The 144,179-nt window shown below is 34.1% G+C and overlaps 5 protein-coding genes across 11 annotated transcripts; 2 read left to right on the forward strand and 3 right to left on the reverse strand.

Annotated features, from left to right (window-relative positions):
• Window positions 1–13,549: 13,549 nt before the first annotated feature.
• On the forward strand, window positions 13,550–15,686 carry LOC132276068 (protein DETOXIFICATION 48-like). Its single transcript, XM_059777321.1, has 2 exons — window positions 13,550–13,873; window positions 14,049–15,686. Exons 1-2 carry the CDS (start codon window positions 13,742–13,744, stop codon window positions 15,561–15,563), a joined length of 1,647 nt encoding a protein of 548 aa, XP_059633304.1. The 5' UTR covers window positions 13,550–13,741; the 3' UTR covers window positions 15,564–15,686.
• Window positions 15,687–20,603: 4,917 nt separating this feature from the next.
• On the reverse strand, window positions 20,604–38,932 carry LOC132276069 (lariat debranching enzyme). 3 transcript variants are annotated; one of them, XM_059777324.1, is made up of 11 exons: window positions 38,756–38,932; window positions 38,059–38,181; window positions 37,344–37,501; window positions 32,977–33,098; window positions 32,606–32,799; window positions 28,060–28,236; window positions 27,832–27,950; window positions 27,612–27,751; window positions 23,378–23,500; window positions 21,870–21,983; window positions 20,604–21,017 (listed from the first exon to the last, which is right to left on the reverse strand). In XM_059777324.1, the coding sequence occupies exons 2-10, from the start codon at window positions 38,179–38,181 to the stop codon at window positions 21,898–21,900; spliced, it is 1,242 nt and encodes a 413-aa protein (XP_059633307.1). In that variant the 5' UTR covers window positions 38,756–38,932; the 3' UTR covers window positions 20,604–21,017; window positions 21,870–21,897. The 3 variants fall into 3 exon arrangements, with proteins under 3 accessions (XP_059633307.1, XP_059633305.1, XP_059633306.1); XM_059777322.1 differs by having other exon boundaries at window positions 28,060–28,242; window positions 38,756–38,927; XM_059777323.1 differs by having other exon boundaries at window positions 23,378–23,497; window positions 28,060–28,242; window positions 38,756–38,924.
• A 10,489-nt stretch (window positions 38,933–49,421) lies between these two features.
• Window positions 49,422–53,808, forward strand: LOC132278569 (probable beta-1,4-xylosyltransferase IRX9H). 3 transcript variants are annotated; one of them, XM_059780387.1, is made up of 5 exons: window positions 49,424–49,760; window positions 49,849–50,769; window positions 52,401–52,650; window positions 52,773–52,985; window positions 53,291–53,808. In XM_059780387.1, exons 2-4 carry the CDS (start codon window positions 49,973–49,975, stop codon window positions 52,941–52,943), a joined length of 1,218 nt encoding a protein of 405 aa, XP_059636370.1. In that variant the 5' UTR covers window positions 49,424–49,760; window positions 49,849–49,972; the 3' UTR covers window positions 52,944–52,985; window positions 53,291–53,808. The 3 variants fall into 3 exon arrangements, with proteins under 3 accessions (XP_059636372.1, XP_059636370.1, XP_059636371.1); XM_059780388.1 differs by having other exon boundaries at window positions 49,898–50,769; XM_059780389.1 differs by having other exon boundaries at window positions 49,422–50,769; window positions 52,773–52,965.
• Window positions 53,809–54,717: 909 nt separating this feature from the next.
• LOC132276874 (uncharacterized) lies at window positions 54,718–99,493 on the reverse strand. 3 transcript variants are annotated; one of them, XM_059778509.1, is made up of 27 exons: window positions 99,070–99,492; window positions 97,641–97,800; window positions 96,858–96,950; window positions 96,289–96,388; window positions 95,958–96,129; window positions 81,995–82,169; window positions 80,948–81,076; window positions 80,211–80,810; window positions 79,389–80,033; window positions 74,226–74,294; window positions 72,606–72,719; window positions 72,289–72,528; window positions 70,229–70,276; window positions 69,892–70,038; window positions 66,838–66,999; window positions 66,672–66,734; window positions 65,549–65,659; window positions 65,350–65,433; window positions 65,215–65,262; window positions 59,742–59,816; window positions 59,087–59,182; window positions 58,518–58,598; window positions 58,359–58,430; window positions 57,174–57,218; window positions 56,924–57,007; window positions 56,726–56,829; window positions 54,718–55,328 (listed from the first exon to the last, which is right to left on the reverse strand). In XM_059778509.1, exons 1-27 carry the CDS (start codon window positions 99,273–99,275, stop codon window positions 55,211–55,213), a joined length of 4,041 nt encoding a protein of 1,346 aa, XP_059634492.1. In that variant the 5' UTR covers window positions 99,276–99,492; the 3' UTR covers window positions 54,718–55,210. The 3 variants fall into 3 exon arrangements, with proteins under 3 accessions (XP_059634492.1, XP_059634491.1, XP_059634493.1); XM_059778508.1 differs by having other exon boundaries at window positions 95,958–96,132; XM_059778510.1 differs by lacking the exon at window positions 54,718–55,328 and adding an exon at window positions 55,716–55,976 and having other exon boundaries at window positions 95,958–96,132; window positions 99,070–99,493.
• Window positions 99,494–121,194: 21,701 nt separating this feature from the next.
• Window positions 121,195–128,903, reverse strand: LOC132278531 (phosphoenolpyruvate carboxykinase (ATP) 1-like). The gene is made up of 13 exons (XM_059780340.1): window positions 128,757–128,903; window positions 128,337–128,623; window positions 127,373–127,563; window positions 126,091–126,244; window positions 125,807–125,891; window positions 123,731–123,831; window positions 123,195–123,493; window positions 122,888–123,061; window positions 122,719–122,784; window positions 122,235–122,413; window positions 121,975–122,144; window positions 121,723–121,891; window positions 121,195–121,611 (listed from the first exon to the last, which is right to left on the reverse strand). The coding sequence occupies exons 2-13, from the start codon at window positions 128,606–128,608 to the stop codon at window positions 121,468–121,470; spliced, it is 2,004 nt and encodes a 667-aa protein (XP_059636323.1). The 5' UTR covers window positions 128,609–128,623; window positions 128,757–128,903; the 3' UTR covers window positions 121,195–121,467.
• Between the last annotated feature and the right edge of the window lie 15,276 nt (window positions 128,904–144,179).

Genomic DNA, 144,179 nt, shown 5'->3' on the forward strand with positions numbered 1-144,179 from the left:
GTGGGCTACAGTCATTTTGTATATATATATATAACTTAATGTAATTATATGTTTATGCAGTTAAGCATTGGCATGGTTGTTAGAACGGCAGAGTACTGGATGAAACAGAGATGGTTGTGTGAGTTTTGACTTGAGTAGGTAAGGAGCTTGGTTGCTCCAGGGTTTTTGGGTGCCTGCTCTTATCGAACGAATAGCGTGGGCTTCTAGCTCGTGGATTGAGTTATTTGGCATGTAATCATTTTGATTTTCTTAATGCATTTTGTACGGTGCTTAGATCACGACTTTAGAACGGGTTCATATTTTATGGCATAGTGTCCGTAGAGTGTGTGAGTTTCATGCATCGGTGGATGGGTTCCTGTGACCGTGGAGGTCGGGTGTATGAGTGAGGGTTTCGAGGGAGAAATGTATGACCTTAGGAGGTTAGGGTTTGTGACTTAGGTTACGGTTTGGTGCGGAGGGTCTTTTCGAACCAGACGTGGTAGGTGTGACAGAAGTTGTTTGAATCACGAATGTAGTCTATGGGACGTAGATGTGTATCTTCTGGTACAGTCTAAGGAGGCGTGTTGGTTCTGACTGTCGTGGGTACTTGTTAGTTTTGTAGGTCTGGGGTGATATAGGACCGGTTGCAGGGTGTGGAGCATTTTATATCTTGTAAGAGTCTGTTTTAGAGACTGGGTTGTCAATGAGTGATTCTCATTTTAGATAGTTGTAGGAGCATGTTACGGGTAATTAACTCTCAGTGAGTTGATTACATGGTTCGATAGATGAGTGGGATTATAAGTTGTCACGGTTATCGAGAGAGTCTCGAGGTAGTGTATAGTGGTTAGTTTTAGCTGTGTAGTGCAGGATTGCATAATAAGGTAGGTAGTATAGGGTCATTGGAGTGCTTGGTTGTTTACGGCTAAAGTGATTGATGGTAGGTGTTGTGTTATCAAATGGATTGTATTCTAGGACTTGGAAGATATGGACTGGAGTTGAATTTTATGTTGCATCTGGGGTATAAGGAGATAGTACTTGTTGTTTGAGGATTTGAAGAGATAGACTAATGATTGGAGTGATTGGGACTAGGTTGATCTCGTAGGTCTAATAGGTAACCCTATTTGACTTTTGTCGGGGCCAAGGGTGTTCTGAGGAACGGGAATAATGAGAAGTAATGATGTTGAACTTGGAGTGTGAAGTTTTCTTGTTTAAGCACGTAGGTTGTCATAGGGAGAGTGGTCTAAGTAGTCGACTAGGCATTAATGATTGATTGCATCGTTGATGATTTTAAGGAGACAATTGAGTGTTAAGCATCCTGATTTTGTGCTCATTTGTTTTGAGGATTTGTCGGCATGGCGTTGCCTTACGAAAGTTCTTTTCTAAGTGGTGAATAGTGGTCGTTGTGAGAGTATAGAGAGTATTGGTTATTTTCTTGTTATGATGATATTGTCTTAAGGAGATTTGAGGGAGAATTGCTTAGTAGTGGCCTGATCGTCCGGTGGGATGATAGGTTTGAACTGTTATTTCGAATGAGTGGCAGTAGATGCGTTATGGTATGATGTTTAGTGTTAAGGAGCAGAACGATTTAAGGTATAATCCGAATATGACTTAGGGAGTAAGGATTGTTTGTTGTGTATTGTCAAGAAGATGATGAGATTGTGCCCCAGTTGAGGCGATGGTGGACGTTTTAGTCTTTAGAACCAGCAAGGACGATGTTGCCAGATAGGCACCTTTTTTCTTTTGACGAATCAGTGAGTTGTTGTGACTGAGGTCACGAGTCTTGTGTGCACGGTGTTTGAGGGAGTGTTGCCTTGAAGGGTAAAAGTGGAATGGGTAGTAAAAGTGTTATTTTATAGTATAGAGATTGTCATTTAGGGGTGACAGTTTTCAGATGAAACGGGATGTGGTGTCTAATGGGTAGAGATTGTTTCTATTGTTGGTGTGTCATGAGCATTGGTGCTTTTATCTGATTGGTTTTGGTTAGCATGGGTATCACGATGTAGAGTTTACGAGGTTTCGGTGTTTATAGTGTATGACGGTCCGTTTGTGGCGAGGTCACCTAGATTTGAAGTCATGGTCCTGTATGTGTTTCTGGTTGGTTCTTCTCTTTGTGTGTAAGGAGTTCTTTTCATCTCAGGTGAGATTGGGTGTCCACAGTTGGACGATCGATGAGTAGCGTATGACAGGTTATCGTGTGCATTCAGGTGCGAGTCGTTAATCTTTTGTCAGTCTAGTACTGGCAAGGGCGTCGTTTGTCATGAGTCTTGTTCTCCATTTAGAAGTTGTGCACATTCGTGGGTGGACGAACCTGTGTGTGGTTGAAAGGGTCGACTTACTTCCACGAAAGGAGGTGAAGTCTTTGGTTTCTATAGTGCTTGTTCTGAGAATGGTTTTGACTGATGGAATGCGAGGCACGGGTTGCCGAATAGGGGTTGTGTTTCCGATGTTTGGTACTAGCGGTGATGGCTAGGAAATGTGTCGTGAATCGCAGCTCGAGGATAATTAGGTGATGTGATGTGACTCATATATTTGGATGTTTTTAGAGGTGATTGATTCTAACAGTGTCTTGAGGACTGGTGTTGGTATTGTTTGAATGTTTTGCAACTAGAGCGTGATTATGGGATTCCGTTGAAGAAATGTAGGAACATTTGACTTTGGTTTTGAGGTTTCAGACATAAGATGGTCGTATTGTGCATTTTGAAGAAATCAGAATTGAATTGAATGATGTTATGATGTTGACTACCTGTTGTAGGTAATATAAGGTGACTGGAAAGTTTTTAGGTTGATTGATGATTGTGGTATTGGCGACGTGTTACTTTTAGCTTGTTATGATTAACGTATAATTGGGGATTTTTAGAGTAGGTATATGACTGTATATTTGTTGAGGTTATGTGAAACAATGGGTGGATAATGAGTGGATCTCTTGGTTGTTTTGTGGACTGTGTAGAGATGTGTTTGAGGTTCAGACCTGAAGACAAAAATGACGTCTGTGTTGAGATCGGATTGATGATGAGAATGGCCTAGCCAACCATTTCTCCTGAGTCAGTCTATCTTTAGCACGATGTCGGGTCAAAGGTCCATGGTTGTTTTAGTTTGTCAGGAATAGTGAGAATACAATATTGCGCGATGTGTCGGTGTGACAGGGTGGATTCAGATGGTTTGTCTCGGGTGATGAGGTGTGCTAGGTAGGACCAAGCGTCCGATAAAAAGGTTTGTGGTATAATAATTGATTATTAAGAATCTCATTTTAAGGATTTGTGCCCAGGATACAGGATAGTATGTTTTATTGTTCTGGTGACTCATGTTTATACAGTTGTTGGGAGAATTATTGTTGGGTCATCTTGAGGTTGTTAAGTGTAATAATTACTGAATGCTATGGTTGGTGGTCGCTTGTACCGATATATGATGGTGTAGCTGTGTGTTAGAATGCAAGTATTGGTTTGACAGAGATGTGTGGATTTGAGTTTGAGCTTGATTGTATGATGGATTGGGTTCCTTGTCTGGGATTTTGTGTGTCCTTTAAAGGATGAGTTGAAATAAGATGTTGTCATGTTTAGGAGTCTTGTAACCATTATTCTTTCGAGCTCCGAAGTCTTGTGTAGCAGAGTATAGTAGACCGATGTCTGTTTTGAGTCGGGTATAGCGTAGGGCGTACCAAATGGTCTAATGTTATGATGTTGTGAGTGATGAGTACCCTCGTAGGGTAGTGAGCATGGGGTTTTTCTGATGTCAGTGTGTGATTGCCTGTTGACATCAGGTGTCAGAGACAACAAGGTTGTTGAGTTTTGGGCTCTGTGGTTTGGTAAGGTGTTCTCGGGAAAGGGTGTGGTTGTGGGCCTCTTTCTTTAAGGAAGGTAGATTTCGAAGATGAAATCTTTTAAGGATGGTAGATTGTAATGTTTGTATTTGTAACGATCCGGTCATTTGCCTTCCTATCCTTTTTCCTAAAATTTTACGGATAATTTTTTTCATTTAGTTTCCTTTTCCGAGTTCTGTTTCTTGTCACTTAGTGTCGTTTCGAGTGCTTGGAATTGGTTTCTGAACTCTTTCGTGCAGATTGACAACTTCCTTTGAGGACCGAGTCATTTCCGCATTTTTCATTTTTTTGACACTATTCATCTTTTGTCTTTTTCTCGGTTATCACTTTGTTGGCATAACCTCGCTTTTCGTGTTCGGTTTTGCTTCCACTTTTGTATGCACTCATGATATATGATTTCTTAGAGACGTGTGTTTTTACTTTCTTATAAATGTATGCCATTGTGCACTTTCTTCCTTAGGGGTGTGGATGCACACTTTCCTTGGAATTTTCCTTTCTTTTGGGGTCACTAGTGTAATTATCGAAAGTAATTATTTTTCATCTTAAGGACCATTTTGCAATTTAATTTGGAAGATATTTTCAAAAAGGATTTTTTTGCAATTTCCGAAAAAGTGTGACAAGTGTCACACTCTCATTGGTCCACTTGTTGACATTTGTGTGGGGACACTTTTGATGCCTTGAATGATGACACGTGGAGGGTGGAGATTCATCAACTTGTTGACCTAGGGTTGGTGCACTTGTTGGCTTGGATGGTTGACAAATGAAGGCTTGAGATTAAGCCTAGGAAGAAGCCATTGATTTGTGCCAAGTGTATGCTCCAAATTTAGTCTTGCAATTCCTTTTGGGCCACTTTGGGATTATGGTTTTTAAGGACTTTTGTGCAATTGACCAAACTAGTATGTGTTGACCATGATGTAAGACCACATAGTGAGTGGAGGATTTCTAATTCCTCCACTTACATTCTATCACACATTATTTCTTCATCTCCCTTTCTTGTAAAGAAAACCCTAGCCTCCATGGATGAAGCTTAGAGCCTTAAGCTTTGACCTTGATTTTTGAGGGCCTTCTACTCACCTTAGACCATGAAGTTTGGAACACTTTTTGTTCCTCTCACTCTCCTCTTCATAACCCTAGAAAGGTTTGCCATTTTGTGTTGATTTGCTTTAGATTCTAGAGAGACGCTTCTCTAGTGAGGTAGGGAATGTTATAGGTTTATATTTTGTTGTCTTACATGCTTTTGATGCTTATACATGTTGAATGCATGTCTTTTATTAATTTGAAAAATTAATGATTATTGTAACTTGCATATAACTCACTTTTGACTTGGTATATGGCATGACCTTCACTTGATCTTTATTATATATTTATTTAGAACCATTTAAATGAGTTTTCAAATCTACAGAATTAATGAATTTAATTTTATTTAAATTCTAGTTAATTGTACTTTGCTTGTTTTCCATTTTTGATTTGATATATGGTATGGCCATGACTTAATCCTTGATATATATTAATTTGAGATCATTTGAACAAATTTTGAAATCTAGAGATTTAATTAATTTAAATTAATTAAATTCCATATGATTATATTTTGCTCCCTTTGTGAAATTAATGTGATATTTGCAATCACCATAGAATGGACATTCACATATATAAATTTGAAATTTTGGACAACTTTGATTTCTAGAGAAATTGATTAATTAGGTTAATTAATTTCCACTTAGTGTTCTAATGATAGGGACGTCTTTTTTTATGGGGCTTTTGCGTATTTAGCATGTATCATAACTTGTTACAACTTGGCTCTATTAATGTAGTTAATGAACTTGCACCCTTATCTTGGAATGGTTTGATTACTCATGCATTGCTTAGTAAGTAGTTGAATCATAAATCTTATACTTGTGGTATATCTATTTCAATGAATTTCATGTGCTATATATCTTGTTTCTAGTCTATATAGATGCAAACTATGAATTCTTGACATTTTCACATGCCATGCCAGTTGATGAACTTAGGGCATGACTTGTGTGTTACAAAATCTTGGTTGTGCATAAAACGTGGTTAATGCATTTCTTGTATGTGATACAATCTTGGTTACACAACTTGTTGATTTTGGGGCTTGGGATATCAATCAAGAATATGGGAAGGTACCCTTGGGTTGAAAGCCCTAAAGTGATCCCAAGAACGGGGGAAGGTACCTTTGGGTTGAAAGCCCTAAAGTGATCCCAAGAACGGGGGAAGGTACCCTTGGGTTGAAAGCCCTAAAGTGATCCCAAGACTAGGGGAAGGTACCCTTAGGTTGGTAACCCTAAAGTGATCCCAAGAGTACGGTTTTAATCCGAGCGATATCCAAGTTTCCGCATTGTTTGATTTCACTCTTTAAATTTCAAATCGTTATTCCTTGAAGATTTAAACTTGTCGTGTATGTGAAATGCTCCAAACTTGTTTACTTGCATAGATATTATGCCTCGTCTTTGATTTCGTGTATTACTTCATGTCATGCTAATTGGTATGTTCCAATCATGTAAATTGCATGGATAATGTGATCCTTATATTCCCTTGTTTTCTTATCGTGTTGTATGGATTGTCCCTAACCTCGTTCAATTGCATAGATATTATGCCTTGTCCTTGACTTCATGTATAATTTCTTTTTGTGTTTCATGGAATGTCCCATCCTTATTTAATCGCATAGATCATATGTCTCGTCCTTGATTTCAAGTATACTTCACGTCGTGTTAATTGGAATATCCCAATCTTGTTTAATTGCATAGATATTATGCCTTATTCTTGATTTCATCAATAACTATTTTCGTGGTATGTGAATTGTTCCAACTTTGTCAAATTGTGTAGATATTATGCATTATCCTTGATATCATGTATTCTTCTTGTCGTGTTCATGGAATGTCCCATCCTTGTTAATTGCATAGATATTATGCCTTGTTCTTGAATTCGTGTTTAACTTGCATAGACATTATGCCTTGTTCTTGAATCTGTGTTTAATTTGCATAGACATTATATCTTGTTCTTGAATCCTTGTATAACTCTTATCGTGTTAATCAGAATGTACTAATCTTGTTAATTGCATAGATATTGTGTCATATTCTTGATTTCGCGTATTATCCCTATCGCGTTAATTGGTATGTTCCAATCCTGTAAATTGCATTGCTTTATATGATCCATGTATTCTAGTATCTTCTTGTCGTGTTCTGTGGATTATCCCAATCTTAATTCATTTCATATATGTATGTATATCACGATTCTTGTTGATTTATGCTCTAGGGTAGCTTAGGATGCTCCCTGAGTCTCACTTTAACATAAATGTTAAGTGGCATGAGCCCTTTAACATGTTTCACCTTAAGGTAATAAATTGTAAAACGCTAGGTCGATGCATGCTCATTTCCTATGAGTAGCTTTATGTTGCTCACCCCAAAGTTACTGGGGCATATTTCAGGTACGAAGACTTGGATCGTGATGCTTATCGTTCCTTGGGTGACTCGTTGCCTTCAAGTTTCCATTTCATGCAAATGTTAGCATGAAACATCATTTTGTAGACTTATATGTCAAACTTGTATTATTTGACTCCATATATGTAATGTGTACATAAGTACACCCTTCGTATTGTATTTGACATGTATGAGATGAGGCCGGAGGCCAATGACATATAATTTGTATCCCATGTAATTTTCGACTTCATGAAATTTTATGAAAATATTGAAAAATGCCAAGTTATTGTTTTGCCATGGTTGCATCGGGTGTGGAAATTCCGTTTTCCTTCTTTCATAGGGTCTCATTAATCATGTATGATGTGTGGCCAAGGGTCAAATGGTCATTTAGAGTCATTTGATAATTTTGGTTTTCAAAATTTCCGTTTCTAGTTCATTTTCGCCTTTTTGGCCGTTAGGGGGTCGGATTTTGACTTGGCCATTTCCGGGAGCCGCGGACCATTCCCGCGCGCTCAAAATCATGATTTACATTTGCGTGAATGATCGTTTCCATGAAAAACCCTTTTGTTTGTGTTTTGAACCTCCTATGGACTCATTTCACCTTTTTGTTGAAAAACTCGGCCCAAGGGCATTTTGGGGATTTCCTTTGGGAAAAATATTCCGTTCATGACTCCATTACATAGAAAATGTGATTTTAGGGGGAGTTTCTTCACAACATTTTTCCGAAAAATGTCATCTTGATCTCGAGAACCATGTCGCAAACTCATTTTTCTACTAAAACACTGTTTCTGCTGCATTTTTAGCATTCTGTTCAAGTTGAACCGGTTCAAGAATAGTTGAACCAGTTCAAGGGTCATTTTTGGTTCAGTATGGGCATTCTATCCATGTTGAACCGGTTCAAGAAATGTTGAACCGGTTCAAGTCTTCCAGAGATTTTAGCTTTGGCCTTCCAACTTCAAACTGATGTAACTTCTTCGTTTCAACTCGAAATTGGTCTGTTCTTGAGTCTAAACTGACCGCATCGAAGTAAGATTTCCAATGGTACCAATTTCAACTTCAGATTCTTTTCCTATCTCAAGATATCCTCTTTTTAGTGAGAGGGTATCGGATTTGGTTCGAACCGGGATAGGGTTCTTTTGAGATTTCTCTTCCTTTGGCCTTGGGACTTCATGTGAAGTTACCATAGGTTGTTTTTGAATGTTTTTGATCTCATTTGACTTGTTGGAAGTCAAATTCCTTCCACTTAAGGTAAAATGACCATTTTACCCTTGGTCCTTCCTTCGGTAGGGTTTTCATACCCTTGTCTTTGTTTTGCTTCCGCACTTTGTTCCTTCGGATTCCGTGACCTCATAGAAGGTTATCAAAGGGTCTTAGAGATGTGTTATGCCTTGGGAGATCACTGTCTTGTTTCTTACTTCTGCATCTGGATCCGTTAATAGGTCAATATTCGGTTCATCACTGCAGTACCGAGTTGAATCAAAACCCGAGTTGTTACAGTTTTTTTTTTTTACATATATATAATTGTAGTGTAGAAAAAGAAAAAGGAAAATTTTATTTTAAAAGGTGGTAGGACCCACTACTAGCATATATGTGTCGCTTAGAGACACATTTGGTCTCGTTCTTCCTCTCTCTCCCGTAGCTCACTCTCACCCCTCTCATTCTCCATTTTTTTTCTTTTTCTTTTTACAAGATTTCAATCCTAGATTTCTCCCTCAATTTTTGGAGTTTTTAAGTGTCGTTTGCAGCAAATTAGAGATCATGGCGAGATCTTTGATTTGATCGAAATAAAGGTGGTTTTGGTGCACCCTAAGAATTTCAAATTCTAGGGTTTGGATTTGGCAAATTGGGGTTTTTTGCAATTCTTGAGGTAGGGGTTTCTAATCCACAATTTTCTTTGACTTTTGTGAGTTTTCTTATAAAAGTTGTTAAGTTGTTTACTAAATTATGAGTATTATTTGTGGTTATGGACATTCTATTTATAATGAGCATGACAAGGTCTATATTGTCTTGAAAATGATAGAAATTACTTGTATTGGTTATTGATTTTAATTATATGCACTTGAATGTTTGAACGTCTAGTACTATGTTGTCAAAATTGTTAAATGAGAGTTTCTTAATTTAATTTTCCCAAAAGTATGTAAATGAGATATAGATGAATTGTATGGAATTGTGTAATAGCATGCTTATGTGAAATGGATTATGCTTTGTATGTTTGGTATGCTAAAACAATGTTACAGGGAAGCATGAATTACTTATTTTAGAGATTTAATTTGCAAAACATGTGTGAAATTCTATGATTGAATTCATGATTAGGAGCATGAAACATTTATACATCCATTGGGAAAGGAAAAATGCGATTTTGAAAGCAAATAAAATGATTTTGGAAAATTGTTTTTGAAAAGTGTTGCGAAAACCTGGACGCCTAGGACGCGCTTAGTGGTCCGTGGTATTAGTGTGATCTAGAGGGAGTTAGAGAGAGACTTTAGTGTGGTTGAGCTACCCATACGACGCCATGGAGGTGCCATGTGGTCGGGGAAGACTAGCCAACCCCTCCCTAGTGACGCCTTAGAAGTGCCTGGAGTTAGATTACACTAACGGTTTGGAAGTTGAAACGAAAATGTTTCGGAAACGGGGAGCGACATAAGCATGGCATTACACTTCATTGGCATACATGGTGTATTTGTGACTTGGTTGACATTTGTGTTTAAATTGGATGTTGTGGTTATGGTTTACATCCCCGGTATAGTATGATCCCGTTCTCTTATTTTCTATTCTATACGTAGATTCACAGAGTCATAAGAGGTGTGTCTTAGACACTTCCTACTGAGCTTATGTTCACCCCTTTATTATTAACATTTTTCAGGACATGGAAGAGAAGTGGCGGACGACGCTCCTCTACAGGGTTCGATGGATTAGTAGCCCGTTTTTGGCATACTTTGTAGCTATGATCTCATTTTATTACTATTATTTATTTCTTTATTTATTTATATTTATTATTATTATTATTATTATTATTATTATCTTATAAATCCTGGGATGACACATATATTATTTATTGACATAGGAAAGGATCGTAGTGCCCTTAGTTGATCTCATGTTAGGGTAAGGATCGGTTAGCGATTCAAACCCTCGGGTTCAAATCGTTACAGTATTGGTAAAAAAAATATAAAAACTCTCTTTTCCTTCCTTCCAACTGAAAAAAAAAAAAAAAAAAAAAAAAAAAAGGGTCACCCATTTATCATTTTTACTATCTATTCTATTCAACTAAACAAAAAATGGGGAGATACCTTCCCTTCCTTTATTAATGCCTAGTTACATTTCTCTCTTTCATCCATTTTTTCATCTTTCCAACCAAACGAAGCATAAGAGCTGAAATCAAATAGACCTTAAACAAGATTTTAGTTTATGAGTTTTCAATATATTTATTTATTTATTATTATTTGTTTCCTCAACCCTACTCTAAAGTATTGTTTTAGGTTACTTCTCAATTGATACTACTTTGTTGTATAGTGCATTAATGTGTTTTTATGTGATAATTTTTTTTAATTTTTTCATGTTAAAGTCTTTTATTGTTCATTAATTTAGTAACAAATTGTCAATAAGATTTAAAATTCATGTGTAAATCATTATTGTAATAAATCATTTTTAAAAATAATTTGGGAAAAGTATACAATACCCTTGGGGTGTATTTGGAACCTTGAAATTGGAGAAAATTTTGTTTTTTTAGCTGTTTTTTTCAAATTTCACAAATTTCTGTTCTAATACTCCAATTCTATGGAACCGAATACACCCTTGAAGTATTATATAGTCTCTCATGTTCAGGATTGTGAACTTATAAAGTACTATTACATAGTTCAGTACTACATTTTTTCGGTCAATAACAGCCCAACACACAAATAAATGTGCTAATTTTATTTAACTTTTTACTTATATGTTGGATTGTGATTGATCGAGACCTTTTTATTCCGGGCCATGTGGTAATTTTTCATAATTTAAAGAGAAACATAAAAGTAAGTTGCCAAAGGAGTGATCAAAGGAGATTGTTACATGATCCAATGAATGTGTAAGTGGAGAAAAGCTTAATTGCGTCTATCTATGAGTGACAGGACACAAATAACGAAAGTATTAAAAGTTCAGATCTTTCTCGTCTAAGTGGGTGTTGGGACAGAGAACACTTCTCTCATAATTGAACTTTTAGCTTTCAAATTACAACCTGTACCGCTGGGTTCTGTCCCATTCCACCCATTATTGGGACGAGTTAGGTCTTAATCAGGATAAGGACAAATTTTGGGAGGAGAGTCCCATCTTCACTGGTTAAAACTTAAAAGCATATATCATTGATAAGTACTCATTTTCTTTTTCCATATATTTAAAAAAAAAAAAAAATTAACAAATTTATGGTACATTGTTAAACTATTTGTACATACTTTTTATGTTGTTTTTAGGATTATGTTTAGAAATTTCTAAAAATGTGCACGGCAGGGCACCCCAAACCCGGAATAAGGTGAGATGAGTTTGAAAAGTTTTTTCTTCAATACATGGTTTTTGTGAGAAAGGGACACCCTTGTCTTTACTATCCCTAAAGCCACCATCATTGTGCCTAAGACTGGAATTCAACTCCTAGCAACAATAACTTTTGTTTGGTTGGGGAAGGAGACGAGAAGCCTACAAAGTGAAGCCATGTGCGAGGAAACCCCATACTACTTGAGGGAGAATGCAACAAATCATCATTTTTGCTTTTATTTTTTTTTTATTCAGATAACATATGTCCGGACATTTGTCCTGATTAATTCACTGTGTAAAGTCTTCCTATACGAATCGAATCGATTTTGAATGATGTTCGTGGACGTAACTACTAAAGAATTATTATCGATACCTGATATCGAATGAGATATTAGGGTTCAAGTCTTTTCTAACTTAATCAATTATTTAAAGTTATAGAAATGAAATCGACCGAAAAATATAAAATTTCAATGTGTCAAATCTTGTAATATTTTAAATAAAAAAAATTATATATATATATACAAAAAAAAATACAAAACTTCAATGTGTCAAATCTTGTGATCTTTTAACCAACAATCCCATTACGTTGGTGCATTTAGTTATGGAGGGAAAAGGGATTAACCTAACAAAAACCCACACCAGAGGCCCACCAAAAACCGACCATATAATATTTGATTAGACTGTTATTAATGGGGTTTATGTACTCTAAACAAATCTCATTATGGACAACAAATATTCTTAGCCATCACTTTTTCCACTTAAATTTAAAACACTGTACCAGAAGTTGGTTCTCTTGCAATATTTTTACCATGACGCACCATACCCAATTTTTCTTTCTTAACCCCTTCATTCTGACCAAATAAGTTAGATCATTTTCATATATATATATATATAGATACACACACATGTGTGTGTGTGAGAGAGAGAGAGAGGGGTGGGGGGGCCAAAAACAGATGGGGCCTAAAACAGATTTTTACACGAAGCTTGTCACCTCTCAAATTTGGCAACTGGGTAAGGGGATGTTTGGCTAAATTCAAATCGGTTGCAGACAACAGAAGTCATGCTCCTACTGAGGATCATCACATGGGCGTTGTGAGAAGAATAGATCATGCATGGTTGCCCTAGAACTTGCCAACATTTCCATGGCCACAGTTAATGCCTTTGTCAAAGATTCATATATATATATATATATATATATATATATATATATTATATGCCAATATGCCCCCGTCATTTCACTTAGGGAATTATATTTCGAAATTGCTTGTCAATCCCATTCCACTTGCCAATCCAAACATCACTTTCTTTATTCTTCTTCTTCCCCTGTAGCAAAAAAATTAAAACCTAAAAGCAATGGTTTAAAACATTATCCTCTTTACTGTGACACACTTAAGCAAAAAGGTCCATTAAATTAGAGCAAACCCACCATTAGCAACATGCCATTAAGGACATACACACCATTATCAACTATACCAAGATTATGGACGGTTAAAAAAAATACATATACCCGCCAACCAATTTTACATAACTCCACCCGTGTAACGATGATACTTAATAACGTAGTGTTGTATTGTACCAGACGACTATAATATTCTTTAGCATTGCAGGACGTTTAGATACATGCACCCGAATATACGTACATCAATCTTGTCATGTGTTTAAATAAGGTTTATCAAATATAATATACACACATATATATGTATACTGTGTGTGATTATTATTATTATTTTGTAAACTAGCAGCCGCTTTTGGATACATTCTCAATTGATAAATTGATTGACACGTTTATAGTAGGTCCCTATCCCTTTCCCTTGTGTATGTGTGTATATATATCCACCAGCATATCTATCCAACCCCCCAAGTAACCCCATTCGAATTAAGAGCTCTCAAAGAAAGGAAAAGAAAAAAAAACAGAGAAAAGAAAGAAAAAAAACCAAACATACAAACAGGGAGTTCATTTTTGTTAGTATTATTGCGGTTTCTTAGTTCTGTAACAAAGACAGCTATGTGTAACCCCAAACCATCCTCTCCATCCTCATTTGTCCCTACTAAGAAAACCCATTTCTTAAACCCCAAACACACAGTGGATCTTCTTCACAATGATGACGAACTCCACAGATGGCCAACTCCTTCGGAGGTAACATTCCAAACCATTTTCATAACCACATGAACAACAATACTTGTCATTTACTAATATAATATATACACACACACACACACACACACACATATGTATGTATATAGTCATGAAATGTATGATATTTTTCAACAAACACTCATGTCCTTGCATGTTCTTGCTTTTGCATTTTTAGGCCATGGAAGAGATCAAAGCCATAGGGAGGATCTCGGGTCCAACAGCTATCACAGGTCTACTACTGTATTCGAGAGCCATGATCTCCATGCTTTTTCTAGGGTATCTCGGCGAGCTTGAGCTTGCCGGAGGTTCTCTCTCCATCGGCTTCGCCAACATCACCGGCTACTCTGTCATCTCCGGCCTGGCCATGGGCATGGAGCCCATTTGTGGACAAGCTTACGGAGCGAAACAATGGAAGCTTCTTGGCCTAACTCTACAAAGGACAGTGCTTCTACTCCTCTCCACTTCAATCCCCATCTCATTCATGTGGCTCAACATGAAGACAATCCTCTTGTGGTGTGGCCAAGACCAAGAAATCTCATCTATGGCGCATACTTTCATCGTTTTCGCCATCCCGGACCTCTTCTTTCTCTCCCTACTCCACCCTCTTCGCATCTATCTCAGGACACAGAGCATCACATTACCGTTAACCTACTGTTCAGCAATCTCGGTTCTCCTTCACATACCACTCAATTTCCTCCTGGTGGTCTATTTCAAGATGGGTATTGCAGGGGTGGCCATAGCCATGGTTTGGACTAATCTCAATCTCTTCCTTTTGCTCTGCTCGTTCGTCTACTTCTCCGGCGTGTATAAGGACTCGTGGGTTGCTCCGAGCACGGACTGCCTCCGGGGGTGGTCGTCGCTGCTCGCCCTGGCCGTGCCGACGTGCATCTCGGTCTGCCTAGAGTGGTGGTGGTATGAGTTCATGATAATGCTGTGCGGACTACTAGTCAATCCCAGGGCAACCATTGCTTCAATGGGGATTCTCATCCAGACCACCTCACTAGTCTATGTCTTCCCATCCTCCCTCAGCCTCGGCGTGTCGACCAGAGTGGGCAACGAGCTGGGCGCCAACCGCCCCGCGAAGGCCCGCATTTCGATGATCGTGTCGCTCGCCTGCGCCGTGGCGTTGGGCCTGGCCGCCATGCTGTTCACCACCCTGATGAGGCACAGGTGGGGGAGGTTTTTCACCACGGATGCCGAGATCCTGGAGCTCACCGCGGTGGCATTGCCGATAGCCGGACTGTGCGAGCTCGGGAACTGCCCGCAGACCACCGGGTGCGGGGTGCTGAGAGGCAGCGCGAGGCCTACAATCGGAGCAAACATCAATTTGGGGTCGTTCTACTTGGTGGGCATGCCGGTGGCGTTCGTGATGGGGTTCGTGGCGAAAATGGGGTTTGCAGGGCTTTGGGTAGGCTTGCTTGCAGCACAGGCCTCGTGTGCCTTGCTCATGCTCTATGTCCTCTTCACAACAGATTGGATGGCTCAAGTGGAGAGAGGAAGAGAGCTTACACAGTCCTCTTCCACTACAACAACAACAACTACAACAATTTCATTACCCATATCATCAAAATCAGAGCCTACTAAGAAAATGGCAAATCTAGAAGAGATTTTGAGCGGTAATGATGATGAGTTAGTGAAGTTTGAAACAGATCCTCTCATATCAAAAACACACACATTGTGCAGTAATTAGAAGAAGAGAGTACTACCCCCCATTTTTTTCCACTAACTCTTAGATGAGTTGGTGTGAAAATTGTTCACTACTAGAGTTTCACCATCATTTATATCACTGTAGAAAACAGCTTTTCTTTTTTAACTTTTCCTTTGTTTTCTGTTACTTCTTTTCTTTTTGAGAAGTCTAACAACATAATTGACTGTAGAATAGAATAAAATGGAAATACAACATATTCTACTACTTCTCCATGCTGGTCATTGAGAGAGATAGAGAGATGATAAAGTGTGTCAAATAGAGGAGAGAGAGAGAGAGAGAGAGAGGAAGGGGAAGCATCTGCCTCTTTCTTTGTTGTTCCCTTTCCATACCAGGCTATTGACTGCCTAAAAAGGAAAATTAGCATAATGCTTTTACCAGCTTTCCCAAATACACCCACCATTCACACATTACTTTTTCATTTCTTTTGCTTCATCAATGTGAATTCTAAATTCTCCCACTCTTCTTTTTCAAGAGCAGTCAGATAAATGTTTAGACTTTTTCTAGGAAAAAGTAGCGTTAAAAAAATAAATAAATAAACATGATGAAAGTTAGATCCAACATATCATAATTCTTTTTTCATTGGGATTCACACCCTTTTATTATTTAAAATGTAAATCTTTGTTGTAGGTATTGTGAGTTGAGTTTGTGTCTCAATGGTGGTCTGCACCTTCAATCTAGGGTCTGAAAGTTGGGCTAAACAACCATGCAAAGCTGCAAATATTTTCCTATGCATTCACACGTAAACACTCACACACTAGGATAAAATTATTACTTTGAAAAGGGTAACTCTACGACAAAGGTGCCAAGGGTAAATCTACGATAGTGGGAGTTCGCAGTGGGAGCACACTCGTTATTAAAAAGGAGCTAATATGATTTGAAAAACAAAAAACAATTTAGGAAAAAAAAAATTGATAAAAACAATGTCATGTTGTGAATGTACAAGCAAATCTTTTAACAAGAAAACAAATTTGTACCCCAGAGAGAGAAAAAACAAGAGAGAGAGAGAGAGGGGGGTATTAATTTGTGAAAAGCAAATCAGTAACAAAGACAATGGTGATAATTAGTAGTAGTAGTAGAGGAAGTATCAGTTGAAAGAGGGGTTGGAAGGGTATGGGGGGCCCCTGTTTCAAACTGAAGAAACAAAATCCAGCTATTATTACCTCTGTCTACTTCTCACATGACAAAAATAGGAGCAGTACTGCCTCTGCACACCAGTTCCCAGTCCCCCCACCCCCCACCTCACCATCTCTGCCCTTCAACTGGCTCTACTCAAACTAGCACAAACTAACACAAACCCTACCCTCATGATTCATGAACAAAATTGACATTAAAACAGAAAATGAAAAGAATATATATATATCTCTCTCTCTCTCTCTCTCACACACACACACACACACAAACAAACAGATGAACCATCTCATTTTGAGGGGGATACACCTAAGGCCATCATATGTTCTTTAAAATTATTATTATTATTTTTTCTTTTTCTTAATTTTAATTTTCTGCTAGTGCTTTAAACCACCCTTTCATCTCACCACTCCCTTATCTCTCTTTTACCCCCAATTTATTATCTCTCTCCCATCACCATCTAGCTATCCTAGTATTACACCCCAAAACCCCCTTCTCACTTGTGGCAACAAATTATTTCTGAAACTTGTGGTATTGTAAGACTTTCACATCAACAATTCAATTTCATATTATTACATCTAACTACAATCATATAATATGGTCACTAGGATATATATATTATCCTCTCTATTTACCCAAGTCCCACTACATAGTCCTGCAAAATGATAACATTATTTTTCCAACCATCATCATCATCATCAAACGAAACAATAAATGGAATACAATAATACAGTACACATAGAACAGCTACATGATAGAGGCGGGACAATTGAAATCTTAAACACACTTAGAATACTTTCTTGTCCTCCAATCATTAAATAAGGTGGACCTCGTTCTAGACCCATACCACCCAACAGTTGACAAACGCCGTGTGGAACACGAAACATTTAGCAGCAGCATTCTTCCCCCAAAAGTTTGGGTGAGATGAAATTCAAACAAGTTCAAATTAAAGGGTGGAAAGAATTTCAAGCAATGCCTACTACTAGTGGTAAAATGGTTTTTTTTAATTTTTTTTTTTTTTTTTTTCTGGTCTGTGTATCTTTTTCAAGATAAGACACTAAAAATCACCCTCCACTCAACCAAATCGAAAGTTAAAAACAGAAAAGTTGTGTACTACTAGCCAAAAGACTTTTCACAAAATCACTCTCAGATTGCAAATCACAAACTAAGAAGATTAACGCAGATTTTTTTATTCTCCTAAGTGGCATATAACACATTGGGAGTACTATATAGTACAAAGAGGCAGATGGACATTTAAGTGATGATGAACTTTTTAAACAAATGTGACATACTTGTCCTCCCCACATTGGAAGTGATGTCCCTCAATTTGGATAAATGGGGTACCCCCTGAAGCTCCCGTGCAAAAAGACAAACTCACTCCTTCCAAAATTACAGTGTACTCTTTCTCCATCAAAGACCTGCATCCTAAACGGTAACTTTGTCCCACCATAAAGAATATAAAGGGTAGTTTTGTTTTACAGCAAAACCCCCAAGCTTTGTAGGGTACCCTAATAATAATATTATCTGGATATCAAGTTCCACAGGCTCCAACAGGCAAAGTTCAAATTTATGTGCATCAATTTTACCCATTATTATTTAAATAATTATTAAATTTGGGGGTAAATCTGTACCCACATATCAAATTCATTCTAGTCTCTATTGTGTGTGTACATGTATATTCCACCAACATGGAATGTATTTTACCCCCATACAAATGCTCTCCTTTGTGAAAAACCACACTGAAAAAATTGTATTGTTTTCTGAAGGAATATGCTCAATCTTGTTGCTGTTATGGGATATATCTATTGTAACCATCACTTTCTAGCACATCATTGTAAACTCGGAATCGAATAATTTCAGGCCACGTGTTCCATTGGAGCCGGTAGATTAAGCGACAACGCGTCTCTTATCACTAAACTCAGTATTCCACCAATAGCATCATTCAATGTGCCAAAAAAGGGGAAAATATATATATATATATATAGAAATAGAAATAGAAATAGAAATACAACACACTAAACTAACATTAAAGTGAACCATTGGTGGGTGGAAGTGGTAGGGTTGGTTCACCACAAAAATTCAACAAAAAGTGAGGAATACTAAAAAAATAGTAATAGAAAAAGCTTAGCCCAATTCTATATCAAGTGTTGATGTAATATTTTAAGGCTTTAGTTAGAGACCATACCTAAAAACTAGCAATGACTTTTGTGCCAATATCCTATTAATGTCTTAAAAGACACCACCACCACCTCCTCTTCATGAAAGAAGAAACAAGTGCCCTTTATCCTTCTCTTAACCTAAACAAACAAAATGTAAACAACAGAGCAAAATACACTCTTTAGTGAGTCGATGAAAGTGCTTTACTAAAACAAAGTGTTTTGCGACCTCCTCTTCTAGGCAAAGAAAACATGTGTCAAACCCAACAACACACGCTTTATTATTTCACCCCCCATTTGCCGAAAGGCATGATTTACTAGACTAAAAGCCTAAAATAATGGACGACTTGGAGGTTCCCTCTCGTGGCCCAGCAATGGTGCTGCTGCTGCTGCTACCACCTTGCAAAATCTAAAAGTGCCTCAATCTACAGCCTAGACCTATTGCATTGCACGTTCAAATGCGTCTCCCTAGCCATTGCCTTGTTGATACACCTCCTCGTTGGGGTCACGATAATACGATCGGACGGACTAGACGGGGGGGAGAGTCACATCACTCTTTTGGGATTAAAAGTTGAAAAGAGTTTGTGATATGAATACGGCTTTTACTCTACCACCAACCATCAGAGTGAAGCATGCGTGCTGGCCTAGTCTAGCAGAGAGAGAGAGGAACAAATTTGATTGAAATGGATCACTTGGGCATTCAAAGATGCCAATCGTGTGGCATTAAGCTACACACAAGACTGCAAGTGCCGTATGGCGTCTCAAAGGGTCTTGATTTTATCATATTCAGCAAATGCGGACCCTCCTCCTACAGGGCACACAAACACTAAGAGACAAGTTCAGTGACTTTTTGAGTGTCACCTAATGGAGCATGGGCACCACTTGCAGGGGACATTGGTTGGCATTTGTAGAGTAGGAAGAGCGAGCTATAGGGCAATTGAAGTTTGACAATTCTTGGGTAGTTCTTGTCTCTATAGAAGCTGAGTAGTGTGTGTGTGTGTGTGTGTGTTTTTTTTCTCCTATTCACTTTTGTTTATATTGAAAACCGACCTCCAATTCGGAATGTCTCAAAAACACCCATTGTTGGCCCACTTTGTGTTTTTCTAACTCATCCAATACAATATTATATATAGCTACTACGCACAAAAGTCAATCTACAAAGCTACGATAAGAACTGGTCATCGAGAGAAGATGAGCCACGCCTTTAGCCACTACTACAAGAGTGAAAGCTGAGAGAGAAACGTCTCTTGGTGTATATGGAAAGGAATGAACAAAGGATCTTTATGGAAAACACGTGGAGTATTGGCTTAAAAAAGGGGTTAAGTATAATTGGTTCACATAACTTTGCTTCAAAGTGAAAGCAAATCAATTGAAAGAATTAGCCAAGTGGTTTGACAAATTCTTTGTTTTTACTCACACTAGTGTTTGACCCAATCCCTCTTTGTTTAGTGGTTTGACCACAACATAATCACCTGGTTTTCAACAGACTTACTTGGAAAAGGCAAAAACAGGAGTCCAAGAAGCCATGAACACCATGGGATTTGATTAGAGGAAAAGAATAAACTTGCTTGGGTCAAATTTCTTCTTTCGGTGGGATATTGCAAAGGTCCAACTCCCCCGACCTATATGGAAATTTTGATCACAAGGATGATGAGTCGGTTTAATAACTCCAACTTGTATCTTAGAAGCCAAGACTACCAATACCCACACTTAACGTGTAGCGTCCGCAACAACAATAGAGTTCCAACTGCAAATGATTGATGTGAATAATTAAAACCACATTTCAATTAAGAAGAAAAAAATGTGACTTCTAAGACCCATGCAATCCAACAACAACTACAGGAAGCAACAATATCATAAAGGGAGTGGGGGAAGCAATCCAATACATATATATATATATATATATATATATGTGTGTGTGTGACCATATCTAATATATGCAACAACTACAAATACAATAATTTTTAGTTGGGGTCAGAGTTGAGATTCCTGCATTGGCCAATTTGTGCTACCAAAATATATGAACGACATCGTGCACGCATGCACTTTGAAGGAAATCAAGGTAAGGTAATTCTTGATGATAGCTCATCTTTCAAGGGCGTGGCCAAACAATTGAAGACCATACCTTGCTTCCTTGGCGTGACAAGCCATCCTGTAATAAAATAGATGCTATTATGATCACAAAATTTAAGATGTAGACTTATTTGAATTCAACGAAAACCTCATATAAAATGACTCCTTAAAGTTATTATAGAATGACTCCTTAAGACAATTACAATTCAGAACAATGATTAAATAATTACATCTCAAACATTTTTTTTTTTTTTTTTTTTTTTTTTTTTGGGAATGTATATAACCGTCTACTTCAATTAATTCAAGGAAATATTCTTAAAAAACTTCCTTGAAACAATTATGGTTCAGAACAATTGATCAAACATGAACATGAAACATTTTTTTCTCAGAGAAGGGCAGGCCAACAGCATAAGAAAATCCACAATTGTATAGAGAGATGATTTTCAATTTTTCCCCAATTGTTTGGAAGGAAAAAAATAAATAAATAAAAGTGTAGGAATTTAAAGAATTCTCTTCTCCCATTTTAAACACAGTAATAATGCTTAAATTATAATAGGTAATTATCTTTTCATTTATGGTACCGTGGATAGGTAATTAAACTTTATAAGCTAGGTGGAAAATTTCAGTATGTAATAAAATCATGCCTGCACCTTAATTTAAAAAATTATATTCTCCTCTCCCATTTTCTCTTCTATAAGACTCAAATTATAGAAGGTAATTATCTTCTTCTTTTTTTTATATGGTACTATGAAAAGTTGATTCAACCACATAAGCAAGGACGAAAATACCGAGTCTCCAATAGAAGAATGCCCACACCTCAATTAATTATTAGTCAACATTCTGTCTGAATTATGATCACAAAGGATTCAATTTGAATCCAACACATCATAGAAAATTTAATAAAGATATGGACAGTGACAAAAACTATTACCCAAACACAAACTTCACTGAATTCCTTTCTAGGTTTCTGCATCAACTCTTGCAAGTTCTTCTATTTCATCCACATCATCATTGGGACTGTCATCACTGTTATAGTCAACAAAACCTACACTCGCACAATAACAATGGGGGCATCAAAAAATTAAAAGAAAGAGAAAGGAAACTATCAGCAAAAGTTCTCCATTAAATATTAAACGGACAAGAAGCTTGCTTACATACCATAATTATACATAGACTTATTGTAAATGTCTGTATGAAAGTAAATATAATATGTTGTTTAACACGGTAAAAGTTATCTATACAAGTCTCAGTGCCTGAACTATAACAACAATATATAAAAACACGAACATTCATCCAGTCAATTATATTCACAAGCATATAAGCAAGTGTGATGTTGTGGCCCGAATTTTGTTTTGAACCAGGTCATGCGACCCGGTTGACTAGAAAATGAAAAAAAAAAAAAAATTGATACTTTTTTTGCTTGCGGGTTGTGGCCCTCTCTTGTATCGTATATAAGGGCATTAAGGGTTTAGAGTGGAATAATGTGAGAACACTGAAAATCGTAGAAAAGAGAGCGAGGAGCGAGAGCTAGGGTTTGGGGACTGAAGCTTATAATCTCCTAATGTGAATTTTTTTGTCGGATCTTCATCGTGGACGTAGGCACAACTTGTGTCGAACCACGTAAATCTCCGTGTCCTGTGTGGTACTTGTTTTTGTTGTGTTTAATGATTGTTTCTTGGTTCGCTGTGTTTGTCGTAACACAAAGGCTACAGGAAAGTAGGTTTAGGGCCTGGCTACAATTATGTCTTAAGAAGTCCATGTAATGCAGTACCCTTTTTGGTGTTGGAACATGAGAAACCAGGAAACAGGGGAAATGGAAATCATCCAAACAGCTGCTTCTTAAATTGATATATTGTGCCAGCTGCAAAGTTCAAGTTCAAGAACTCTGGTGCACCTGGATGTCCATGGAGCATTAGAGACATATAGTGAAACCTTATTAAAGCAATGGTTCATGGTATTAAACTACTAATAGTTATATTGAGAGAAGATACTATTTTTAGGTTTTCAGGAAATTTCCAATCTAATAATTTCAAGAAAATCGATAAATTTCTTACTTACACTATGCTCAACATATATATTCCTCTATCCCTAGAGAACAATGAATTTACGGAAAGAGTTTCATCTGAATTGACAAAGAAAGCATGGCATAATACAAACCACAAGTAGTTTCTTATCTGTGGCAACTTCTGTACTGGCCCAACAGAACTCCAGAAGATGACCATTGGACATTTTGCCCATTCACACTCAGGATTGACTCAAGCCAAAGGTTTGTAACTTTATTGAGCTGCTGGACTACTTTGCATTAGGAGGAAAATAAAAGAAAAACACCCAACAGTCTACACTTACACGCAAAAATAACACAGCAGACAAGGACACATAGTCCTAAAGAGGGACTAATCTACTTCAGCATTCATTGACAGATAATGATGAAATAATTACCTCCGGAAATAAAGGAGGCCGAGCTATGAGTTAGCTCCCTTGACTCTAATGCGCTATCAAGAAGATAAGGAAGTTCTAGAAGCTGCAATAAAGCTTCTGTTTGAGGATTCCGATGATGACCTGCTAAGGAAAGGTAATACCAATTATCAACATACACTTTCCACAGCATTTAATTTCTAAATTATCATAGTTAGCACAAATCAAAAAAGAAATGATTACAAAACAAACCCGAACAATCAGAAATTATACAGGTTGTGAACCCAAATCCTAAATGATTCCATATATTTGAAATCACCTAACTTAATTTTACACTTGCAAACTCACCAATTTCTTTAGCAATAGCATTAATAAAATAAGTATATATAATAATAGTACACACACACATTCGGGCATATTTACTGAAAAGGCAACCACAACTATCAGTGGCAGATGATCGACTACACCACTGGCTTATTGCCTGGACTCTCCTAATGAACGCATCAAATGCATAATTATGGTTCAATCATCAGTTGCTGATGAGCCAGCACTTCACAAAATCGCATTTCTCAAGCAACTTATCTAAAGTAAAATAGAGTAAGAAGTCCATTAAAGTAAGAATTTGTGGAGTAGAAATGAAAAAGGTAAAAGGCAGTGCCAAATAGTGCCTTAGGTGACCCCTGACAAGAACCTTTGAACTGCAGTATTGTACATGAGGAACAAATCGTGAAGGTGTGAAATCCTTTAAGCTATTTGGTAAAACAACAAATTTCCAAGCTGCAAAACTTGCAACTTTTTTTTTTTTTTACGAGTGCAAATTTTTTTAACCTTTTAAAATTTAAATACTACGAAGTATAAATTTTTCAGAGCATGACCAGAAGTCCTTGACAAGCTTGGTCTTCAGCAACAACAATAATAAATATAGTTCTTCATACTGAACATCTTGATGTTATGCCTATACCACTGACGCCCCCAAAAAAATCTATGGTTGTTGCCAATTTTTTTTTTTAAAGGGAAAAAAAACCAAAGGAGTTTACCATCACCATCCGGAAAAATACACCCCTTTTGGAAAGAAGTTTAGATATCTATGAGTACATAGATCTTAACTTCATTTCACGTGCATATCATGATATCTTATGCTCATTTAGACAATCCAAAAAGGCATCAACTCATTTCAGTGGTGCTATCTAGAGCAAGACTAAACTAAGGCTAAAAATTCGAATACTCAGCTCATACTTGAGCAAGTTTACTATGTTAACTTTTTCCTAGTTTCTGTCAAACAATGAAAGGTAATTGAATTAAAAAGTGTTTCATAAGTTACGATCCTATGGCCCATGATCAGCATTTCTGAATCTTGAATCACAATCAAGTGACTTGCTGTAATCCACTTGCAAGTTATGATTTTTGCAACTAAAAAAGTTCAATGGAAATCAAGGTTCCCACAATAAACATTATAGGAGGAAACAAACTATTAATATAATAGGAGTCAGCGTGACTTTGTAAAAGATTAATTAACCATGGGCAGATTGCATCGACGGTAAGCATGAAATGTGAACTCAAAATTCAACTGAATCAATTGTATCTTAAATGTGTGTGTTATTTTTATTTTATTTTCCCTGGAACTTCTAATTATTGAATAATCACAAAGTGGTAGCCACCTATTAAAATCCCAAGTAATTAGAAGGAAGGGGATGTAGTTACCGGGGTGAGACATTTTTGAGGATGTGGCAAGAATTGTGGAGAACAATCCTAAATGTAGGGCGGCAAATAAACCGCTCGGGCTTGTTCATTAAGCAAAGGAGCAGAGATCAAACTCGTTTTCTAGGCTCGTTTAGTTAACGAGCCGATCTCGAACAGTGTTAGGCTCAGCTCATGTAGGCTCGTTTAGTGTTGTTAAAGGTACGCCTAAGCTCGAGGCACGGGTCTAGCGCCTGTTGTCATCCCTGCACTGATGTTTACTAGGCGCGCGCCTTGATTGTGTCTCGTCCTATTTGTCAAGCGCGCCTCACTATTTTGTTTTATTTTAAACTGATTATTCTATTTCTTAAACCAAAAAAGGTACTTTTGGCAACTTAATAAACAAATAAGAAAGCCTAAAGTGTATGAGAGAAGGAACTTTTGTTCAAAAGAATAAACAAATAAGAAAGAAAGCCCAAGAGTCAAAGTATCAACCAAAAATAGAAAGAGTGAGACTGTGAGACCAACGGAGAAAGCCCTAGTGGCAGAGACGAACGACGAAGCCATGTCAGTTCTTTCTTCTTCTTCTTCTCTCTCTACTCATTTTTGTTTACTTTTCTCTCTTCGTCTAGTTCTCCTCTCTGTCCTTTTTTTGTTTTGGGTTGGGTTGGGTTGGGTTGGGTTGGGTGTGTGTGTGTGTGTGGGGGGGGGGGGGGGGGGGGGGGGGGGGGGGGATTCTTTTCTACTTCTCTCTCTTCTTATCTATTTCTTTTGTTTCTGTCTTCTTTTTTTCTTTTCTTAACATTTTTTTTTTGTTAAAAGATTTATTTCTTTTTGTTCTCTGTTTTGCCTTTCAAGAAAACAAATTTGTGCTATGTTTTATGGTTCTTGATTATATAGTTGATGGATTTACTTTCTTATATTTGATATTAATTTTTTAAATGTGGTTACGACTTATGAGATATGAATGCTTTTATGGTAGTTTAAAATTTTAATTGTGCGCCTCGCTTCACTCAGGCGCATGCCTCGCCGTGCGCATAGGCTCCAAAGGACCTCTAGCGCCTTAATGCACCTTGAGCTTTTAATAACACTGGGCTCGTTTATGTTCATGAACATAGGCTTATATAGGGCCGTATATATTCATGAACCGTAGGCTTGTTATAGGGTTCGCTTATATTTGTTTCTATTTTTTATTGGAATTCTTTAATCTTTGCAAGTATAAAATAAAATTTCAATGAATTACTAAAGCCAAACATTGTTGGGCTCGGTTCGTGTAGGCTCGTTTATTTTCGTAAACATAGCCTCATATAGGGTTCGTATATGTTCGTGAACCGTAGGCTCATTATAGGATCCGTTTATATTTGTTTCTATTTTTTACTGGAATTCTTTAATCTTTGTGAGTATGAAATAAAATTGCAATGATTTACTAAAGTCGAGATTGAACTCGTTTTCTAGGCTAGTTTGCCGATCCTGAACAATGTTGGGCTCAGCTCGTGTAGGCTTGTATATGTTCGTGAACATAGCCTCATATAGGGCTCCCATATGTTCGTGAACCGTAGGTTCGTTATAGGGTTCGTTTATATTTGTTTCTATTTTTTATTGGAATTATTTAATCTTTGTAAGTATAAAATAAAATAGCAATGATTTACCAAACTAGCTTGGACGGATTTTGAACATAAGTTAAATTTGTTTTCTTAAACGAACCGAGCCGGGCCCGAGCTTTTTAAAACCATAGCTTGAGCTTAGTTTTTTGAGCTCGTCACAATCCCAAGTCAAGCCCGAGCTAAACCTCTAACAAACGAGCCCGAGCAACGTAAAGCTCGACTTGGCTCGATTTGTTTGCAGCCTTACCTAAGAGCATGGGTTTGACTTCCTTTTTCCTTTAATAGAAATGTAATGTTTTACTTTATTTTGCCAACTTTAGTTTCAATTACAACTAACAATTTGTGGAAGTGCAAATATTGTAATGAGCATATTGCGGACCAAATATTATTCACATGAATGGTATGAAGCTAATTCATTTTGCAAACCCATAAACAATCACTTGTTCAAAACTTCAAATGCATAAATTACGACCCTATGTTATCCACACTTATCGGGTGCAGGTGCGTGCAAGTGTCGAACTCACATAATCACATATCTTAAGATACAAAGATATGAGTTCAAAAGTTGGATATGGATACGTGGAGACGTACTACACATTCAAATACATTATATGTTTTATATATTGTAATGTTTAATATTGTTGTTTTATAAGAATATACTCAATTATTACTCAAATTATGTACGATGTGGTAAAAGAAAAGGGGGCTTAATCTATCTCATAGATAGAAACCTCACCTCTACTTTTATATTTGAGTTTTTACTCCTACTTCTACAATCATGCCATGTCAACACGGGTACGTGAAGGGAAATAGGAGAGTCCATATAATAGACGACTGAGTGGCTTAAAGCCAATTTATGTTGCAGCCGTGCAAGGTACCATGTTAAGGTATCCCAGAATTATGGTCTATAATTTAAGACCTCATCACGAAAAATGGAAGTAATAACAAAATGACATAATGCATCTCAAAATCATTACCAGAGGAGAACACTCTAGAAAAAGACTCAGAGGGAACGTGGCATGGAACTGTCTGCACAAATTCAAAAAGTTTAGCCCCTCTTGTTTGTAGTCTATTTCTGACCCACTGACGACATTCTTTCATATCAAGCTGTACATTCCTATAACAAAAGAATAGCGAATTACTAGCTACTTTCTTGCAAACAATGTCCAATCAAGCACATCTTAGTGATAGACATACCTAAAGTTTGCAGGTTTAATGGTTAAAGGCAAGATAGAATTGTACTTCCGCGTGATCGCAAGCCATTCTTCATCATACTGAAACTCATAAGGTCCTGGCTCCGATTCAATTTCAATAACCTAAAAAAGCAGTAGTTCCAATAACTGAACTTTTTAGCTTCAAACAATCATTTAGAAAATAAATAAACAATGAAGTAGTTGAAGACGACAACAAAGGATGCAAGCTTACCTGCAAAAATTTGCGTCCTGGGAGGCACTTATCAAGTGCAAGAAATTTTGTGACTTGGTTTGGCTCTCCATGTTGAACCAGAGCAGCGAATTTGCAATGTAAGTGAGCTGAAAACCAATAAGGAGGTTTCAATTTATCCAGCAATACAGCAGCAGCTTTACTTCCCAGGGTTCTTTCCTGAATCTGAATAAGTATGAGTTTCAAGTGATTTTTCATTGTACAATAAAAGCAAATTTTTGTATCGGAGATGCTTAAAAACAAATTTTTTACAAGAGAGAGAGAGAGCAACGGAAATTTTACAGTACATCAGGGGGAAATAGGAGACATTGAAATAGTAACAAATGCCTAGTTCAGCAAATTGTATCCAAATCACTGTTAACAGTATTTAGATGAACAAAACAACCAAATATTAAACAAGATACTGCCATTTCTCAAAGTTTTATATGTAATGATATAGATAATGATAACCTGTAAATTGCAAGCTGAAAAAGTGGTTAGGGGCCCTTTTTGGTCCTTGTGTAGTATTTCGGGAAGCGCTCCCCTTTTGAGCATCCTCTATAACACTTTTCATTTAAATATATATATATATATATATATATGGAAGCTGAAAATTGTATCTTTTAGGTCGATATGCAAATAATTAAACATGTATTTAACAAGCTTCATTTTAAAATGTTTGGATAATATAGAGGCATTGACTGACAATAAATCTATCACAAGTCTGCTTCACTCATATTAACTCATATTATATTTGTTGTGTTGTCAACATTGAGATGCTTCCAAAAAAAAAAGTCATTATTAATGTTCAAAAGTGTAAACTTTTGTTATTGAAATCAATAAAATAAATAAATAAAATTCTAACCCTTTTCATATAAGTATAAATAAATCTATATCATGATTATAATGCTAAAAGTTATTAAATCAATTTGGCCCAAAAAGACTTGTGATTTTTAGAGAGAAAAGTATCGCATTTTTTTTTTTAAGTAAGAATTCATTAAAGGAACTCAAAAGGGGTGCGCTCCCAAGAGAATACACAAGGCGCCTGAAGATGTAAGAAATTTTATTTTCTATTATGAAAAGATTTTCTCACACCCCAAACAATCTGCCTCTTTTCTCTCTCTAACTTCTATTTATAGAAGTTTACATTTTACCCTAAACTGATGTAGGTTCCATCTAGGTACTGTGCTCCAGAATCGAATAGACAAATGCTCTGATACCAAAAACTGATTTAGGACAAAGAATAGGCTCAAATAGAAGAAAGTAAATAAGAGGTATGGGCTGGAAATTCAGAAACAAAGCTAAGATTCAAGGATTGTTAGTAGAAAAGAAGGATTGGAATTAACAAAGAAAAGCCTATTGGATCACTCCAATAGGACCCTAGCTATCACACCTAGAGAAGGCCTCACGCCCTCAGAATTTGTGAATCACTCACAAAGAAATCTCAAAGGATAATTTTATTCAATCATTCGCTGAGCATTCAGAATTCCATAGTATCCTTTTTATAATAAAAGATGACCCTTGGATTACCCAACAATGGAGGTAATCAAAAGTTGACTCTAACTTAATAAAGTAACAAATAACTTAATTGATGCAATTACCAAAATAATGAAATTTGACCAAACCCCCTAATTATGCAAGACTCCAAGTGGACCCCCCATCGTCTAGCATGCGCCAAATTAAGGTTTGACCCTTAGAACCCTTCCTTGCCACGCCTTTTATATACTTTAAAACTCTACCACACCCTCTCATCTTCTATCGGCGGACGAGGGGGTGGTTGTGCTTCCCTTCTCTCCATCCTGGATCTCGGCTATCTCTCATCGTAGAATTTCGATGATCTGCATTAGTTCATCATGCCTGACTCATTCGTTCTCATCCTGTTGACAGGAGCCTTCCTCTCCGATCATGGTTCCCGACCGAAGTTGTGTCATCGTTTTGGTGCTGAAATCGATGGATCTTTCTCTTCGTTTCCCACAGGCAGTGCCAGATGAAGATGCAAGAAATTTTCTTTTCTATTATGGAAAGATTTTCACACTCCAAACAATTTGCCTCTTTTCTCTCTCTAATTTCTATTTATAGAAGTTTACATTTTACCCTAAACTTTCTTCTTGGTTTCCAAGTTGGGAGCTGATAGGCTGGATCTCTTCTCTCAGACCATGTGGCTTAGAGGCTTCTACTATAGATGTGGCTGGGCCTATGGGCCACTAGACATTTGTATGAAATGAATGGGTTGGGTTGGGCCGGTTCTGGCCCGTTGGAGTTGTTGGACCTTTCACCGCCAAAGAGAGACACAAACGGTTAAGTATTGCATCTTACCATAGTGAAATGTCAACATGGAGAGTATCGCATCTTGACCCATCGATTAACTGTCAAAGATGGCAAGATCACTAGTCTCGCATTGATATATAGGTCTTAGCTATGCTAAATATTTCAAATCAACTATACTGAACAAAGACATTACACATTATGCTAAAAATATGTCAAAATTTAATTTTATTAAAAACTCGGACAAGTTCAGACATAAGTTACACTAGTGTTGCATGCAAAGTGTCCAAAATGCCAATCATTGATGGAGATATCCTACATTCAAGATTTCCCCCTATAAGCTTTATAATAAGGTCCATGGACAGTTCAAAACCTCTCATGACTTGGTGTGGACTTACTTCACATGAGTCTAGAACTCAACACTTGAAGCAATCATTCTAATTCAACCATGCATCCGTCTAAACCACCGAAGTAGGTGGTTCCTGATTAGTAAATTTACTTCAGAGATGCCAATGCTCAAGTAGCACCCGTGCCCTAGTCCATGAGAGCTCAGTTACATCTAAGGAGTGAAAGCCACTGAAGATCCAACACGGCAAGCATCACTACCCAAACAATGAAAAAAATAATAATAAACATTGAGTTGGCTTAAAAATCCATGGTTGTTGTCATACCCCCAACCTTAATCTTGCAAACCTGATCCTTAGTACAGATCCATCCAACTTCTATTTAAGATTCTGGAGTCAATAATATCTTATTCCTACCAGAATCAGTAGGCCAGTGGATGCAATAATCAACTCATGTCCTGAACGAGGCAAGTCAACTAAGTTAACGAGTCAATTATGTGACTCGAAAAAATTATGACTTGCTAACAAAAACTCTCTCAACCACTAAACTTCTAATTTTCCCTCACTAACTTCTAATTTTCTCTTGCACGTCACTCTCTCTCTAAAACAAACACTCTCTAACAACTCTTAAGACTTTCCCACTTGAGATACAATCTTCTATATTTATATACGCACCTTCTATTTCATGTTAATATGACAAAAGAGAAGAAAGAAAAAAAAGAATAAACAAGACCAAAGTCAGATTCTTAATCTTCTCTCAGTTGCTGCTCCTTTGATTCTCTCTCTCTACATGTCCTTGTGTTTCTGTATAGTATTATCCAAAATCAAAGGCAAAACCATCACTCAATTCTCAGTGATGAAATCAACTCCAATTCTCAATGAATTCAAGAACAATTTGAAAATCGGTCAGCGAGTCAAGGCCTTGATAAGAAGCCCCAATTGTTTGTCTAAGCAAAGCAGATCAAAGTGGTGAAGTTCTTTGGACGGATTTTCTGGGTTTCTTGTAAAGGTAAACATGTCAATGGGAATTTTATATATATATATATATAGTTCTTCCTTGGTAATAACAGAATAGTATTGAGACTTTAGAGTTGGTCTCTCTCCAGATTTAACTCTCTCTCTCTCTCTCTCTAGAATGAACCAAAACCAGAAATGGAATCCCTTAAGTTGTGGTTCCTGCATTCGGATTTGCATAGAAGTCACAGATAAAGACCTTCAGCACTCATCTTACTTTCTTCATTACCATATTCACTTCCCTGAGTTACCATTACCGTTCTTTCTCATCCTTTACTGGATAGCCGAAGATACTCTCAGTTTCATTTTAGGTTCCTTACATATTAAATGCATATATATATATATATACACACACACATAATATTTATGAATGTTATGTATATATCTTGTTCTTAATGATTTATTAATTGCAGAAACATACTGATATATCAATGTATTTTTGTGATTGCAAAGAGAGACAGAAAAGAGAAGGAGGGTACTTCCAATAAGAACTTTATTCACAAGTCATCTAGCAACAAGGTTACAATAGTAAATTGATATACTCCGTTAATGGAGTCAAACGGCCATCTCTGACAAGGGATGACAGTGTTATTGTCAAAATTATAGGGGAGGTTCATGTAATTTAGCCTAACTAGAGGGGATGTCAGTTTAAATTTCCCTATTTTTTTTACTAAAAGTAATTCTGCTGAAGGTCTTAGATTAACAACAAAATTTGTTTGATGCAGATAATACTGAAGCCATGTTTATGCAAAAGTAATACAAGTGGTTTTATATGCCAATATTGATCACAATCACATCTATCCACCTTAAACATAGAAAAACATTCATTTTACCAAGGATACATAAAGAAACACTTTTAGGAACCAAAAGAAAATATTTAAGGTTTTCAACACATTAATGCATCATGTTAGCATCCTAGTGGTTACCTCTTTCTCGAAAAATGGTTTTTTCTGAAGAAGGTCTTCCAAGTTCCCATAGTCAGTGATATCAATAGGCCAATCATGTGAAAGAAAAATATCAATCGGTTCATCAACTTGCATGAGCTTGTGAACATCATACTCACGAACATGATATATAGATTTGATATCCCTCTCATTATAAGGCAGCCTCTCATAGTGTCCTGCTCATGAAACACCTACTTTGCTTATTTATCATTGATATTCAGGAGTCGTTGCATCTCATAAATTAATCAACTCAAGAAAGAAATTGCGACCAATAAGAAAATGCAGGACATACACAATATTAAAGAGAACAATGTAACCAATTCAAGTAAAATGGGCACAATAATTTAACCAACCTAAATGATAGTGGTGGCTTTTATAAATTCCAGAGAGACCACCAATTCGGATGTTACCAAACTTGACCACTCCAGCAAAGCCCAAGAAGTATATATTTGGTGCTGCCCATCCTCCATAGTATCTAGAGAAATAGACAAAAGACACTCATAATTTCTATTGGACCATTTTAAGTACAATTTCTGAAACAACTAGCAATATCTGAAAGAAATTTTGAGGTCCAACCACTCAAATTGGTCATCAAGATAAATTATATCACCAAACCATAAATAATATAACATGTCATAGAAATAACACCAAGAAGAAAAAATCAAAAAGATTTATGGGTGAACTAAAATTTCAAGTCGCGTGCATATGGAATTTTACAAAAATACTAATTTATACAGTGCGGTTGATCAAGGTGATTACAATCTAAATGCTGCAAGTACAAGCATATCAAACATTCTAAATCAATACTTAAATACATCAATAATAAAATATAATGGTAAAAATCAATCGGAAGATCAATGAAACTGATTTTTATAGCAAAAGCAAGCCAAAAAGGCATATGAAACCTCTCAATAGATTATTATAACAAAATATATCTGCTCTTATGGACTTGTATAATCTCATGCAAACACATGTATATAAATATATATATACATATATTACTCCGGGGCAAACAACACCTAATGAAGCAACAACTATGCAATCCCACTGATTTTTTTTTTTTTTTTTTCAAGACAACCAAACTTCGTGAATGATGTATCATATCACTAAGTTATTGATAAAAACGATATTTAATATATATATATATATATATATATATATATATATTGGAGTTCCATAATATAGCCTGTGTTTCTTTACACAGCCAGTTGCAAGCCCAGATAAAGGAGGAGGGTTGTGTTCGTCACCAATATGAACATGAATCCTATGAACGCACGAGTAAATGCCAGGGTGTTCCCCTTAAAGGGATGCATTGCATCAGCTTCCGGATGCTTTCGAAAAATGGGCAAGGGGCGCCGCATCAGCGCCCGAGTGAGGTAAAAATTAGGCACGGGTTCCTCGTTTTTCTGGATGAGCATTGACAAAGAAGTTAGCCCAGGATAATAGGCCTAGATAGGGACTTGGAACATAAAAACTTTGAAGGGTAAAGGAATGGAGTTGGTAGACACTATGATTAGAAGGAAAATTAATATTTTATGGCTAGAGAGATTAAATGTGTAGGTGCAAAAGCTAGAGAGATTAAAGGATATAAATTATATTACACCGGAAAGGATAGATACAGAAATGGAGTAGGGATGATTATTGATAAGAATTTAAAAGAAGATGTGATAACCATTATTCGAAAAGAAGGTAGGATAATATTAGTAAAACTCTTATTAGGAGGAAATATATTCAATATAGTTAGCGCTTATGCACCCCAAGTAGAACTAGATGAAAATATTAAAACACAATCCTGGGAACATATGGATGAATTGATGCAAGGGATACCCGAAGAAGAAAAAGTGCATATGCAAGGAGACTTTAATGGTCATGTAGGAAAGTGTGGAAGATATGAGATGGTATGCAGTGGACATGGATTTGGAGAATAGATAATAGTCAAATTGATTACTTTCGGAGAGAGTTTAGCATCACAATATATGCTTATTGTTTTAGATTTATATATAAAAGGACAACCTAAAAGGAGAAAGAGAATCATAAGCCGAAGGACTAGGCAGTGGAATTTAAGAGGGGGGAAAAGAATAATTATTTAAAAATAAGATGTTAAAAGAAGAGCCATAGAACGTAAAAGATGAAACAAACTTTTTTCCCCTTTCAGTTATACCATGTACAAGAGGACTCTTTCTTTTTTAACTCTGACGTGGCTTAGCCAAATCAAATTCGGGGAGTTTTCGCGTATTCTCTTTCGTGTTGTCTATCATTACTCTATAAGGAAAGTTGGTGGTGGAATGAACAAGTCCAAAGGGGGTAATGCTATAAAGTTTGGCAAAAAAACTACAAATAGTGAAACCTTTGAAAAATAAAAATAAATAAATAAAGAAGTTAAGAAAGAAGTAAGTGAAAACATAGAGGATTTGACGATTTTTATTCTAAACAAGGCACAAATTAGGGAGAGAATAATATATATAAACATGCTAAACTAAGGGAGAGGATAACTGTGGATTTTAGTCATATTAAATGCATTAAGAGTGAAGATTCACAGCTTTTAGTAAAAGTTGATAAAATTAAAGAAAGAAGGAAAAGTTATTCCGAGAAGTTGTTAAATGAAAACCATATAGGACGTTTAGTCTTAGAAGAATATAGTGACCTTAGAGATAAACATATTTTTCCACAAGGTCAAGGAGTGGGAGGTTAGAAATGCCTGAAGGAAGATGAGATCAAAGAGGGCTTCAAGACCCAATGGCATTCCTATTGAGGTTTGGAAGTGTCTAGGAGAAGTTGGCTTGTCTTAGTTTTAAAAAATATATATATATTTAATAAGATAATAATAACAGCTAAAAGGATGTTTGTGGCGCCGATGTAGAGGGGGGGGGGAGGGGGGGATGTCTGATGAGTGGTGCCACAGTATCGGGGAATCAATTAGGATTCATGTTGGGAAGATCAAAAATGGAGGCTATTTACTTATTGACGAGACTAATGGAAAGATATAGAAAGAAGAGGGATCTCCATATGGTTTTTCTTGATTTGGAGAACGCTTACGATAGAGTACCTAGCAATCTAATAGATAGAATTTTAAAAAATAAAGGAGTCACAAAGGGATACATTGACACTATAAAAGACATGCATGATAGTTGTGTGACCATAGTTAGAACACTGGGAAACAAGTGAATTCCCAATTACTGCATCCTTACATCAAGGGTCGACATTAAACCCATACCTTTTGCCTTTATTATGGATGAGTTGATAAGATATGGATGATTTTATAAGACACGTCAAACTAAAGAGTTTAAGATAAGTAGAAATAAAACTGAATAAATGGAGTTTAACTTTAGTAAATCTAGAAATACAAATGAGGATGCAGTGAAGACTGAGAAATAAGAGGTACAACAAAAAAAAGTGAGCATTTTCGCCATTTAGGCTCAGTTATTCATAATGAAGGAGAAATTGGAGATGACATAAATCATAAAATCAAAGTGGGATGGGTTAAACGGAGGAGTGCTTCTAGTATATTGTGTTATAGGCGTATCCCCTTACGGTCGAAAGAAATTTCTATGGAACAGCTATTAGACGAGCCATATTTTATGGCACAGAATGTTGAATAGCTAGGAAACGAGGAAGCACGGACACTCCACTTAGCGGTGTCGTAGTAGCGTCGAACACTCGACACATACACGACTAGAAGTGTTTGAAATTTGAATATTTTATTTTCTGGTTGGACACAGCATTGACCCAGCAAGGATACGTTTTGGACACTTCCAATACATGACCGGTTAATTTTGTAATTATTTTTTAAAAAACGAATGAAATTCAGTGCAATTTAAAATATATTATGGACTGACTCAAAAAAATAATATAAAAATTAAAATAAAAAACATTTAATTATAATTATAAACTCCAAAGTAGTGCTTTTATTCATGATTATGTGGATAAAATGAATAAAAATTATTATTTTTAATATATAAAATAATATTCTATTATTATTTTTTGACGTATCCATGTCATATCCGTATTCTGTTTTTTTTAGATTTGTCATATTGCCGTATCCATGTGGACCGTATCGTGTCGAACCCTGTCATGTATCTGTATCTATGCTTCCTAGCTAGGAAACAACATTTGCATAAAGTGAGTGGGAAAAACGCAAATATTAGATAGAAGTGATTACATTCGGGAGATGGATGAAGTAGCACAAGTTGGAGATAAAATGAGAGAAAATCAATCAATATGGTTTGGACATGTGCAAAGAGACCTTTTTAAGTGCACCAGTTAGGAAAAGTGACATAATCCACATAATACTAGGGGAAAAGGAAGACCAAAGTTAGCGTGGGTAGAATTGTAGGGAAGGCTATGATAGCATGTGGATTGAGTGAGACTATGGAATGGAAACATAGGATTCGTGTAGCCAACTCCAAGTAGTTGGGAAAAGGCTTGGTTGTTGTTGTTGTTGTTGTTGTTATAGTTCTATAACATAGCCTCAATTCTCCAACCAGAAGATAGTGAGTTACATGCACAGACACAGAGAAGAGTGACCATGGAAAAAAATTCTAGATATTTCAACAAGCATGCAATAGAAATAAGAAATATTTTGAAAAGTAAATCAAATGTCATCATAACACCACCGTGATGGCCATTCACCTGTCTTTTAGCCTTTTCATGAAGATACTATACCAAAATAATGCACTTTCCAAGTAGAATATTTATGAATTTACAATATCAAGTTACTCACAGTTCCCACAGGTAATTGGATGCTTCATGATTCCCACCAATGAATATAGTTGGAAATGGAGCAACTTTTTCTCCTGAATAGTACTTCCAGAAAGAATTCATGCTTCGGTATTTTCGTGGCACACTCATGCTTTCTAAATCATTCTCATTCCTAACAGCCTGTTTACGAAGGAAACTAACTCAGTTTTAAATAATTTCTACAATCAGAAATAATAAGAAGAAGAAAAAATGCTTTAGTGGCCAAACTAAAGTAAATGCAAGGGGAAAGTTGTCCATGGAAAATTTAATCCCTTAATTTCTCCTTCTAAAAAAAATGAGTTTTGTTTCCTTTGCTTTCCATCAATAATAAACTTTCAAACACACATTGGATGAACAATGTATCCAAACATAGTATAGAAGCGATACTGAACATGAACAAATCAATACTACCATGAGTATCCTCTACCAATGGGCCATTAGCCCAATAGTATAACCTCTCCTCCCTCAAATGGGAGGTGAGGAGTTCGAGTCCCGTAGTGGGCAACTATGAAATGCGTGTTTGAGTACTTACCTAACCAAAAAAGAAAAGAAAAGAAAAAAAGGTGACTATCCTCTAATGATGTTTGAAATGATGAAGAACAAAATAGGAATCAAAATATTTTAAACTAGAAAAAATTCAAGTGTGTTGTAATTAAACAGACACAAAATCAATGACAGCAGTGCATTGATATTTATACCTGAAAGTCACCACAGCAGATGAGAAGGTCAATTTGGGTCTTCTCTACCTCTTGCAAATGTAATACAGTTGCATACACACTGTCAAGGTCACCATGCATGCACCCTTCTACTGCAATCTTCATCTGTATATATACATTAAACTAATTACACAAGGCCCTGACTTTGAATAATTTAAAAAAAGAAAAAAGAAAGAAAAATGATAGATTTATTGGATTAGGGTTCCACCAATTTTTACATAATTTTAAAATGTGTGACCATTTAATCAGTGCACTTGAATTTCAATGGTAATGTAAATATGCTATAATTTAAGTCCATCGATGAAGAAATTCTATTGTGTGGAATCAAACGAAGCTAGGCGGATCCTAATATAAGAAGTATTTTTTCAGTCCACAATAAAAGTGACATGAGCACACAACAAAATTTTTGTGATTAGTTTCAGGATGCCTGCAGCTTTCGTTAAACTCCAAACCCTAAAACAGAACATACCATTCCAAATCAAACTAACCCTACAATTATTCCAACTTTAAACACAATCTTGCTAAAAACGCAAAAGCACAATAAACTGACATTAGGTTAACGAATTATCGACAAGATCGATCATACAAAACTAAAGTTATTAACAAAACTAGATACATAAGCACGTTATCGTACAGATGATAAAGAACTTCAATCAAGAATGAAGAACACTGAACCTACCTCTTTCAATAAATTTTCCTCTGTCGAACTCTGTTAGCGCTTCAGTACTCCGGTAGCAAGAGCCAAACTTTATTTGCCGCCTCTCTCTCTCTCGCCCTCTAAAACTCTCGTTCTCCAATTAAAAAATCCGAGGGAGAGTTTTAAAGAAGCTTGATTACAAAATTAGTAGCGGACCGCTCTCTTTCGCGGGTACGGGGCGGATATGAATTTACGTAAACCCCGTTGTCATCCCTTCTAGTACTTGCACATGTGATTTTGCCCCAATATATATATGTGTGTATATATATATATATATATATTGTATAACTGTGTGTATATATATATTTTTATATGTTTAATCAATTTCAAAAACTTCTCCTCAATCTAAAATTTTAAAATAACAATTTATTTTTAGGGTAAACTAGTAAAAGGCACGTGCGATATACGTGATAAATGTTTTGTAATTTATTGAATTTTTCTTTTCATATATGTTTTAATTATTTTATAGAAATTATTTTATTTTATTTAAATTAATTAATAAAAAAAAATTATATTAAACAATAAATACTGAAATGCTAAAACTCTTTACACGCAGAGGTTATATATGATAGAGTTCTATTTTAAATTTAATTAATAATTTTTTATATTAAAAAAAAATACTGAAATATTAAAACTCTCTACACTTTTATATTTTATTTATATGTATTATTATATTATTATATTTTTATTTATTTATAAAGTTTTATAGAAAATAAAATAGGTAATTTGTGGTAAAGTTTATAAAATAATTTGTCATTTGTGGTAGAGTTTTATATAAATTATTTTATTTTATTTAAATATATCCTTATCTAATTAGATTTCCTTTTATTAAAAAACTCATAATAAATAGATAAATAAAGATTATATATGATAGAGTTTTAAATAAAATAAAATAGTTAATTTGTGGAAGAGTTTAAGTAATTTGTGTTAGTATTTTATATAAATTCTTTTAATATATCCTTATTTAATGTGATAGAGTTTTATTGAAAATAAAATAGGTAATTTGTGGTATAATTTTATATTATTTTTTTAAAATATTTATATATATATATATATATCCTTTTCTAATTATATTTTCTTTTATTAAAAAAACTTTAATTTGTGTTAGAGTTTTATAAAAAGTATTTTATTTTTTATATCAATTAATAAATATTTTTTATATTAATAATTCTTGTCTAATCAGATTTTCTTTAACTAAAAAACTCTTGATACATAGATAAATCGGTAATTTGTGTTAGAGCTTTATATAAACTCTTTTAAAAATTTGTTTTATTTTATTTAAATATATCATTGTCTAATTAGATTTCCTTTTATTAAAAAACTCATAACAAATATATAAATACCAGTTATATGTAATGGAGTTTTAAAGAAAATAAAATAGGTAATTTGCGGTAAAGTTTTATAAATATTATTTTATTTTCTGTAAATAAATTCATAATAAATAGATAAATAAATGTTATAAGTAATACAGTTTTATATAAAATAAAATAAATAATTTGTCCTAGAGTTTTATAAAAATTATTTTATTTTCTTTAAATATATTTTTGTATAATTAGATTTTACTTTATTGAAAAACTCATAATAAATATATAATGTGATATAGTTTTATAGAAAATAAAACCGCTAATTTGTGATAGATTTTATAGAATTCATTTTATTTTCTTTAAATATATTATTGTTTAATTATATTTTATTTTATTAAAAAAAAACACATAATAAATAGATAAATAGGTAATATATGTTAAAGGAAATCTTTTAAAAACTCTTTTTCTATCAATTAATAAATAATTTTTTATATTAATATTTCTTGTCTAATTTGTGGTAGAGCTTTAAAAATTATTTTATTTTTTATATTAATTAATAAATATTTTTTATATTAACAATTTATGTCTAATTTTTCTTTTATTAAAAACTCATAATAAATAAATAAATTGGTAATTTGTGTTAAAGTTTTATATAGAAACTCTTTTTAAATCAATTAATAAATATTTTTTATATTAATAATTCTTATCTAATTAGATTTTCGTTTATTAAAAAACTCATAATAAATAGAATAATAGGTAAATTGTGTTAGAGTTTTATAAAAACTCTTTTAAAACCTCTTTTTTATATCAATTAATAAATATTTTTTTATATTAATAATACTCGTATAATTATATTTCCTTTTAATAAAAAAAGCTCATAATAAATAAGTAATTTGTGTTAAAGTTTTATAGAAACTCTTTAAATATATCTTTATCTAATATGATAGAGTTTAATTGAAAAAAATTAAGTAATTTGTGGTAGAATTTTATAAAAATTATTTTATTTTCTTTAAATATATCCTTGCCTAATTAGATTTATTGTTATTAAAAAATTATAATAATAGGTAATTTGTGGTAGAATTTTAGAAAAATTATTTTATTTTATATATCAATTAATGATTTTTTTTATATTAATAATTATTGTCTAATTATATTTTCTTTTATTTTAACTCAAAATAATAAATAGATAAATACATAATTTGTGTTAGAATTTTATGGAAATTCTTTAAATATATCAATGTCTAATGTGATAGAGTTTTATTGAAAATAAAATGGGTAATTCGTGATAAAGTTTTAAAAAAATTATTTTATTTTATTTAAATATATCCTTGTCTAATTAAATTTCCTTTTATTAAAAAATTCATAATAAAAGATAATTTGTGGCATAGTTTTAGAGAAATTATTTTATTTTCTATATCAATTAATAAATATTTTTTATATTAATAATTTTTTGTCTAATTAGATTTTTTTTATTAACAAATTTATAATAAATAGATAAATAGGTAATTTGTGTTAGAGTTTTATAAAAACTCTTTAAATATACCCTTGTCTAATGAGTTTTATTGAAAATAAAATAGAGAAATTATTTCATTTTTTAAATATATATCCTTGTCTAATTAGATTTCCTTTTATTAAAAAACTCATAAGGTAATTTGTGTTAGTTATTATTTTATTTTACCTATTTAATTTTAATTGATAATTAATTTATGTCAAAGTTAACATATTTAAAATTGAATTATTTTGTTAACATATTGTGAATTTCAAAACTCACTCGCGGGAGCTTCCTAACTTCTTCACCTTCGAAATAATCCCCTACCAATAAAACCTACCCGCTAACTTTGTCTGCAACAAAATAAAGAACCATGCTAGTGGACTTTGTAGAAGCCATTCCATTAAATCCAAATATTCATTTAAATATAAATGAAATTATAGATATGAGTTTCTTCTTAGCCCAACCTGTTGGACCCACTACAGTATTACTTTAAAAAAATGTTATCACCAAAAAAAAAAAAAAAAAAAGGTATGAGGATAATATGTGGTGAATTAATTATTTATGCACCAATTGATTTATTAAATATTTTATTATGCATTAACACTTTTACGAAGTAAATAATAATTAATTTATTAATTTATAAAAAATGAATACAATTCTCTAATGTATTCTTTACATATGAAGCAAATAATAAAAATGGAGTATAGAGAATTTGTGACTTCTTCAAGGCTTAGGTGAGTCTCTGAATTTACCCTTCCTCCTTCCTCAATGCCTCTATTTACAGGCTTCTTGGATTATTAGGATAATAACATATGTCATCTCCTCATAAGGACATAATCATAACTGGGCCGGGCCGGATGAATGTCATTATCTTTTATAATAATAGCAATATAGATATAGATTTTGTGTTACAGTTTTATAGAAACTCTTTTAATAATAGTATAGATTTATTAGGGATATTGTAATTTGAATTTATAAAAACTCTTTTAATAATAGTAGATTTAGACTAAATAGGTAATTTGACTTTTATTAGTTAATTTTTAGAGTTTTATATCCATTAATATATATTTTTATATATTAATACATAAATACTGAAATACTGAAATAATTTGCACATTTAATAATAGTATAGATTAATAAATATTTTTTATATTAATAAATAAATACTGAAATATTGAAACACTTTGCACATTTAATAATAGTGTAAAAATAATTAATGAACAATTTTAGTACAACTAAATGACCACAAAGCAACCCCTTAACTCTAAATCTTTTTATCTGCTTAACGATTTTCCAAAGCTTTTTTTGGGTAAGAACTCTAAAAATTGAAAATGATAATAATAAATGACCACAAATAGTTAGGTTTATTTATCAAAATGAAACCATTATGGCCATTGACAGACTACATTACTTCAAGCATCAATGGCAATAATTATTTCACTTTGACGTATAAGCCTAAATATCAAGTATGAATATCATGACTCAAATAATATAACTAAATAATCACAAATTTTCCCCCACAAAATAAAGTAGATATTACTGAAATTTAAGTGTGGAGGTTTTTAAGTGGTAATTAAAAATAAATATTTTTTAATATCTTTTTGAATTTACTTACAAATGATGTACCTGTCACTTCAAATTTTATTTGCTTATGGCTTTCAGTGAAATTCAAATTATCAAATTGCTTTATTAAACACACTAAATTGAATAAACACTGTATCAAAATTGGGTGCTAAATTGAATCATGAGACCACACCTACCTCTAAAATCAGTTTATCTACCTGATTGGTTGCTTTTTGTATACGTCAAGGGATTTTTTACTTTAAAATTTATTTGCCTACTTTTTTTTCTTGTTTTTTTTCAAGGTTAGAAGTGTTACATGTTAGATTAAGTGGGTGTTTGGGATTGATTCTCTATTACTAAAAAGCACTTTTAATCTAAAAAACTGCAATGTAATGTGTTTGATGAAAAAAAAAAAAACACTCTTATAGTTGGTAGAAGTTAGGTTTAAAAAGCGTGTTTAAGTGAAGTTAGGAATCGTAACTTTAAAAATTGCGTTAAGGTAGAGGTCCGTGTTTTTAGGTAACTAATTTTTTTTAGACAATTTAATCCCTTTATATTTTTTATAAAACAATTGTATCCCTTTTATAAACAAATAGTAAACAAGATGGACTCTGTAACAAACTAAAATCCTTATTTATTTTGGACTCTCCAGCCTTCCAATCTCAATTTATTTTGGGACTTTGAATTATATAATTGTTATATGTTTAATTTTTAATAAATTATGATTTGTAATTTGTTTTAAAAATAACTATAATACATTTATACTATTATCTTAAATAACAAGTAATAAGATTATTAAGTGTGGTTAAAGTGTTTAGTTTTATTTTATGAAATGTTGTCTATATTGCAAAATATTATATTATTAAATTTCATTATTAGATAGCATATGAACAAAGTTGCTTATTTTATTACTGGAAGATCCCAAATCAGATACAAATTAATTATCATACAAATATGTTAACTCATTTATATTTTAGTACTCAATACAAATTCGATATCATAAACAAAATATGTGAAATTTAATAATAAAAAATACAAGTTGATCTTTATAAATTATTGAACTCTGTGAAATTTTATAATATTTAATATTAGGGAATTAATATATGTTTAGTGTATGGGTAATATAGTAAAACTAGTAATAAAAGTACTTTAAGCAACATTATTACCAAACAAATTTAAAAGTGCTTTAAGTATAAAAAGTGTTTTATACAATGTGTCACCAAATGCTTAACTGCGTTTTACTGACAGCACTTTTATACCAGTTCTACTATTAAAAATGTTTTTAACATTCTAAGAGTAATTTCAAACTGGCTCTAATAGATGTAATGGGTCAAAGCCTGACACTTCAAGATTCACAAGAGGCACTAATCCACAGGGCTATCGAGGCGACTGCATTTATTAGTCTACCTTGGTTGGCTGCATTTTTACATGTGTATAGATTCTTTTTTATTTTCTATATATATTTTTATCAATAATTAATCATTTTCATAACTTCTCTGTTTAAAATTTAAAACCATGATGATAATAATAATAATGGAAAATTATTATTACAATTAAATGACAAGTTTCAAATCACCTTCCAACTGTTGACCTAGTTTAAAATCTTTAAATAAAATTTTCCAATCAAATATGTAATGTAATCTTCACTCGCTCAAGAAAAAAAAAAAAAAAAAAAAAAAAAAAAAAAACCTCCAAGTCATTGGAATTGAGTAAGAAACCTTGCCAGGGATGGATTTAGGAATTTGTGTGAGGAGTACTTCTCTTTTAGTCGGTTACTTAACGGTCATATACAGAGTATTTTAAATTAATGATGCATGCAACGCAATAGATTAAAAATGCAACAACTTAACATACATACATATACATTTATATGGAGGATACAATACTTAGGCAACATTATTAAATTGAATTACAACTCTGGCATTATTAGCTATAATAAAGATGCACAACTCATTATGTGGTGAATATGGTAGGTTTGTGTGAGATGGACTCCTCTTTTAGTTCGTTCTTACGGGTCATATACAGAATAAATGCGATCAAATATACATTGAGAGCGATGTCACACTTTTGGGGTCTAGTAGTATTTAGTACATTTTAAATTAACGATGCATGCAACATGTTAGACTAAAAATGCAACAAGTTAACAACGTAACATACATGCTATTCAATTATATGGAGGATACAATGCCTATGCAACATTTATTATTATTTTTCTTTAGAACACGTATATCGGCCCGTAACACTGAGCACATGCACAATTCAAGTCAGGAGTGCGGTTTCAAAACTAGATTTCAAAGACTTACCTCTTAAATCTCTACCAATGCTATACCCCTAAAAGCAATACTTATACAACATTATTAAATCGAATTACAGCTTCGATCCCCACATTTTTAACTATAACAAAGATGCACAACTCATTTTATGTGGTGGATATGGTAGGTTTGAGACAGGCAATTCAACTCATAAATGCCTCCTCTAATTATACCACCAATGTTTTGAAACTTTTAGTAGTCTTTAGTTTCAAATATAAATGATGGACCATGGTTTTGGAATGTCCATTTAAGGTGGCATCATGATTAAACATTTTCTTCAGGTTGGTTAATGAATTCTCCAAGGAAAGTTGTCTAGTTATGATTAAAATGGAGTCAATGTTGCTACAAGTAGCTGAAATTAAATAAAATCATTTTTCCTGATAAATTATGATTTCAGTTAAAGAGTGCAGTGTTTAAAAAATAAAAACAATAAGAGAGAGAGAGAGAAAAGAAGAATAATTTCAAGAAGTAGGAGGAAAAAATAATAATAATAATAATAGTAATAATAAAAGAAAAAAAATGGCATAACTTATAAATGAAAAATAAAAAAATAAAAAAAATAAAGTTTAACTTAGGAAGGGAATTTAACTTTACTAAAGTGGAGTCTCGCTCAGTAAAGAGAGTTCTAGATTCGTAGAGAAGCAGAAGAGTCTTTTTATTTTTTTTAATTTTTTTTTTAAATGAAGGAATTTAAAGACTAAAAGAGAAAAGAACCAAAAAAAACTAAGAGATAATTTTAAAAACTAATAATTTGGGGGCAAAACATAAATAATTTCATATATGTATGTAAAAAATAAAAGCAAATTACATATGTATTATAGTGGTCCGGGCAAGTGCTCCTACATACATTGGCTCTGCCCTGGTTTTGGATTTTAAATTCGATGCTCTCAAATGCAAAGCACCATTGCTCATATTTGAACGATCTTGTTATTAAAAAATCATACCAAAATATCTTAAAATAAAATTATACTAACTAGTCAAATATCACAATTTAGTTTGATAGAAAATAATTATAAAAAATATTATGTAAAAGTTTGATTAAAGCATGTGATTTATTATAAATAAATTTTAATACGAAATTATAACTATATACTGTAATTCTTATATTGTTCTCATTGAGATGGATTAAGTTCTTCTCTTAAAAATTTGATGTAATTAAGGCACAATGGATAATTCAAGAGTTCTATAACAAGGTGCAATCGAGAATTGGAAGCAAACAACTTAACTTTACCATCTATATATATAAAGTAAGCCATTTCATTTACTTGTGATGCATAGATACATATTGTATCAATTGGAATACTGTCCTGCCTTTTTTCTTCTTATTTTTCTTTTTATTTATTATTGTTAATCAAAGTGTGAGGCCTTTTGAGCCTGTTTGGCGTTGCTGTTAGAATAAAAGAAACATTTTTGTCCCTAAGTTGTGAAAAATTTACTGTTGGTAAAAAACATCTTAGGTGTTTGGTGACATATTATAATAAGTACTTTAAATAATTAAATTATTTATAAATTTATTTGGTAATAATATTTTTTAAAACACTTTTATTGTTAATTTTACAATACTATCCTTTAATATAATGTTACTATATTTGATAGTAAAAACTTGAAAAATGATTTTTACATCGATTAGTTGTAGTGAATTGTCAGGCTTTTAATTGGTTATTTATGCAAAAATAAGGGAATGAGATTCTTCATTTCTATTTTGCATAGAGCAAAGTGAGAAAAATAATCTTAATGTTTTAATTTTGGACAAATAACACCCTTCTCGTTTATTTTGGGTATATAACTCCATTAACTCCGTTAAGTTTGAAAAAATGAGTAAAGAATGGCTTATATTGTGTATATAAGTCCGTTAAGTTTGAAAAATGAGCAAAAAATGACTTGAAGTCACTATTAAGATATAAAATTTTGAAAACACTCGTATCTCTTCCTATAATGCTCTTATAAGGGAAAAGTGAGAAAAATACCCGTAATGTTTACATTTTGGGCAAATAACACCCATATAATTTATTTTGAGTATATAATTTCGTTAAGTTTGAAAAAAATTTGGCAAAGAAGGGCTTGATGTCATTTGTTTCGTTAAAAATTTATTCATGTGTATTGCACATGACATTTTTAAGATATAAAATTTAAAAAATACCCTTATCTTTTCCGATATTGTCCTTATATATATATACATACTTGTCACATTTTATTGGTTTTTTTTACCTATTTTTTTATTCAGTTATAGATGACTACTTTAGTCTTTTTAGTATTCAGGTCCTTACTTGTACCAAAATTATATGTTAGTTATTTCACATTTAATTAGTTTTTTTTACTTATTTTTTTATTCAATTATAAAGGGGCACTTTAGTATTTTCAGCATTCAGGTGCTTGTTTGCTTCAAAATTGAATGTTGGGAATTTTTAGAATGTATAGAGGGTTATACACTCTATATGCATAACATAGTGGTGTTTTTCATAGATCAAAACCATTCAGTTAGGTAATTCATTGCAACTCTTCGACGCAATTTCAAAAGTTTCAAATTCTATATTTATTCAAAAGCTCTACTATACTCAATCCGGTAACTATTAAAAACGCTTTTAATAGTTACCAAATACTGTGTGTTCGCCCGTATGGAATTGAAGTTTTGAAATTTGAATTTGTGAAATTTGAAAAAAATTTAGTTGAATGTTCTTAGTTGTTTTTTTTCAAATTTTCACAAATTTTAATTATTTAATTACATACAACCGAACACCCATTAAACAAAATTTTTTTTAAATAAAAACATTTGAAAAGCAATTAACCGGCTCCATAACCCACCATAAAACACATGCAGTGTTTTAATTTCGCGCGGTCCCCTCATCTAATAGATGTACAATCCATTTGTCCAAGTTCGCTCCAAGTCACAATCTGAACCTCCGATCCAGCCCATAAACGATGTATTGACCGAGTTTCGTTAGACCAAACTTTGACTTTGATTGCTGCCTCAAAGAAGAGTTAGGAGTAGGAATTGCATGAAAACAGATTCCTAACCAATAGACATCAATAACTACTGATGTGCATGTGATGTTGTTTTTTTTTTTTTTTAAAAAAAAAAAAAATAAAAACTATTGAAAAATTTCAATTCACAAAGAAAAGTTTGTCAATAAAAAATTAAATAGATAGATCATATTTAGATTAGCATATTCACAATTCAATTACAAATCAAGTTTTTGTAATTAAATTCAAACCCCTATTTAGTGAATTTAATTTTCTAAACTGTAACCAATTTTTGTATAAATAAAATAAAAATTTACACACCAAAATTTAAATTCAAATAAAAGAGAAAGGTTAGAAAGAGGTATGTTATTTTTATTTTTTTTATCTTCTCAAATTAAGATGAGGGGACTTTAACACGGGAACATTTATTTTTTTTATCTTCTCAAACTAAGAGTAAAAGGGACTCGAATACAAATACATATGTTCAAGGAACTTAACGCTCTAGATTATGAGTAATGCCTAGGCATTGTTTGAATTAAATTTTTTTTTTCTCACTTTAGGGGACCAAATAATTTTGTTATAAGAATTGCACTCTACACTTTATAGTTTCTGATGATCAAATTAACTTTTCTTTTTTATTTTCTTTCTCTTTTTGAGTATCACTTTATTTATACTCAACTTTTTAGTTAGAAAAAGGAATTTACTCCAAATAACTTGGGTTAAAAGCTTAAAAAGTAACTAACAGTCTTATGATGTTTCAATTATCAAATGATTACCGTTCAACTCCAACCCCATTATTATCAAGTAATGAAAGCTAATTGTAATAATAGTAGTAATAATCATGGTCTCTTCGACAACTGTAACCCAAGAAAACACCAAGAAGCGTACCTCCTCCACGACAACACGCCACGTGCCACTTGGTCAATGACCCACACGCGTACTTTACCCACACAACCAACCCAGCTGCCTAGCTGGAGCGTAGTACGCACTAATCTCTCTCTGAAAAAACACACAAACACACAACCAACCCAGCTGCCTAGCTGGAGCGTAGTGCGCACTAATCTCTCTCTGAAAAAACCCACAAACACACTCTCTCTCTAAACACATTCTCTCTCCTGCGAGAACTGAAAAGAACAATAGGCTCTGGATCTTAGCCGCCTCTCTCTTCCCCAATCAGCGCCAAATTCTAAAGATAATCTCTGCAATTGGACGAAGCAATTGATCGATCGATCGATCGAGTCTCGAATCACGAAGAAGTGAATTGGCACTCTTTGCTATATCGATTCGATCATCACCTGAGACTGTGATTCTTCTCTAAGTCAGCTTGATATCGTCACCAAACTCGATTCAGATAGGTACGTTTTCCGATTTGTATATTCTAGGGTTTACATTTCGTTCCTCACTCAATCTATCATATCCTTCACTTGGATCTTCAACTCACAGACTCTACAGCAATCCGTTTATTGTTTTTTTGTTGGCCGATTTTGCTCAGACCGTGTTGAATTTCCTTTAAATATGATTGAATTCATGTAAAAGAATCGATTCTCTATGCTGTGTGATTCGGTGAATGGCTTCGATCCGAAGAACTCTTTCGCCGTACCACGACCGTCCGTATCAGAACGGAGGGAGTCCGTTTTCGGTGTCGTCACCGTCTCATAAACTTCTGTCTAATGGTAAATACTCGTCGCCGTTGTCGACATTTGGCGGCGGAGTCCACAGTTTTTTCGCCGGTGTTTTTCTCCAGCGGCACTCGCGTAAAGGTCACCAAACATGGAAGAGGCCGTTCTATAGGTGTTTGTTGTTTTTCATGCTAGGGTTCTTATTAGGTATGGCCCCTTTCGGCAATGATGCTGATGTTCGAAATCACGATTTTTCGTTTGAGATCAAGTCACCATTTGTAAACGTTCAAGAGGAAGTAAATAACGTTGTTGGGAAACCAGAGGATTTTGAGCTGGATATGGTGGAATTAGGTGTTGAGAGAAGGTCGAGTATGAAAGAAAAGTTTGATTTCATTCCCCGGAAACAGTTAATTGTGGTTACTCCAACGTATAACCGTGCACTTCAGGCATTTTACTTGAATAGATTGGGGCAGGTGCTTAGATTTGTTCCTCCACCACTTATGTGGATTGTGGTGGAAATGAATTCGGCATCAATGGAAACTGCAGATATACTGAGGAAAACTGGTGTTATGTACAGGCATTTAGTTTGCACGAAAAACTTGACAAATATAAAGGACCGGGGTGTTCACCAAAGGAACTTGGCTCTCGAGCACATTGAACACCATAAACTTGATGGGATTGTTTACTTTGCAGATGATGATAATATCTATTCACTAGAGTTGTTTGAGAGTATGAGAGAAATCAGGTAACTTTTACTTCAATTTTACTTTTAGTTTCTGTAAAATTCCTTCAATTCTTGATTTGTTATAATGATGCACTGCTGCAAGTTGAAATCTAGATATATGATAATTTAGTTGCATTGTTTTTTTTGGGTAATTAATTTAGTTGCGTTGTTGGTTAGAACATTGTCTCTGTATGTAAAGTTGCCTTGTCATCAAGCACTCAATGCATGTTACCTTTCTCTTTTGGATTGCTTATGCCTGCCCCCTATAGGTCCAAGTCATTCTGTTACCTTCATTTGCTTTTATATCAGTTTGTCGTGTTCTATTGTATTGCAATCTACTTTGTAGTTATTGGTGTAATTTTTATTGAGATAACACTCATGTTACTAGGTTCTTCATTGCTTAAGCTTTTGAACAGAAAGAGCTTGTATGGAAATCTATTTCACACACAGTTGAGTAACTAATTCACAATCAATCGGTCATCCCCAATGCCGCCACGGGGGATAATGAAGGGGAAATGCAGTTTAAAAAATCATTGAAATGTGGTCGAGGGAATCAGTCTTGAACTATTGGAGAGCCTAGGGAATAAATTTAAAGCGTAGAGGAAGTAAAAAGAAACAAATTTGAATCCTCATAGATTTTACTTTATTGTTATGGAAACATTGGCGGAACATATAACTGAGTTAAAAAGAATATTTAATAACGTGAAGCATATGCAAATTCAAAACTTCATTTGTGCAATGAAAATAATGCTTTAGGAAGCTGGTCTGCTTCTGATTTATTTATTTTCCTAATTCCTTTAAAAGTTTCCTAGATTGTCCATTTGTGTCCCTGCTTCACCGCCTTGCACCCCTCCCTGCCCCAGCTCCCGCCTGCGGAGGCGTCCCTGCTTCACCGCCCTGCACCGGTCCTCCCTCCCCCAGCTCCCGCCTGTGGAGGCAAGTGCTTTCCCCTAAATTATGGATTACAAAACCATGGAATATGGGAAGTGGATTCTGTATAAGGAGGAGAGTTCTGGTAACTTTGGTTCAAACTTAGTCTGCTGAGCTTTGAAATTCTCACGTGCTTCTATTTGTAACATTCTTCCATCTTATTGCATGACACTTAAATGCATCAATCTCTTTACTTTTTCTACAATGACTCCTATCCTATAATATTGCTATCCTTTCATACTTATGACAAGATTTGTTTTTTCTTTGGCTTGAAACTCGTACAGCCATTTACCATACGGGGACTCTAACCCTCACCTCCCACTTTGGGAGGTAGAGGAGATACCACTAGGCTACAGCCTCTGGTGGTTACTTATGACATTATTTTAACTGGTTGAAACTAATGAACTCTCCTTAACCCAAGATCCTCCATACCCATGCCCACCTGAACAAAATGTGCTGATGTTTAAATTGTTCTTTCTAAATAAAATTGAAGACTACGTACTATGATCTTGCTTCTAAATCAGATCTCTATCTTTAAATTGTTAATTTTAATTTGTTAGATTGGGATGAGCTGATGAGGTTAGATCTTTAACCTCTCCTCATATAACAACCAATCAAAAAAATTTCTTCTTTTGTCTGGTATTTGATGCTTTGCCAAATGGTGGAACTTTGTTGTTGGATATTTCTTTGCAAATTTTAATACTTACCACTTGTGTTTTCAGCCGTTTTGGCACGTGGCCTGTTGCTATGCTTACACCAAGCAAAAACAAGGCAGTATTGGAAGGTCCAGTATGCAACGGAAGTCTAGTAATTGGATGGCACACAAATGAGAAGAGTAAAAGACTGCGTAGATTTCATGTTGATATGTCAGGGTTTGCGTTCAACAGCACCATATTGTGGGAGCCGAAGAGATGGAAACGCCACACTTCAGCTCCAATTCGGCAGTTAGACACTGTTAAGGAAGGTTTTCAAGTATGCATCACATCATCTCATTTTCATATGTTCTTCACACTACAATATTTGACAAATTGAATGCACCTAAATTTGTGCCTTCAACGTGACATTTATGCACTGATAGTCGTGGCTTGTCACAGGAGACCACATTTATAGAACAAGTGGTGGAAGATGAAAGTCAAATGGAAGGTGTACCCCTTGGTTGTTCAAGGATCATGAACTGGCATATCCATTTGGAAGCTCGCGAACTTGTCTACCCCCGAGGCTGGCTGCTTCAGAAGAACCTTGATGCTGTTCTCCCCGTTGAGTGATGGACTTAACCCTATAATCGTGGTACTGAGAGCCCCGAAGAGGTTTGATTCACGCATTATGTATTTATTTGCTTTGGGCTTTGTTGGTTGGGGATGCTTGCTTACATAGAGCTTATTAAAGAAATATATAAAAACTACCAAATAAAAAGCTCTTGCTGGAGGTAAAAGATAAAAAAAACAAATACAAATGTATTAGTCGTTTATTTATTATCTCTAGTTGTATAATTTGATAATGCTGCAGTGTAACAATACTCCAAGAGAAGTGCGTGTGAGAGAGAGAGATGCATTCAGTCTCTATGGTGTACTTGTTGAAAAAAATTTCTTATGCTATTATTTTTTCATGGCAGTTCTGGGTTCCGTATTGAGCTGGTGGTATCCTCTTCCCTGAGCAGATCCTCCTGACAAGTTATCACCAAATGCAATGGTAGAAATGACAGATTCTAAGCTGACACACAAACGTGGAAGAATCATTATCTTTGCTTGGTAGATTTTTTCTTCATTCATTCTTTTGCAGAAACGGAATTTCGTTTTTGCTACAAAAGTCTTTTTTCGCTTTTTTCGGGGATCGAGGATGCAGTCGCCTCTAAATTTTCTCAAATTCATCTCATCCCCTCTATAAATTGGAAGATGTTTATGCTGTGGTTTTGCCTGTTGTGGATTAATATAGTGTCTGTGAGGTAGGCCTTGTACTAAAAAACAAGGGGCATTAGCCCTAAGTGTAGTTGAAATGCCCTTTTTGCCCATGCATTCCTAAGAATTTTGTCAAGTGGGCGTTTCTGCTTTATACCAATGTCATTGCAACATGGAGCCTCTTTGTATTGAGGAAGAGCATTGATCTTTTATTTGATTCATTCATTTCATGCTATGTATTATAATTGGCATGCTTAGGAGTATTTGATTTTGATTAATTTATTCATGCTACGCATAATTGGCCAGAAAATGTTTTCGCCATTTCTTGGTATAATTGACTACATACTATTAACAATATTACCCAGTTCAATCATCATCGGATAATTTGAGGCTGGAATATTGGTGTTCCCAAAAGCTCGTTACTTTATTTATTTATTATTATTATTATTATCATTTTTGTCAAAATGAAAGGTAAGATCTTATTATTTATTTTTAATATATATATATATATATATATATATATATATATATTAAAAATAAATAATAAGAATAAAACTGTCACCGGAACATTTATGTTTATGTTTAAGCTTTGGGGGAAGGGTTGGTTTTGATTGTTACTTGACCTTTTTAACCTGTTCAGTGGTTGCCGAAAAATGACTTTTGAGTGTAATTTGCCCATCGTCATGAGATGGTGGTGTCGAAAAATGACTTTTGAGTGTACTTTGCCCAACCTCGTGAGATGGTGGTGCAATTTACCCTTGATACAAACATGCAAACCTGGCTAATAACGGGAAAACCGCTCTAATTTGCTACCATGCCTAACGCAATAGGAGAATTGCAATATTCCTTTAGACCAGTCATTGGTAATTATCCGACATGAACAAAGAAAAAAAAAAAGGATAACTCTATTTTTCTCAGATTGTACTTTAATTCATGGTTGCACTGGATGACTTCATCTAGAAATATTGTATTGCATCCCGGGCTAAGGGTGTAGTTTTAATTCATGGAAGCAGTGTGCCAACCAACCGGTCAGTAGGTCCCATAAATCTGACAGATTGAATACCTAACCAAATCCATGCCACAAATGAGAGAATGTGTATCATGAATCAAGGCTCTGTATTCATTCATTTATTCGTACTGTGTATTATATACTCTATCAATCAAGGCTCTATGTATTCATTCATTCATTGGGATTCTCGGTTCCCTTGACCTAAAGAAGGGAACTGCATCCTTTTTGCGACAACTACGTACCCAGTATTACAGATATTTATATTAAACATGCCAAAAGATTATAAAGGAAGTGAACGTTGTAATTAAATAAAAAATGAAACAAAATAGGGGAAAATAAGAATACAACTATGGTACATTCCGCGAGCAGCTGTTAATGGAGCAAACTTCAGCAGTGTAATTCATTGGTAGAATTGCTTTCCCACATGCCTCTGACCCAACTTAATTCTTCCAGGGTTCCACTGATCAGCACACCGTTCTCTGAAGTGATCTGCTGGATATAGAACCCTCCAATTTGTACGGCATTTTTGAGAACTGGAAGCGTGGGGATCAGGACCAACACCTGATTGGTCCATGTATTAAGTTATGGCGTTGCTGGCCAATTTCTTAAACTCTCAGGCTTCCAAAAATCAAGTCAGTGTCGCACCATGAACTGAAGAACTAGTCTCTGAAGCATGCAAAGAAGATGCCATACTTGGTTGCTGCACATGTGATTCTTTTGCAAGGCCAAGAAGTACAAGAGTTGATCTGCCAGAATGGAAACTAGTAAAGTTACTGAAACACATGAACAACATTGAAAGTCACCAGATCCGTGCCCAAGAAAGTGAGCACCACCAAATGTGGAAAATACATGGCTTACAGACACGAACATCTCTAAATATATAAAAAAAAAAATACATGGCTTAATGCCATAAAACAATCTCAATTAGAAACTTAACATGTTTAAGCAGTTGGAGAAATCATGTTCTCGTTATGTGAAAAAAAGAAGGAAGAAGGATCTCATGATCTTCCAAATTAACAAATCCTTGGACTTCGGTGAAAAAGAAGAAAATAAAAGGCCTGATAACAACTGAAGAATTTGAAGCTGAAACCCAATCTCCAGTTTTAAAAATTTTATTTGCAAGTAGTCACAAAAGCAATAACAAAATACACGTGCGCTACAAATTTCATTAGAACAAAGGGACCAAATGTTAAGTTTAAGATCCATTTCCCTTGCAATTGGATATACCAAACTCTTGACATAGCGTGCCATGATATTGCACCATAACAATGATATATTTAAAAATTTCCGTCCGCAAGATCATCACACAACATTTTAACTAATTACAAATATATATTTCTTTACATTTTGGGACATCATGAATCCTGGAAATTGTTTCAACATTCCCAAACAGCCTGAGAAAAAAGAAGCGAGACCATGATCATGATGAGCAAATCCCTAGCAGTATAGCAGTATAGGTGGTTTGAACACATTCATTAAATTGGTGATCTCAATTGTTTTAAACACTAAGCAATTCAATTTTAGCTCTTGATCAGAAGAAGAAACTATAGTTATACAAATTTAGTTTCATTATGTAAGAGACGCCACATATGTACACAGATGAATTCCAAATCTACCCTTGGGATCCACAAAGGGCTCTGTAAAAATAAGAAATGCTGTGAATCCTGAAAAATTTATCCATATATGGTAGAACACATAAATTTAGTCCTTCAAGATTAGGACTAAACGCCTGGAGCAATTGAAGTTCAACCTAAAGTTATCCAACCAAAAAAAAAAAATAGATTACCCAAAAGCTTAAGCTTTAACAACCTTATTCCTAAAGTAAATCTACCAGTCTGAAAGAAGTCGCAAACAATTTGCGATTTACACTCCGTAATTCTATAAAATTATTTTCTTATAGAGAAACCAAAATAGGGTCGATCATAAACATGTAACTACTCCTAAGTGAAACTTGCTGAATTTTCTATAATTCACTGAATTTACAATAAGAAATCAAGTGTATTGCCTTCTTGTTAACAAAAATTATAGTGTTGTGCAGAAAAGGCCTCCATAGAGATTACCAACACTAATCAAAATGAAGGGTGTCACTAGCTAATTGCTTTGAATTAAGATAAATGGAAAATCAGATCCAAGTAAAATGTACCTAGGTAGTGAAGCTCTTATAATAGGTTGGCTGGCATAAGCAGCAAGGGGACCTCTGAGGTTAGCATATTTGGTCAGAGCACTTTCAAGCTGTGGTTGTGGTAACTGTAAGCAACAAATGGAGGGAAAAAAGCTGTATAAATTAAAGGGACTAAAAAGGCAATGAGAAGTTTCAATTTATGAACAGACCATCTGGTACCTGTAATAATACATGGAAAGAATGTGGCTGTGTCTGAGAGACACATTTCAAGAAACCAACCCACAATTTTGGCATTCTCCACACCTATATCCCTCATAGACAAAAAGAATCAGTTGTCATAGTCATGCTAAAAAGGAATATTTTTTTTTTGATAAGGTAAGTTATAAAGGAATAATCACTGCTATTAAAACCACAAGGTAAAAAAATCTTAAAAGGAAAGAGAGCCTAACTTCAAATTCAGTGAATATACCTGTTTATTCACAAGCTTGGAGAGAATTTCCATGACAAAATCAACCTGGATATAAGCAGGCATGTTTGGTATAAAACGATTACTAGATCCCTCTAAATATCATGCTATGATTCTATCACTTGTATATATAAAACACAAACATATCCTGATAAACACAAACTATGAGATGTTTCCCACTGTCAGCATTGACTGCAGATAATGATAAATACCATATACATAACCTCAAAAGTTCCATTTGCATTCAAGATACAACTTTTGGACAAAACAAATTTTGCCCCTATAGTTCGATTTCAAAGACCAAAACGACGTGGCATTGAAAGACCAAAACAGCACGGCATTGAAAGACAGTTTTATGTATCAGGAAATGCTTTTTTGTTTTAAAAGTTCAGTCTCCAAAGGGTAATTCTCCCTTCTCTTATACCTTATAAAAATGTTAAAACAATGACACCACTTCTGTTTTTTCTTCCACCGTGTCAAATAACTGCTGCTAGGGCAACTTTCACAAAGTTTCAGGACTTCCACAGAAACTTGGTGGAATGCTTCAGGCTTAATTCGGGATATGATGTTGTCATACATGTTGGCAAGTTTATGCATGATTCTGATGCACATTTTGGAGTTTTAATTCATTACTTTTACTCTCAGCACAATTGATAGTAGGTAAGCTGCAGCAGGCAGCAGCAATGGTAGAACTACTATTATCTACGTCTTTGTTTTTGAATCACTTATTTTAATAAATGACTATTAGTTATAAATCAGTAAGACCAATAATAACTCATTAACCAAAAGCAATAAAATTAAGAAAGAAATGAACTTAATACAGACTACTGGACTGGACAGTATGTCGGAACAAACTGTTAGTCTCACACTTAGATCAGGCAGCTAAATTTACAATTTACGATTGTCTTCTAACCTGGAAACAAACATTATAGCTAATACAGACTACTAAATTGGAGAATGTCGGGAAAAAACTATTAAATTAGGCATAAAACAGGTAGCTCAATTTACATTTTAAATTCGCCTTTGAGTATCCTACATAACAGTTAGGTGACCATATCTCAAAATCATCTCCAAATTGCCGATGGACCAGTAAAAAGCGGTCCTATACTGTCGAATGTTATCATGGATTCGATGCAAACTTATATAAGGAATATATATAGAATGCAGCAAAAGAAGAATGGCAGTTACCAGTGTAGGAAAAGCATCGATCGCCTGGATTACTGTTCTCATGAAGAGCAGGGGCAGAGGAGTTTGGTCAACCTAAAAAAATTAAGCAATTAAAACATGAAGAAAACAACATGAAAAGGTCTAAAAGCTCAAAAATACTTATGGATAACATTTACCTACCATCTGATTTAAGGCCTTTGCCAATACTTGCTGTGTGAAAACAGTGCGCTGCTCAAAACAAGCTGAGCAAACATCTGTAATCTGGAAACAAAAATCAGAAGCACAAAAAAACGATTCAACAAGAGTAATGCAAGGGAAATTCAGGGGATACCCCATAAAACCATCTCAAAATGACATGGTCACCGCTAAATGTGGTACACATGTGCAACAAGTCACTCTCATTTGACACTGTTAAGAAGATACTCCCAGCCAAACAAAGTATTTGGGATAGGACTTCTCGAGTAAAGTTGTTTAAGGTCCACAGAAACATATACCAGAAATCTGAACCATCTAAAGACTAAACCTTGAAAAAATGTCTGCAGTATTTTCCCCATTTATTGATTTAACACAATTTTACTGAGACCACAAATGGTTATCACTATCACCAAATATAATGGGAGGTAGCAATGAAAATAGTGTGCATGACATAGAGATGCAAAGTTGGAAGTCATCTTTAGAATCTACCAAATGGAAAAGTAATGCTTCATTTATGAATGAAACAATCATTTAAAAAATAATTGAATACGTGCCTTTTTAAGTGCAAGTCCATCTTTCTCAGGATTAATGTCATGGATTGCAACCAATACTTCTGCTGGTGTCAATGCTGGACCTGTATGTGCTGAACCCTGCCATGAAACTCAACAGTCTCAGCACTTCACGAGTTTAAGCAACACCAAGTTATATGTCTCAATTAACATTTTAGAACACTGAGTTTTTGCAGAAAGAAAATAAAAACCTAAACATTTTCAACCATTTAATTTAATGCATGCGCGCTGTCTAAAATATAAAGAAAAATAGTTCTAGGTGAAAAAAAAGAAAAAGAAAAAGAAGAAATTAAAAAACTGTTCAATTGAACAGCTTTATCTAGTTTATCTGTTGAATTTTTATATCTTTAGGAGTACAACAAATTAAAAAATCAAAATTGCAATAAAGATCTACATATATATGTTCAACAGTGTTAATAAAAAAAATTCTCAAAAAGAATTTGTTTATCTTCTACATATATTTGTCAGTCTTGACCAATTGAGATCAGTTAAACTTCAATTTTTCAGAAAGAGTATAACAGCAACCCTTAGTTTTTTTTTTCTAGCAATAAAAGATGACGTTGGATGTAAAATAACAATATAATATATTAAATTTAACTCTTTGGGTGGAAAAAGAAATGGGCAAAAGCATCAATCATACCTGTAGTATGTGAGCAAGCGCTCTCTGAAACTTATCCAAGGGAAGGTTGACCAGCCGAGGAAAAATAGGTAAAACCTAATATCATAGAATTAACTATACAAATTAATATCAAAACAAATATTAAGAATTATTCAGGAAAAAAATTAAGATTTTGACTATTTTTTCGCTATTGAGAATAATATAGAGTTGTACTTATGTAAACATCATAAAGTAACAGGCACGCAAAAGAAATTAAAACAAATGATGCCATCTTGTAGTCTTTCAGCGCAATGGTGTACAAGCCTAAATCAAAATTAATGATTAATACAATTATTGGATTAATAAAATTAATTTAAGCAAAAAATATCAGCGGCATTTGAATTACACAAGCTTAAATTGTTAAAGCAATCTCTGACGATCATATTAGGAACAAAAAAAAGTTTTCAGATTCCTCATATAACACAGGTGTCCATTATCCTCGTAATGGAGCACAGCCAGACAGCAGAGTCCTTAATGTAGAAGGACGCAGCAAAATAAAGATGGAAATTGATATTACCGTAAAAGCAAAGTGAATAAAAATATAGAACAGTGATAGTGTTTTTTTTCACCCCCCTCCCTTAACATGTTCAAGATAGTTTTTTCCCCTTCTACATTGTCCATTCCCTGTCATCCTCCCAACAGCAGGTATTGAGCCCACCGCTAGTTCAGGCTACAACAAAGTTCCCAAAATATCAACATAATGTAACATAATGATATATATATTGACAATGCCAGTGAAATCAGTCCACAAAATGATAATCAAAGGCCTCATTCCAGTTTGGTCAGACTTTTGGGCATTTTTAAGCTCCATTTAATATGCAGAAAGCCTAATTGATCAATAGCACATATTGACTTAAGTTGACAAATATCTAACAAAACAGAGTCCATATTTTTATCATTTCAGTTCCTTTTTATGTTTCAAAAGTTAGTTTATTTAGTTAGGTCAATGTTACCATTTGATCCAAAGTCCTCCATGAAGATTTCATGAGATCAACAAAGGTAAAAAGGTAAAATTACCACTTGAAGATCAAACTCACCGATTAGGGTTTTCATTATGCATTCAAATCATTATTCCTACTTAGATTGTATCTCATATCTATATTTTATTATTAAAAGTACAAAGAGTTTCAGAACATTATTGAATTTCAGTACATTAATTTATTTTTTAATATATATTATAAATAATTTTTTTAATATTGCGTATCTAATTAGATTTCCTTTTCAATTAAACCTTTTCTATTTCCTTTTTTACTCTCTCACTTTTCTATTTGTTTTTTACTCTCTCAACTACTATATTATTATAATCAACTAAACAAATAAGTTTTAAAATATTATATATAAATAATTTTTTTTAATATTATAAATCTAATTTGATTTCCATTTCAATCAAACATTTTCTATTATTATTATTATTAACTTATCCTACTATATTATTATGATTAACTAAATAGTGCGTGAGTTTCTATTTCTAACCTTTCCTTAACTCTTAAAGAAAAAAGTATTCTTTTCTAATTCTATTTCTTTCTATAAAATTCCACCCCTAATAATTTTATATGAACTATACTCCTAAACGACCATTATTTATAATTTATTTTGCTATTATTGTAATAATTAAGCTATTTCAGACCTTTCTCTTCTTGTGGCCTGCCGCAGTGTACATTTCTCTCCCAACTTTTCTTTTTTTTTTTTTTTTTCCTCTTCTTTTTAATACTGGTCCGTCCTCTCTCTCTCAACTCTTCTTCTTCTTTTTTTCCCCTTTTCTTTTTAATACTGTGTCTTGATCAAAGATCTGGTAGAAGCAACATCAGTACTTATAACCAATAATAATATTTTCACATATAGAGTTTTCTAAAAGGCAATTACATCAAAGAGATAACTATATATCTCCCAATTGCTTAAGGACAGAATTCACTGGATCAACATGTGTATTCTTCAACATACTTTCTCTAATCAGTTTTCTCATAAGTTTTGATAGAAGCAACATTATTACTTATGACCAATAATATTATTTTCATATATAGAGTTTTCTAAAAGGCTGTTACATCAAATAGTGAACTATACATCTCCCAATTGATCAAAGATAGAATTCACTTGCTCACCATGTATATTCTTCAGCATACTTTTTTCTTTTCTTTTTTTAAATTTTTATTTGTAAGTAAAGATTGTATAAAAGCGTTCAAAAGGGGAATGCATCCATCAAAAGCTACACAAGGCCAGATAGGGCCTCTAAACCCTCAAAGACTCCAAAAGACCTACAAGTTCCTCCAAGGATTTACAATTTCTCCCTAGAATCCAACAAAAAAGAGTACTAATAAGTGAGAACTTCAACGACGAATAGGATTCTCCTTTCCTTCAAAGGATCTCCTAGTCCTTTCAGGCCATAAACACCGCCATACACATAAAGGTGTGACCCTCCAGAAATCACGGGCTTGGACCCCAACTATACACCCTCTCCAAGCCTCTAGAAGATCTGGGCATAACCCACTAAACCCCAAACAAACCCAACAGCAAAATCCAGCAATCTTGAGCCACAGGACAATGTAAAAGAAGATCACCAACTATTTCTTCGTCGTTCTTACACATGCAACGCCAATTAACCACAATCTGATTCCTCCTCTTAAGGTTATCTTGAGTCAGTATCTTTCCAAAGATGGATGTCCATGCAAAAAAAGTCACTTTGAGAGGGGCCTTTGAATTCTTCAACATACTTTCTCTATTTATTTTAATAATATATTTATATATATATTTCAAAAATGACTATTAAGTAATATTGAGTAAAGTGAATAAATCTATTGATTGATTATTGAATGAAATTGGTGAATAATCTATTACATTAAATTAAATTGTTTTTATTTTATTAAATAAATATATATATATATATAAACAATAAATTTTTTAAAATTCTAATATACAAATGTCTTTTGTAGACTAATTAAGGACTAAAACTAATTAAGCTAGCTTTAACTTGGGTTTTAATTACTGTTCCAAATAGTATTTTTACTTTGTGCACTCCGTCTCCAACTTGTTTGCTAGAAAGCTATATATTGGTATAATTATATTGAACGAAGTACTTGGTTTGTAATTAAGCTAGCTTTAACTTGGGTTTTATCGGTTTTAATTATTGTTCCAAATAGTATTTTTACTTTGTCCACTTTGTCTCCGGCTTGCTTGGTAGATTGCTATATATTGGTATAATTATATTGAACGAACTATCTGGTTTGTATCTAAATTTTTAATGTCTTTTTCATTTTTTTTTTTTTCCTTACTAAATTTTCAGATTACAAGAATTACATCTTAGAAAGAGAATAGAGTAGAAAAGATAAATACCTAAATTATTATTATAATTGGAAGAATTAGAAAAATAATAGAATTTGGGTTGTCACAATATTAATTTTATTTTATTAATAATTTTCTTGATAAATAATTTTATTTTATTTTCTTAATACTGTTATCATAAATTGGTAAAATGATATTTATTTATTTTCAACCACATGCATCGCGCGTAGTCTTATACTAGTATTTAAAAAGCCATGAAAGTTATTTTGAATGCATAGAATTTGTTTTTGGATTTAAAAACCGAAGTTTTGAGATAAACATGGGATTCGATTGATTGAGCTATTGATGATCAACCTGATCAATGGGTCGATCAAACTCTGAGGACAGCAGTTTTCTAATTGATTTAAACAGTCAAACCGAATTACTTCAGTTGCAAACTCTATATATAAACTCCTAAAATGCTAGTTGGAGAACAATTAAGACAAAAGAATCGGATAGCATGAAGAGCGGGTAGTTCATTCACAGCTACAGAATTCAAGTGGAGTATTTAGCGTCAGCCTGGATCAAAGATAAATCGGGTGCTTATAGGGATAAGGGTCTGAAACCTTTTCTTCATGGTGCTTTTTTTTTTTTTTTACCTCGCCCAAGGTTCCATACTATCCCCTTTTCTAGGTTTTTCCACATAAATCATGTGTTCATGCGTGATTGTTTTATTATTTTACTTTTTGCTTTATTTATTGGTGTAATCTGGTCATTGGAAAATTAGTTGATTAGCTATGGCAACATTTCAAGACCTATTCACTCCCTCTTTATGTCTACTCTAGGTTTTGCATACTCCTACGTATCAGAGCATAGGGTACTAGTTCGTCCCTTCAAGGCTTCAAGCCCCTGCTAATATATTAACTCCAATCAAGGTACTATGAACATATGACAAGAAACTTCTATTTTTGTCTTGCTTGCAATGTTATGTTGCAAGCCTTAGCTAATCCAGTTAGATTTGTTTATTTATTTAGGTAAGTACACCACACAACCACATCCGATTGGGACATGAAACCTTTTGGAGTGGCTGGACATACCAGTCAAGCTAACCATTCCTGGTACTGGATACCCAATTTACATGGAAAGACAACTATATATTACTCGAAAAATATCCTCCACTTGAGAATAAAATCAGTAAATCTAACATGGTGGCTCCTATTGCAATATCTAATTTCCTTTTTCTATTTATTTTTTATTTTTTATTTCTTTTACCAGAAAGTAATGCTCTACCATGCCACCACATGCAACATCATATAGACCACATCAACAGAAAATGATCTGAATGGTTAAATGAACTCTCTTTGCATTTATATATGTACACTGAATTCAAGGGTTTTAACTCCGTTCTTTATTGTTTCCGCTACGTTATACATGCATTCTCTTTGTCCCACTACTCTATGGATCCATGATATAGTTACTTCAGCAGCATATTGTTACTGTCTTATACAAGTAAGAGACACTGTAACATAGTTGTACTCATTTTTAGTCCTTTTTGAAGATGCACAGAGCAGCGTGAGGATTAATAAGAAAAATAAGTTTATGAATTCATGGAATTAACATACAAGCAGAAGTCGGAAACTTCCATTATTCTTTTTCTTTTTCCGCTTATGCTTACTTTTTTGTTAAAGTCTTCATCCTTTGCTTAAACATGTCATGTACAATATAAGCAAAGAATCATTCACTTTGCCAAGAAAGTATATAACATAATAACAGCATGATGCATGACTGTCATCTTTGTAAAAATGCCATGTCAAGTAGCATGAGGTAGAAATCTACATAAACGCATTACCTTGGGATACTCTTTTACAAACTGAACTACCAAAATGCCGACTTAACTAAAAAACAATCCCATCACTACCCCAATACAAGTACTTCAAAATACCAGAAAGAAATTAAAATTCAGGTTCATACAAGGAGGAGAAAATCTTAATTCTCTGCTGCATGTGACTAAAAGACATGTCGACCACACAAGAACACGCATATTGACAAGATTCTCATTTCAAATGCACCCTTTTTAATCATTAAAAATTAATAAAAGAACTTCACTCACTCCTAAAAATATTATTTTGAAAAACATAGATATAGAAATTATATGATCAAATGACAGATTAAAAGAGGAGAATAAAATCATGAAGAACACCTCATTTTTGGATAGTGAAGACAGCATTGGGATAAGAATTGTAACATCCTGCAAGAAAGATAGTTCGCATAAGGACCGAAATAACAAACAGTTGGATTACAAATAGTGTACATGAAAGTTTGTTGATGGGAAAACCTTTAGTTTAGTTTCATATAAATGTTTAACAGATGCAATTAAATCAGAAGAAGGTGTTGTCCCTTCAGATAATATGTTCAGCACCTTGCAGGAAAACAAAAACCATATCAGCATATCTATTAACAGAACTATTGAGAAGAAAAAAAGTGAGAATACCCAACATTCAAACAGATATGAAGTCTGGAAAAAAGAATTTTACCTGTGTCAGAAGATTTTCACTTCCTTCTGGTGGATCAGATATTAAACAGAGAAGTTCAGAATGTGACGACCCTAGGGCCCTTATGAGAATAGGGATATGACGATGGACAGCCTGCGTTAGAAGGAATAAATCAACTAGTTCCAAAAAGAGTTGCTTTTGCTCCAAAAACATATACAAATAAATAAAAGAAAAGAGCTGAATTTGTATGAAATCTGTTCCTGGCGAAGAGTGGCTATCTTTTTACATGAAAAGCTCATGCGGCTGATCCAAGGAGTTTTTGAATTTGTCTCCACTTTTTTCTGCATTCATACTTGATGTAGAACTCATGCTTTCCCATATAAACTATATCCATTGACATTTTTTCTTTTAGAAGAGAAAGGTGAAAGTCCAAAATTTGTAGGGTTGCATAACACATGTATATAGTTCTGCCCTGGGTGTATTGGAAGACCAAACGTAAAAACCAAGCTGGTTCTCAAGGAAACAGCAACTCATTCTTACAATTTCTAAACTCAAACCAGTTAAGGTCAGGTTGTCTGGGGATGTCATGATATTTTTTTGACCTATTTAAAAAACACTTTGGATATGCAATTCAGGTTATTATTTGGAAATATTGGATGATTTAAGGGACAATTGGGTTCAAAATGGAGTGGAACAGTTGCTGAAATCTGTCCTGTTTGATGTTTCCTTCGTTACTATGAGTCTGATTTTATATATATATATATAGGTACTAGGGGTTTGTTTCGTTTCCAATAAAATTATTGCTTAGGATATTATTTTTCCCACGTGATTTTAAATCCTATAATTTAATATTTCACCATCAATCATATTTTAAAATTAAGACAAATAATTTGCGGTATCACATCCAGAGCTCATTTACATAGGTATCTAAACATCTCATTTACAGGTGCTCAGTTAAACCAATCTCAACATTTCTGTTCATGAGATGATCAATATCTATCATGAGTTTGAGAGGTTCTAAATTCTGGTAAAAAAACTATAATGTTGAAATAAATAAAGTTCTTTTCCTTCACTTTCCACTGCTTCCCACCTGACCAAACCCAGCCTTAAGGAATTTTAATCATAGGTTGCAACCATGAATTTAATAAAGGAATTAGAAAGAGACCTGCTTTACAGCCTTCGTAGCGTGTGCATAATTATCAAACACAAGTCGAAGAAGACTAGGTTTCTGTGGGGGAAAAGAAGAAGATTCAGCTGAAAGATAAGGAACAAAGGAAAATAATCTAACTACATTCTTTAAGTTATCAATAAGGGATCAAACACAGACCAACCTTTGTACATAAAGCAAAAAGCAAAGAAATGAGGCGTTGAGCTTGAGCAAATGATACTGAGGAATCAATTCGGGAATCAGATTGTGCTCCCTTCACGGAGTCATTTTCAGACGCAGGCTCTGAAATCTGAGAACCACTAATTGATGTTTCCTGGCTTCCACTCTGAAAACAATTGAAAAAAGAATAAAAAGAAAAAGAGAGATGAATAAACAGAGGATTGGAAGATTGGTTAATTTAGTAAAATTTCCACGTCAAAAATAACAGAGAATTAAAAGAACAGTAAATCACTAAATCTAGTTACCAATGTTTGAGTTTACAGGTATACATCTAAAACACGAAAGATTCGCTCATTCACAGGTTCAAAAACAAAAGTTCTACTATTGGAAAAGAGGTTGGGCTAACTTTATTACACCGACAGCCACAGAAAACACAGTTGCAAGCCCATGACCACAGTAACTAGATACTTATATTTTTATGAACTCATTTAGTTTTTTATATTTGCATTAAGAGGTAAAAGGTATTCCACTCTCGAGCCAAGGCACAATGGGTGCTCCCACATATCCATGTCTAGGTCCAAGAAAGGCACCATCATTGAGGCAACCATAGCATATTTGAGCAACGCACTATTCAAAGCTAGAGAAGCATTGCATGCATGGATCATGTCCATGAACATATATTTAGTTTACAGCAGAACACTAGCTTTCTGGGTGAAGATGAAGGAGACACCAAAAGTCTCAAAATTTTTAATTCCCATAAGTCTAACGTCGATCTGAGGTCATAGCTCACACTTGGATGCCTTCCTTAAGGAATGTGTTGCATCCGAGAGCATAAATGAAAGTCAGAACTGAAACTGGGACTTGAAAATGTTTCACCTTTTCCAATATAAATCTTTTGAATTAGCACATTCCAGAAGTCTACTGGGCTCAATTTTATGCTTAATATTACCTCAATGAGGGAATTTTTGCAATTAACAGGCAACGCAAATATTTAAATAAATGTGAACAAAAAAGTACGAAAATACACAAACTGCACAAACCATATGCATGATATACGATGCTATAATAATAAGATGCAATCTCAATGAAATTTCGAGATTGACATTGTATGGAACTTATACATAAATGCATAAATAAAGCACCGAGTCCCATGAACTTATATACTCTACTGTGAATAAAACGCTTAAGCAGCTGGCGAAAAGAGTCTACCAATGATGAAAACAGAGACCTAGATTACAGCTTCTAATGAAAAGGCACTGGCCCCAATACCACCATAAAAACAACCACTTACATGGAAGAGATCCACAATCTTGATGATGCACTTCAAAATCACACAGCTAAAATGTAAAAAGAATGATTTTGTACTAACAAACCCATCACACCATCAAATGCACATAAAACATTAGCATTTCATTCATAACAGAACTACATAGTCACTTATCAAAAATAAATAAATAAATAACAGAAGTACATAAACAAGGGGAATTTTGGAGTTACTTAGTTCGACAGCTCCAACAAAGAGGAGAGTCTGAAGACACAACCTACGTGAGGCCTAGGCATGGGTGTCTCTTCAATATTCCTAACTTAAGGCAAGGTCTTATATATTGAATGATCACCTCACTCTAGAATCCCACTATTTTTCTGGTGAAGTACGATTTTAATACTGCCTCAAAGCAATATTAAACGAATCATCATCCTTCACTTGAAACAACAAGCATCATGGACAAGAAAAGAATCACTGGCAAGCTATAAATTATTGAAACACAATAGCTCAATAATGAACCTGAAACCTTGCAATGTACTATGCACACAAACAAACTAATAAAACCTAACCACAATTTACCTATGACCTCATTCGGATCTGTTTCTGGCTCAGTGCAGGTGCAATTAGCAATTTACGTAGGTTGCATATCCCAACCACTATCAATGACCCATATTATTCAGTGGTAAACATAGAACCTAGCCATCAGGTAACAAATGAAATTTCAGAAGAAAACTCCAGGTACAAAAAATGCCAATGCATCCTCGCTCAAAACAAATAAGTCCCACTTAGAAAGTTTGGGGCCAAAGTAAACCATTATCCGATCCCAATTATACATGGAATCAACATTTGGCTGGTCACATGCTGCGAACCACACAAAGATGCAGTGAATTGGGTGCTTACAAAGGTCATCAAATAAATAGTTATTGTTCATGTAAGCCTGAGCACCATAAGACCAATAGGAACTAGGAAGTGATGGAAAACAACTTGCATAAGTTCAAGATTAGAGCGGTGATTGAGTAGGCTATCAATTATCCTATCAGTTAATTAATGGATACCATATGTCAAAAGGAGCAAGGAAATCCAAGCAAGCAGCAACAATCCATCAATCAGTATATCATTTTACATTTGGTTGTCAGTTGCAAAACAAAGATGCAATGAAGCTGACACCGAATGTGTGCAACCATAACCTTAGGATCCTAATGTTGAACTTGAACCTATATAATTTTTTTTCCCCTAGTTAATTTGAACCTATATAATTAGTTGAAAATTCTATTGCATTCTAACTGTGTCATGGTCTGCAATCTTAACTTTACTAACAAATTTCATGCATCCTATAGATTCAAAGGAACAAGTAATTGCTGAAACTGTCCTAACAGTCATACCTGGATTCAATTAAAAGAAGGGGAAAAAAATTCAAATAAACTCCTAAATGCAAGAAGATCTTCTAAAATATAGATAAAAGAAGGCTGAATTAAGTAAAGAGATGAAAAAGAGAGAGAGAGAGAGAGCTAAATGTAAAGCACTGCTACACTTAATAAAGAGCACAACTAAACACCCAATAAACTCCTAAACTCGAGAACACCAAGACAGCCGATGCCGCTAAACAAACACTACCATCTGTACAGAGCCTCCAATCCTCGACACACTATTATCTCCAAGTACTCAAGAACACTGCTACGGCCAAACTTTCACACATCAGATGGCTTTTGGTTCAGCATCCAAAGAGAAAAAATGCAAAATGGGGGAAATAATGAAGATGAAGGGAAAAAGATGCAAGAAATATATATTACGTACTTCTCCTTCTGTTCTTTGTTCAATAGACCCAGGTTGAGAAAGTTCCAGATCCGAAACACGCTGATCAACAGCTGACAGGAACATATTTGTAGCAAATTTCTCTATACTTTCTGCGATGTAGCTAAGTACATAGAGTTTGTTTGCCACCTGTCCAACATATAGAAACACAGGTTTAAAAAAAAAAGAAAAAAGAAAAAAAAAGAAGGTACTATCATGCTTTAGTAACAATCTATGATTTTCCCATATAATAACTAATTATTTGTTTCAATTGGGAATCCAGTCAACAGTTAGAGAATTCCTATCAAAGCCAAAAACAATGAGTTGCAAGTTCACATACCAGCCGGATAGCTTTAGCGCGAATGTCATCATCTGAATGGACAGCACACTGCCATCACAAAACACATCAATAAGAAACAAATGCAATGTCACAATGATCAAGATACACATAAATCCACAAATGGAAGCATCCAAATTTTTTCAACATTTCCACTTTGAACAAAATTATTGATTAACACATGATTACAAATCTCAGTCTAGTAACAATACAAGTAGACCCTGGAACACGCTCTATATCAGCAATATAATTTGTTTTTGTAAAAAATAATAATGCTATTATACATAGTGATGCAGAGCAAGTGGAAGAGGACTATCTTCAAATACTTGAACATCCTAAGAAGACTAGACTAAGTTTCTATTAATAGGAGCAGCTGATGATGTGATCAGATTGTGTGATTGTTTATGGGTCTTGAGTCATTTATATAAGTTTTAAATCTGTCTTTATTTCAAGTTTAGGATATTATTGTCATTCTGATTTTATTTTATAAGTCATGTGCCTTTTAATTGAGTCATATGACCATTTAAGGATTGTTTTGTCATTTTTTAGCTCTTTGTTCTGCCCGACAGAATACTAGCCTTTAGATTAAATTTATGCAAAGGGCTAGGATTAAATCTTTGCTAGGGCATCCCTTGTGTCTTACAAAAGGGTTGTTACAAGTTACAACCAGCAGTTTTTGACGAAAATATATCCATCCTGCTACTGCAGCTTTTTACCACTCCCTTTCTTTTGGGATTGAGTTGTGGGTGTTGAAGCTATTTTTTTAGCTTGAACTAGCTCTCTGTTTTCCCTTCTTACTGATTTTATTTTTCTTTCGTAAGCTGATTGCATTACATAGAAATAAGGTAATTACAGTAATAGGGAGTGGAAACATGTTCAAAAAACACTGGAACTGTAGAATAGGCAAAACATGTTCACAAGGCTAGTGCACTATTCCATCAAAGAGCTTCTTCCCTTTTTTAACATTATTTCACTCTCACTACAACATTTACTGGGATCCACAACTTTTTCTTGCTTTCCTGTTTTAAGGACTGATGTGAAAAGCTTGACTGAGCCATTCCAATCACTCCAACAAGGGCACAATCGAAGTTAGCATAGCATAAAGAAGCACTGGAGTGTTTGAGCTCCACTGCCAAACTTGGGATCCCTTCACAATCATCTTGAGCTACAGAAAAATAAGTAAAAGAAAGAAAAAGCATGTTACTCTGCTTAAATTTTAACCAAACTTGGCTTGGCTTGAACAATAACCATGGGTCTAAATATTAGTGAGATCATCCAAGATTTTATGAAATTTCTGGGACATCAGCGCTATAATTGAAAATGACTTGAAGGAAATAAGAAAATACACACACACAGACACACATGAATGAAGAATTAAAAAAAAAAAAAAAAAAAAAAGAGAAATAAAAGCAATCTAGATTGAATAGAAGATCATCCGTTTCACTCTCATCTCACTGCAACCGCATTTTCCCCTTCTCTTACAACCAGTTTCTGAAAATGGGCCTCATTTTCACTCTATTTCTTTGGGTTAAGAGCCACATCTTATTTCCTGTTTCCAGATATGGCCAATGCTTTTCTCTAATAGCATCCACGAAAGTATGTAACTGGATTCCCTTTTTTATAATAATAATAATTCAAAAAAAAATTGTGTGAAGGCACTCGGAAGAAATCTTTTCGTTCCTCAAACTCCTATACTGGTCCAACCCTAAGACATATGCTTAGAAACCTATGAAGCTCTCCTTTAGTTACTGATGTGCTTGCGCAAGCTTGTGATCGAGCCAAAGACAAGCTGCTCATCAATGGCTTAAATAATTTGCATTCCTATTCATAGACCAAATGCCTGTTAACTAGATACCAGAACAAGCACTATGTTGGCAGTAACACTAACACCATCATTCTGGTAAGTCAGAATAACATACTGTTCATGTAAGCGTAAGCCTATATAAATGGCCCACACATAAAAAAGAGAAACATGACAAGTAAAAAACTATCTAGAACAAAAGGGAATTCAGAGCATATTTATATGAAATAACCAGGCCATCAAATTCTCATGACCACGTTACCTTTAAAGCAATATCCAAACAGGCTTGCCGATTAAGAGGACGCCCCAAGATCAAGCTCCACACGGCACCAAGGCCCTGAGTGACACGATCACCATCCCGAACATCTTTTGCACAGTGAATATCAGAACAGCATACATCATCCAGCAGTTTCAGAGCAGAATCAGGCAAAAAAGGCACTTCACCAAGAAGACGACTAAAGGCTTTGTCAGTTGCTGGTAAATTATGCAGCAAAGATTTTGCCTACAAAAGAAGATTGTATATATATCAGTCTCATACCAATATGAATATACATATTTACCAGCTAAAAGAGTTCTTACCACTCCCAGTAGAAACTTTTCATATACATCAGCAGCAGATGATGAGTGATCAACTGAATCTGAGATAATCAGAGTGTGCAGGTGGTACAGAACATGCATTACAAGCTCGTGCCCCTGACAGAAGAGGAAACCCAATTTAAAAAATAAATTGCAACATTTTCATAAAGCAATTAATTAATAAAGGAAACGTAAAGTAGACCCCTAAAATATTTTTAGAACTTCAACTTGTAAAATTAAAACAACTCCAGAACCTAATCTGTCCCAAAACTTAATTTCAAAGGAGAACTTCAAACTGAGTATTTATTGAATTATGTACTAAGTGGCAAAACAACAAACAAGAAAAGAATCCCAAAGACACTATGAATGTAAGAGATAGGGCCTTATTAGGGTAGAGAAGCAGACATCAAACACAAAATTAAGTTATGTATGACTGTTCATTAGAAACCATGAGAGCAGATTGTAACAACTATCAATCCCCTACCTCAAAAACCATAGGAATGCATAGTCTATCAAATCCAAAACCCATTTTGGAACTGTTGAGCAACTACTAACAGTTAAAACAAATGACCAGAAACGATAACAGTCCTAACCATCCAGTCATATTTGTTCCCATAGGCTTATCGACAAGATTAAGCCCATTGAACATCTAACTCCACTGTCTTTTCAGTATGAAAATCACATATTAAGAAAAAAAAAAATGCATCTGTTGCAAGCTTCATGAAAATTCGCTACATTCAACTTAGAAGACCAAAAAGGAAAAATTCTAAGCATTATTGTCATATAGAATAAAGAGAACTGAAGAAGATTAAAACGCGTTAAGGCATTTTTTGAGACATTTCAACTTTCATGTGAATAACCCCATTCGTCTGTGATTAAGGCAAGGATGATGATGATTTACTTTTAGTGTTTACACAGGGTATAGTTGTAATGGGCCGGCCGCTTGCCCTCTGACCCAAAAACTTAAGCTTCTAGGTAGTGCTACAAACCCACCCGTATAAGCTCATAACCTTCCCCATGCAGATCCGATGTGGGACAACAACGTCTAACATTCTCCTCCACCCGAACTCGCAATGCCCTCATTGCGGTTGGACCACCCTGCCTACTCGCCCGGACACCTTCTGGGCAGGCACTAGGCATGACACTAGATTAACAACCGGGTCTGGTTCTGATACCACGTGTAATGGGATGGGCACTTGCCCTCTAACCCAAAAGCTTAAGTTGTTGGGTAGTGCTGTATATACACCTATACAAGCCCATGACCTTCCCCATCCGGATCCAAAGCGGGACAAGTACCTCTAACAATAGTCCAGAAGCTGTACACTGTAAGCAATAGTCTCACTATAATAACGACCAAATCATACACTTTGTCAACTCATTCATTACAATACTACATAAATGATAAAACCAAATCATCAAGACAAAAAAGGATGCAGAAAGAAGCAAATATTGATTTCAGATTCAGAAAACTAACATAACTCACATTCAGTTTACAAACTACATGCAAATTACCCGAGAATAAACTAGAGGATGTTAACAAAGTGTCTCATGTATAAAATCAATAGCCCCTAACTGCAAACATTGTCGTATAAAGTTGTCGCAAGCGTCGAGAAGCAGATATACCTTCTGGTGTTGGTAATCGGAAACTATATGTTCTTGCATGATCAACACCAAGTCATCATCAGCATCAATCTGCAAGAAAAAGATAAATATATAGAGTTATGCAATTGACATTTTTTTCAGACAGTATTAAACAATGCAATGCTATCTTGGGCTACAAATACTATTGAAAAGCTAATAAAATATACAGTACATGTATTTATGAAATATATATATATACAGCACGTGCTTGGTGATGTGTTCATGAAATACTCCATAGGCAATGACTTGAAAATCACATAGATTGAAGCAAAATTTAAGGCCTACACCAAAATCACATATATGTTGCCAGTACATTAGCAAAGTTAAACATTTAATGATATGACAAGTTACATAGTTCGTGGATTAGTAACCAAAGGGAGAACCCCAAGCCAGGTGACTTGTCAATATCATAAAATTAATCAACTCGCCTAACTAGTGCCTTCAACTAAGATCTCAATCTTAACAAAAATATTAACACGAAGATGTTACTCGTGAGATTTTAGGTTCCAAGTATTATTTGTAGAACAGAAATACACTTCAGAAAGTTCTAAATCTTAGAAAGTCCGCATGGATTGTAAAACTAATTGCAAAACAGCAATAAACTTCAAGTTTGAAATCCTAGACAGTCAGCATGTTTGTCAAACAGACAGGATGAAATAGTCACAACACAAGAACCATGATATTGAAAATCTAAATGGAATTCAGGAGGTGAAAAGATAATCTTCAGTGTATAATTTTTAACCACGTAACATATGGAAAGGGTGGCATTTACCAACATTGCAAACCCAAGTGATATAACCGAGACTGAGAGAGAAGAACAAAACACTTTCTGAAATAATCAATAAATATCTTTTAAACTAGAAACTAAATAGTGTAAAGTGGGCAGATACATCAAACATGTTACCTTCAGCGGTGAACACATTAACTCAATTTAGGACATTCATTTAACATAAACCAGATAGACTTATTCTTTTTTTTCTTCCCCCCCTTCTATTGTTACGAGAATACCCAGAGAAAGCGGGTAGAGTATGGTTCAAACAAAAATTGTAACATTTGTTACCAACTTAGAACAGTAAATCCAGGTTCCTGGTCACGGGGAGGCTCCTGCTTGAAGGGCATTGCCAATTTTTATAATATGAATGAGAGATGGTAAAACATTATCAAAACACAGAGCGGCTGAAGAATATAAATCCTGCTCAAAAGTGCTATAGTTCCACTTAGTATGGACTTGATATAAATAGGACCAAGGTACACAAACGTCTAGTTTTTAATCGAATCAAGACGTATCCAGAAGCAACCAAACTCCATAGAGATTTTAATCTAGTAAAATAGACTCCGATAAATTCTGTGGTTCAATCATTAGAAAATTCTATCATGATACTAGTTACTACTGCTCCACACCAAGAACAGATCAAGGATTACGTGTGCAAGATATTATAAGATTTGAAATCTGTGATACTAAGAGGCCATTATCAGTAATAGTCCCATTAAGAGGGTTCTGACTTCTGGGGAGGGACGGATCGAGTAGAAACTTAACTTTTTACATTATAAACCTAAAATGGTTTTTTCATACTAGAACCTACATTCTCATGCTGGAAAACTCAAATTTTACCAATGCACCAAGTAATGGCTTGAATGGTATCAAGCCTCTCATCTACAACTGTTGAATTTTATACTTATTTGGTGGGCAATTATTCATCAATATATGCATATGAAAGTCAACACACTAGCTTTTCTATCAGATTGATCTGAAACTCATCTAATAAACATATAGACTGATGTAAGAGACCATGATTCTACCATTACCAGATCGGGATATGTTCAGAACCAACAAAACTCCAACCAAATTTTAGACTAGTAAATTAGATTACAAAAACTTGTCATTCCATCATGATAATATAGTTCCAGAACATTGCCAACACAAGGTTTAAATGTGCAGAATTAATAGTAAACATATATCATAAAATATGAAATTTATGCCATCATCTACCATTGATAAAAAAAATTCCTTTCTTTTGAGTAGTTATTCATCAAGATATAAACAAGAATATCAACAAACTTTCATATGCTAATGAGATTGATGTGGAATTCATTTAACAAGCAAGCAGGCTGATTTAGTGAGACCCTAATTTTACATTTTTGCTAGATCAGGTTGGACAAGGCACCTCATAACAAAATCTCAGCTGCCGATGATACAGCTGGATGTGAAAAGAAGAATTTAAATGATTTTCCTGAAACAATTGAATTATCAGACTCCAATAACACCAAGACAAAGCCTTTTATTCAAGGTTATTGACTCTTCATTACTAAGTTACAATTAACAGTTGGTCAAGCGGAATCATCTCAACAATGTTTCTAACCATGCAAACAGTGTCTACATCTCCCCTCAACCAGGGTTGGACCCAGGAATTTCAACCTGGAAGGCCATGCTAGTGGAAGGGAATGAAGAGTGCAAATTTAAGCCATCACAAATCTAAGCTTAGATGAATTGAAAGCTTATGGAAGGGATGACAAATATAATATACATTCCCTTCCTCTTCTCGCTTCTCTGATTTCCGCCCAGTTTTCTATAAGCTTCAATTCATCTAAAAGCTATCACAAATCTCATTTCTGTTATTGCAAATACTAGAGCTTATTTACAATCATGGATCAAGGTACCCAGTCCCAACTTATCACAAACAAAGCAGAATGGTTACCATGCCCTTTAGCAATGTTGAAATGGAACTTGTAAAAGATTTCAAAGAAAAAGAACAGTAAAAGACATAAATGAACTAAGGAACTCAATACTATCGAACCTTCAAATATCTCAAAACTCTTATACAGCTTATTTGAAGGGAAAAAAAAGTCCTGACCTCTCTTTCACACCCAGTATCCTCCACTGCAATAGGTGTAAAGAGAGTTGACCATCAACAATCCAATCATAACATATTTTGTTCAAATCACAGTCATCTCCATTCCACAAATTAACATATATCCCAATAATAGACATATCTATATATATACACACAAATCTTGTTTCACTGTTGGTTTTAAACAGTCACAGAATAAAAACAGAAAAAAAATTTCAAATGTCACAAAATTTAATAATTGAGATTTTCAGTGCATGCAGTTCCTTTGATTGATAATAATTTTATTCTTACTCGCCTATGCATGCAAGAGGGTGGCTAAAAGAGGCATCAAATGGAGAAGCTGGAAAGAGTGGAAATGATGCAAGAGTCACTCAGAAAGGAAAACAAGGGAAAAATCAAGTGACCATCGCTCATAAATTGTTACTAGATTGAATGGAGAGGGAGAAAACACCTACACAATGGGATTTTGTCTAAATTTGCTTTAGATGGACCAACTATTTTCCCAATCTAATGCAAAATAACAACTGTCCACCTCCTCTGGTGCTTCTAATGGTAAATTTTAATAATGTTTGATATACAGTATCATATTTCTTGTTCATTGGAATATTAGCAGGTTCTGGCTCTCACCCTTTAACTAGATTATAAATTATAAAGAGAGAGAAGGGGGAGCACATGAGCTCCAGGTTACCGTTTTGCATAATCTTTGCTGCGAATGAGCTAAGAAAGAGGCATCATAACCATAGAATTCCATCCCAAACTAAGAAGCATGGATATTGACACAAGCACATTGACACGGAAAATTTCAAGTAGGACTGTGTCAAGGCTAGGTCACAACAGTAAAAATTAGAAATTATATTATATATTAAAAATACATTCTTATGAAAATAATGTGAAATTTATAACTCCTATATCATATAATAATAATCATCCTTGTCGTATATAGAAAGAGATAACAAGTATATGACATATATTTGAGTGTGTGTATGTGCATGCATATTGATGTTTATATTTATTTATAACTAAAAATAATTTGATGACTACTCTCCTACTCCCATGCCCCATCCTTAAATAAAACCATTTATATCTTTCATTTATTAAATAGGGTCAAACTTTGTAAATAAATTATATAGAACTTTATTTGGTTTTTCTTACAATTATACTTCTCCATGTCAAAAGAAAGTTTTATCTAACATTTAAGATTCATTTGTCACATATTAGCATAATCAAAGATCAAAGAAGTATATGTGTCTTAAGATTTTTGTTTTAAATTACAGATATGTTTGCGTTAGACACGTGTCTGAAAGTATCTGAGAAGTGTTGGTGTCCAACACAGATATGACTCCTAAAATTCCCACATACAAGTTCCTAGAGTTTTCTTTAAGCATCTATTTATATCCTGCCTAATTAAACCAGTTGAATGTGATGATTTGCTTTCCTGTTCAACGAGCAAGTAAACACATTGCTAAAGGAATTCCTTCCCTTCAACTTCTCTTTTGTCATTTGTTTCACTTTGGTAATAATATAAAATTAAACTCTCAATGGAAACATAGCTAAACTACTTGGGGAACACATAATACACACTTGAGCTACATCACCTAAATCATAAATGTAGTATTTCCTCAAGATATTTATAACATTTGTTAATCCTTTAAATATTTCATGCTCTCATTTGAAAGTTAATTCCAAAGGAATCCTCATAAGTCAAAACTTTTAATCTTCAAAATATGAACAGATAATGTAGTGCTTTAGTTACTCCGACTGATGGATGCGTAGCTCACCTATTCCTAGAATTTGAAAGCATTCAATCCTGAAAAAGACCTTCTTGTTCTTTGGAAGATCTATCTCATGATTATCATTTGCACCTAAAAGAATTGGTTGGTTTGCCATACAATTTTTTCTTTTTACATCTCATTACATTAATGAAACCCCAATATGATGTACTGGAACAAGAAACATCCCACAAGGACAACAAACAACTTTCCACAATGATATGTTATCAGTCACTCAATTAATAATTGCACAGCATAGATCTACTACTGCTCACTGATAGCAAAAATAAAAGCAAAGAAATGGATTCTTTCACAGAAATCAATGGTGCATGTTCAAAATCTTCATGATATGGTTCATTAAATCTCATACTTGTACACTGTCAATCAACACTTCATTTAATTATATTGTTCCACATCTCATAGTTCATAATTAAGAACAAATGTAAATATCCCCAAAAGAAATGAAAAATAAAAACAAAAGTAAACTCGACAAAGAGAGAACCAATCAAGAGACAAGTCGACCCCACCTGAGCAACCAATCGAGCAAGCAATGCCATTCGTGTCTGGCTACACTCTGTCCACTGTAAATGACTGTATGACTCAATAATCCGTTGAAGTGCCAATTTTCTCACATTTCTTTTCTGATCTTCTGTCAGCTCAACATACAGCGGAAGTACGGGTAAATCAGGAGAGGCTTCTTCAGAGACAGACGTATTTGAAATGGCTGGAGAAAGCTGATCGGCTTCTAGCTGAGACAATGTATGAGTCTGGTCTGTCATTGCAAAATCTGATGACAATGGTGCAACAGAATCCTCATCAACTTTGCAAACAGGAGAAAGTGCAAGATCTAAATCAGCATTGACTTCTGGAACAGGGTCAATTTCCACGGCTTCATCATCCAGAACCTCATCTTTGGAGGCTGGTTGATCAATTTCAGAAACCACTGAACTACCTAAAATCTTCAAGTCAGTTTCTATTTTGGGCATCAAAGGCGCTGACGTATTTTCAACATTTGTTACTACAGGTTGTGCAAGTGGCTTATTCAAAAGAATATTAGCATCACACTCCGATTGCATAGCACCAGAGTGTGTAGCATTAATATCCTCCACGATAGATATTGGTGGCACTCCAACAGGTGCTGCAGCACGACGTGGGTCAAGGCGTCGGGGATCCTGGAAAAGTTACTAGTTGTTTACATTGAACAAATAGTAAATCAATTGCCAAAAGAAACTGAAGAGCACTTTAAGTCAACGTCCTAAATTTATAATACAGTAATGTATTGAAATAACTTCAAAGTAACAACGAAGGGACACAAAAAAGACAATTAAATAAAAACTGATCAAGTTTACCCTTCGTGGATCTCGTTTTGAATCAGCAGGGAGATTTACAGAAGCAGAAGTGTCAACCAATGATGCACTGATTTTATTGGATGAAGTTAAAGGTACTTGTGCTGTAAGAACTGGAGACTGCACAGAACTAGTAGGACCAATTGATGTCACAACCTGGGTTGGATCACTTGATGAACCACTTTCTCGAGCTACTGGAAGGCTACCAAGTCTTGTCAAAGGTGGGGTTTTTTGTGGCAAATGCTTCATATTGGTTATGACAATATCAGCCAACAAATCAGGATGGATTTGAGATATCAGAATTTCAAGTGATTCAGCACCTCTTTCTCCTTCTGCAATTAGAGCACCAATCATTGCAATCATTTGTTCAACAGGACTTAAATCACTATCTAACAAAGGAACCTTGGGGGATACTCCATTAACAGGGACATCCAGTCCGGAATCAGTTATTTGAACTGGTGAAACAGAGTTGCTGTCAGGGCCATAACGGATTCTTTTTGAAGCAACATCATGACTATAACTTGGCTCTTCAGTATCCAGAGGCAAAGATCTTTTTTTTATCAGATCCCCTGATATAGGCAACAGGCTTGGTGGCACATCTTCCTGAAATACAGATCAGAATAAGCAAGTCAATGACAGTTGAATAAATAGAATTAGCACCCACAGGATTAATTTAGCGACTCAATTCCAGAGAATAAATAAGAGAAACTTTGTGGACTCCACCACCCAAAGTAAATTACCTTGCTTAACCGTGCATCACGAGAAGCACGCTCATTATTCTTCATCATTTTATCAACTTGCCGGATAACTTGGTCTGCCGCATCCCCAGCATTCATCGCTCGCAGAGCCCTAAGCAATCTATCTCTTGACTGAAGATAAAACAAAAAAGCACCTTGTCAGCCACAAGTTTAGACAAGGTGAAGATGCAGTAATCTACTGCATGGCTTTGTTTTGAATGTAATGCCCTAACAATTTCTTTCTAGCTTCTACATAGCACGCGCCACCTTGAAAAGGTGTACAAATGTGTCTTTGGTCCCTGGTACTTCCTTTTTCTTTTCTTCTTCTTATTCTTCTTCTTTTTTTTTTTTTACTTTTTCTTTTTTTTTGGTGATATTGCAACTAAAATTGACCCCACCCATCCAACTTAGCTGTGATGATTACATTGTAAACGTATGATACACAGGCTTTTGCCTTTGTTGTTTCTTTTTAGTGTAACCAAACGACTATATTATTATTCAATTTTTTTTCCTTTTTTGGGGTGGTGGGGGAGGAGGAAGATCCAACCAACACAAGGTTAGATTGCAAAATTGAATTTCAACGAGCAGATGACATTTGAGTCTAAAACTAAATAAAGAGAAAAGTACAATATATAAATCACTGCAAATGTAACTTTTATCAGATTTTTAGTATGATTTATTCTAATCACCGGAAACCAGAATCACTAATTTATAGGACTGAACTGAATAAAGGGAATATTTGAAAGACACCGAGATCCACCAGTTGAATAAAAAGCTTATGCGGCCCAGAAACAAATGAACAAGTAATTTTGCAATAGATGGCCATGTGATGTCAAAAAAGACAAATCAACATTTCTCAAACAGAACACTTAACCCACATAAACAAACTCATTTCTAACAAGCATGGCAAACGTACTTGTGAGTATCAGACTAACAACAGTCCAAGCCAGTTTGGAGTCCAAAAGTCATTCAAGAACCAATAGATATAAAAGCCGAAAATACAATTTGTGCAATGGATTTTTCAAATTTATAGAGTTCAATAAAAAGTACCTCTACAATAGCTGGATAGGTACATCTTAGGAATCCCAAAAAGGCAGTTCTTAAAGAATACTGAATACTGGCAGTATGAATTCCCTTTGTCATCTCAAAGTTCGGATCAAAATCAAGCAATGCAGAGAGAATAGAACTGTAGTAGAGTGGCCTCTTCCTCGCTATGGCAGCAAGACTGTTAAGAAAAGTTAAATTGTTAAATAATATATACTCAACCGGGAGCATAATAAACTAATAGTACAAGAAGACCAGAAGCTAAGAGCTCAATGGCAACACAAATATAGAGAAATAGATTCAGATCAAACACCCAAAAATCAAAATTAACATAAACAGCAGCAAGGCTGCCCATTTCACCAAATGTGTAAAATCTTAACTTAGTTCTAACTATTCTGAGAACTACAAAACCTAGAGCAGCGATAAAATCCATCCTGTGACAACTGGAAGTTCCTTTGATATTTATTCTCTTTCAATAGAATCTTTTTAAGACTATCATATTTAAAACTTGCTAAAAGATACAATGACACAGGTCTCAATGGAAACAGAAGACAGGGTGTTCTGCAAGACAACCTCAAAAAACGAATCATAACAAGGGAATAAACAACTCAATTAGCCTAAAGCATGAGGTGACAATGATTTAAAATCACCTGTGCATCTTACCCTCCCACTTTTAGTTTAACTAGAATTCACCTCGACTTTTAACAAGTTCCTTTTTAATAACTCCCATCCCAGGTAACCATTAACGATTCAGGATTGGAAGCCTAAGTTATGGCAGAACACTTCATCCAAAGAAACAACTCAACTAGCCTGAACTGGAATAAGATTTAAAATATTATTACACTAATATCTCACACAAAACTATATATTTGAGAGAGCCCCTCCTATAACAGGTCCTAAGTCATCTTTTACAAAAAAAATTAAAAAATAAATAAAAAACCACATAAATTCTTCTGCTAGCAAACAAATGCTTCTAAAAGATAAGAGACCTTATTAAGTTCAAAGCATTTATCAAGATAAAGCTACATAGGTGATTCCACCGACAACGCAAGACTTCGTCATACAAAGATTGCAAGGATACCACACGACAAAAGCTTTATCGTCAAAATGGTTTCAAGGAGATAGAAAAGTGTATAGAAGAAGTTGGTAAAAGACTGAATCGCAATAGCATTTAAACTTCTACGAATTGAGGAGAGAAGAACCACAGGCTAGAAGAACGTAAGCTGCAACTGTAGCATTAACCAAAGACCTGACAGGACTCAAAGAAAGATGGACAAGTTTCCAACCAAAAAAAAAAAAAAACAAGTGAAAACAAAGAAAGGAAATAAGGAATCACTAAGTAATATATTACAAATACAATTCCTTCAACAAATAAGCTAGGGGTCAAACTAAATAATATATTACCTAATGAATACAATTCCTTCAACAAATAAGCTAGCCTAATTGTGGTCGAACTAAATAAAATATTACCTAATGAAAACAATTCCTTCAACATATAAGCTAGCCTAATTGTGGTCAAACTAAAAAATAATATATTAGCTTAAAGGATAAAATTCCTTCAACAAATCAGCTAGCCTAATTGTGGTCGAACTAAATAATTTATTTCCTAATGAATACAATTCCTAGAAACATCTAAGCTCGCCTAATTGTGGTTGAACTAAAAAATAATATATTACTTTAATGGATACAATTCCTTCAACAAATCAGCTCGTCTAATTGTGATTAAACTGAATAATATATTATCTTAATGAATACCATTCCTTCAAAAAATCACTTAGCCTAATTGTGGTCGAAAATAATATATTACCTTAATGAAAACCATTCCTTTAACAAATCGACTAGCCAAATTGTGGCCAGACTAAATAATATATTACCTTAATGAATACCATTCTTTCAACAAATCAGGTAGCCTAATTTTGGTCGAACTAAATTATATATTACCGTAATAATACCATTCCTCCAATATTTCAAAATTTTATATGCAGAATCTGTTCTGCATTTCTGTTTCTATTTTTTTCTCTCCTTCTCTCCTTTTTTTCAACTTGTGCCTCGCTTCAGTCAGGCCCGCGTCTTGGGCCAGGAGACCTTGGCACCTTAGCGTGCCTTGGGCCTTTAACAACTATGATATATAGATATGGCAAGATTATAAGAATGCCTTAACCACTCAACAGAATTACAATAAGGCCCAAACTCTCTAACAGGGAGGAAGGTGGAGGATGTCCCATGGCATCATAATGAGATGGATGGCAGACGGAGGAGCAGAAGCAGGCTTCAATCGTGTAAACATTAAACAGTGCCCCACCATAACATCATAGGACACCAAAAATCCATTGTGTCAGTGAGATGTTGAGGGAGGCTGTGCATCCTCAAAGGTTTTCCAAATCTATGTTACCTGGACTCGGATACATTGATCGGGCATAGGTGTGTTTCCAGGCGTCCGACATATCAAATTCCCAAACACAAGGACACATGGACACTGCAAAATATTTATATTCTATAATATTTAAAAACTTCTTTATGTTACATAGTGTTTAATATAGGTATTTAACTCATTTTGAGGCAATAATATAACAAAATTGAATCATTGGATATGCTTTTTAGGTACATGTCAAACCAACTGTGTCGGACAAAGCCTCATACCCATGTCAGAGACTTTGACTATAGTTTGCCTGACACTGATCCTACAACTACATTTGAAGAGTCCATGTAACAAAGCTCCAAATCACCAAGAATGGTTTGACTTTTGAAAGAAGGGTATATGAGCTTAAAAAGACATACAAACAAGCAATTACCACAATTGTAAGAACACCTGCATCACTATAACTAGTAATGCCATTTTCAATAGTCCACAACCACCACCTCTGTTGCCACATCAACACAACCACCAGTGGCATAATGCCACCATTGCTGCCAAAGCCGCCAGTTTTGTCAACATGTAACCACCACCATATCCTTCAACCAATCCTCACCAACTCCAATAAGCTTTTCATTGAAACCATCAATATCATATATTTCATCATTGACATAAACTTCTACAGTGGTTTTCACCATTGCCATAACCACTTCCACCATTTTCAGTAATAAGTAACCACCATTTTTAGCTACCTGTAACCACCAGCATTCCTCAACCAACATATCCTTAGGCACAAACAATCAAACAGTATTTAATAATAAACCCCGGTGCCACCGCCTATGAGAACATGCTAAGCAGAAACCAGCACCACACCACTATAGTGTTGCTGCAGTCCGCCCCACCACTATTAGGCAAAAAGATCACTGACTACCACCATGATCCTATCACCACCTTCAATAATAATTCAATTTTGTAGCAACCACTACATCCTCACTTTTTGTATCCAAAAACATCACTATTTTCCAAATCCCATCCCAACCAAGGATCAAATTATCACACAAATCCAATATTGACACTAAATTCTTAAAAATAATATATTAAAAAAAAAAAAGGACCATTTGTTATTTCTGGTAGGAAATGCACTCTAATAAGAAAGATTAAAGATTGATTGAGACAGTTTAGCAGTACACAAAATAGCCATGATGCATTCCAAAACAGGTCCACAATGCATGTTGGTACATGTACTTCATTAAAATTTTGCTATACCTACACAAAATATCTTACATGTATTTTTTGCTCATTCTATTTCTCTGTTATAGACAAAAAAAAGAATATGCACTCCCGCTCTCCAATTGCGTTGACTTCTGCACCAAGATATCAGTTCGAGACAATATCTTGTATAGTTGCATTTTGAATTAAAACGCACAATAAATATAATAACTGCATGGAAGGATTTCTTTTTCATTTAAGAACTCTTAACAATTGTATTCTTGTCCATCCATGAGTAGCAAAACATAAGTGCAAGGACAATCTAAGGGATGATGAAACCCAAAGGACTAAAGGCATTACAATACCAACATCAAAATCAAAGACATCAATTGCACTACACATGACCGAAGACAATAGAGATGAAAACAAAGAGTGCAAAGAGTTTAAAGGTGGATGAGTAAACAGCTATTCTTCCATTGCCAAAAAAACAATTGCTACATATGGCTCCTTACCTCTCACCCCCACCACAAACTAGAAAATCAATGGCAAGAACTTTGCCCATGACAGTTATCCGCGAAAAAACACCACTATAAATATAGTGAAGGATGCAACTCAATTGCCGATAAGCAAAAGGAATGATTTCATTGTAAAATTTCAGTTCATATCCAAATCCTTTATCACCTCTAGTCTCTTCCCACAGCAGGTATCCTCTCCTCAAACTTACCTTAAAAAACACTCTTCTTTCTGAAAGTAGCCACCATTTCTTTCATATCATTGTTAAAACCATTATCAACAATCTATTTAATGATGTCCCACTTGGAGAAAAAAGGATTCCCACTACTTATAATTCCCACAAATTATGTTGCACATTTGATGCACAACTCTTGTGATCTAACATATGCACTTCTGATGTAGTCAATGAGAACAAATTTGAGTATATCAGCACATATTCCATGAATATCCAAATCTATTGCTCAATGAAATTTTACTAAACAATATATACACAAATGTATTGTGCATGTGTTTGTGGCTTAATCTTAAACTTCGAAATCTATCGAGATTGTATCCTAAAAATTGCGAGTAAAACTCATAATCATCAAAATTGCAACTTGCATCCTACTATCCAAAATTATTAAATCAATCAAGAGCATAGGAAAAATCACATGGGTAGGATCTTAGTGAGATTGTCATAGAATTGTACATGATCAAAAGACCACCCTAGGAAGGTTTTAACTTTTAAGATCGCACCACAGCGTCATAGTAAGATTGCACCACAAAATTGTAGTCAGATGATTCCATGGGATCATTCAGGATTCTTCAATATATATATATATATATATATATATATATATACCTATGTACATAATTTATTCGATAATTCATTTGTTTTGTCATAGTATTCAAAACTATCTCTAAAGTGGAATGACTTTATGCCTTTGGTTAGAAGTGGTTATGATGTCATAGGTATATGGTGGATTGTGTTATCTTGATTCCATTAAAAACTAATTTTCCTATTATAAAACTTAATAAAAACATTAGTAAAAAAGAAAAAAGAAGGATTTAGGCCTTAATTGCCCCATGCACGACATTAGAACTTGTTACTGTTAGGTTCAGTTGTATAGTGTTAGGTTCTACATTCTGAGCGACATTATCATATGTACTCGGGTAAACTTGTGCATACATACATGCTCTACAGAAAGTATCATCACCTCGTGTGGTCCACATCCATCAAGGGTGCTGGAAAGTCGAGATTCAATACAGACCTAGCCTTTGACCACTAATTGCACATAGTGACGACTCACAAAACTCAAGTCCGTATTCTCATACGTAATAACCTAAGTTTTCACCATTGTACCAAGCAACAACCCTAATACAAACATGTTTTATCTGTTAGTAAGAATAGTGTCTTTTGTGTGTGTGTGTGTGTGTGTTTGTGTTCTAGACTTTCTTTTTTTTTTTTTGATAAGTTGTGTGTTCTAGACTTATTATCTATCTATTCTTTATCTATACATATAATTTAGTGTTTTTCCACCCATTTTTTAGAATCTTCTGATCATCAACCAGCCCAATCCTACAATCTGATCCAATGAAGCCATTGACTGAAAATATAATTTAAGTTTGCTGAAACAAATTAAAAAGTAATAGGTGGGACAAGACTTGAATAACTTGAGTAATGAAAAGATAAGCAATATAAATTTAATATCAATATAAAAACACAGTCGTTCCACATTCATGAAACCTATATTACGTGGACTCTTAAAAATGAAAGAAGTACTCATGTAAGAGACACAATTGTTGGAAATGAGCATGAAATACAAGTCTAACTCATTTGTATATCATATTTTACATAACACTCTTTACCACATTCCTTTCATCACACTATTGCTATAAAACAAGTCAAGTGTCTATTTGGACACCACATAAGGACAATATTTTACTCTTGAGAAAAAAATATATATATCTATATATATATATTAAATAATATGTATATTTTGCAGTGATCCCATGTCCTTCGATATATCCAACACTTAAACATACTCACATTCAAGAAATATACCCAAAGTCCAGGTAAGATAACCGTAAACACAAGAGTAGCAACCCTTATGGCTTACTCGTCCACCATTTTAGCAAGAAACATGGCTCATGTGCCTTGCCACCTCAGCTAGTGGCACAGACCTCACACCATAGCAATGGAACATGCTTAATTATGCACTTCCATTACAGCAACTAAACAGTTTGTTGTGACAAGCACAAGGCTATGTTACCACATAATTCACTGCCCCTTAGGCATCTACCAATATAGCTATCTTCCCTAATAGTAGGGTGTCGAGAAACCGAAACATCTTTTTAACTGCTGCAGCATCAATCTCCCTTCAATTTACCGAAGGAAGAAGGATTGCAATTTTATTAGGACTCAGCACCATCAATCTCCCTTCAATGTACTTTCCAATATATTCCAAACAGCATTTCTGACTTCTGCTAATTTCCTAAACACAGGTCTTGAGTTTTTATGCCTTCAAAGTAATGACACTGTCCTACACGATGCTCAAACATTAACAATCACTATGATAAGAGACCTCAACTATTGCAAAGTTCTAGCAACAATCTTCATCAATCTAATTTAACTTTTTTGATAACATATATCACAATAAGGTAAAGTGGTAATTTCATATGAAGTTCATCAACAATTTTCTATTAGCACACTTTTTACAAGAAAACCATCTATACATTCAAATTTGTCAAGGCCTCAAAAATGACTTTTTAAAAATTATTCAATACATGGGCGAGTAAGTAGACCCCAGGCTCTTGATACCGAAATCATCCATCATGCGTCATCAGTACTTCACTCCTGGAGATGGAGAAACTGTGATCTCTCAATGCATGATCACATGTACACTAAATATTAAGTTGGTAGGACAGGGTATCAATAGTTCAGCTAGAGAATTTTTATTCAAGAAAAAAGAATTATGTATATTCTTCTCCCTCCATGAAACTATTTAGGTACTTAAGATTTTAAGGAAGAGCAGCCAAAGTACATAGGTACATTTTATCATTTAAAATCACTTGTATGCATGTATGATACGAGAAAGAATGGAACCCACTTAACCGAATATGAAGCATATCTATTTAACAGAGCAAAATCGATACTGACTACCCTTGACCACAAAAAGCACAAATTAAATAAGCTTCTATCAACCAACAAGATTGCAACACCACATGCCTTGTCACCTAGGACATTATCCAGTGCCTAAAAGGGGTGTTGGGAGGAAGAACTGGTGACATGCCGAATCTTCACATTATTTTGCATAAAGTATCTGTTCTTGAGACTTAAACCCGCAATCTCATGCTTGTTAGTTCAAACTTTCACCATTATACCAAGCAATGACTCCATGTCTTATTATCACGTTACAAAAATAAACATACATCTTTCCAAGGTGATAATAAGATGTACATAACCCAATTGCAAGTCCAAACTTCTAATTTTCCTAATAATTGAATCTAGTTAAGAGGCAAAGATATCAACTGACCAACAATAGAACCAACAGAGCATATTTGCCAAATTCAATGTACAATAAAAATCCCCAACTAAGGATTTATTCGGATAAAAAGAGCATTTTATTTAGAAAACACCAACAGAAACATGAGCCACTAAATGCATAAAATTCAGTACACAAGTCTCTAAAAGATTCCTCCCGGATCCATAACCTACCCCAAAAGCCTTTCCAGCATCACATTGGTGATCATTTAACATTTTTTTTAAAAAAAAAATCTACCTATCCACACACAAGAACAACTATGTAATTCACAGCAGTGACATCAGAAATAATAATACCAATAATAAGAATCACAGCAGTAATACCTAATAACAATAACAAAAATAATAACAGTAATAATAAAATAAGACTTCACCATGCAGCAAGCAATGACTCACATAACTTGTCACCACATTGCAAATATAAACACTAGGAAGACGATGCATCTTTCCGATGTTATAAAAAAATGTAATGCACCAATTGGAAGTCAAATCTTCCAAAATTTACTAATCACAGAATCTAGAAAAAAAAAAAAGTAAATGCATAGATATGGATTAATAAACCATAGGACCAATACAGACAAACTTGCCAAACTCATTTAGGAGCCCCAACTTAGGATCTAACCAGCAAAAAGACATTTTAAGTAGAAGCCACCAAGGGAAACACAATTCACTAAATGCATAAGACTCACAAGTCACTAAAAGATTCAACCTGGTTCATTTCCTATCCCAAGCTGTTTCCATCATAATCTCCGAAATGAAAACAAAGACAATTGATTTTTCTGTACTCACTATGGATTAAAATACCCTCATATCCTCATATACTACTACTCTTGGCTTCTAGGTGTAATACGGAATTACATATGATTCTCACAAACATGTGATATTCATAATATATGATGCAGCAAATCAGAATACCGCACAACATACGGATAGATCATCAAATTAAAATCACCAGAACAATTTTTTTCCTCAATAGGCTTACTAAAATTATGTTGATGGTATGAAAACTATAAGGATGCACCATGAATTAACATGCATGCTAATAATAGGACTGGTAGCAACAATGGTCTACTTTTCTCTAAAATATATTATTTAACATGATAATTTTTTTTTAAAGTATATTTTATTGAAATAAAACCTCAAATTTTAAAGAACATTTCACATCTTCCACTACAGCTTTTCAAATTCCAAATTCCAATGGAGATATGGTATTGTTTTACTATTAAAACCACTCATAAGTGACAAGTGTTCTACCATTGGCAGATGAGCTCTTTCTGATTAAACAATTTCCAGAAATGTTCACCCTCAAATTGTCTTGGAGCCTACATTAATAAAATTTCCAGCTTTCCAACTTCAATGTTACCACAACATAACCTTTTTCTCAAACTCTGGAATATCCCATGTCACTAACATTTAAACACTCATTCTAAAGAATCTCTAGCAAATGGAAATCCATGATATATCTATACATTCATCGCTAGCATGCATTAACTGGTTTTCTTGTACAAATATGTAATAAAAAAACTAAAGGAAACATTACTCCAGCACAAGCAACTCACATGTCCTTTTGTGAAATAGATCTGCAATTTGCAAAGCATCAAATAAGATTACCACATACACCATATCATACAAAATTATTTTAGCCGAAGATTCAAACCAGGTTTTCAAGTGCAAGTCCACAGTATTGTCTCATTTCCACTTTTCACTGGCTTCTCTAGTTATCACATTTCTTTTAATAATCATGCGTGTGATGTTTGCATTTACATCAGTATGCTATCCATGACCCTACAGTTTTAACTAATCTGCACTAGAAAATTAAATCAACAAAATTTTCATCCACACAGGATGTTAATCATCTTATTTGCTAGAATATAAAAATAAATTAGCACTTTAAAGTAAATAAGAAGGAAAAAAAAAGTAAAACAGTCAAGCTAAGGTCTGTAGGATGATAACAACAGCAGCCACTAGATGCAGATATTCCTCTTTTAAACAAAGAAGTAACAACTTCATTCAATTATTCATTTTAATGAGATCCAATATGAAATAGCAAGGTAGGCCTCTCCATTCTTGGGCACTTGCAGGATTGCTGCAGCTGAATATAGCGGAAGCGGATCAACAAAGCACTTGAACATTTAGAAATTTTGTTATAGAATTGCTCAAATGCACCACTCTGATAGTAGTGACTTTGGATTGCACCTATTCACGAATAACTTGTATATGGCCCATTGGAATGTCAGCTTCTTGATGGATGGCTAACAAAATAGTTGGTACGACTCAGCTTTTCTGCATTGGAGAGAAACTGTGCCAGGCCCATGCTGATGGATTACATAAAATTTAATTTTGTAGAAAACTGTCTGTGGAGGTTAGTTTTATCAACCACTTGGGGGAGAAGAAAGAAAAAAGGAAGGCCAAAAGCCTTTGTTTCTTAAAGCTGATAACTTAATAGCTGAAGAACCAACAAGATATATGGACTGAAAAGATACATTAGAAGATTAAACCCCAACTAAAGAACAAAGCGTCACATTGGAAAAATATATATACAATATAACAGCAGAAAGAAATTAGGGCCCACAACAAAGGAAGCAGGGGATGAAAAATTGGGCAAAACCCTCCGTAAAAAAATTGTATTGCAGATATTGAATGTGTATCAATTGTCATAACATCAATAATACATTTTTAACCAGCATTTTAACACTACAGCTGTATGCACATACAGTTGAGATACTAAACAGCAATGATGTAACGGTCTCTCTTAACATTTTACAACGCAAGAACTGCATTGTCTGGACATTAAATTTGCCCCAGTACATGAGATGACCAATTTAACCATCAATCAGTTACTCCTATAACCGGCCTATGGTGTTGGCATCAGCTAACTCCCATCTCTCAATTATCTGAACCACCAATCAGCAAGGCCAAGCATATTTAACTCCGCAAAAAGAGCTGTTCGACGTGCTGCAATGATATCAGAAACAAGCAGTTGAGCTTGTACTACAGCCAGTTTCCAACTTTCAGCGATCCCTCCAAAATTTAAAAAATAGTAAAACTGAAGGAAAAATGCAATACCATCCATATGCTTATAAATTAGTCTCCATAGATAAGAAGACATGTCATCAGTGACGAGTAAAGACATAAATGTATTATCAAATATCATAATGCATGTAACTTATCAAAAAAAGATACCATAATGCATGTAAAATATTTAAATTACTAATGACCAGTCATTTCCTGGCAAGGCTGCGTGCAGGGAAAACAACAATGTTAGTTTCAACCCAACAAGGTGTTATACATTCTGGAAGGGAGAGATTCAACAGGCATACACATCGTAATTGCAAACTCAGTTACAGAGGGCATAATTGTATAACGGTCATATAAAAGCATCCCATCATACACAAGAATTATAAGGCTAGCTAGGTAAATAAACTAATGCATAAGGCAACAATGGTATTCATTTGCCATAAAAGAAAGCGTGCGTCCTGATTTCCTGACATGCTAGAATATTATATATGAACACATAAATAGATACAACTCTACCTGACAATACACACATACCGAGTAGACATTAATCCTACACAACTTAAGCAGACAGTAGCCACCCATACACACAAAGTATACATTAATTTGATAGAACATGAGCACAAATACACATACACATCTATTTCATGTGTATGCATTCATAGCTATCATACACAACCAAGGAACTTTCACAACTTTTCTCCTTTAAGAACCACACATATCATCTTTATTTCGACAAGCCTCACCTATGATGCTTGAGAATTATTTTGGATTTTTGAATTGGATGACATACCATTCTTATACCATGACTTTTCAGTCCTAGTGTTATTCCTTCTAAGTTCCTATTTTTGGATTCATTTCCGAAATCCTCATCTTTTCTTTTTCTTTTTTCTGGTTAAGGAGAAGTTCTTTTTTTTTTTTGATAAGTGAAGGAGAAGTTGCAGTTAAATAATATAAGAAACCTTCCTACTGCCTCAATTTATCCATTACTTATCTATCAGTAGTTTTTAGGATTTCATGTAATTACCCACTTCTTTCTCTCTTCATTTAATCAAAACCCCCTCCTAAAAAACCATCACCTCTATCAAATCAGTTAACCCGTTTCGTTAAGTTCCACATAATGCGGGATTTAACTGTGAAAAGCAGTATCAATTTTCTAAATATAACTCCAAGTGGCAAAAAGGATAATAAATACTTTTACAAAGAACAGTTGGTTTTTAGGAATTTCAAGAAAGAGGGATCACCAAAGCTTGTTCTCCATTTACATGTGAGTATTATTTGCTCATGAGATGCAAAAAGATGTGCGGACTCCCAAAAGAGAATGATTTGTTGATTAGCAATGGATAACAAAAGAGGGGGAAATTAACTTCTTCTTTTTTGATAAATAAGATTTCATTAAAGGCACCCAAAAGGGGAGCGCTCCCAAAGAAACAAAAGACGATTACACCGACACTACAACTTTAAGCCATTCACAAAATCCAAAAGATGATCCATAGAAGTACAATCCCATCCATTTACCCAAAGGAATAAAGAAGTAAGAATATTATATTTAAGAGACCAAATAGGAGCTTCCTCTCAAGAGCGGGAAATTAACTTAACGCTATTAGATATACAAAAAGAGAAGTGCCAATTCGGTGAACCACAGTTTACAAAATTGTAAATACTCCTTGTCCCATTATGGCCCAGCAACCCAATTTTGGAACAGTATTCTAGCCTGTTGAAATGAGTGTCTTCACTCTTCAGTATAAAGAATATGATATCTATCCATTTCTCTCCCTCTCTCATTCTAATTTATTTTATCTTGTTTTTGGTTTTTGGAATTTCACTCGCCATTCAAGTCCAATGACTTGCACATATAAATGTGACAGAAACATATAGGCTAGAAGAGAAGAATCCCAACAAAGAACCACCCTAACCTCTAAAGCAACTAAAAAGGAAAAATGAAAAAGAAAAAGAAACTGCTTTCAACTCCAAAAAATAATAATAATAAAAATAAAGCTCACAAGATGCGTGTGTGTGTGTGTGTGTGTGTGTGTGTGTGTGTGAGAGAGAGAGAGAGAGAGAGAGAGAGAGAGATGGCCAATAATTAAATGTCAAAAGCATGAAACACTCTTCAGGAAAACAAGTGTTTGTGGGATCACCAGCTAGATCCAATAATCATCATACTAGTCAGTAAAATAAGAATGAAAATCCACGAGGCATGGCTAGGTTCCACCAACACTGCTGAGTTAAATAAGAGGTTGAAAAAGTGGCAACCATAGGGATTAAAATCTACACAAAACAAGAACTAAACTGATTTTAAAAAACAAAAACAAAAATGAAACAGAGAAGTTGGGAGACAAAGCCACTTGGCATTCTCTAGAAAATTAAAAATAGTAAGAAAAAAGCAACAATAAAGAAGCAATCACATGTAGTTTTCATATAAGCATAAGGTGGAGGAGAACCCATGGATATATTTATGAACCAAACTAAAGGAATTATATTCAGACCTTCTAGAGTTCTTGCGGAAAAGATTGCATATTTTACCTGATAATTACATCCTCAGGTGTAAGGCGGTGGAAGTCTAGTCATGAGTCACAAGATACGCAAAAGAAAGTTGCGATCCTACACTAAGTATAGGCGAATTGGGAGCAGATGCTGCCCAATTTTGCGGATTCCATTTTCAGAATTCGCCAACTCATTTTCTCAATACTTGGATTCGAACGAATCTCACTGTCCACCACATGTACATTGTGCATGTGTACGAACAGACGTCCTCTCCCATGCAAGAGGAAGTCCTTCTCCTTTGCTTCAGAAATTAATAATATGGAAAGTGGTACAAGGATTGAAACCCAGATGTTTAACAAGTGGTGCAACTTTCCACTTGGCTAAACTTTCTTTGAGTATTAGTTGTAGTATTTCATTTACTTAAACAGGACATTCACTACATTATATGGATTCATTGGAGACAATTCTGCTCTCGAAATTTTGGACTTTGGAGCTCCCCGCTCTGTGTGGCTTAAGTCTACCCTCCACCATTGATTGCACAAATATCTGAAACTTGTAATTAAAGCCAATCTCTATCATTGCCATATTATTACTTTCTTCCTTTTATAAGCTTTATCTTCCTTCAACAATATAGAGTTTCAACTGACTTCTGGTTTCCTCTTGTTTTTACCAAGACTTAAAATCATTCTACGATATAATACAGAAAATTCCCTTCTTGAATGCTTTCTAATAGATTCTTAATTATCAAATATATATATATATATACACATATCTATCTATATATAAAATACAGAAAACAGACTTGCTAAATATGGAAGGGAGGGGAAAACACACAGATGTAAAATACAAATGCCCAAGTAAAAACTCACCAGTTCACAATGAAAATTGTCAAAGAACCAGGACGACCACTAGCCGATTGCAACAATTCCAGTAGGATGCCAAGACATCTATTTGCTTCAGATGTGAGTGCTACTGGATCCAGAACAGGGTGACCCCCAGGCAGCCATGAAACATTAAAATCACGCCCACTCCTTTTTATATCTACTGCAAAAACAACAACAACGAAAACAAATGTTCAACAATCATATCCTGTAGAAGAGTGGCGAGGGATTAGGCAAACAAGCTATAATGCAACAATGTAACACAAGGTACACATTGTCAGCAGTCAAAGGCAAACCTTAAAATGTTAAAATGCAATACCTTCTGTGGTAGGTTTTTTAGAATCATTATCAGCAGTAAAAAGTAAGATGAATGTCTCCAAAAATTTCAGCGCCAGCAACTTGGTACCAACAGAACCAGCCTACAACATCAAGTACAAGTAAGCCTCATGCTAGCCAAGTGCTTCAAATCTCACCAAGAAGTAGACAACATGTAAAACAAATTATGGAGATGGTATATTTTCAATAGCATAATGCAACCAATTTACCCACAAGTTGACAAATAAGGAATTATATCAATATATACATGCAAACTATAATTACAGTTAAGCACATCTCCTTCGTCAATACATTTCTACACCAAAGAAGAATGCCAGATCATTCATTTAGTCAATACGAATGAACACCATTTACAAGTTTATTGATGTTGAAACCTATATCAAAGGCCCACAACCTACTAGCAGGAAATGAGATTTTGACCTTCTCTTAAAATAAAAATGAATCATCAATATAACATTACCGCTACACTTGATCTCAGTGACAAACAATTCAGATAGCCATTTAAAATCTATATGTGTCAATGGAACAATACAAAGAGAAGGTAATACATACCTCCAACACGATAGCAAAGACAGCATCCTTGAATCTAACCATCCATGTCCAAAGCTCTTCAAGCCACCTCTCAACTATACCACGCCGGTGAAACTATAATTTTTCAAAATTGAGTTCAACAGTTTCACAAGCAGTCAACGAAATTAGAAAGCTAAAGTGCTGAAAAGGGGACAAATGGCAAGAAAATTAAATAAATAGAAAATAAGTTTAGGCTTCAACCTAAGGCTTGTTTAAGTTCAAGTGGATGGAAAAAACACATACATCACTATAAATTAAGAATTCACACAAAGTTAAAAACAACATATCCCATTATGAGTGGCTGGGAGTTATGTGAACTGAAACACATTAGCTGAAAAGGTTATATTACATACAAATGGAATATTATCAGAAAACAAGCACTTAGGTCTATAAAACAGTTTTGCTCCAACATCACTTTGGAGGAACTAAACTTTTCTTTGATAATGCTGAACAACTCATGACCATCAACCTCAAACCTTTAATATATTCAAAAAATATCAATCACAGAAGTTCCAAATAATAATTTGAAATTATAATCTATGAACTTTGCACCGTCGTGACCCTTAAGGCAAAAATAAGTTATATAACTTGCCACATGACATGTACTTAATATTGTAGCCATAATATAGATGATCCTATTACCCTCTCAACACCAAGTACATTGCATGCTATACTAGAAATGAATAGAAATAATATTATGTCAAAAAGAATTAAAATACGTTCACCGAAACACTGGACAACATATTGAGAGAGAGAGAGAGAGACCTGCAATGACAACTCCTCTAAAACGCTGCAAAAGATATTTGTGCCACTAACAATGGATTGCCTTGCAACAATGGAATCACTATCTTTTAATGATGCCAATAAAATTGGCATTAGTATATAAGAATAATCCATTGCTTTCATTGCAATCTCCTCCGTAACCCTGCCAAACATATAGAATGAGCTTACAAGAAAATATAAGTTAAGGCAACAGATAGAATGACACAACCACCTCAAGATCTCAATATGCCACGTAAAAAGGGCAAAGTCAGCTATTTTATTTCCCCTTTCTTGGACATGCAACTATTAATAAGCTAGGTATCACATTTAAAAATATGTATATACAATTAAAATATCATATTGACACCCAGATGAGAAGAAAATTTGTACGTATGTATATACAATGACTTGTCAAAGTATTCCGAAACATGGCCTTCGAAGTCAGAAATATCAAAATACCCATCTAAAATACAGAATGTTGTAGCATCTGACCTCTGTTAATCCCTCCCCTTTCTTTTGTTTTGACAAAGATAATTTGGGTTGTATCAAATATCAATGGAAGATTTAATCATTTGCAATATCTATAGTCTGAATTCTGAACAAGAATTAACTGTCATGTGTATGAAACATGATGCCCAGCATTCAGTCCATCAAAATCAGACTAAGTATTCATGTGGTGCTAGTATTTTTTAAGAATTAGGTGAGCTATTCTGCTTTAACACAATACGATTCACATTGTCAATATAATTATTTACTAAGCACAATATGCCAAAAAAGCAGCATGTGATGCTTTATGTTAACATCTGGAACCAAATTTTACTAGAGTTAAGCTGGGATATAATACGTGAATAATTAAGAGCCAATACCATCATTGGTTGCAGAGAGACAATAATAGACATAAGGTCCTAACTTGTACCCCTAATCATCTGCAACCACATTAAAGGTGTTAAAAAAATGAAAAGGGACTCCAATTTTTCTGCACTCCTAACCCACCTGTGGCCACTTACGGCCACTACTAAAATCCATAATCCTAAAACTTACAGGGAACTTGTTCAGCTTCCATTTGAATAATCATCATAAAGGATGTTCTTAGTATCAAATGAAACCCTTTTTACTGAATCAAACGACAAATCTATGATCACAAAAATCTATCAACTTTTGTTTTTTGATAAGTAACAAAAACCATCAACTTAGAAGTTCAATCATAACAAAATAAAAACACCAAACCTAAACTGCATTCACAATTTCTTCAATTTAAGCGATCAAGAACGTTAACTTACTATCGCATTCAAATTTTACAGCATATGCACCACATGAAACCTTCTTAAAACGATTTAATTAATCCCAAAAAATAAAAAGACAATTTGCTCAGAAACACGCATAACCGAAAGAAAAGATAAAGAAACCATTGGAATAGGGATTTTGAACTCACTCAATGAGGGATTTTCGAAGGAGGCTTTCGGGCGAACACTGAAGTTCCACGAGATAGGGTAAAATTTCCATCGCAAGAGAAGGCTCTATAGACAGCAAGATATCTTTGGCCTGTCTCAAAGAAGAAAGCTTCACCGCCAAATCGCCATGGTTGTTCGCAGCGCCGATGAGGGAGAGTGCTTGCTCTCGCAGAGGTGGTCCGGCCATGTCAAGGCCTCAATAACTCGCCGGAGACGATGCTTTTAGCTATTGTAACTCTGTGAATGGCTGAGTTTTGTTTTCTAGGGTTCTGAAAGGGAGTGAAAAGGATGGGTTTTGGCCACCGCAAGACCGAATACGAAACTCCGAGCTCCCAACTCTCTCTCTCCTCTTCCTCTCTCTCTCTCTCTAGAATCGATATTGGAGATTCCGAAGTACTTCTAAATTTTGAGGATAGATGTAGTGGGCCGTGGATCGAGTGGATGATGGGCCGATTGAGTTTACATTCTGCTTTTGTTTTTTAGGGAAATAATCGAAGAATTTCTATTCCCCGTTGGAATTTGATTTCTGAAAAAGAAAAATGAAATGCAAGGATTGCAAATTTTGGGATTTGATTTTGAAAAAAAAAAATCAAATGCTTGCAAATGAATTTTTAATTTTTTTTTTTCTTAGTTGATACTCGCATACTCACATACACATGTCTCTACCGAAACTTGAACTCCTAACCTCCTTTTAAAAAGTAGGATTAGCTACGCCACTGACCTATTGATAATTTTCAATTTTCTTATACATTTGGAATAATTTAATATGTAAAATTAAAAAAAAAAATGATAACCTTGAGTTAATTTTATGAACACATATACCAAAAAGTTGTACTTTAATTTTTTTATAAAATTCTTTCAGATTCAATATGGTTTCGAGTTTTGTCCATTCTAAACAAAGTAAACCTTTTTTTTTTTTTTTTTTTTTTTTTTTTTTTTTAATCCAAATCTCAGGATTCCAAACGTGAAATAAACCTTTAGAAAGGAAATGGTGATAATCGCAGTAAACAAAAGAATTTGCACTTCATTTGATTCAAAAATAATTTTAAGTAGGACATGATGATATGGTCTAGTTCCAAGTCTTTCGTTTCTTCAAGGTTTGGATTGTGATTTAAATTTGATTTTAAAATGAAATGAATTATTGATCTAATTTTAAAGATTTGTATTTGTTAGTTCAAATTTAGATATACGTGAAAGCATAATTTAAAAAGGTTTTTGGTGAATATTTTTTTTTCAAAGCCATATATTCAAGAATTTACAATATTTTTTAATTCAAAAAAAAAAATTTTTTTTTTTTTTTGAGTTTAATATCAAATTGGATTTTTAGTGTCTACATGGGTTGACTGTGGTTTGTTTTGCAAGATTCGACAACTTTTTTTAATGGATATGGATTCAGATTTTAATGGAGTCCGTTCAAAATTTGTTCCATCTCATGCCTTAATTGTAAAGGATAAGTGTTTTCCTAAGGACAATTATGTCTTTATGTTGGGGGAAAAAATTTTGAATGTAAGTATTGTCTGATAAAACAAAAACTTTTTAGGGTTTATTTTTATATTCTATTTGTAAATTAATATTCAAATTGATAATTGCTTTGATTTTAAGTGATTGGTGTCTGGCTTGATTAATAGTGTATCTCATTAAATGATTTTTTTTTTTCAACTTTATCCTGATTATATTATCAAGCACATTTTATTAGATAATTATTCAAGTTGCATTTGGGGCCATGGAAGTGACATTTTATAATTGGAATTGGAGGAATATTAGCCTAAAATTTGAACTAATTTTTCTTCAATTTCAATTCAAAATCACCAACTTCATACTATTAAAACATATCTTCTGACCAACGAGTCAGTGACACAGTGGTATTAAGCCCCTACTTCTCAAAGGAAAGTCAGGGACAAGCCTTATGGAGGTTTGGGTGTATAAGTACCAACTAAGAAAAAACATATATATCTTCTGATACGGAATATTTGACAAGTTAAAAAGTTCAAGTTGCACAGTAACCCAAAAGGGTATGAATAAACTCAACAAGGTTGATATAACTACTACCACCATTTCTAATGACTTCCAATTGGTGATGGGTAAGGGAAAAAAATCAGTTTCATGTCAGAACTTTACCACCATTAATGTTTCTATAAAAGGAGTCGTCGTTCTTCGAGGAATTCTCCACTAGCCGGTCGTTGGGGTGACAGCTGACGACGATTGGAGCCTGGCGAGCCAGTCGTGGTAGGCCACCCTAGTATGATAATACGCATAGAGATTAGGGTTGGTTTTAGAGGGTCTCGACCATTGACGAATTAGTCGTGATACGCGTGAATAGATAAAACGACTCTCGAGCTTGGTACACACACATATATAATATTGTTGACCGTAAGGATTTCATCCAAGGACAATCTAGAGGTTTTGATGATAACAAACCATTAATAGTGTTTAAGGACTAATGTTTACATTGAGTGTTATAGATTATTCACATTCAAAGGATGACCTCAATGAAGCACGAAAGATCATTCCAAGTATTCCATTATTCAAAATCATATTAAGGAAAGCAATGGATACAAAGAAGACATGAAGTTGCAAAGAAGCAAATGTAAAGTCCATCCAAAGATAGCTTAGACTACAACGAGCAAGAAAGCAACTCAAAGAAAGGAAGAAAGCAACTCTACCTGAAAGCCTACACGATCATGGACAAAGCGTGAAGAAAGGGGTAGATAGGATGGTGAGTGTTTAGGATTCAATATCAAAGTATTTATAAATCCATTTGAAGCTCATCTCTATAGGACCATGCATATCATATCATATCATCATTCATATGCTCCTATATCCATTAGCTATTGACTATACACTTCATTTATATATAATTACATATGAAGTCATTCCTAAAGAGTGAGTTAGTTCAAGCTTGCATAAGCTTTGAAAGAACTCATCACTTGTGCTAGAAATGCTAAGACCATGCACATTATCATATAATTCATATTGGTTAATGATGAGCACTGAAAAGTGCGCATTTAAACCCGTTAAGCTTAAGCATTCTAGTACATTTATCTATCTTACTTTGCCGTTTTAGACTTATTACGTGTTATTTATATTTTCAGGCACTAATCCCAAAATTGAGCTAACTCAGCCAAATAAGAGCTTAATTGAAGCAATCCTGAGATAAACCAAAGGAGGGAGCAAAGTGGAGAAAGAAAGGAGCAAAAAGGAATCAAAGTTGTGCAGCTGAAAAGTTCGATCGATCCAACTTAGAGTTCGATCGATCGAACATCTATGATCGATCACAGTACTTCTCGATAGATCCAACCTTGGCCTTTGCTGAAATTCCAAGTTCGATCGATTCAACATCACCTTCGATCGATCGAACCCTATTTTGTCCTATTCAAATGATTGATCTTATCCACAGCTGTACGCCTACCAACCACTTTTGTCCTTTTCCCCATAAATATCTTCGAAATATCTCAGCCTTATCCTTATCCGGAGGAGTCAGACCACTTCAATCGATCCAAGATGCACTTCGATCGATCGAACCCATCTTCGATCGATCCAAGTTAAGGTTCGATCGATCGAACTTCCTCCAGCGAGAAAAAGTTAAAGTCCAGCTCATTTATTCCGTCCTTCACCCAATCATTGGAGAATATGCCTTGCACGACCACAGCTCATCATAGGGTGTATTTGACCTACCTATATAAGGAATATGATACACTTTTTGGAGGGGGGTCTAGAGTCTTTTGTCACACATTGAAAATCATCTTGGAGGCTATTCTTGGAGAGGAATAAGGGATGAAGCTAGAGCAACCATTGGAGGAGATCTTCACCAACTAGGAGCAGCCATGGAGTTAGCCCTTGAGGGTTGGATCATCACTACCATGAGTGGCTAGACATCTTCTTGGGGCTAGAGTTAGCCCCAAACATGCCTTCTTTACCTAATCTTGTGTAATTTTGAGGGATTTGTGTTGTAATGCATATTTTGATTCTTGAACTTATGAAGATCTTGATTATTCATTGAGTTCTATGGATTAATGCTTCTAATTGATCATTTTCTCTATCTATATGTCTATGTATGCTAGAGTAGATGCTCACCTCTAGATTTAATGTTTTTGATGCATGTCTATGTGTATTAATGCCTTTAATCTTGAGATTGCCAAAATATGAAGTTCTTAATGTAATGCTCTTGTTATGTCTCTAGATGGTTCATACTTATTCCTTGATGGATTGTGTTTCTCTTTTAAGTAGTGTAGTGTTAGTTGGGGAGACAATTCATGCTTGTTCTTTGATGTTCCATGCTTTTGAATGCAAGAAGCATATGCTCTAATATTGTGGTGTAATGGAATTTTGAGCTTAATGAAGGATTAATGATTAGTTATGATATGTTGTATCTTTCATATATGTTTAGACAATTTATTCCTCTCCCAATAGATATTTTGTACCTCTCACATGATGATTAGATAATGCATGTTTAACTAAGTCATCCTTGTGGATTGCTTGGACTATGAGCTTAATGAAAGGTTTAATGACTTGAATTGTTATTTTGTTATCTTCACATGATGTTTAGACAATATATTCCTCTACCAATAGATGTATTGTGGTCTCACACATGTTGATTGAGACAATTTGCACTTGTTGAGTCACCCTTACCAATTGAATGTCTTTTACACACACAACATTGTTGCAACACATTCATTTCCCTCATTAGTCACTTGATTATGGTTTGGAATAGTATTGTTTGGTGGTGATCTCTACACCCCAAGACCTTTCCTTCTTACTTACTCTTTATCTTATTGCATTGCTTTATTATAGTTTAGCTCATTTAATATAATCAACCAATCAATCAACAATTGTGTGATCACTCGACCTACTAACCCTAATTACCACAGTTTCACGATTCGATACACCATCAAATCCCTTGGGACGATCCCTACTCGCCCTATCTATATTTTATATAGAGCAAGGTAGTAGTGGCTTTTTATAAATGTAAAACTTGGCCACCTCCTAAATTCACACACAACTTTCAAGCTTTGTTGGTTGTGGCGACTCCATCAAGGAAACCGACAGCAGTTAACAATTAAGGCATGAGAAGCCTTCATTACCATTAGTTGGTAACGGATATTAGGACCCCAGAATGCGCGTCATGAAAAACTGTGTTTTTGGTTAAGTGTGAAAAATTGATTTTTGAAATAATGATTATTTCACAAATAATTTTTCACGATAATTACTATTTATACTTCAACTAGCCTAAACTGATTTTATCAGAATTTTTGACCAAGTCTATATTGGTCTACATGCGGATTCATTTTTACCAAAACTGTCGGAAATCCAAATTTGTACTAAAACTGAATTTTTACATTTTGATTTAGTTGGATTTCAATTTTCTAGTATTTTTTATTGAATCCAAATGGGGGGTACTTCCTTATTTACATTGTAAACTTAAAGTAAATGAGGTATGTGCAGATGTCCTGTGCACAGACTGTTTCATCTGTTAACTTAGAACAATTTCTAAAGTAGTAGTTCCAGTTCGGCCTACTGAAACAGAGGACCAATTCATTTCGGTCTACCGAAATAAGTTAATGAAAGAACACTACTAGGTGTTTCAGACGATCGAAACTAAGAGGCAATATCAATCGAACGTTCGATTCTCACATAATGGTTTGGAACAATGGAGGAAGGAGTTTCAGTCGACCGAAACAAAAGGTGAATTATTTCGGTCTACCGAAATAAGGAATTATAGCCAGCTTAAACCATTTCGGACGACCGAAACACAATGGTGTTTCAGTTCGGTCGACTGAACCTGCTCAGATTCAAATCTAAACGGCTATTTCCTCTTGGGCAGTGTGCACAACAGCTATATTTTTAAACTAGCTCATCAAAACTTTATAAATAGAGTTGGGGACTTCGGGATTAAGTGTTGTTACCATTGGAAACATTATATAGCATCCAAAGAGCTTTTGTTCTTCATTTATATCATACTCTCTCATCCCATATCATTCATAGAGTATTGAGCTTCAATCTATTCATATATATACTCTAGAGTGAGCTGATTATTGTGAGCTTTGATTTGCATATCAATCTTTGAGAGATATATTTGTATGCAACAAATCTGATCTTCATTTGTAAGGGCTGGTGTGGCCCAAGAAAGAAGAAGCAAGTTAGCTTCAATTTGTAAGGGTTGGTGTGACCCAAATAAAGACTAAGGGAAGGTTGTTCTTTTAGCAAGGTGAAGCAAAGAGTTGCTTCATGTAAATGTTTGCTCTCCACCCATAAGGAGAAGCCATAGTGGATTGGGAAGTCTCAAGAGGGGTCTTGAGCCGAGGAGTAGGAGTTTTCGAACCTCGCTAAAATCACCGTGAGAATGTCTGCAATCTCTCTTCCCTTATCTCCTTTACATTTATGTTATTAATTGTTTATGTCCATATCTTGATTATTGCATAATTGTTAGAAGGTGTTAAGTAGAATTTGCAAATCGAAAAATTGGCCATTGTTTGCCATAGACTCTATTCATCCCCCTCTAGAGTCTATACTTGGGTAACAATTATATATAGGCTCGTTTGGCATAGCTTTTGCTTCTGCTTTTATGCAGAAGAAAAAGATAAGTAGAAGTTATCACTTCCATTTGGCTTATCTGTCACTGTTTGGAAACTGTATTTTAGAATAGCTTTTAAGGCCAGAAGATTTTTTAGTGTCTGTTTAGCAAATCATTTGTTGAAGCTCTTCTAATGCTAAAATAACTATTTTGCCCCTAAATTGAGTGTTTTTTTTTTGTACTATTTGGAAACATAAAGTAGTTAACATATTTTTTTTATATATATTTAACTCTTTTATAAACACATACAAACAACCCTTTCAATATAATCAAATAATCTAACATGACACATACAAACAACTCATTAAATATAATCAAATAATTCAACATGCCATATATAAAATATTGCATTGTATTAAGTATCGATTAACAAAATAACAACACATTCAATATAATCAAATAATAAAACATGTCATATTTAAAAATATTACATTGTATTAAGCATTAACTAACAAAATATTTATCCAATTATGAGCTCCATAGCAATTCTATCCTGGATAACACTCATCTAATCATTAATACAACAATACCAAATATTCATCTAAGCATTAGCTCCGTAGCAATTCTATCCCGGATAACACCTGTAGTATCATCACTTGTGAACGAAATATCGGATTCGCCAATTTCCTCAGAGTATATAATCATTTTTTTCCACCATATGTTTGAAATTCTATATCTGTAATAGCCTCCCTCTTTATAAAATTATGGAGAGTCTTCGAAGCACTAACAATGACAACTTGTTTATCAAACTCAAAATTAGGCATATTTTGTAAGATTCTCTATTTTGCCGTCCACACACCAAAAGTTCGTTCTATAACACTTCGCAGAGAGGAATGCACTTGATTAAATATTTCTCGATGTTGGGGCAACGAAAGCATGCGAAATACAAAGATCCAACAAAAAGCCAACAAAACAATCACACACAAACATAAGATATACATGGTTCAGCCAAAACCGGCTTACATCTATGGATGAGAAGAGATTCTACTATGATTCGTAAAAATATTACAACAATAAAGTACTAACACCGCGTACATGTCTTTTTCACCATATACCTCTCCACAAGCCTGTCTCCTTACTACTAACCCTCGGTAATTTTCCTACTCTACTAACCCACATACTACCTCTACTAATCATCTTTCTCAATCTTATAAGTCTCAACCCATAACATATGTACCTATTTATAGAGTTACAAACATAATTTCTTGTTGGACAAGGTTTACAATTCCTTAGAGGCCAAGACTTGCCAAATAAGAAATTACCTAATAGAATACAACTCTAAAACAGAATCCTAATTACAATAGGAATTTGAGACACAATTTCCAACAATCTCTACCCTGGGTTAAATTCTATCCAGCCAATCATCGTTTTCCATGGCATTGATCATGATAATTCTTTTGCAGTTTCAATCTTGACAATGCTCCTACAAAACTGTGATTGTCCACATTATACATTGCTCGATTAATTAAACCTCCAAGGCTCCACCTTGTTACTCGAGCTCTACGCTATATAACCGAGCTGATTGACTCCACCTACAACTGAAGCTCGTTGCAGCACATGTTGAGACTTCTTGTGTTTTCTGGATCTCCTTCACCTTTGGCTCTAATACCAATTTGTTGGGCAACGAAAACTCACGAAACACAAAGACCCAACAAAAGCTAACAAAGCAATCACACACAAACACAAGATATACATGGTTCAGCTAAAATCGGCCTATGTCTATGGATGAGAAGAGATTCTACTATGATTCGTAGAGATATTACAACAATAGAGTACCAACACCACGTACAGTCTTTTCACCATGTACCACTCCACGAGCCTGTCTCCTCGCTACTAACCATCGGTGTTTTTCCTACTCTACCAACACACATACTACCTCTACTCATCATCTCTCTCACGAGACTACATCTGTCTCAATCTCATAAGTCTCAACCCACAATATATGTACCTGTTTATAGAGTTATAAACATAATTCCTCGTTGAACAATGATTACAATTCCTTGGAGGCCAAAACTTGCCAAATAAGAAATTACCTAATAGAATACAACTCTAAAATAGAATCCTAATTAGAATAGGAATTTGAGACACAATTTCCAACACTCGAGATCCTCTAAACTGACTACCACGCTAAAATTCAGGAAGATGGTATCTTTATTCTCTATAGGGCTAAAAAAGCTTTTATGTTTGGATAGCCAGCATCAACTAAGTAGTACTTATCTACAAAATAAAAATTAACCAATAATGAGAAATTGTTATTCATAAGAATTCGTATAATAATAATAATAAAGAATTAATAAAAACAAGAGATTGTAAAAACCATTTCGCGGTTTAAGAAATTTTATAACTGGGTCTTGATATACAACCATTATATTTTGAGTATGATATCCCTTCCTACCAATATAAGAGATTTGCTCATTTACTGAAAGTGATGCACGAATATGTGCACCGTCTATAGCTCCGATGCATTCATGTCAATATAATATATAGGGTAAAATGCATTAAACCCCCCTAAACTATTGGTCATTTGCAAGAAACCCCCCTGAACTACAAAAAAACCCCCTGAACTATAATTTTGTTGCAATTTACCCCCTTGAACTATTGGTCATTTGCAAAAAACCCCCCTGAACTACAAAAAACCCCCCTAAACTATAATTTTGTTGCAATTTACCCCCCTGAACTATGATTTTGTTGCAATTTACCCCCATGACATCAGCTTCCGGTACCGAAAATTTTGAAAGACCAGTTTACCCTTATAACACGTACACTGCGTCATTTTAACTTATACACTTCTTACTTTTTTTTCTACCAAAAGATGTCTTTCACCCAACACAACCCAAAATTGAGAGCTAGAGAGAGAGAGAGAAGAGACCAAAGAAATTAGAGGTCGGCGGGATGGCTCGGTCTCGGATGATGGCGGCTTGTGCGCGGAAAACTCGGCTATGATGAGAGCTCAGTTGACTTGGCCGTGAACTATGGAGGCGGCGGCAAGCTCAAGGGGGCTCGACGGAGAACTGTGGACGGCTGTGTGCTCGAAACACGGACGGCGATGTGCTCGGCTATGGAGATGGCGAAATAGGCCGGCGAGATTAGAATGGACGGTGGAATGGACTGGCGAGCAAGGTGAGCTGAACGGCGGGCAAGGTGGTGACGGCGATGGGCTGACGCAACGGTGCAGAGAAGTGCGATATATATGGCCGACGGATCTGGCTAGTGGTGCAACAGTTATGATGGAGCTATGACAGGAGACCCACCGATCCCAGTAACAAATTCCTCGGCTTCATCGTCCCTTTCAGTCAATCAATTCCCGTGGATGGGGTAAACTGCAAAAAAATATATAGTTCATGGGGGTTTTTTGCACATACCCCAATAGTTCAGGGGGTTTTTTTGCAACTTTTATAATTCAGGGGGGTTTGTTGCCCATACCCCAATAGTTCAGGGGGTTTTTTTTACAATTTTTATAGTTCAGGGGGGTTTCTTGCACATACCCCTATGGTTCAGGTGGGTTTAATGCACTTTACCCTAATATATATGGATATGTACACATGTATAATCAATAACCATTAACAAATATGAAATTTCCTAATAAGAATATATATATATATATATATGAAAAATTACCTTAAAATATGGCTAATATTTCGGGTTGTATCGTATATAATATGAAATTTCATCATAATTTTCAAGTAGTTTAATCTCATCGATCTGATTCTAAGACAGTCATTTTCTCTAGCACAAGACCAAATTGCTTACTCACTGTTTCACCAGAACGTTGGAACAGTTCTTGAATCATTCGATTTTCAACTCCATGTCCTAAAGTCATTAAGAACATGCCAACAGCTTCCTCTAACCGTATACCCGTTGTAGATTTTAATCCATAACTTGTTAATCTATCACATAATTTTAAAAAGACATGTTTTTTCCATGCGAAACATTTCATGATAGCGATTGTCATGTCCATCAAGAATATCTATTATAAACTTCCATCCTGTATGAGAGGAGTTCTTGCATGGGTTTTTCATTAAAAAACTATTTTGATGATGCACTGTTACACATGATGCTGCAATGATGATCTGATTAAGCTCCATATCATCTCTTTTAATATGTTCTATAATCCGCTCATATATGTCGTTCTCAATGTCACTATCATTTTCCATAAAAAAAAAAAACAAAAAAAAAAAAACATAAATTAAATAATCAAAACATATAATAAGAATATCATACATCCACATCACATAATCCATGTCCAAACAAACTAGTACATAACAAGAATATCATACATCAATATCATGTGATCCATGTCCAAAAAAACCTAATACATAATACATCAATATAATATAATCTATCTAAAAAAACCTTAGTACATAGTGTGATTATCATATATCAACATCATACAATCCATGTTCAAAAAAATTAGTACATAACAATAATATTATGTATTAGCATCACATGATCCATGTCCCAAAAATTTAATACATAGCAAAAATATCATATATTAATCCATCTCCCAAATACCTAAAACATAACAACACAATATCATAATTCCCAAAAACCATGTCTCATGTGTAACATATTACTCTCAAATATCAACATTGCTTGACTTTTTATATTGAACATTCAACCATGCAAGTTGGCTTTTTAGGTCCACCAAAGCTACAAACACCTCGCGATGTGCTTGATTTACGAAGAAGTTGATCCCAAAATTGAAAAGCTGACTCCCCTTTTCACAACCTGGAAGTGTAACTAGTTTATTAAGAACCTCTTTAATAGAACATTCAGGTAGATCAATTCGTATGTAAGAATCCCTATTTTTCAGTTTCACAAAGTTTATCAAGTTGTCTTGATAACTTTTCAAACGTAGACGGTTGCCTCTTTCTCTTGTTGAGTACTTTTTTATTTTGATTTAAAGCTCTATCGTGATCATTTTTACATTTTGTCTCCTCATGTTCACTTTCTTCAAGATGTGTTCCCTCATCAACATTATCATCAATGGTAAATGATTGATTATACAAATAAGGCATTGTTCCAGAAGTAGGTGCCCAGTGGCTGTCACATCTCAAAACAACTCATCTAGCTTAAGTGAGTGCTCTAGCTTCACACGAAATTTTTCCTCATTTGAAAACTTCTGCATTTTTTAATTTAGAAGTTAGAAAATAAAAATTACTATTAAATTTACGGTTAAAAAATGAAAAATACATACTTATAACTTTGTCTCCCACCAATCACTTGAAGCATCTATTGCTTGTCTTTCAGTATCCCACACAATTCCAATCTAATCTATCCTGTTAATAATGCATCCTAGAGCTGCCAATCTTTTCTTACATTATCCCAATAATTTTTTAGTTGTTTCCTTTTATACTTTTTGTTGGTGGCCTTATTAAAATTCTTCCAACCCTTTTGTTTAAGTATTTTTCGTTTCCATTATCAGCTTTCACTTGTTGTATTGCAAGATCAACAAAAATCGCGTATGTGGTTGAGTCCTATACTTTTTTTGTTTTAACTTTTTCTCCATCGGCTTCCATCTAATTTACAATAAAAAATGAAAAACTATTAAGTGATAAAACAACCGATAAAGATAATGAATCACAGAATAAAAACAATGTTTTCCGTAACCTACGACTAGTATAGTATAATAACCTCATAATTCATTTTTTTTTCTTTCTAATGAGTTATATATGTATCTCTCTCAAAGCCTAACACATTTCCATTCATCTACTCTTTAGTTCCAAAGATCATAGATGAAGACTTGTGCAAACCACCAATTATAAACATTGGAAGATTGACATTTGAAGGATACAAAACTTTATATATATTCTAGAGAAAGAAGAAAGTGACACTAACCTAACGTTGTGGTATAATATTTTAATTATATATATATATATATATATATATATATATATATTTAATGTATTATTGCCAAATAAGACATGGTTTATAGCATAAATAAACCTACCAACACAAAAGATAGAGATCTTTAAATAGGACATGGTTCACACGCAGTACTATATAGATTCAATCAAACATTATACAAAGTATGTGATTACGTGTTTTACATCGGTATATAACATGTATAAATTAATACAATGAAGAACTATAGAAAAAACCAAATTTAAAAAAAAAAAAAAAATGTAGTAGACTCAAATACAGTAGACCTAGTCATCTATGAAGAAGGAAATGAAGTAATGTTACTTACCGAATATGATTTTAAATGAAAGAGATACTTAAAGTGATGATCTTCCTGAAGTTATCATTTGAGTTGTCCTTAGGGTTTAGAAAGAAAGTGACGATTTTTCTGAAGTATTCGTTTGAGTTGCCCTTAGGGTTTAGGAATAATACGGTGTCTTTTATAATGACAGATGTTGTAATTTTATTTTCTCAATGCCTAAAAGAAAAAAAAAGGTACGCTTGTCATATTGAAAGATCCTTAAACCCATAAACAACTTCCTGTGTGTATCTAGAAGAACGTTTTGCCAAAGCTGGTGGTCCCCAGCTTCTCCAAAACGCTCTTCTAAAAGCTAAAAGCTCTTTTATAAAAACCATCCAAATGAAAGAGATACTTAAAGTGATGATCTTTCTGAAGTTGTCATTTGAGTTGTCCTTAGGGTTTAGAAAGAAAGTGATGGTCTTTCTAAAGTTGTTGTTTGAGTTGACCCTTAGGGTTTAGAAATAATACGGTGTCTTTTATAATGACAGATGTTGTAATTTTATTTTCTCAATGCCTAAAAGAAAAAACAGGTACGCTTGTGACATTGAAAAATTCATTAAACCCATAAACAGCTTCCCGTGTGTATATAGAATAACGTTTTGCCAAAGTTGGGGGTCCACAGCTTCTTTAAAACGCTTTTCTTGTAATGTTACCAATTTTTTCTATTTTCTATTTTCTGAAAATTATTTGATTTTTTCTGGATTATTTTAATCATTGCCTCGTTTTGCATGCCATACGGACCCCGATGGTCGTTTTGTCATTTCCTTGAGCCGAGGGTTTTAGAAGTGACAGTGTCATTTTTAGAATTTTTCAGAGGTCGGGGCCATTTCCGGACTCGGGAACTTCTCCCAATTTTGTCATTTTAAGAGAGGGGCATAATGGACTTTTCTCATATATATGTATATATCTATATATATATATATATTAGAGGTAGATATTTGTGGGATGTGGATAGTATTATGTATAAAGTTTAAGGGCAAGCTGGTAAAATGACCAAAAGTTAATTCCACTCAAAGCTTGATAAGTGGCACATTTAGAACCATGGAATTATTGCAAAAAAATCAACCCGATTTCCTCTTCTTTTTCATTTGGCCGAGAACCCCCTTATCTCTCTCTAGTTTTCCTTTTTTTTCTCTCTCTATATCTATACATCTATATACACAATTGCCTCTATTGTTTCAAGCCTTGGTTTGAGGTGTTTAGAGTGAGGTTTTGGAAGTGACTAAGAAGGGAAGTTGGAGAGTTTGGAGAGATCTTTCATTTGACACCCATATTGCTAGGGTTTAGAGAATTTCAAAGCTAGGGCTTGCTAAGGCATTGTTTGGTTTGCTATCTTGAGGTAGGGGAAGTCTAAATTACGAATTTCTTATGATTTTAATGAGTTCTATGAATTTTCTTACATGAATATCTTGATATTATGAAGCATGCTTAGTTGTAAATTTTTGGTTGTGATGTTAAGCATGAGATAGTTTTGATCTAATTACTTGATATGAGAACATGATGGTTTTCTTGTATTTGTGTCAAGCATGCTATTTTTTTTAATTTTTTTTTTATGAGAAAACGTGAAAGTATGATTTATGTGATCAATTTTTGTGTTTTAATGTTTTAATATAACTATGGTATAAATCATGACTTGTATATTGATGAATGGTTGTATGACATGCATATTATTGGCATGGGGGGTGAGTTAAGAGGATGAAGGTTGATGTGGGAAAGAAGGTTAGAAAATGAGACGGTGGTTTGTGTGGTAAGTCAAGGTGATGGTTAGGAAGGTTTTAGTGAGGTTGGGTTGGAAAGAAAGAAGGGGGCATTTGCATTTCATGTTTAATGGTATGGTTTGTGAATTTATGAAATTCATAAATGATTGATATGCCTCATAATCCCATGATCCCTTTTTTTTTTTTTTTTTATTCCCTTTCTTTGGTTGCGGCTCACGGGATTTTTAGGAATGTACTTTAGGCTTTCTCTACTGAGCTGTTGAGCTCACCCTATCATTATTAACATTTTTCAGGGATTGAAGATGAGCCGGTGAATGATATGCATCCATGGATATCAATGTAGTTAGGGCTTCATTTTATTCATACTAAAGCTATATAATTTTGGCCATGGAGGCCTCATTCTTGTATTTAATTTCTTTGAAAATTATATAAAACGAGATTTGTGTAATTCGGTCTTTAAACGATGTATTGGACTTGTATTCGATCTAATTGAAGGCACGAGAGTTTAATTTTGTTGCATACACTGTCAATTGCATGTTTGGGAACGGGATTAGACTTTATTTAAGGTCACCAATGGACCTAGGGAGTGTCCATATGTATGTATTTCAGTATCTAGGCCTTTCTGGGTAAAATCTTTAGATTCTGGACTTGGGGAACCAGTACCTCATCCGGGAACTAGTTCAAGGGTGTTTTTGGTTCACATTGTGACTTTTTGTCCATGTGGAACCGGTACCAAGATTTGGGAACTGGTTCCAGCCCTCTAGTGTATATTTTCGCCTTGACAGTGTATCAGCTTTGACCGTCTGACTTCGCTTGGTCATAACTTCTTCGTTCCAAACCCAAAGAGGGTCATTCTTAAGTCCATTTTCAAGGATTTTGAGTTAGCTTTCCAATGAGACCAACCTTATCCTCAAATTCCATTAATGTTGAGAGTTATTGCTATTTTAGTGAAATAATGTTGAGATTTTCCTTGAACCGGGTAAAGGCACTTTTGGGAAATCACATCCAATGATCGTAGAACCTCTTCAAATGTCATGGAATGACTTGAATGATTGTTATAAACTTTATTTGACTAGTTTGAAGGCAGATTACACTCTCAAATTGTAAAATGTGTCATCGGGTTCGGGTAAGAACCCGGTTAGTGATTCGGACCCTGGGTTCGGGTCGTTACACTTCTAAAAGCTAAAAGCTCTTTTATAAAAACTATCCAAACACCCTTTATAACAACTTCTAAGCCTAGAAAGCCAAAAGCGGCTTTTGAAAAGCCAATCCAACCAGGGCAATCTATTATATGTATGCTACAAGTAGGGGTACATACAGTTCGGTTCGGTACAGTTCCGTCAGAAACTGGAACTAGTCACAATGGTTCCTTAAAAATGGAACCGGAACTAGAACCGTGTGTATATGGAACCAAATTGTGACACGGTTCCCCACCTATTCACTATTGTAACAACTATAGTGTTCAAAAGGAAAAGAAAGGGTAAAAAATACCCAGGTGCCATGGAGCTTTAGAAAAACAATTACGGATTCTTTGGAATAGAAAATTTTGAGAAGTCAGTATGTGAACATGTTGGGACTAATGGACAATGGCAACGCATCTTGGATTGCAATAACTCGGAATTATCAATAAATAAATTAAATAAATAAGACACAAAGAAAAACGAAACTGAAATCTTCATGGTTGTCTGTAACAAATAAAAACAACATTTTGAAAATCCATATACATAACAAGTAATTACCAAGGTGAAAGTGAGGACTGAGGAGGGGAGCCGTGGGCGAGGCGGCTTCAAATATCAGAACTTGAGAGTTGAGATGAGAGGTTAGGTTTAGGTTTAGATGAGAGTTGAGTTTTTGTGGACCACGTATTATGCAATTGACTCAAAACATCGTGTATGTAAGGTGGACCACGTGTAATATGTAATTAATAATATATATATAATTAAATATATAATCATATATATATATGGTTCCAGTTCCCATGAGTCTGGAACCAGAACTGAACTGTAAGCCCACGGTTTCAGATTTTTAAAGCCGAGACCGGAACTGAAGCGCCAGTTCGGTTCCATAGTTCCACTGTTTTTTGTGCATCCCTAGCTATCAGTAAATGCAATTTGAATAAATCGCCTAAAGCCACCAGAATCTGCCTAAACGTGCCAGAGATTTCACTTTCAGCCGTTTTTAATTTCAGCCTTTTTTTAATCAAACTGCATTTACTTACAACATACATACATACATATATATATATATACATATATATATATATATATGTATGTATATATAGATAAATGTGGTGGAGATCAACTTCCTTCATTCTCGACCAACGGCAATACGACAATGTTGCCAAGCCCAAGAATCATCTTCTATCTCCATTCACGCCTAATTTATTTAGACCTTCCAAAACCCTAACTCGAATATCTTTACATATTATCCGACCAGGGCGGCCCACCACAAAATTGTCACTAGCGACTGGCTCGCCCATGCTCGGGCCACCGTCAGCCACCATCCCGACGACCAGCTGTGGAGAATTCCTTGAAGATTGACAACTCCTTTTATAGAAACATTAATGGTGGCAGAGTTCTGACATAAAACTAACTTTTTTCCTTACCCATAACGAATTGGTAGAGTCATTAGGATGGATGGTAATAATTATATCAATCTCCTTGAGTTTATCCATACCCTTTAGGTTTTCATGTAACTTAGACTTCCTAACTGGTTAAATATTTTGTATCAGTTGCCTCCCCTTTTTTCGAATTTGCTTGTCAAACTTAGGGAAACATTAAGTCACCTTCACTCTCCTTTTCCTAACTGAAAGTCGTTTTGAAGATAATATTTTGCCCCCAATCAATATAGGTTATTCGAGTAGTACCCTTAACTGGATGTTGGGCTTTAATAAAGGAATGAGGTGTAGTCGGTATCTCACCCCTTTAAGAAGGAACAATTACAAGCTTCATTCCGCTCGAGCCCTTATAATACAGGGTACTTTGATTCGAGTCCTTTTTAATACGGGGATGACAAATATAAACTTTAGTCAGCTCAGACCCTTATAATATAAGACACTTTGATTTCTATCCATTTTAATACGGGGACGACAATTACGAGCTTCACTCAGCTTGGACTCTTATAATATAGGGCACTTTGATTTTGATCATTTTTAGTACGAAGAACCACAATTACAAGCTTCACTTAGCTCGAGCCTTTATAATACATGACACTTTGATTTTGATCCCTATTAATACGAGGATGACAATTACTAGTTTCACTGAGCTCGGGCCCTTATAATATAGGGCAAGTTAATTTCGATTCCTTTAAGTGCGGGGAATGACAATTATGAGCTTTAAGTATTATATGAGATATGCTAAAAATACTGAAATATGTTTTGAATTGTGTAATTGCTAGAAAATTTCAATTTCAAAGGAAAATTGGACTACTTTATTGAACTCCAAAAATTTTTAATTTTTGGGCACAATATAGCCCCGAATGTTATCTTCGTCTGAACTCTAATTTTGCGTCAATCAGAGTTCCAAACAATGTTTGTTGGTCTAGATAAATCTGTCTTAGAAAACAACGAATTTGAAGGAAAATCGAGTTGCCTTACTGAACTCGAAAAATTAAAATTTTTGGACAAAACGTATCCCTAGATGTTAGCTTCATCTGGAGCTAATTTTGCATCAATCAGAGTTGAATAGAAAGAGATGACCAAAACCGTGCCTGCTGGTCTGGATAAATTTGTCACAAAAAAACCGCAACTTTGAAGGCAAATCAGACTTCCTTATTAAAATCCAAAAATTATAATTTTTGGATATAAGTAGCCCCAGATGTCAGCTTCATTTGGACGCTAATTTTACATAAATCGGAGTTGTATAGAGGGAAATATGGTCAAAATAGTTCCTACTAGTTTGGATAAATTTGGGTTACGAATTTTCAATTTTCAGCCATCTTTAATGGTTGATTATGACATATTATAATTTACCAAATATTCACTTCTAAAGAGTGTAGAAAACTCTAGGTTCGGTCTGAATCATGATTTTTTTTTTATTAGTACACGTTCCCACAGAAAACACCAACTGTTAATGCAAAAATTAGCATGGCCCGAAGCTGGGGGCCATTCCTATATGACAAGCCGGGTACACTGCAAAAGTGACTACTGGCATAGTGCTAGCCGGGTACATTGCAAAATTAGAAAAAGTGACTACTGGCAGAGTGCTAGCCGTGTACACTGCAATGCTGACCGTGCTAATTTTTGATTCAACATCTTCAATTTCTACACAATTAAAATATTGAATAAAGTTGTCAAACAACACTAAACATATATGGACAATACTTGCTTACTTACCGGTGAGTAAGTCATTCCTACAAATCGCTGATGTGGTCTAATTACAAAATCATAAAAGTAATAAATAATGGCAATAACTTTGTTTGGAATAAAATTAAGTCACCTTATTTAATTTTCTTATTTATCACTTTCTTAATTTTGTAATTGCATCATCAAATTAATAAATAAGGATAATAACTTTGTTTGAAATAAAATTCAATCACCCTCTCTAATTCTTTTATTTATCACTTTCTTGAATTTGTAATTGTAGATTATATGTGCATTTATAATTGAACCACATCAGCGATCAGTAGGGTAAATAGACAAGTCTTGTCCAACATATATATATATATATATATATATATATATATATATACATATTAATTTTGATAGATAAATCACATACACCCATTGGTCCAATGGGAACTTAAACTCACAATCTCTATTTGTAAGGAACACGAGAGACCAATAGGATTTAGGGCCAAGTAATCACAAATTAACAATATTTGACAACCATCTACAAAAATGAGATATTTTATATTTTAAAAAGGGTTGAAGTGCAAAAAAAAAAAAAAAAAAAAAGACCTTGTTGTTTGAAAAAGTTGCAAAAAAAACCCCCTTATGTTCAAATTCCACTACTATAATATATAAACTGTGCAAATAAGGACTTAATTGTCATATAAATAAAATGGGATAAACGTAAAGACTAAAATGCCCTCCACGATTCCCCGAAAAAATAATAAAAAAACTTAAAAGTTGAAATTACTTGAGGACATATTTATACATTGGGGAAATTATTATTTTTTTTTTAATTTTTTTTTTGCGCCATTTTCAATTTAACCCACAAATAAAGAAAATAAAATTTAAAAAATGAACCAAAAATTATATGTAATTTGTCGGTATTTATTACTTAATACATATATTGATCAATGAGAACATTTATGAAAAACTATTTATATATATCTAAGTCGGTAAAAAATGATCAGGAACGTGTAAATTTACTATAGGTAGTTAATATAAAATAATTAAAGTAAAAAATACATGTCTAATATGTATAACAAGGGGTCTGTGTTTGGTGGGATGATAAAAGTTCATGCAATGACGAGTATGCTAGTTCAAGTCTCAGATCAAGTAATTACGGAGTATATATTTTGTATAAACGTATTAGTATTGCACTTTATATGTATATATAAGTGGAGAAATGACATAAAATGGCATTAAACTCGAAAAATACCAGACAGCAAAATGATATTATACAGTATACTGAATAAATTTATATTACAAAGATTAAAATACATGACTAAATTTATATTACAAAGATTAAAATAAATGACTTGCTTGAACAGTTGCTAAATATATAATATGACATTTTAGTGGATCAATTTAGGCACAACATGATGCATCAACAATTTCTAAATATATAAAATATTTATATGTAGAGAGAAATAATAGAAATAGAGGGTATATTATATATAGAAATGAGGGAGGGACAGTTTGGGAATACAAAAAGAGTAGATATTGAATTAAAGAGGTCACATGATGCACACATGGCCTCTACTTTGCACTTTTTATTGCCAGAAGCCCTTATTTGCCCTAGTTTCCAATGTCGCAACTATGTCAAGCAACTTTCCTTTTCACTTTCCAAATTTGAACTAAAGTGTTTTGGTGCTATAAGTGAAACCAATCATTTTAAATGTAGGGGCTAAGCCATTTTTTGTCAAGGACCTTGAAAATATTTGATTTATATTTGAAGCATAGTGTCACGCCCCGCTTATGGAGGTTGTGCCACGCAGGCGACACGCAGACACTGAGGAGGACGCTGCCTGGCAACTGCATGGCAAGTGGAGTTTCTAGAGTCTTCCGGAATAGTCTAGAGTTATGTGGAAGATTCTAGATATGTGTAGAAATGTGTAGAAGTGTGTGGAAGGTTCTAGAGTTCTCCAGAGTTTTGTGGAGTAGTATGGAGAATTCTAGAATGTTGTAGATACTAGTAGATAAGTATGGAATTGTGAAGAAGGTGGGAGAAGATTCTAGATAATCAATCTCCACCGTTGGCTAGAATGCATCCTAGCCGTCCATTAGGGATGGGGATGCCTATAAATAGAGGTAGGACTTCATTTTGTAGGGAACAAGTCCTAGAGTGAGTCTTGAGAGCCTTGTAGAGAGCTTGAGTGCTAGCCTTGTACAAAGCATTCTTTGAAGTAATAGAAGTGTTCTTTCCTTGCCAACTTAAGTGCCTTAGTGTGTGTGAGTGTGCAAGCCAAGTGAGGAGAGGGCGAGGGCAACTACAACACTAGTAAGCGCACGAGGGGAGTGTGTTGGCTAAGGTGTGCACGGGAGTTAGGCTGACCAAGTACTTGCGAGAGTGAAAGCAACGTCTTGGTGCCGCACGGGAGCAGCTGGAGTGGTGTTGAAACTCTAAGCCCGTGACAATAGGGTCCACATTTTAATTCCTAAGGGTTGAGCTTTGAATCAACGACATCTATTGAACAAGTTAACGTAAAATACAATAACTCAATATACGACTTTATGCTTCACAAGTTAACCTAAAATATAATTGAATAATCGTGTCAGAAACCCTTGATACGAACACAACTCATTTATTAAATTAATTAAACGAGCAACTTGTTTGAATTTAATTTAATCGGGTCATGTAACCCATATTTATTTAAGTATAAAAAGATAAATATACAATGAAAATTTTGAAATAATAGAAAATAAAATTCATGAAAATGATAATAATTTGGACAAAACAATTATAAAAAAGGGCAAAATATAATATCCATTGTTCTTAAATTTATATGAAAATAATATAAATATTTATAATAGTAATTAAGTTAAAATATGTTACAAGTTAATTGAGTTAACCTGACACGATTAATTAAATGAGTCTAAACGGTTAAAGAGGCTGAGTTCCAAAATACGAATACAACATGATTAATTAAATGGGTAAACGAATTGACAAAATTATGTGATTCAACAGGATTAAAATCAAACTAGACACGATTAAGATCAAACTAGACCTACTAATTTCGTATCGTGTTTTGAGTCGTTGACATACCATATTAACAAGGACATTGCAATATCAATGGTTGTCTCTAGGTTAGGTGAACTAAATTAGTTTAATTTATATACAAATATTTTAAGTTTTTTATATAAAATATTTGAAGTTTTTTTACCTTGGTAAAAAAGTCAAAAACACATTACTCCGATGGTAACTTGAACCGTGGATCTTATATTTAGAAAGGTGAAAAAACACTACTAGGCTAGGACGCTTATTCCTAATTTACGAGTCTTGCTTAATGATGTAATATTAAGGAAAATATTATTAGAAATCAACTGAATAATATTACAATTTGAAGCTGTCTCCAGTCTCCACTGACTCAAGAAAATAAAAACCCAAACTCTCATCAAGCATTTCAAGCCTGCTTCCTTGTATCTGGAAACAAAGGTTGCTTGTGGAAACAAATAACATATAGAATTGATCCATATGAATAATTACATAATAGGTATATATAACCATCTTATTTCTCTGTTTCATTCTCTCCCCATCAAATCACCACCCCTCTTATTTTATCAGAAAATTGGACCAGCTGCAAGGATCTCCTCAGTCAGCTTGCTGTCTGTTCCAATCTTATAGTTCGCGAATATCTCGAAGTTCTTCTTGAACAGACCTCCCAACTTCAATAAGGAGTCGTTGTAGGCCTTCTTGTCAGACCACTGCAATTCGAAAAAAAACCCGAAGCAATGTTGAAACTCAGAACAAAACTCACATCATGATAGAGGTTGAAGAAAGAGCGAAAAAAAGAGAGTGAAATGAAAGTGGCATACAGTGTTTATCGGATTCAGGATTTCTGAAGGTACGCCCTCAACTTGGGTAGGGATGTCAAGCCCAAACACTTCAGTGTTGGTGTAGTTTTCCCTCAGAAGAGACCCCGAGTGTATAGCATCGATGATCTTCCGTGTGTAAGCTAACTTGATACGACTGCCTGATCCATAGCTGCAAAAGAAGGAGAATTCGATCAAATTTCACTCTCAAAATTGGAAGGCATTATGGATACTTGTTTTAGTACAAGTTTGTACCTTCCGCCAGACCAGCCAGTGTTTACAAGCCACCCGGTAGCTCCGTGCTTCTTCATCTTTTCAGCTAGCATGGCTGCATACTTGGTAGGATGAAGCATTATAAAAGCTGCACCAAAGCAAGCTGAGAATGTCGCCGTTGGCTCCTTTATACCATCCTCTGTTCCGGCCACCTATATTCATTAACAAGACATAATTAATAAGGAAATGTTAGCCATTGTTTGGATTAATCGGGAGTTCAGTTTCAATGAGAGTGTACGTACCAGAGCAGTGTAGCCACTGATGAAATGGTACATGGTCTGGGCCAAATTCAACTTGCTGACCGGTGGCAGCACACCAAATGCGTCGCAAGCCAGAAGGATGACATTCTTTGGATGGGGACCAACACACGGTATTTTGGCGTTGGGAATGTACTCAATTGGATATGCTGCCCGAGTATTCTCTGCCATTATTATAAAGAGCTAAGTCACCGTATAAACGAAACGTGTTTCGAAATGTAAACTTTTCAGTTCATTCTAAATCAATTTGTGGTGTATTTTTCAACTTCAGCTTGGTCTAATTACTATAAATTACATAAGCCAACTGCATATATATATATATATAAGAGGATCAAGTGTAGAATGACCGATTCCATGCTTATATGCAAACTCACATCCCTGTGAGATCTGCCTGGTCCGACACTAAAGATTTAAGAAAAAAAAGGGGGATAATTTTGCACCTAATTCATGTCTATGATTCAATTTATACCTGTGACAGATTTGTCGGAGTAATCCACTTCTCGATAGTGCTCATCAAACACCACATTTTCCACAACTGCACAAAACCAACAATCATATAAACTCCAATGTAACAAACCATATTTCAATAGAAAACAATACCATCAGCACCATAGATTTTCTAGAATGAGGGGTTATACCAGTTCCGAACTTGATAGCATTCCAGATATCAGGCTCCTTCTCCCTTGACAGATCAATGCACTTCGCGTAGCAACCACCCTCAATGTTGGACACACCATTCTCGCTCCAGCAGTGCTCATCATCTCCAATTAGATACCTATTATGGTCCGTAGACAGTGTTGTCTTGCCGGTACCTAAAAATAAACATAACCAAAAGGAAGTTCATCAGTGACAAAGCTTACAGAAACTGATACGAAAGAGAAAAAATGCACAAACAAGACGACAAGTCACAATTCCTTGTTGCAATGCGATCTCATGAAACTATACCTGATAGTCCAAAGAAGAGGGCGACATCGCCACCTTTCCCCATATTGCAGCCAGAATGTAGGGAGAGGATTTGACGCTTAGGCATGAGATAGTGCATTACGCTGAACAGACCTTTCTTCATTTCCCCGGCATACAGGGTGCCGAGGATGACCATTTCCCTCCTAGCAAGATTGAGGTCTATGCTAGTCGAGGAAGTCATATAATGGGTGTAACGGTTACAAGGGAATTGCCCGGCATTGTATATTGTGAAGTCTGGAGTACCAAAATCCTCCAGCTCTTCAGGAGTGGGTCGGATACACCTGCACCCACCCAGTTATGTCATACATACGATTAAGTTACTACATTTTTCATCTCGCCATATTTCCTCCCATTTACATATATATATAGACTTCTTATTGCCTGCTAAAGCTGGTAGACTTGTAAATATAGGGGACCGAAAATTATCACGAGTTCTTATCTGATGAAGCTTAACATTTATTAAATGTAGAATAGATGCAGGAAGAATTCTGACATGTATTTTTGCTTCATTTACTTACATGTTGTGCATGAACAAGGAGTGGTAAGCCCTGGCAGATACAATTCGGACTTTGATTCGGTGTTCCGGGTCCCAATTGAGAAATTGATCGTTCACAAAAACCTGAAATTGCAGATTCATGAGCTGAATAATAACCATTTGTTGTATCGTAAATCTAATCATTCGGCAACGCTTCAATTATCCATATCATAGCCGGGATCGATCAATCATATCATCAAAAACTTATATGTTGAACAATTAGTAGAGATAGAATTACATTACCTATGACAAAAGATTCTGGTTAATTTGGATGGAGCTAAGTTACATGCAAATAAAATTAGTGCTTGTACTATTTGAAAAATAAAACAAAACAAAACAAAAAAAGCACATGCAGCCACAACTCTATAGCCACGCCTCATACTGTAGTATTAAAGCTACAGTGGTAGGTCCTGCTGAACAGTGCTTACCACTTAATGGTCCTTCATTTCTATCCTATAGACCTAGAGGAGGAAGTGCACGTGCATAAAAACAACACCAGACAATGAAACCAAAGGGCTTTTGGCCTAACGGTATGACCCCCTTGCCCTCAAAGAAAAGTGGAGGGGTTTGAGCCTGGACGTGGGCAAAAGGGTGTGTTTTTGTTTTACCATTTGCGGGGGAGATGGGGTCTGCTGGCAGGTAGAAGGTTATAGGTAAAGCCTAAATTGTCATAATTGATTTTGCAGAAAGATGAAGCACATACTTAAGCTGACCACTATGGTGTGTGTGTATATTGATAGGCCCAAAACTGAAGTCCAAATTGCAGAAGTTTTTATCAATTTTTGATCTATGACAAATTTATATGGTTTTAAAAGATTATATAAAAATAATAAATATTTTGAAAAAAGACTATTTTTCGGTGCAATGGTAAAAAAGTTTGGTCTGACAAGTGCGAGTGGACGGTGAAATACTCTATTCAATAGAGTTGAAAGTTAGGTCCATCTTCGGCCAATCCTCTGAACACATCCGCCAAGACATTCAAATGAAGTTTTCAACGCTGACCAGAATCTTCACACAATCCCTCTCAGCACATTGACAGAAACAGGACCTAGCCAATTACAAGCTCTCAAACAATCAAATGTGTCAACTTTATTCAACTTTTTAGTTGCGTGGCAACTTGTGATAGATACGAATCATCTAATAATTTGTTTTTCAATGTTAATCCAAAAATCTGTGGCCAAGTACATGAATGAGAAAGAAGGGAAAATATATGCTTGGCCAAATTAATATGCGATGATGGCCTTTCCACAGTTTAAACCATTCAGAGGTCCATATAATTTGGTCCACTTTCTCTAAAAATGTCAGGTTTTAGTTCTAGTTGGGATGTCAATTGTCGACCTTTAGATATCCAACCAAGGATCATGACTGCCCCTGAAAGAGTAACCACTGAAACTAAAGGAGAAAATCAGATTAGGTATCCATTTCTCCTTCAACTATTCCTTTAGGCTCTTGCAGTTGCATATCGGGACCCATTAACCATGCTATATATATATATATATATATATATATAATATGGACAGAGGTGTAGCAAACATTGCCAGATGATTTGTATGACAAGGATGGGTCGGTCCAAAGAATCCAAACCGATTCATGATAGTTACGTCAATTTAAGAGAAATGAGACAAGCTAACAGCCGTCAGTGCATCGTGACAAAACATGGGGATAAGTCCATACAGAATGGATTCTTAATTCCTATCCATATGAAACTATATTTAGTATCTACATAAATATAAATTTATTAGTTATACATATAATTATTCCGAGATTATAACATGGTTCTTGACCAGTCACTACGTGACACGTAAATAAATATATTATTATTTTTAAATATACAAGGGTCCCAAAAAACTAGTAAGCAAATAAAATATTTACAAAACAACATGGTCTCCTTGCACATGATGATGAAAGACAAAACAAAATGGAAGAGCATTGAGTGTAGATGGAATAGGAATATACTATGACAAGCTAGCCAAATGATGTACACAGTATAATTCAATATATTATATAAATCATATATGTATATAAATATAAATACATATACAAGTTTAGAATCATATACCTTGTCCAAGGAGCACAAGTAATCCACAGCTCTTTCTCTGTTGACCAAGAAAGTGTGTTCGTCCATTTCAATATTGGGTGAGCCCCTATTAAGGAAAATAATTTACATCATTAATGTCATATACATATTTACCTTGGCAAAAAATTCACACGCTTACATTGATCTTGTAAGAACTTCAATTCTCAGTCCATTATTTAAAAGGTGATGAAGTATTATTGAACTTCCCGTGACATATTAAGTAAAGGTGATCGAGTAGAATATATATAAAAAAAATAGTTACTCACTTTCCCCACCAAAGCTCATCTGTGGTGGTCTCATCTTTGACAACGCGCTTGTCTCTCGGTGACCGGCCTGTCTTTGCACCAGAGAGTGTGGCTAAGGCGCCACTCGATGTTATGAATGACCCTTTTTCGTACTTAATGGCTTGCTCATAAAGCTCTGCATAGCAACAACCATGTTAATTGGGTTAAGCATCACATTAATATCATAGACTCCGTAATTAAGTTTAGTCAATTTCAATTTATAGCTTTTTTTTTTCTTTTGAACTTTTCTAGAATAATCCTACTTACAAGATAGAAATTAATTCTAATTTGTGGAAAAGAGAAAGACGTCAAAGATGCCAGCAAGAGATATAAAGAAGTTAATCTATGACATAATTAAAGAAGTTAATCTCCTCCTACAAGACACGAGAGTTGAACCCTCCACTTGTTAATTTGAAAGGTGAAACGGTACAACTCTTAGTAAAATCCTCTTTTATTTACTTGTGTTACTAATTTGATGAGTAACTTTTTTTTTTTTTTTTTTGTTCGCAAATTACAATCTTAGAAAATTTTAAATTCTGTGCTTTCCATTTTTCTTCTAGAAAAAAAGAAAAAAGAAAAAAAAGAAAGAAAGAGATACTACTAAACTATATGTTTTGGAGATGACATGATAATTATTAATTAAGCTGCTTATATTTTATATGCAAAAGAAAATTCTGATAGTTACTCATCATTAATATCATAGGACAGTCTATTAAATTTTATAAAATGACAATTTTATCCTTTTCTTACTCTATTACTTACCCAATATTTATTTATTTATTTATTTTATTATTATTATTATTATTTTTTCAATCATAGATTCATAGTCTCATGAGGAATTAGTCTAAAATGGAGATAAAAAGGTCCACCTTTATTACCGTAAACATGTACTAAATTTTTTTATATACATATAAGACATGCACAATATACCAAAGAGTCTTTGTTTAGAGGCATTACTCAATACTTTAGTTCGTAAAGTGCTCAGCTAACTGAGGTATTCAAATCCCTTCCCCAAAATTTGTAAAGATTAAAAAAAAAAAAAAAAAAAAAAAAAAAAAAAAAAAAAATTAGTCTACCTTATAACCTTCCTATTCTTAAAAAGGAGGAGAGGGTTCAATTCCCTGTGTACACTCAGACCATTATGTGTGTAGTGTATAAACATAAGATACAATACAGGAGCACAAGAAAAGACAGAAATAACCTTTTGATCAAAGCAATATCTGGTGCAAAAAAAGAGGAGGGTGGGTGGTGAAAAGAAAAATACCAGCAGGGGATAGATTGTAGAGGATGTGAGTGAACTTGAGGGCACTGTCACTGATGTTGAGACCAGTTGGAGTGTAATGGTGGTGATCATGAGCCACATGCGATGACACTTTTGGAGTTTCTGTCTTCCTCGCTGGGTCTCCTCTCACCACTTTCGGTCCCGTCTCTCTCGTCAGAGATGCCAATGATGCACTGTTTTATTTTAACACACACATCAAATATTTACTATATGCAATTTTAAATTAATTAATGCTATTCAAGACTCAAGTAATAAAATAATAAAAATTGACCCACTATATTTTTTAAAAAAATTATTTAGTTAGTTTAAAAAGCAACACTCCTTCTAAACTCCTAAATATATAAATACATAAAAAAAAAAAAAAAAAAAAAAAAAAACTTTTCAGGATCAGAAAAATTAAGGCTCAGTTTTGATTCGAAAAAAATAGAAGAAAAAAGAAGAAGAAAGAAAATAGAGGAGATTATTTTTGTGTGGGTATATTTAAAAAGAAAAGAAAGATAAATGAAGAATTTGAAGGAGTACATTAAAATTTAATGAATTGATTTTGTTATTATGTAAAAAATAGTAGCAAGTTTTAATAGATCTTTGTTTAATACCAACTTTGTTCTTTAAGCGGCTTATTAAATTCTTCCGTAATAGTGCTAAAATTAAAAGTGCCTTTTCTTAAATCTTCCTTAACATTTTTATTTTTATTTTTATTTTATTGTATATAAAAAGCAAGAAGAATAGTTTATTAAAACAATAAAGTTGATTAGTATTATTTATACTACTAGTAATATATTAACAATCAAAAAAGCCCTTTTTAAGATGCGTAATTAACTTAAAATAATATTATTTTTTACCCCCTTGGTACCATAATCTCGGTAAAGCTAGTTGTCTTTTTGATAGGGACAAAAGAGACAAAGCACATCGTTTCCTGTTTCTTCCATTTCTTTCAAATACGTACCTGATAGACTGGAGTTGCTGTTTCTGGCGCTCTTCGTCAGAAATGGCGGCGAAAGCACCCTGAGTGCCCTTGATAGGCGTAGTTGGCGCCGATTTCTTCCTCTGGAGCGAATGCAACTCGTCGATGGTCTGAGCCTTCACCGTCGGACCACTGTCGTCGTGACACACCTCGTCCTGCTTCTTCGTCTGAATCTTCGAAAGCCCGTTCCGGCCACTCCCATTGTTGCTCGCAGCAAAGCTAAACTCTCCGTTTCCAACTCCGCTCGCCGCCATCTCTTAATTTCCTCTCTGCACTATCACACAACTATATATCATCATCTTCGACATATACATATACATATACACATACACATAATTAAATTAATGAAATTAAACTAATAAATTAATTAATTAGAGAGTAGAGATAAGATTGAGAACGAACCAGAGAAGATGAACGTGAGAGAAATAAGGTAGAGAGAGAAACTCTAGTGAGAAATGGAGGAGAGAGAGAAGTGTTTGATCATCAATGAGTACGAGAATGGTTTTGAAATTCTTGAAGTTGCAAAAGATGGGGATTAGAGAGTACAGAGGTGTCACGTTTTATAGGCTTGGTTTCACGAAGAGGCTGAGTTAACCATGGTTATTTTAACCACGGTTGGCTTAACCTTAGCTTGAAGTACTAGATAAAGATTTTTTTTTTTAATAAATAAATAAAAAATAAGAGAAAAAGGTGAAAAGGTGTAACTGTCTAATTAAACGCCGAAACGGAATCGGAAATGAGACGGTGGCACTAACCATGAAACCGAGTGTCAAAGCTAAGTCTGAGTCGTCGGATGAAGAAAATGGAACATACTCGCTTCTTTTATTGCACACGTGTTGCTTTCAAGTCTTGGAAGCTTATTTTAGACTGTTACGTCATCACATAAACATAGGATTAGATTTCCCACCAATCTTGTCAACTTCAAATTATCTTTATTTTATTTTATTTTTTTCCCAAACTATTTTATTCATAGGTGGTATATATATATATATATAATTATTCTTTTGAAAGCTAAAAAGTGTTAAATGTTATATTAGTTAATGCAAATAGTCGAATCTCGACACTTCAAGATTCAAATGAGATATTAATTTATTGGATTATCGAGTTAACTGCGTAGATGGTAAAATTAGTAGTCCCTTGATTCAATGATTGAAGATGTAGAATTCGGATTCTTACATTTTTAATACAATTTAATTTAATTTTAATATATTATTTTACGTTGAAAGTAATGGTATCGAAAATCAAAAATGTTGCATTAAAAATATGCAAGTAAATTTAGTTTTAACACATTAGTGCACTGCAAAGAATTTGACTCAAAAATGTGAACACGCAATGAGAATGCTTCCTCTGATAATTAGTATATTTCATGATTTTTTTTTTTTTTTTTAAAACTAATGTTTTATTGTTATGATCTTTTTTATTGATATAACACACTTATGGACTCTACTTAATATAATATAATCTATCTTTTTTAAAAGCCAAAAGGGAGGTTGAGTACTAGTTTGAGCTCTCTTAAAAATATTGTAAATGTGTATACATTTACTTAAACTTTTGTGGAAGGACCAAAAAAAATTGATAGTATGACATATTATGTGATTGTAATTGTAGTGAATCTTGACTTTTCCAAGAAAGAGAAAAAAGAAAAGAAAAAAGAAAACATCTCCGCTCTATATCTTATTTTATTTATTTTGTAAATTATAGTGATCTCAAGTCTTTTAAAATATTCACCACCATTATCACACCAACAACACCACCACCACCAAAATATATGCGTTTCTTTCAAAAGAAAATCCCATGAATTACTCATTCAACATGGTTTTTTTTTTTTAATAAAAAAAAGAATAAATAAAAAATAATAATTTCTTATCTATCTAATCACTAATCTTATCTTAGAGGACTACCTTGTTTTTAATTTTGAATTTAATTTTGAAAAGAGCCTAGTCACCTACACGTGTAAGGAGTAATGTAGTGGTATTTTCCGTTGGTAGTGGGTTGGCAAATTTATGAATAACGTTGAACAGAAAATGTTATCCACAAAAACACAGTCAAATGGTATAGTAGTGGGTCACAGGTCAGCTCTCTGTTTCTGACAATTTAGGTCCAAAAAACTCAACTTATGATCAGATACACTTTAAAATCTAACAAATGCTAATTCTTAGTATGGTATGTTGTTGTTGGAAATGGTGGATCCAAGATAGACTTGTTCCTGTATTATCCTTGAAATCACGTCATTTTACTATCAACCGAAGCAATTGCCCTTATTTGTTTAAATGTTCTAAAAGTCAAATTTGGGTGCAAATGGGAACAAAAATATTAAAGTTAAAGTAATTACAGAATTGTTGTTTATATAAATCAGCCGAAATTATCTCAAACTTTAAATTATTTGCTTTAAAGTTATAGGTGATAATTTTAAGTTGAATTTTTAAATAAAATTTACAATTTTTCATATTTAAGTTCTCACGAGAAATGTAAATTAAGTGTATAAATCACTTACATATATTAATCAAACGAATAGATGTTGAAGTCGCAAAACGAGAAAATGATATATATATACGAGAAGTGTAAATTAAGTGTATAAATCACTTACATATATTAATCAAACGAATAGATGTTGAAGTCGCAAAACGAGAACATGATATATATATACGAGAAGTATATCATTTTCTCGTTTTGCGATTTCAACATTTTCTCGTTTTGCGACTTCAATTTGATTAATATATGTAAGTGATTTATACACTTAATTTACACTTCTTGTATATATATATCATTTTCTCGTTTTGCGACTTCAACATTTATTCGTTTGATTAATATATGTAAGTGATTTATACACTTAATTTACACTTCTCGTGTGTGTGTGTGTGTGTATATATATATATATATTTTCATGCGAGAAAATAAAATCAAAAGTATAAGACGATGTGACGAGTTTTAGGAAAGTATAGAAAGAATAGATGTTTAAGTTGGTTGTTTATAAAACCTCATGTATTATTTTATTTATTTAGGTAATAAATACACTTAATTTATCAAAAATTGTAAATTATTCTTTAAGATAAGTAGACATTTTAGATGTTAAAAGGTGACACATGGACTAATTGTTTTGACAAAATTACACATACACACACAATTTACCATTTACAATTATTTTACAAATAAGAAATCCAATGTGTTTATTGCATGAGTAAGAGTGTATTTGTCAAAACAACATATCAATAAGGCCGTATCTATCATCAAAATGGGGGAGGCTTAAATACGGACATATTCGTTTGAAAAGTTGAGCGCTCTACCAATTAAGCTCAGGGGCGAATTTACATTACGATTAGGTACCCCTCAATAATTTTTTTAAAAACTAAATTACCTTACTAAATTATTCTTTTTCAGCTATATATCCCTAAAATATTCGTATTTCCTCCCTAACTGACCCGTTTTTATAAATTTGACCCTGGCTAGGTGTCACAGGGCTAAATTACACCACAAATTTTTGCCTCAACCGGGGCTAACACTAGGCCACTAAGTAGTGCCCATTAAGAATAGCATAATTAATGCATTAATATATATATATATATATATAGTCAGTATAATGAGACCACTCTTCCATTGAAGGTTTTAGGCGATAATATTAATTGCCTTATGCTATGTTTTGGTAGGAAGAAAATAGAAAGGCTGGCTTGTTCCTTTGTTCGCTAGAAATAATATAAGGAAAGAAAAAATAATAAGAAATATAGGTCATCTTTTTTCCTTCAAAAATTAATAATATAAGGAAAGAAAAAATAATAAGAAATATAGGTCATCTTTCTTCCTTCACAAAATTTCATCCGCTTAAATATGGGCGGAAGATAGAAAAGAAGAAAAGTAACCCTATTATAGAAATTTTAAATTACTATATCACCACTCTTTATAAATATTAGTAAGTGATGAGTTTAATAGTAAAAACAACTTAAAAAATCATTTCTCTCTCTCTCTTTATTTATTATTATTATTATTATCCCACCAACAAATTAAATTGTCATTTTTTTCATTATCTTTCCTTTAACGAAAGAGAGAAACACTTAATATCTTTCCCAATTATCCCTTCTTCCCTCCCTTCCATTCAATTTTTTTTTTCCTTCTTACCAAACAGAGCATTAAGACTTGTCTACTTATTGGTGAGTAGGTCATTCCTACTCACAAATAAACTATAATTACAAAATTAGAAAAATTATAAATAAAGATAATAACTTTTTTTAGAATAAAATTAAATCACCCTTTCCTTATTTATTACTTTTCTAATTTTATAATTAGAGACTGTGTATTTGTGATTGAACCGCATCAAGAAGAATGATCTATGTAGGATGAGTAGAAGTCTTGTCCTTATTCGCTCATGTTATTATCATCCCTAAGTTTAAAAGTGTCTAATTAGCATATTAAATTAAAATTTATCAATTCTAAATTAAAAGCACGTAGTCTCAAAATAAATTAAATAAAACAAATCAACAAGAAGTATATATAGAAGAGCGTAGAGCGCACTCACACTGAATCTGAACCCAGCCTCTCAGAATCTGTCTGTGCATATGGCAGTTGGTGACGGTGAAAGCAATGAAGCAAGAGACGCGTGAAATGTCATGGGGTTACTTTGACTTTTTCTGGAAATAGCCCTCTCTTTCCGTGTTAGGGGGCACATCTTTCAATCAAGATAATTTGTAATTAATAAATAAAAATAAAAGAAAAAAGAAAGATGATTTACATGCAAGGCATTATCTCTTGAGAAGCTTTGACAGCCAATCTAGACATGTGTTATATATATATATATATATATAATATTCTCATAATTAAGAAAGTAATGCACTAAGATATGTCTTTTGAAGCTACTCATTATGAGTTTGACTGTTTGAGGACGTGGAGGACTTAATCCATGCACGACTAAAGAACACCTCAAAAGCGTGTGTATTGATGAGATATACACGTATATCTCGACAAATATTACTTTTATGATTCTTTAGATTTTATTTTATTTTATGTTTGTTCTTATTTTATGAACGAAATGCAGGTATAATACACATTATGAGTGATATATATATTTTTTTCATCCAAAATTTGAATTTATAGGCTTATGATCGTTTTTGAAGGAATAAAGACCACGCTAGCACTTAAGCCAAACCAATTTTGGATCAACCTGATTTAACAAAGAAAATTGAAGGTAACATTGGTTTGGGTTGCTAAATCATCTGTCTTCTGCCGGGTCCCGCCCTATTGGGACGGATTTGAGATCCTACTAATAGGGTTAGAAACAAATTTGAAAAAAGAGTTTAATTCCCATAAAGCTCCGAATCCAACCCAATTAATTATTATTATATAAATAAATATTATCTTATTAGTTATAATTTTAATCCTAACCCACCCTGCCCCGATCGGGGCATCCCAAATCAAATTTGAGAAATTAGTGCCCCGTCTCAAACCCGCCCCTTTTGACACTACCCATATTGTGGAGCCCTTACCCCCTTGAAAAACTTTTTCCTTCTGGGATCCAGTTTGGGAAAGAGATATCTCTCCCATCTTTGGATGGTTACATCCCAACAATGACCAATGGACTGTTACCCATCTCATCTTTTGCAGGAAATGGGAGGGCATATATTCCAACCTTTGCATATATATATATATATATATATATATATCACAATAAAAGGAAGGCTAGCGTGAGTGTGTGAGGAAAGTTGTGGCAATGATTTTACATAACATAGAAAGGCACATGTGGTAGATGTTAAGTTCATCTCTGTTATAATTTTTTGATATTGATTTATGAGATCAGTTGGAATGGAATGATCATGGATTGTCCGTTTAAAGGGAGATGGAGACTACACTGGTATATAAATAACAATAAGCTATATTCAAATTATTGTGTGGGGACAATTCAGTTATGGAGGACAATTTTCTGTGCATATATTTTAAAGTGGACGGTTGGAATCAACACAGCAACGAATTTATTTTATGCAATTAGAGTAGGCTAGAATCCAACCCAAGAGCGGATGGAATCCATTGTTGGGTTGATCTCACTCGTCTCATTTTATTACATACAAGATGTCGTGCATTGAAAAGTATGTTTTTTTTTCCTCTTATGTCTCTATCTTTGAATGGTCCAACATTTTTGAAGAGGGCATTTAACTTGGACACTCATTTTTTCTTTGAAACAAACTACTTTTAGCCTAAACAACATTTATTTGCCCAAAAAGTTCTCTCTCTCATTCATGAAATTTAATTAGGTGACTTATTGATGGCAAGGGTTAACAAGAGGATCATAATGTAGGATTCAGACATTAATAAAGGTGAGTTAAGATGTTCATGTCAATATATAAATGACAGCAACGAAGACTAATGAGTGATAGCAAAAGCAGGGACGTAGGAAAAACATTTATGTGGTCCGGGATTATATAGTTATGCAATCAAATGTATTAATTTTATTTAATTTTTTATTTGTGAGTCGGGTGGTGATTGGTCAAGATCATGTAGTCTCGGACCAAATAATAATTTCTAAATGTGACTACTTTGGATTTAGAGTTTTTCACTTTTTAGTTTTTACTAGGAGCATGGCACTTCTGCCCAAATCTATCTGCTACTTTCACTCTTTTGGCCCCAAAATTTTGTACAGATGATAGTATAGGGTTTCCAGTTCCTAACAAACAAAGAGTTCCATACTTGAATGAATTTTGAGTTGGGCATTACTCCATGGCTTAGTCGGTGACCACTGGCTTTTCAAGCGGGTGTACCCGTTTTTGAGTCCTCCCTCCTCCGCATGATGAAAAAATCATATGACAATGATTTGTTATTCTTTATTTTTTGTATTGTAGGTTTTTTCTTAGTTCTACTCATTTCTAACTGTTTTTATTCGGTATTAGATACATTTTGGAACTTGCCTTCAATGGTAAATGTCACATTTAGCTGTCCATAATTCAATGAATAAGAAATTGTTGTGAATTTGAGGATTCACAAATTGAATTCGTAAATTGACAAAATTTAATTCATGAATTATGAAAGGATTTGTTCTTAGAGCGCTAATTTGCCTTTTTGATTGATAAGATTGTTAGGACACCAATTGCCCCAAATTTACACTCTTTTTCCCACTCTCTCTTAATGATAAAGTGAAAAGGCGGGGGTTCAAATTCTCGTAGAGGTAAAATAGGTGTAAATTTCTTGCCAAGAGGAAAAAAAATTAAAAAATTCAGACTTAAAGCCAAGACTAACACCAATCAATCTAAAATGCTAAGCCGTCATGTTTTGGGCCCATGAATGTATATCAAACTCTGTCACACTCCAACTTAAACCCAATATCTCCAAAACCAAGGCCCTGATACCATTTTACTGTATTAGCTAGTCAATTTTGCCATTCTTTTAAGCTGTTAAGGATTGAGCCCAAAATTCTGATTTTTTTTTAGTTTTAAAATTGATCCCACCAATTTAAGCAGTTACGTGTATTACCCAATAGCGTAGTTGGTAAAGTGTCCGACTCTCCAACCAAGTATGCCTATGTTCGAGTTCGAGTTCTCCTAGTTTGACAAGATAAAAAAAAAAAAAGTCTGCATTTCTTACAAGCAATAGGTTGGCACATGTCAAATTTGTAGACTGTACTGAATAAAATGAGCTAACTTCAGCCATGTATCTGAATATTTAAGTAGATTTTGGATCTTTGGTTATTTGATTTTAGTCACCATATCAGGACATCTGGTTCTGGCTTCTGCTACTTTACCTCCTTAATGCAAGTGTGCATTTACAAGAATACATATAGGGTTAAAATCATACCCAAAAAAAAAAAAAAATTCTCAACTAACAAAACTTATCAAGTTACCCCAAACTCACGAGGTACCCGTTAAATGGGTTGTGAAATGTCAAATTTGGCATTGCTATTTAATATTAAATTTAAAACTATAATAATTATTTAAATTTACAGAAATGGCTCTTTATAGTAATACTTAGTGTTAGTTGGGTTGTAATTTTAAAATAATAATTAGACATTTCACAACCTATTTTACGAGTCGGTCACATGTTTGGGATAACTTAATAAGTTTTGTTAATTAAGATTTATTTATTTTAATAATTATAATGGGTTTTAATGTCCGATTTTGATAGTTGATGGTAGGGGTGGGCAAATAATTCGTGAATCAGTGAATTCGATCCAATCCGTGTTGATCGGATCGGATTGCTACACTAATGAATCGGTGACGGATTTTAAAAAATCAAATCCATAGCTCACGGATTGGGCTGTTAAAAATTCGATTCGATCCGTGAAATATATATATATATAATTATAAAAATAAAAAATAAAAAATAAATATTAATTATAAAAATAATAATGAATAATTTAGATAAAACCCAATTCGAGCCGATCCGTTATTACAGAATCCGACTCTTATCATTGAGGAATCTAAAAATCAAATTTACGTAATACAAGAATGTGAGATTTGGAGTGCACTTTTGCTGTTTTTTTTTTTATCTCATTTCATTTTCATTAAGCTCAATGCAAGTACTAGCGATGAGCGAGGAGCGACTAGCGAGTACTTGATGTAAGAATATGTTTTTTAAAGTCATTGGTTTCATGAAGCGTAGGAGGAACTAGCGACCAAGTGGTACCAAATTGCAAAGGAGAGATCAAGGGTTTGATCTCAATGAGGGTCGGGTGGGTGAGTAAATTACTTACTTTTAAAGAAAAAACAAACTAAAAACTTTGATGCTTCTTTTTGGTTGTCATGCGTTGGCCTCGTATGGGCTGGGCTGGGCTGGGCTGGGCTGTTGTAAGATGTAAGTTGGCAAAATTAAGAGATGACACAAATGCTAGAGTATAAGTTTAGGAAATATAGAATATTTAAATTTGAGGCCCATACTCTTGAGTTGCCGTCCATGTGTTATGATATTGTTTTTGTGATTATGTTTGGGACGGTTGACATTGGTTTGAAATAGTTCATAACTCAATTTTTTTTAGTCCAAATTCATATCACTAAATTGGTGATATTGTGTGTTTTGATACTATCGCAGAAAAATTAAAGCAAAATATTGAATTTTCCAAAACAAATTCTCTTTATTAAATATGGTTTCGATTTCTATCCAAAACACTCCTACAACAATACTATTGTTTTGATATTGACAAAAAAACATAGCAACAATTATTATTTTGATATTGACAAAAAAAAACGTAACGACTAAAACATATGATATGCTATACGGGCCATAGTGTTTTGGAGTGATTTATGAAACATTGTGAGTGATTTTTGTCAAGAAAATGTAAATTATAATTAATTCGTGTTAAGCCATTAATCACAAATTTACATTAATCCCATATTTTAGAACTTCATGATTTTTATATATCTATAATGCATAAATAAATGGTTAGATATAAATATCTCGATTTATGATATCAAATCTTGTTGAGATTAAATCCAACGTTTAGATCCTTTAACTATGAACTAATCTGCAACTCTGATCAACAGGCAAAGGTGGAAACTAGTTTCTCTCTCTTAGCCTTTTACACACATAAAACTTTTACGTGTTGTATCATTAATCGTACATAATTGATAGAGTATATGCACTTTTATAAAGACAGATAGATGACCAGTTTTGCTTTTAATAACATAATTATACTTTTTAGCAAAGTAAGAAATAAGAAAGGAAAATACTTCTCCAATAAGTAATTACCAAAAAAGTAATTATAAATTGACCAAAAATAAATAATATTAATTGATATTTATTTACTTAGCCACCAAGTAATATGTCACATGCCCAAATCATGTGAGCCACAATTAAATAAATAATCTTACATTCTCCCACTTGGCACATATGATAATTTCTGTAGTGGTTTAGTAAAATAGTCATTAGTGTGCACCATAAATCAGATTAAGGTATTAAGTTGGTCATCGTAAATACCAATTGCTATTCTAATCATGCACAGAATAAAAAACCAAACTCATACATATATTTCAACTATCAAACAATTCAATAAGGATAAGAAATCAATTTATGAAAATCGATTTATAGGCTCAAAAATCAATCATGCAAACCAAAATAAATTGATCAACTGATCCATCATACTAATCCATTATGCACCCACGATTCCAAAACAAATTTAATTATTTAATTTTAATTTTAATTTTGTTAGACATACAAATAAATTATTGTATTTGTACCTATACATACATACATGATGAAAAATCAATTTTAAATTCATTCAATTATGATCTTCAAGTTCAAAAATAAAAATATATATTTGATTATATATATAAAGTAAAATGATATTTTTATTGAATTTTTGGCCTATTAAGTTTCTGGAATTGAACTTACCTAAATTTGGATCGATTAGTATGAATATGTGTGTATAATGTTTAATGGGTAGCTTAATGATGAATTAATCTCTGTCTAATTTAATATTCATATTATGTGAAGATTGGTAGACCAATGTGGCCCAATCATAATGATTGATGAATATTAATTTTTGTAGTAAACATAATTAATCATAAATTAGTTACTATCTAATTTAATATTCATATTATGTAAATGTTGGTAGCTACCAAAGTAGGCTAACCATAATGGTTGATGAATATTAATTTTAATAGTAAATATAATTGCAATATTTCATGAATTATGATGCTTATAATTTTTTGTGATATTCATGAATATTAGGTTTATTTGACCATGCGAAATAATTCTCCAAAGGGAATTGATTTTCAAGTGATTAAATAAAAATTAAGGGGTTGTATGCATTTTTTAATTAGGTAGATATATGATATCGAAAGGTAACTTATTTATTTAATTAAATAATGCATCACCAATGAAAGTATACATATAAATACATGTAAGTATCATTATTAGTAGGGTTAAGTGCACTAAACCCCCCTGAACTATGACCCGATTGCAATAAACCCCTCTGAAGTAAGCAAAACCCCCTCAATTATTGTTTTGTTGCATGCAGTGAAGATCCGTTAGCAATCTTTAACGGAAAAATGAAATGACCGTTTAGCCCTTATTTAAACGGTGTAATTTTAGTGCTATATTGGTGTTGATAAGTTGATTTGACTATGTAATCTGCAGAACTAATGAAGATGTGACACGTAGGCTGCTAACCTTATCAATAAGAGGCCTTATCTAAAAATGGCGCCAAATAATACCCAGTGTTCCTTTTATGGTGCCAAACAAGCCCTATCCTAATCAACAATCAGATATAACTTTATTTTTCGAGTTCTAATCAAAACCCTAAATCGGCTACATGTAGTTACAAGGCGCCAAACAAGTCCTGTCCTAACAAGTCCTGTCCTAATCAACAATCTGTTTTGTTGCTCTCGGTTCGTTGAAGGCAGAAGAAGGTTGTACTCACTGACGCAATGGTAAACCTAAACTTTGTTCTCAATAAAAGAATTCCTCTATATTTTTCAAAGTTTGCTTTTGAGGAATCTTGAACAGAACAAAAGAATTTGCCTTTTGTGTTTTTATATGATTTATTGGTCATACGAATAAATTAACAAGAGAAAAGGCTTTCTTGTCTATTTGTTGTGTCTTTCGACAGGGAACATAACACAATATATGGTGACCCATTTGTTGTAATTTTCAATGGTTTTATGTCAATAGATGCAATTTTCACAAAGATTCTGTGTGTATGTTTTCAATCTCTTTAGTGTGTGTGTGTCCCATATCTTTACTGTCTTGTCTATTTCACTTTGTATGTGTTTTGTCTGGATTAGGCATTATATTCTGTTAAATTGACTGATAATGTTTGATATTTTGTGTTTTATCAATCTCTTTGGTCCTTAGATAGTGGTCCCTTTGTATTGAATATGTTCTAAAATTATCCAATTATTCTTTATTATTATAGATATGTATTGAATCTGTCACCTACTACTTTTATAAATTTATTTTACTTCGATAATTTTAAATTTTTTTTTTTTGGGTAGTTGGACAGGGAATACACTATTGTTTTACACCATGGGGTTTTTTTTTTTTTTTTTTTTTTCATAAAAAGACCCCATAGGGCATACATAGGACAAAAAATATCCACATTTGAAAATGTGGATCCAGACCTAATGTCCTACATAGAGGTCAAATATATGGCAAAAAAACTTGGATATAAGGAAATTAAGAAGCCCTATATGTGATGCCCTTTGATGATGGTGGTGATGGATTCCAACAAATCAAGTCTGACCAAGATGTGGTAGAGATGTTTTCTATTTTTGAGCCATTCATTGAAGTGAAGGAAATCTACCTTTACATTGTTGCATCAGTTGATGACTCAGGTAAGAAGAAAACTGTACATGAAGAAATGGATATGTCCTATGAGGCTTCACCTTTTGATGATTGCCAGTCAAATGATTTGCCTTACACTGATGATGATGATGAATATCGTGAGCAGTTATCTGATTTTGCTGAAGTTGACTCTGATTATGCTCCAATTGATAAGTTGGTAAGCCTTTCTAACTCATCTGATGATGATAGTGATACCCAAAGTCCTAGGTACATGGACTTTATTCCTTCAAGGGATTTGGGTGTAAAACCACTACAAGTTGGGTTGAGGTTTGCATCAGTTGCAGACTTCAGAGATGCATTGAGAGACCATGTTGTAAAGGGGAAGTTTGATATAAAATTCAAAAGAAATGATGGGGACAAAATCAGTGCAGTATGTAAGTATGATTGTGGCTGGAGGATTTGTGCAAGCAAGGCAAGTGATGATCAGTGTATGATAATCAAGACATTTAAAGATGAACATAACAATTGTTTGTGGGTTCACAAAAGTAAGCAAGCCACAGCAGGATATTCAGCAAATAGGTACTTGGAGCAAATTAGGTTGAACCCAACCATCAACAATGGGGCTCTTAGAAAGACTATTGCTGCTGAATTAGATATTGATGTGTCGAAATACAAAGTAAGCAGGGCAAAAAGGAGGGCATTGAATATTATAGAGGGAGATGAAGCTAAACAATATTCTAAGATGAGGGAATATGGTGAATTAATCTTAAGGACAAATCCAGGAAGCACTGTAAAATTATGTACTGAGCCCACTGATGATGATGAGTCAGTTAGGACATTTCAGAGGATTTTTATTTCTTATGCTGCAATGAAGAAGGGATTTACAGATGGTTGTAGACCATTTTTGGGAGTTGATGGATGCTTTCTAAAGGGACCATATGGTGGTCATTTGCTCTCAGCTGTGGGCTGTGATGGAAATAATCAAATGTTCCCTGTTGCTTTTGCAGTTGTAGAAGCTGAAACAAAAGAGTCATGGCATTGGTTCATGGAAGAGTTGATGGATGCTGTTGGCCCTCATCATGACATTACATTCATGTCAGATAGGCAAAAAGTAATTTAGTTTCAATTTTTTTTTTAAACTTTTATTTTTGTCCTTTTTACTTTACTACTATTTTTTATATATTTATTTATTTTTCTTTCAGTTTTTCTAGAACTATTTTGTAACTGTTTTACTCTAACTTTCTGCTGTAGGGTTTGGTAGACACATTTGATACCATTTTGTATGGGGCCAATCATAGATTCTGTGTGAGGCATTTAAACAAAAATTTTAAGCTAAAATATAAGGGGCAAAATCTCAAAAATGCCTTGTGGGAAGCTGCTCAATCATACATAGATGCTGAATTTGATAAGCATATGAAGAAGATCAAGGACATTAAAGTTGAAGCTTATGAGTGGCTAAAAAAGGTGCCACCTGAGGTTTGGTCAAGGTCCAAATTTACTAAGAGGTCAAAATATGCTTTGGTGCTCAACAATATGTGTGAGTCTTGGAATGCAGTCATCCTTCCAGTAAGAGACAAGCCTATCCTGTATATGTTGGAGTGGATTAGAAGGCATCTTATGTTGAGGTTTGAAAGTAAGAGGCAGTTGATTAATTCAAATTATGGGTTGATATGCCCAGGAATTCAAAGGGAATTGGACAAAAGGAAAAGGGAAGCAAGAATATGTACAGTTAAGTATGCTGGGTATGAGAAATATGATGTGCAATGTAGAGGAATTGGAGATGCAGTCAACATTGCTGCCAAAACATGCAGTTATAGGCAATGAGATATAAGTGGTGTGCCTTGCATACATGTAGTTGCATGTTGTTTTACAAGGAAGAAACTCCCTGAGATATATGTGCATCCCTACTATCACAAAGATACATATTTGAAAGCCTATGGTGGCATAATCAACCCTATGCCTATGAGAAGGCTGCTAATAACAGAGCCTACAACCCCTATCCATCCTCCAATTTTTAAGAAGCCAACTGGTAGACCAAAGAATAAGAGAAACAAAAAAAATGATGAGCCTACCACTTCAATCCATGTGAGCAGGTCAAAAGAAAAACTGCAGTGTTCAAGATGCTTGGTATATGGCCATAATACAAGGACTTGCAAAGTTGCAGAGCAAGTAGTTGTTGAGAAAACTCCACCAAATAAAAGAGGAAGACCACCATCAACATTTAAAATAACTAGAAGAGGTAAAAGGCCAAGTGCAAGTACAAATGCAAATGGTGGAAGAGCATCTGTTGGAACTTCAAGGCAATCTCATGAGGTACAATTAAATTATACAATCTCAATATTCTATCAATAAACATTAATAATTTTTATTATTATTATTATAAATTTTTTTATGTTTTTTTGTAGATTACAAATGCAAATGGTGGAAGGGCAAATAGAAATGTGAATGGTGGAAGAAAAACTATTGGAGCTTCATATGGTACTTTAAGGCAATCTCATGAGGTACAAGTAAACATTTATTATAATTTTTTTTTTTTAAAAAACAATCTGGTGGTTTTGATTTGGATTTCTCTCATTGTAACAATAAATGTTGTAAACGTAGACAAGTAAATGACTATGAGTTAAGCTGTTTGTCTATAATATAAACTCATCTCTTGAATTATCCTAACCAATGGATTTATTCCTTTTTGGCTTGACAAAGGGAATAGAGCTGAAGTGATAGGATTTTTTATTTTTCATAATTCAAGAGGGACTGGACCTTTATTGTGTTCTTTGTTTTTCGTTGGTGATCCAAAGCATTGTGCCTTGTCATCAATAATATATGAAGATTGATTGTTATCTGTGAATACAAATCCTCTCCAGTTCAAGCTCACTATCTACTGGACGCATTAGTTGAAAGCAGAGGCCAGTGGAGAGGATCCATTTCCAGAAGAGTTTTATGGGAAGTTTAAAAGCCTTACAATGTTTTTGAATAACTAGATTGGTCATCACATTTGTCTTATGCTTGATAGATAACTTCTTCAAGTGATTCTTCAGTATTAATTGTTGAAATCCTGCCAGATTGGTCATCACATTTGTCTTATGATTGATAGTTAACCCACAAGAGAGTGCTTTGATTTATCATAGTGCAGGAAGCTATCAATCTGCCCCCATCATTACACCAATTATATATCCACTATCCAAGATAGTAATTTGATCAAACCAGCCCTTATCAAATATTCATAAAGAAATAGTGGAAGGTTTCCAATCAACAATATTTTCAGCTTTAGATTCTTGAATTCATCAACAAAATGTCCATGACCCTCACATGATTACAATCAAAACTTGCTCAGATACTAAATTTGATATAATTGATAATGCAGTTTCTTGGTACATTTTTTGGTAAGTAGTTCTTCAATATTGTTATTAATTCTGAGTTCTCATCTTAGTTCTTCAATAATGCTAAATTGAGAATTGTTGAAGATAAATAACAATAATTTTATTTATTTATTTATTATTTATTTTTTTGCAGATTACAAATGCAAATGGTGGAAGGGAAACTGTTGGAACTTCATATGGTATTTTAAGGCAATCTCATGAGGTACAACTAAATTCTTTTTCTTAGTTATTTCAATCAAAATTATACAATGTCAATATT

Source organism: Cornus florida, unplaced genomic scaffold (genome assembly GCF_030987335.1).
Source record: "Cornus florida cultivar Cherokee Brave unplaced genomic scaffold, ASM3098733v1 CherokeeBrave_3.0.0_Hap2_Chr10, whole genome shotgun sequence".
Taxonomy (NCBI): Eukaryota; Viridiplantae; Streptophyta; class Magnoliopsida; order Cornales; family Cornaceae; genus Cornus; species Cornus florida.

Excerpts from the sequence above, each read along its gene's own strand:
- LOC132276068 (XM_059777321.1), top strand. The coding sequence starts at position 13,742 with ATGTGTAACCCCAAACCATCCTCTCCATCCTCATTTGTCCCTACTAAG. Across the intron at positions 13,874-14,048 it reads GATGGCCAACTCCTTCGGAG|GCCATGGAAGAGATCAAAGC; the intron begins GTAACATTCCAA and ends TTGCATTTTTAG.
- LOC132276874 (XM_059778508.1), bottom strand. The coding sequence starts at position 99,275 with ATGGCCGGACCACCTCTGCGAGAGCAAGCACTCTCCCTCATCGGCGCT. Across the intron at positions 96,389-96,857 it reads TCTTTGCTATCGTGTTGGAG|GCTGGTTCTGTTGGTACCAA; the intron begins GTATGTATTACC and ends TTGATGTTGTAG. Across the intron at positions 70,277-72,288 it reads GTTTGGATATTGCTTTAAAG|TGTGCTGTCCATTCAGATGA; the intron begins GTAACGTGGTCA and ends TTGTGATGGCAG.
- LOC132278531 (XM_059780340.1), bottom strand. The coding sequence starts at position 128,608 with ATGGCGGCGAGCGGAGTTGGAAACGGAGAGTTTAGCTTTGCTGCGAGC. Across the intron at positions 122,785-122,887 it reads TGCTATCAAGTTCGGAACTG|TTGTGGAAAATGTGGTGTTT; the intron begins GTATAACCCCTC and ends GGTTTTGTGCAG. Across the intron at positions 122,145-122,234 it reads TCAGTGGCTACACTGCTCTG|GTGGCCGGAACAGAGGATGG; the intron begins GTACGTACACTC and ends TAATGAATATAG.
- LOC132276069 (XM_059777322.1), bottom strand. The coding sequence starts at position 38,181 with ATGAAGATTGCAGTAGAAGGGTGCATGCATGGTGACCTTGACAGTGTG. Across the intron at positions 37,502-38,058 it reads TCTGCTGTGGTGACTTTCAG|GCTGTTAGGAATGAGAATGA; the intron begins GTATAAATATCA and ends CTTCGTAAACAG. Across the intron at positions 21,984-23,377 it reads GGCCTCCTTTATTTCCGGAG|GTTTTGTTGACTATAACAGT; the intron begins GTAATTATTTCA and ends GTGCGAGTGTAG.
- LOC132278569 (XM_059780389.1), top strand. The coding sequence starts at position 49,973 with ATGGCTTCGATCCGAAGAACTCTTTCGCCGTACCACGACCGTCCGTAT. Across the intron at positions 50,770-52,400 it reads GAGAGTATGAGAGAAATCAG|CCGTTTTGGCACGTGGCCTG; the intron begins GTAACTTTTACT and ends TTGTGTTTTCAG. Across the intron at positions 52,651-52,772 it reads CTGTTAAGGAAGGTTTTCAA|GAGACCACATTTATAGAACA; the intron begins GTATGCATCACA and ends GGCTTGTCACAG.